Source organism: Candoia aspera, chromosome 4 (genome assembly GCF_035149785.1).
Source record: "Candoia aspera isolate rCanAsp1 chromosome 4, rCanAsp1.hap2, whole genome shotgun sequence".
NCBI lineage: Eukaryota > Metazoa > Chordata > Lepidosauria > Squamata > Boidae > Candoia > Candoia aspera.
In genome coordinates, this window is record NC_086156.1 from 63,405,330 (window position 1) to 63,549,508 (window position 144,179).

The 144,179-nt window shown below is 42.1% G+C and overlaps 1 protein-coding gene across 2 annotated transcripts; it reads left to right on the forward strand.

The window, feature by feature from the left end:
• Positions 1 to 644: 644 nt before the first annotated feature.
• Positions 645 to 45,745, forward strand: TPPP (tubulin polymerization promoting protein). 2 transcript variants are annotated; one of them, XM_063304281.1, is made up of 5 exons: positions 645 to 888; positions 2,029 to 2,097; positions 13,016 to 13,363; positions 23,371 to 23,521; positions 45,347 to 45,745. In XM_063304281.1, exons 3-5 carry the CDS (start codon positions 13,062 to 13,064, stop codon positions 45,539 to 45,541), a joined length of 648 nt encoding a protein of 215 aa, XP_063160351.1. In that variant the 5' UTR covers positions 645 to 888; positions 2,029 to 2,097; positions 13,016 to 13,061; the 3' UTR covers positions 45,542 to 45,745. The 2 variants fall into 2 exon arrangements, with proteins under 2 accessions (XP_063160351.1, XP_063160350.1); XM_063304280.1 differs by having other exon boundaries at positions 646 to 888; positions 13,019 to 13,363.
• The last annotated feature ends 98,434 nt before the right edge of the window (positions 45,746 to 144,179 follow it).

Sequence of the window (144,179 nt, forward strand, 5' to 3'; positions counted from 1 at the left end):
ATTATTGGAAAAAATCCAATAATGAATGGCAACAGTCAGGAGAGTCTTTTGTTTTAAAGTGCTTTATCATTTAATACTACCTAATTTACATGTTATGGTAATCTCCACTGCTAAACTTGCAGTCTTGGAAACGTATAATTATAATAATCAACATTATTTAAATCATCCTTTTAATAAAAGTTGCATTTTAGGAGCACAGCACTAAGCCCTAAATCTTGATTTAGAGGAAAAAACAATTATTTATTGCCACTAACAGCCCTATAGAAGCATATCAAAGAACTTAACATTAGATAAAGATTTCTGCATAGTTATGAATGACTTGAAAAGGTAGAAACATTGGAAGATATTGAGGACTGATTACAGAAGCTTTTGTTTTCTCGCTTTTGGGGTTTTGTATACTGCATTTCGTGGATTTTTATTCACGGTTGGGAGCACACTAGAGGTATTTAAAAATAAATAATAACTAATGTAAAAACATTGATATATCTCCATATTATTCTCCGGATAAGACTGATCTGTCCCCTTCCTTAGCTGGCCGGACACCGGCTCCCTCCTCCCCGCTGTAGAACTCCTAACGAAGCGCCATGTAAGGCAACAAGCGTCCCATAGTTCGCACGCTACTCTGCCGCGCGGGGAGAGCCTCTACTATAGTTGCTGGCTCGGGCGTCAAAAATGGCGGGCGGTGCTGCCGCCATTCCTTACAAATAGTGCAAGGGCAGGGCGGGCGTGGCTTGATGTCCCTCAGCTGAGTAGCTACTGTTACATTGAACTGTTTCCCTGTTGAGCTCATAATGCCCGAAGCTTAAGAATCAAGAGCGTCAGCTGGCAAGAGAGGACTGCGCCTGACAGAAAGAAAGCTTCCTTTTCTTTTAAGGTTAAAGTTTGGAGGTAAGCGAAGAGTACTTCTTTAGCACTGGAGATCAATAGCAGAACCGCATAAAATGCGATTCCGTCCACTATTGCCTAAGTTATTTCTGCTCTGGGAATTGGCTGATATTTTGCTTCTCTGCTTCTGCCAGTTGAAGTTCGACCACTGGTGCAACCTGTGGTTGGAGGGCGAGTATGGAAGAGCTGCCAAAAGCGTGCATGTATCTATTTGCTTCAGTTATCGAATCATTGTTCTACCCGTTACACGTAGAGAACGTGGTAACTGCACACCGGAGGTTCAGTAATATGTAAAGGAAGTGTAAGTTAGGAACTAGTTTCAGAGTGGGCTGCTTGCGTGAAGCATCGGATCGGAAGTACCGGTCTCGTCCCACCCTCTTTTCCCTTCTTTCCTGAAATATATACTCTCATACTTCATGTCTAGAATTTGTCCAGGAAGTTTGGCATAACACATTGGAACGTTAAAGAGCAATTAGATGTAACCTATAGTTGCGCACACAGGAGTTGGCTTGACACATCTGAGGAACTGCATATAGGAGGAGTTTTTAGAATTTGTATAGTTAAGGCATCAAGATTTCTTTGTGGTGAAGTTCCACCTGTGATTCTCTATCAGCTTTCCCCAATTTTCTGAATTTCAGATATGTAGTCACTACTTTCTAGAATTCCCAGCCATTAGCAATGCTGTAGGGGAATCTGGAAGCTGTAATTACAGTGTAACTGGAGGGCACCAGAAAGGTTGCTTTAGGACTTACAGCATTGTTTATTTTTATTATTAAAATGTGTATCTTGCCACAATCACAGGACTCTCAGCCATTCACAAAGATAATATAATCGAATATAAAAACATAAGCATTGATTGATTTATTATGGGCCATCACATCAGTGTCAACACTTAGAGATCACATAGATTTTCTCCATGATGATCTGTCCCTAACCTGGCAGTCCAACAGCGCACTTATCACTACTGTAACTGAATTCATCTGCCTGGTCATTGTCTTCTTTTTCCTTCCACCTTCCCCAGCATTAGAGCCTTCTCCAGAGTTAGGTCTTACAGTAATCCTTCCTTCACCCATGCCTCTCCAAAGAAACTTGGCAATCATTCTCTCAGTGCCAGTAGTGGTTATCTGTTTTCTTTCTTTTTAGTTGTGTCTAGAAAGAAGGATCCCGAATTGCCCAATACGACACATCTTCTGATTTTCAGTGCCCTAACAAGTGAGTAATGGATTGGGTAATTTTTGTTTTTTAATAACTATGTTTTTGTGCACTATTTTCTCTTAGATATACTTTGGTAAATGTTCACTGTATTGTTTTAAAATGATGACTACATTTTAAGGGTTTGATCTAGTCCAATCATTAAATAACACACTACACTATTCGATGTAATTAGCTTTTTTTATCTTTGTAAAAAAAGACTAATATTTATTTAATTCTGACAGGAGACATATTGGGGGCAAACAGCCTTTGTGTTTTCAGTACTACAGGGATCAGATATTATTCTTTCTCCCTGAAAGCTGGGTGTAATCTGTCACCCAAAATATTCTCTCATGACTGATTACAGTTTCCTTCTTGATGCTGTTTTTAAACCACAGACTTCATGGCAGAATAATTTGGCCTAATTTTTGGATGCTTTTGCTGTTTTCCAGCACCTCTTTTTTGTAACACCTTGTCTGAGTAAGAGTTTTGGGGAACACTAAAGCTTGCATGTTCTTTTGGATCATTTTGGTCAGTCCCAAGAAAAGTATTTTCCTGTAATAAGGACTGGAAATATATTCTGAAATTAAGATTTTGTGAGGGTGGCTTCTTCTGAGTTTAAATATTGCACTATGCAAACCTTTACTTAACTGTGGTATATTGAACATGCTACAGTTACTAGGTTTATGCAAAATGAACAGAATGTGACTTACAAAGAGCAATAGTGGGTTTACACAGCATGTTTGCCATGTTCATTCAGTAAATTTGTGGCATACCTTATTGTGTCATCTAAAGCCATAGGATTTGTCTCTGAGGCCAGGCATGAGGCCACTAACCATGATTTGTAACCAAAGATACAGGTTAAGGAGACTGCTAATCCGACGTGAAATAAATGCCTTGACTGACAGGCAGCTCACAGTTTGCTAGTGCCTGAAACAGAGTCCATCTGCTCGTGCCTGTCAACAGCACCCCCCACCCCCTTGATTTTGGACACAGCACAGCCAGAGCTCATGAGAGAGTGAAAAACAGCATGGGTGGCAAGAGAGATGCGTGAACAGTTGAGAGAGAGGGACCAAGACAGCAAGGGTTATTGCGAGTGGCAGCATGAGAGACCGATGAGGAGTAAGCAAGTTGAACAGATGAGCCAGCAAGCCAGATAGTTAAGTGAAAGATTGAGTGAACAACAGAGAATGTGTATGAAAGAAGGATGAATTAGAGAGATGGGAAAGACTTGTAAAAGAAAGGAAAGTAACAGAGGTATGTAAGCAAGAGAGGACGAGAGAGATGAAGAGAGTGAGACAGATGAGTGAGGGACCTGTATTGGGGTGAGAGAGTGAGGACCCAATGACTGAGAGGTAGGTAGGTGAGTCAGAAAGTGCAATCTTTCAGCCATTTTTGGCCCCTCCTCAGCAGGTGAACATAACAGAGCATTGTTGTTATCATTCAAACAATGGATTAGTATCTTCAATTGTCAAAGCAGTCCTAATTCCTGTGAACTGTTCTGAGCTTGCCAAAACAAGCAGTGTTACATGGAAAAATAGTGCCATCACTGAAATTTGACAGCAAACCATTAATACCAGTGCAGATTCCTAGATAAAAAAGAAATGACTACTGTACCAAGAAATGCATTTTGAGGAAGCCAATTTAGGAGGCATTCTGGCAGCTCTGCAAAAGGTAAAACAATAACAAAAACATTGATAAAAACATTTTCCCATTAACCATGATGGACATTATTTTGTTAGATGAGGTCTGGAACCAATAAGGTTCAAATAAGCTTAACAGCCTTTATATACAACAGCTGGATTTATAAAGAAAAAATTACATAACCAGCTCTGTCTGCTGACTGACTCTCTGACCCAGGAAATCCCTCTTTTGCTCACTCCTTTTTAATTCCTGAACTATAATTTCTAATATAGACATGAACTACAACAATAGGCTATATTAGTATTTTTATGATGCCCAGTAAAAGAGCCCAACAATCCAGCTGCTATTTTTATTTAATATTAATGATCTAGCTAGAAATATTCATGAGCTGTTTCGATATCTATATGCTATGCAGTGCTTACAACAGTAACTGCAGCATTTGGGACTCTATTATCTAAACTTAACACCCCATTTTTTACTGGAAGAGTCTGGTAGCACCTTTTCTGACTAACAAACATTATTAAAAGGCATTAGCTGGAGCTCACAAAAGGTTACGTCTTTTAATAATATTTGTTATTCAATAAAGGGGCTACTAGACTCCTGATTTTTTTGCCGCTTTGTAATGTAAAGTTTATTTACCAAATAAATAACTATATGAATAAATAAAAACATGGCTCTCTTTCTACAATGGCACTTTTTACTGTTTGTGGAGCAACCAACTATATCCTCATAGGGACATACTGGCCTCCCTGGTAGTAATTCAAGATTTTATCTAACCTGGTTCCTTCTTTGGAGCTTAGGACACATCAGTTAATGATAGCTCCTCATTTTAGTCAATAGGGGATTTGGGGCTAGTTCTTTTGGGTAGTAGTCTCATCATAGTCTAAGTTTTGGCTCTTGTTCCTCCATAGAGGAAGCCATCAGGATTTTATTATATTTGGTAGTTTTTAGAATTGTTTTAGTCTATATTATATTTGGAATTTTATTATATAGTTATTGTTTTATGTTGTAAACCCAGAGTCCCTCCGTTCGGAGGAGATGGGCAGTGACAAATTTGATAAATAAATAAATTTTGCCCACCAAAAAGTTTTTGCCCACCAGTGAGTTTTGCACACCAATTGATTATATCTCATGCTCCCCACCACCCAACCAAATAGGTTAGGGTTATGATCAGGGTTATTGATTTATGGTTGATAGTTACTTCTGCAAATTTATGTTAGGTAAAGGTAAAGGTTTCCCTTGACATTAAGTCCAGTCGTGTCCGACTCTAGGGGCGGTGCTCATCTCCGTTACAAAGCCGAAGAGCCGGCGTTTGTCCATAGACACTTCCGTGGTCATGTGGCCAGCATGACTAAACAGAACACCGTTACCTGCCTGCCGAAGTGGTACCTATTAATCTACTCACATTTGCATGTTTTTGAACTGCTAGGTTGGCAGGAGCTGGGACTAGCAACGGGAGCTCACCCCGTCACGTGGATTCGAACCGCCGACCTTCCAATCGGCAAGCTCAGCAGCTCAGCGGTTTAACCCGCAGCTCCACCACGTCCCTGCAAATTTATGTACCCATGCCATAATCACAACAAAGGTATTATACTAATCAATTACATCTGCAGTGGGCAAAAACTTTTTGGACATGAGATTTTAACACTAGTGATGAGCAAAAAGGAACAAGAGCTTGAATTTTCATGCACCTGCAATAATGGATATATCAGCACTGTCTTGTAGTTAAGAAATATTGGGGGAAGGGGGGCACAGGCTGGGCTGTCAAATCCAGATGCCTCTGTTGTAAAGTCTGAATCTTGTTCCTCGAAAAACCGTTTTCCTGAAGTAAAATTTAAAAGTGGTGGTAGAAATACTGCTGAATGTTGTAGAGGTAACAGGCCTATTAAGAATTAAGAAAAATAGATCAAAGCCAATGCTTTGCAATGCCCAGGGGGAAAGAAATGAAACTTGTATCTCACAGATAAAGGTAAAGATGTCTTCTAGTTAAGCTCCACTCCTGGTAACTACATGGACATAAACATGTGTTCTGCCAGTGCCTTTGTCTTGAATGCTTTTCAACTCCTCAGACCCAGATTTAATGTTCTCTTTCATCCTTAAAGCCAGTGGTTTTTTTTAATCATTTTTATTAAACTTTAAACAAGAAGATAAAAACTAGCACAAACTAATATAATGTAAGAAAGTAAGAAAGAAAAGGGGAAACAAAAAAAGGGGAAACAAAGGAAATCAAAGAGCAAAAAGTGCAAGAGAAGGAAAAAGGTTTAAAAAAATAGAAAAGAAAGAAAAGAAATATATAAGGCAGTAGCTTCCGACATTCTTCACAGCAGTTATAAGTGCAATATATTTTAAGCTGTCTTTCTAACAGTACATCATATTACTCTTCTTTCAATAATCTGTCCTGTTTAATCACCAAAATCATAAATCACAAGTTCATTTTTTTTTCTTTTTCCATAAGGGGCTTACAGTCACCAATAAATGTAGATAGTGACTTTTCTCTAATAAAAGAAGTCAATTTATCAATTTCAGCAAAATTTATCAACTTCACCAACCACTTGTGTTGAATCTTTCCATTTCTGTGCATATAGTAATCTTGCTGCAGTAATCATATATTGAAACAATTTTCCATGATTGTTTTTCTAATTGTTTATCCATTAATGCTAAAAGGAAAAGTTTTGATCTTTATTGATCTTTAATATCCTCTGTATCAAAGTATGTATTTGAATCCAAATTTTTTTAGCTTTTTTATAATCCACCAAGCATGATAAATGTCCCTTCATGTTGTTCACATTTCCAACATATATTTGAAGTGCCTTTATACATTCTAGATAGTTTCTCTGGTGTCATGTACCATAAATTATTTTGTAAAAAATTCCCTTTGAGATCATAACACAATGTAAATTTCAACCCTTTTAACCACATATTTTTCCATTGATCTGTCTGTATATTGTAACCAAAATTCTTAGCCCACTTTATCATACATTCTTTAACCTGTTCTTCCTGTGTTTCAAATTTCAACAAAGTTTGTACATTTTAGCAATTATATGCTCATTATTGGGACACAATTGTATTTCAAATTCTGATTTACTTTGCTCTATACCATGAGTCTTTTTATCTATTTTAAATCTTTCAAGTAACTGTAAATGGGAAAACCATTGACAGCTGTATCCTTCTGCTATTAGTTGTTCTCTTGATTTAATTTTCAATTTCCCTTGGTAAGTCCCAGTATGTCAACCATTTATCTTTATGTGCCATTTCTCTTCTATAATAAGCTTCTTGAGGTAAAACCCATAAAGGTGTTTTCGGTCACAACCTGGGTTTGTATCTATTCCATATCCTCAGTATGGCACATCTAATACAATTATTTTTAAAGTCCACATTAATTTTAACTTTATCATATCACAAACATCCATGCCATCCAAACCTCAGGTTGTGATCTTCTAACTGTAAAAGTCTGTTGTTTCTCAGCAACAGCCATTCTTTCATCTAGACCAAACAAGAATGAAATACAAATCTGGTAAACTATACTTCTGTTGGTGCAGACTAGGATTGCATTTGGGTTTTTCTGCGTCATACTATATGCTCACATTCAACTTCTGATCAACCAAGACACCTATATCCTTTTTGCATGTAGTGCTGACCCAAAATGGTTCTTTCTCCAAGCAATGTATTAATTTTTAAATGCTTACAAATTAAATGCTTATAAACTAAATGCTTAATAATCTGTTCCAGAGTTTTGCTTGATAAGGAGATTTTCTTTAATGCATATCAATGCTAGGCTATGAAGGCCTTTAAAAGTAAGCATTAGGAATTTGAATTGTTTTGTAAAGCTCAGTAACAGTGAATATCATTGCTTCAGAATGGCAAGTGTGTTCTCACAAATAAGCAAGCGGTAGTGTTCTGTGCCAAGTGCAGCTTCTAGGACAACCAGGGGCAACAACCAATCCTATAACAGTGAGCTAGAATATAATGAAAGCTTTCCTCTTGAAAAAGAGGCAGAGTTTATGGTACAAATAAGGCTGGTAAAAGGAAGTTTCATCATTATCTGCTTATCCAGGAGTAAGGCAGGATCTAGAAAACAACCCTCTTCTGAATAGAAGCTCTGAAGAAGCAATTGGCTATAGATTATCAGAATCATATCATACTCATATAAATGCACTGAGATTATCTGTTACCATTTTTAATCTGGATTTTCAATATAAATGCAGAATATTAAACTTGAATATTGTTTGCCTTAAACTGAGGATGGTTTACAAATGCCAGGTTTCAGGTTGTCAAATCCAGGCCTTGTCAAATCCAGTTAAAATCCATGATGTCAGAACTGAGAAAGTTAAACTGTCTTTTGTTGTTGTTCAGTCGCTTCCGACTCTTCGTGACTTCATGGACCAGCCCACGCCAGAGCTTCCTGTCGGTCGTCAACACCCCCAGCTCCCCCAGGGACGAGTCCATCACCTCTAGAATATCATCCATCCACCTTGCCCTTGGTCGGCCCCTCTTCCTTTTGCCCTCCACTCTCCCTAGCATCAGCATCTTCTCCAGGGAGTCCTGTCTTCTCATTATGTGGCCAAAGTATTTCAGTTTGGCCTTTAATATCATTCCCTCAAGTGAGCAGTCTGGCTTAATTTCCTGGAGGAGGGACTGGTTTGATCTTCTTGCAGTCCAAGGCACTCTCAGAATTTTCCTCCAACACCACAGTTCAAAAGCATCTATCTTCCTTCTCTCAGCCTTCCTTATGGTCCAGCTCTCGCAGCCATACGTTACTATGGGGAACACCATTGCTTTAACTATGCGGACCTTTGTTGTCAGTGTGATGTCTCTGCTCTTAACTATTTTATTGAGATTTGTCATTGCTCTTCTCCCGAGGATTAAGCGTCTTCTGATTTCCTGACTGCAGTCAGCATCTGCAGTAATCTTCGCACCTAGAAATACAAAGTCTTTCACTGCTTCTACATTTTCTCCCTCTATTTGCCAGTTATCAATCAAGCTGGTTGCCATAACCCTGGTTTTTTTGAGGTTTAGCTGCAAGCCAGCTTTTGCACTTTCTTCTTTCACCATCATAAGGCTCCCCAGTTCCTCTTTGCTTTCAGCCATCAAAGTGGTATCATCTGCATATCTGAGACTGTTAATGTTTCTTCCAGAGATTTTAACTCCAGCCTTGGATTCCTCAAGCCCAGCATGTCGCATGATGTGTTCTGCATACAAGTTGAATAGGTAGGGTGAGAGTATACAGCCCTGCTGTACTCCTTTCCCAATCTTAAACCAGTCCGTTGTTCCGTGGTCTGTTCTTACTGTTGCTGCTTGGTCATTATACAGATTCTTCAGGAGGCAGACAAGATGACTTGGTATCCCCATACCACCAAGAACTTGCCACAATTTGTTATGATCCACACAGTCAAAGGCTTTAGAATAGTCAATAAAACAAAAATAGATGTTTTTCTGAAACTCCCTGGCCTTTTCCATTATCCATTGGATATTGGCAATTTGGTCCCTAGTTCCTCTGCCTTTTCTAAACCCAGCTTGTACATCTGGCAATTCTCGCTCCATGAATTGCTGAGGTCTACCTTGCAGGATCTTGAGCATTACCTTACTGCCATGTGATATGAGTGCCACTGTTTGATAGTTTGAACATTCTTTAGTGTTTCCCTTTTTTGGTATGGGGATATAAGTTGATTTTTTCCAATCTGATGGCCATTCTTGTGTTTTCCAAATTTGCTGGCATATAGCATGCATTACCTTGACAGCATCATCTCGCAAGATTTTGAACAGTTCAGCTGGGATGCCGTCGTCTCCTGCTGCCTTGTTATTAGCAATGCTTAAGGCCCATTCAACCTCACTCTTCAGGATGTCTGGCTCGAGCTCACTGACCACACCGTCAAAGCTGTCCCCCATATTGTTATCCTTCCTATACAGGTCTTCTGTATATTCTTGCCACCTTTTCTTGATCTCTTCTTCTTCTTCTGTTAGGTCCTTGCCATCTTTGTTTTTGATCATACCCATTTTGGCCTGGAATTTACCTCTGATGTTTCTAATTTTCTGGAAGAGGTCTCTTGTTCTTCCTATTCTATTGTCTCCTTCCACTTCCGCGCATTGCTTGTTTAAAAATAATTCCTTATCTCTTCTGGCTAACCTCTGGAATTTTGCATTTAATTGGGCATATCTCCCCCTATCACTGTTGCCTTTTGCTTTCCTTCTTTCTTGGGCTACTTCTAGTGTCTCAACAGACAGCCATTTTGCCTTCTTGGTTTTCTCTTTCTTTGGGATGTATTTTGTTGCCGCCTCCTGAACAATGTTGCGAACTTCTGTCCATAGTTCTTCCAGGACCCTATCTACTAAGTCCAGTCCCTTAAATCGATTCTTCACCTCCACTGCATATTCCTTAGGAATATTAGTGAGCTCATATCTAGCTGATCTGATCTTCCCTAATCTCTTTAGTCTGATCCTAAATTGTGCAAGAAGTAGTTCATGATCGGAACTACAGTCAGCTCCAGGTCTTGTTTTTACCGACTGTATAGATGTCCATCACCTTTGGCTGCAAAGGATGTAGTCAATCTGATTTCGGTGTTGTCCATCTGGTGAAGTCCATGTATAAAGCCGTCTCTTAGGTTGCTGGAAGAGGGTGTTTGTTATGCAGAGTGAGTTGTCTTGGCAAAATTCTATCAGCCTGTGTCCTGCTTCGTTTTGTTCTCCCAGGCCATGCTTACCTGTAATTCCAGGTGTCATTTGACTGCCCACCTTAGCATTCCAGTCTCCCGTGATGAAAATAACATCTCTTTTAGGCGTGTCGTCCAGTAGGTGCTGCAGATCCTCATAGAACTGCTCTACTTCAGCTTCTTCAGCATCTGTGGTTGGGGCGTATATTTGGATCACTGTGATGTTAGATGGCTTGCCCTGAATTCGAATTGAGATCATTCTATCGTTTTTTGGATTGTATCCAAGCACTGCTTTAGCCACTTTACTATTAATTATGAAGGCTACTCCATTTCTTCTGTGGTCTTCTTGTCCACAGTAGTAGATCTGGTGGTCATTTGATGTGAAGTGGCCCATTCCAGTCCATTTCAGTTCACTGACTTCCAAAATACCTATCTTTAATCTTGACATCTCACCAATAACCACATCCAATTTGCCCTGGCTCATAGATCTGACATTCCAGGTTCCAATGGTGTGTTGATCCTTAGAACATCGGATTCGCCGTTCACCACCAGCACCGTCGGCCGCTAGCCGTCCTTTCGGCTTTGAGCTAGCTGCGTCATCACGTCTGGGGCTAGTTGAACTCATCCTCTGTTCCTCCTCAGTAGCATTTTGACCATCTTCCGACCTGGGGGTCTCATCTTCCAATGGTATACTGACATATCTCTGGTTGTACTGATCCATTTAGTTTTCACGGCAAGAATACTGGGGTGGGTTGCCATTACCTTCCCCAGGGATCGCGTTTAGTCTGACCTCTCTGTCATGACCTTCCCATCTTGGGTGTCCCTTCATGGTTTAGCTCATGGCATCATTGAGGTGCTCAAGCTCCAGCACCACGACAAGGTAACGATCCTTTGCTGAAGTAAACTGTCTACTGCCTGTCAAAAATCTGAATTCCTTTCTTCTGAATTTAAGATCTGTTTTGCTTTAGGTAGATTGTGTCACTTCTGATTATCATATGATGTAGTCGTTCTCACAAATAACTACTAGCCTTAAAATTCTGGCAATTGACAGTAGGACTTTTGAAAACCTAGACATGGGAATTTTGAAAACCTAGTGTTTTATTTATTTTAAGTATGTTGTCTGTAAGGGCAGGCTGGCTGGGAAATATTGTTATAGGCTAGTCATGTTTGTGGATGCCAGACCGTCTCTTAAATTCAATCACCTCAGGGTCACAAATGTTAATTTTAGCATTGTTCACATGTTCATAATTTGGCTAAAATAGGTTTTCACTTTGTGCATGTTCAAAACAGATTTTGTGAGGTTTTGAATGGGTGCTATGGTCTATTTCAGAAAGTCAGTCTGTAATAATTGTAATAATTGTAGCATTTGTAAGAGTACTATCATTCAGAATTTCCTCCCTTGCTTGTTGGAGAAATATGTGTGATAGACAGAGGGATTAAAAAAAGAAAAGAAAACAAGAGCAGGACTTCTGTTTCTACTTTTAGCATCTACTACTGTGACCCGTTGGGTCATGCTTTGAGAGAAAGGTAGTGCAGTCTGATGTGACTAGAATGAATATTAAATTTTAGGCTGAAGATATTTTTTTTACCCCAATGCTGGATGGTCGCATGATCATCTAAGAAAAGTATATATGATAAATAGAAAAATAATTCTAGTGGCAAACAAACTTTGATGCTAAGTCAATATTTACTTACCTAACAGATAAACAGAATAATCACAGGCAGGCAAAAAAGCAATGGGAGTGGGAGCGACTTCAGACTTCCTGCTGGCTTCCCCATAGACTTTGCTTGTGGGAAGCTGGCAGGGAGCATCAGCAATCATGATCATGTGACCACAGGGATGCTGCGACAGCCACAACTTTGTGAATAAAACTGGTCTGAACATTGTGGAAATTTCAATTCCACAGGAGTAACAGATCCCAGACTTTTTAGGCGTTCTTTAAGTTAGCGGATTTTGGGTTCCTTGATTCAAAAATTGTTGCAATATAATGCACTGTTTGGGCTAACCTGAGGGTTAGATAAACTGATAAACACAATGAAAGTTTTAGTAGTATACAAATTTCAGTCAACAATTCACAGTCCTCATTTTTTTCTATGTTGTTGCTCACATTGTTTTGCCTAGCATAGTTATCTGTAAACAATTTATTGTGTTAATAGAAAATGAATTGCAGCCTCCTTTTCAGGCATCTATAATTCAACTTTAAAAAGAGAAGTTGTTTTTGAAATTACTATGAGAAACATAAAGTTAACCATAAATAGCATTTTTCATAGATACCACTTATGAGCAAGCTACCCAATTGAAAAACTTATGTGATGTTTGATCTGGGCTAGGGAGGGCGATATTTATCTTCATAATATATGAGGTGCTAGAGTGAGATGTACTACTTCAGACTCTAGGTGGGAAGATTCTATACTGCCAGGAAAGTGCAAAACAATAGGGTCTTCACTTACATCCTGAACCAATACAGTCTACTCTGTTTCCTCATTTCACCACATTTGCAGATACTTCATTATGCCATCACATAACATCAATGCTTTCTTTCAACACTTTTTAACAACAGAGGAAAAATGAAGTTGGTTTATTTTTCTATATACCAAAACTGAGTATTTTAAAATATAATCTGAATATCTTTTTTTTTTAATGCAAGCAGGTTTCTACAGAGGATCAGCTACCTCTTCTCAAGTTTAAGCATAATGGATGACAGCCAGCTAAGCAAGCATGCAAGCAAAATGTCTCCCAAGTCTTCTGTAGACCCTACAAAAGAGAAAGCAGCTAAAGGGTTATCCTGTCAGTCAAACTGCTCCGAGGAAGCCAGGAGGCCAGAGCTAAGTACTCTTGAAGAGGCTTTCAGGAAATTTGCTATTCATGGGGATACAAGAGCCACTGGAAAGGAGATGCATGGGAAAAACTGGTCCAAGTTGTGTAAGGACTGCCATGTGATTGATAACAAGAATGTGACCCTCATAGATGTTGACATTATCTTCAGCAAAATCAAGTAATTTTTATTTTCTCCCTTAGCCTTTTTTTATATTTTCCCCTTAAATGTTTACCACATTTACCTGAGAGGTAAATGAATTCCCCAAAGTAAGAATAAACAAGAACAAATGCCCAAATAACAGCATAGACACAAAATCTTCCAGCTTCTCAACCTATGAACCACTTGAAAAAAAAAAAGGGAGATCCTCCAGTGCAGTAACTGTGTGCTTGTGGCACACTTGCCATCAACCACACTCCAAAAAGGGCAGGGCAAGGCAGGGCGGATGGTTGGATAGACAGATAGACAGATAATTTATACAGTGAAGTGACCTTTTTAGTCCATTCTCATGTACAAATATTCTCTTGCACAGATGTACACAGCACCAACATACACCCGTTCATTCTTCCCACACCTTTAACAGAAATAGCCAAGAAGAAGGAAAAAAAGAGAAATGAAAAAACTGGTTAAGGGAGAAAGAATAGCAGTACTGGGAAGGAAAAGGAAAGAGAAAGGTAAGGGAAAGAATTAACTGGACCACAGAAAGAAAGTGGGGGAAAGGCCTAGCTTGGATGTTACAAAAAGGATGAAATTTACCAGACTAACCATGCCTCCCAACAACAGACCACTGCAGGTTTGGAGTCATTTGAACCTCTGACCATCCCTTTATTTGCATCAGCTTCTGTTCTTATCAGTGAATATTCACGGGTAATTATTTGGGGAGGAAACCTGTCTTCCTGTCAATAAATATGGTAAATTATTGGGAGTCTTTGAGAATAATAACGGATAAACTATATTCATACCATATGCATCTTTTAAAGTTTTTTATCATAAAAATTGTCACATTTTTAAAATGCTTATCCTGTGTGAATGTATGTCCAGTTATTTGGTTCAAGAAGGATACATAGTAAAGGGAGCAAATAAAGGATGTTTAATTTGTTTCTGCAGTTTCCATATTTATAAATCAAATGCACTGTATCATTTGAACAGCTTCCATTTTTAAACTAGAGAGAAACAAGTTATTCAGTCTAAATGGCTTGGTGAGTCTGCATGAAAGAGGATGACTCAGTCATCAGTTAAGAGCTGCAAGGATAGGCCATTGGGAATGCAGCATAGGAAGCTGAGCCAAAGAATATATTCTGCTTTTCCACCTCATGCATTTGGAATTAGATGAGTGGAATGAGTAACCAGTGTGAGATTGGAAAGACTAACATGTAGGGTAAATAAATTAAAAGTAGGTTCATTATGCATATTAAAGTTAGTGGGCAAGGCTGTACATATACTGTTTCATTTTGTATCATTTTTATATCAGATGAACAATATATGCAAATAACATTCTCCAGACTATGTTATTCATTATTTGTTCCATTGTGGAAAAACACTCCAGAATTTTTCCTGTGAGCTAGATATTTGTGGGAGAAAAGTTGGTTTGTTCAGACAAATACATGTAAATAATGTGGTAATTGTTACCTATTTAAACTTTCTCAAAAAGAAAAACTTGTTCGAAAGTAATGTTGCTGATTCATTCAACAAAGAGAAATGATTAGGAGACGCCAGACAATTATCCTTGTTCTGTATCAGGGTGGGCTACTTTTATTAATTGGTGGGCTGCATTCAGATTTGTGCACTAAGGAAATGATAGTGGCCAGAAAAATTGGAGAAAAATTGGAGGAACCAAAGCAACTCTCCCCCACCCGCTATCTATAATACGTTTAACTGATGAATATACTATGAACTTTATAAAGTATATTCTGCCACTAGCCAACCACATGCTTGCAGATTCCTTAAAAAGGGCACAAAAAAGACTGTCACCCTGCACGTACTCTTGCTACTGTACTTCAGTGCTTTTTTTTTAAGCTCAAAAATATTTCTGAAGTTATTTTAAGATGAAGTTAATCTTACATATTATATAGTATAATATATATTATATAGCTTATATATTATCCTGGATTATTTTCATTTTTTATCTTTTTCCCCTAATCAAATCCTACCTCCCGATAATGCTTTAATTGAATGTGAATTTTTAAAATATACAATATGTTTTATGTTTAGAAAATACCGTAAACAGCAGTTTCCAAGGAGTTCTTTTGGGAGTGGCATAGGTTCCCCCTACCCTTGAGGAAAAGCAAGAGACAAAACATGTGCCATGACATCACAATACAAACTTTGCCCATTATGTGCGTGAGTGCGATGTTGTGACACAAGTACCAAAGGTCAAAACTTAATCATGACATCACAATGCATGTTTCATTATTTTGGTGGTATTGTGGTTAGAAACTAATGAGTATGATGGGCTGCAGTTTCCAACAAAATGTTTAGCATGAACCTGTGCTGATCATGCATCCCCCTCCTTATGTTACTATCATCCAAGTGCAGTAGAGAGTGCCTATTGGTTGATCCTGTCAGCATTTTTTAAAAAATCAACAAACTTAGAACACAAGGAGCAAGATACCTTGAAATTGTTTCATTTTGTCTCAAGCTTAGGAAAAATGCTTCTGGCTTAGGACAAAACTCAGAAAATAAACAGTTTAATTCCAAATTCAGAATACTTGAAAAGACTTATCTGAACTTGGAACTTTTTTGCACAGTCTTATTATTAAATTGAAACCATGGTTCCAATGGATAAGACTTTCCATTTCATTTTCCATTCCCATTAGTTCTGAAAAGTCCTATATTATCTAGTGAATCAGGTGGCATATAAATCTTTCTAATAAAAAAATGTAATAAATTAACCACCCACGCTATATTATTTAGATATGGAAAACCAACAGTTTTCCAAACCAAACAGATGCTATTGAGTAACAGAATCATAGAATGATATGATTCCCACCACAGAAGGGTGGAAAGGAACTTTGAAGGTATCTAGTCTAACCCATAACAGGAATCCTGTATTACAGTTTTCCTTGCAGATAGCGATTCAGCCTCTGCTTAAATACCTCTAACAAAGGAGAGTCCAGAATCTCCCAAGGCAGTCTGTTCCATTGTTGATCTGCTCTTACCATTAGGAAATTCTTCTTGATAGCCAGGTGAAATTTACCTGCTTGAAATTTAAACCCAGTGTTTCTTGTCCTGTCTTCTGGAGCAACTCTGCAAAACTTTGCCCCATGATAGTCCTTAAGATACTTGAAGACATCTATCATGTCTTCAAGTATTCCTCAAATATTTTTTCTTGTAGGTGTCTTTCCATCTTGGTTGCTGTCCTTTAAATATGCTCCAGTTTACCAATATCCTTCCTAAAATCTGATGCCCAAAGCTGGTACAATACTCTAGATATGGTCTGACCAATGGAAAACAAAAAGGAACAATGACTTCCATTAATCTTGACACTTTACTTCTGTTGACACAGTTTAGGATTGCATTTACTTTTTTTGCAACTTCATCATACAATCAGCTTGTAAACCACCAGATCCTTTTCACAGAAGTGTTGCAGATCTACTGGTCAGAGTTAGTTGCTATAGTCTATAAGGATTCCATTTTCCTTGTCAGGTTCCTCTCTCTCAGAAATCTGCTGCTTCAAAGTATCTTGTTTTGAACAATTCCTGACTAAGCTGATACAGATGGTCTCTAATATAGTTTTGGAGACATCAGTTCTCTTGGTCTTGGGAGCTTTCAGTACTCACACTGAACTTACTTTGACAGGCATGGTTCAAAATTTAATTCATGATTACTCTGGATTTATCCAGATTGATTCAGAATCAATGCATAAGGCCTGCCACATCCACATTTTTTTTTCCTGAAAGGAATTATTGGTATTCAGTGGTCCCAAACTTGGTATCCCTTCCCTGGATGGATCACAATGAAAATTGGCTGTTGCAGCAACTTCCCCTTTACAATGGCAGTACCAGATAAACTATTAATCTGCCCAAAGAGTTTAATAAGAGTCCAGGCAATTTTGGGGAATTCTTTCTCAAATCTGCCCAATAGCAATTACCAGTGACCTGATTGAGATGTGAAACTACTGAATTCTGTTAGTATGATGGCTCCTGAGTAGCAATGAGCACTTGCATGGTGTCAAAGCCCATGATGGAGCATGGTATATGGAACAGTGCAGGCAAAGAAGTGTGGAAGAAGATGGCTTGAATGATTGTGCCATTACACAGTTATCAGGGAGGAAAAATAATAGGTTTCTTCTCTCACTGCATCTATGGAGAGTAAGTCAGTGGATCCTCTAAGCCTGTTGGACAGATTACACGGCCCTGGTCCTCTAGGACTATCTGAGCTCCATTGTGGACTGGTTGCAAATTCTTTGTAAATTGCAAATTCCAGTATTATAGCAGCATAAGGGAATATTAAGGCACCAGTAGAATTGACACACCTATTTATGTATAGGTACATAGGTACTCATCATGCTATTCTCTTTGGATAAGTAAAGTTATGCAAAGTGTGGAAAAAGAATGAAAAGCAGCTAGCAGCTATCACATGCTATCACATGTGATAGCTGCTAGCTGCTTTTCATTCTTTTTCCACACTTTGCATAACTTTACTTATCCACATGTGATAGCAAAAAGAAAGCAGCTAGAACTATTTTACACCACTACCTTTCACACTATCTCTCCACTATCTCTCTGAGTCTTGTTTCCATATACTGGAAACATACTGGGTTTTTGTTCTTTAAACTGCTTATCTTTCTCTTCAGAATCTCATCAACTCCATCTATCCAAAACTTTCTCACTCTTGATTCACTTACTCTGAAATCCCATATATGTCCTGCAATACAGTCCTCATTCATTCTCTCTATGCAGTATAACTAAATCACTACAATATACTTTTATTCTTGACTTTATCTTCTAGTTGAATTGTATAATCTAGGTAACATTTGTTGCGTATCATTTGGGTTCTCAGCCAACTGTATGGCACTAAGTACATGCACATTTGCATCCCCAGTCAATATCTATAACATTCCCCACCATAACAGAGAAAAAAATACACATACAAAAAAAAAAGGAAAAAAGTAGCAAATTAGGTTGAAATTTTCAATAAGTTGGAATATATTACCTCATTTCAAAAACTCAAATCATTATTAAAATCCAAGTAAAATATGAATATAAGTGGCAGTAGTACAATATAAATCATAAAATATGATTAAGAATTACAGTAATTTCTATCTGAGCAATTAAAAACTTTATCCTAAGGGAAACCCAAATGTTTCCCTTAGTACCCACAAACCCAAATAGAAAATTATAATCCAAACATAGTTTCTGATTTTAATGAAATTCTGTGTCAGATCTACTTTTGAAATACGAAGTTATTTTGACATGGAAATTAACTGAGGAAGAAAAGCAATATTTGCACCAAATAACCATTTAATACCACTGCCAAAAAGGTTAAATACCTGGGAATTTATTTGACAATTAATGCAGACCTATTTAAAAACAATTATTCACAGATCTGGAAAAATATAGTGGCAGATTTTTTAAGATGGAGAAAGTTAGAACTGTCTTATTACGGAAGAACTGCAGCTGTTAAAATGAATATTCTGCCAAAATTTAATTTTCTCTTCCAGATTATTACAATAAAAATTGTAGACAAGGTACTAAATGACTGCCAGAGATAAGTAATTTTTATGGTCTAATAAAAGACAAATATAGTAGAGGATTCAAATGTGATTTGTATTAAATAATACAATTTAAAGTCTGGCAGTCCCAAACTTTAAATTGTATTATTAAGCTAGTTGTTTAATTTGGTTTACATACTGGATTATATCGTTCTGTGGTTCGGTTACCTCCATTGAGGGAGTGGAACTGCACAAATGTCTTTGGACCAATACAAACAGAAATAAACAGCTTATAAGAGATTGTGCAATAAAAAGCAGCATATTAGAAGTCTTGGATAAATACAGGAAAAGAATTAGTCCAGACTTATTACTCCTTACCTTGTTATTGAATATTTATTTTCATGAAGGGAAGAGCCCAAAGACATTTGCTCAGTAGAAAAACAAGAAATTGTGTAGATTGCAAAATCTGATTATTAATAAGACAAAGATAAAATATTTTGAGACTGTCTCCTTGGAATGGTTAATACTGTCCAATTGCTTTTGTTTTTGTTAAATAAGTAGTGTAGCATTCAAGGAAGTGCAAAAACAAGAGGGAACACTTAAAACACTTGACTGAATTTGAAAACCTCACAACACAAAATTTGAAGCATTTGCTAAGTCTTATTTATAAACTGTTGGTGAAATATGACTTAACAACTGAACAGGTTAAAGACTGCATAAATAAATAGATGCAGAATTTAGATAAAATAATTGACATGCACCAAGGGAAGAAAAATATTAAGTTTAAATACATACTGAATATTATACTTAAGAGAAAACTGGCATGCTTTATATTCCATTATTGATTAATAAAATGAACTTCATTCTCTAAAAAATATTGGAAATGTAATTATTAGGTTCGTTCATTTTTCCATATTTGGTGGCACGGTTATGAAGTTCAACAACTTTGGAAAATGATTTATAATGAAATTAAACAAATGTTAAAAGCTAAATTTCCTTTCAAATCTGTTTTTTTAAATTAAATATTACTAACCCTTACATTCCTGCAAAGTATGTTGAATTGGCTCTGTACATGGTAACTGCTCCAAGGATACGCTATGTTACTTACTGGAAAGCAGTTACCTTTTGCAGAAGAATAGTTAATTAAGCTCTGAGAGTATGCCTCAATATATTTGTCTTAGTCTCTGTTCAATGTTGAACCATATTTTTAATATCCCATTTATTATGGAGATCCACTACTACAGGTAGTCCTCACTTAACAACCACAATTGGGACCAGAATTTCGGTTGCTAAGCAAAGTAATCATTAAGCAAATCTGACCAGATTTTCTGACCTTTTTTGCAGCAGATGTTAATCGAATCACTGCAGGCATTAAGCAAACCACGTGGTCATTAAGCAAATCACGTAGTCCCCCATTGATTTTGCTTGCCAGAAGCTGGTGGGAAGGTCCAAAATGGCAATCATGTGACCATGGGATGCCGTGATTGATGGTCATAAATGCGAACCGGTTGCCAAGTACCCAAATTGTGATCATATGACTGTGGGGACACTGCAATGGTCGTAAGTGTGAGGACTGGTCATAAATCATTTTTTTCAGCACCATAATAAGTCCAAACCATCATTAAGCGAATGGTTGTTAAGTGAGGACCAACTGTACAGCATCGCTGACAACTTGTTACAGCATCGCTGACAACTTGTCATCTAGTGCCTGTTTAAATACTTCTAGTGAGAGAGATGCAGCTACATCTTAAGGCAGTTCCACTGTTCAACTGCTCTCACTGTTAGGAAACTTCCTGATATCCAATAAAAAATCCTTTAATTCAAACACATTGTTTCTGGTCTTGCCTTCTGGGAGACACCAAATAAGTCTGCCCCATCTACCCCATGACAACCCTTCAGTTACTGAAAGGCATAGTCCAGCCAATTTTGTCTTGCTGAATATCAAAACTCTCAACTGCAGACATAAACCACAATGAGGAAAAAATGGCAACGGCAGTCTACTGTGCAATAAGAAATTCCAGTGCTTCATCAGGAGAAGAAAAGCATTCAATCTGGTCAGAAAATAAAAAAAAATTGCTGGAAACAGAAAAATATATATTTTTTCTTTTGCTAGAGCTTGAGCAAAACTACATTCTCGGTGAGATCACTGCAAGAGGAATGCCTGAAATAATTTGATGATTTTTATATTTCAAAGTAGAAATTTCACATGCTTTTCTTAAAATCATGTCCCAAACTTACATTCCAGCAAATTTTACAATAATAGGTGTGGGAGATTTAAAACAAAGTGTACTCTAAAGCATCATCAAGTGTACTCTAAAGCATTATCAAGAAAATAAAAGAGGGAGAAAGAGAAGCTCATTCAGACTTGCAAGATTCTGTTACTATAGCCATTCTAATAAAAGTATTTTTAGGCCTACATGGCATCTGTTTCTTAATCTGGTCTATTTTGATAAAGGCTGATATCAGCCCGGTCTATTTTGATAAAAGGCTGATATCAGCCTTGATAAAAGATGCTTCTCTCCTAATTCCATTTATTTATTTATTTGATTGATTGATTGATTGATTGATATGGGTGCCCATCTCAAATAGGTGACTCTGGGCAGCTAACAATATTAAAAAATAAATAAAGAACAAATACATATACAAAAATAACATATATAGAACAGGACAATCACTAATGACCTGGCTCAGATGAAACTTTTGAAAGGTATAGCCTTTATAGATTTCAGTAGCAATAGGGAACTTCTCAATAAAGAACAGATAGAGCAACATATAGATGACAAGTTATCATGGTTCTTCTGGAATCAACTTAAATCTTTATTGTGTGATAAGGATGTTAGAGGTTCAGCAATTCACCCTTACACCAATTTTGATAATTAAATACTTAACAATATAGAACAACCAAAAGGAAGAACTTCAAAAATTTATAGGTTACTATTGCAAATAGAAATAGAAGATCCATCTCTTGGTTTGAAGGAAGCTTAGCATACTGACTTTGGTAAATCTATAAATGAGACAAGTGGCAGGAAATCAGGTGATTTCATCTCAAATTCAATGCAAGAACTTCAGTGAAAGATTCCAGTCAGATTGCCACAAATAAATAAATAAATAAATAATAAAATCTTCCAAATGTTGGAGAGATTTTTATCAAAAAGGGTCTTTCTTTTATTTGTGGTAGTAATATGACAAATCTTTTGGTGTAAAAGTTTGGTGACATAAGCATCATTAAACAAAGAAATGAATGCTCTGCAGAGTTAGGGTCACTGCATTTATTCACAGGATCAAACCTCAAGTTTAAAAACAAGTAATACATTTACTTAATTTTAGCAGATAAAATAATTGCCCAACACTGGAAAATTTTAGATAATTTAACAATTGAGAGGTAGATCAACAAGGCCTCTTCATCACCACTTTAGAAAAGACCACAGATAAAGTAAGGAGACAGGACACCAGAGCCAAGAACCACAATTCTCTCAAATTTAGACAGACCTTATATTTTATCTTAATTGCAACAGACATACTATTGGCAATACTTTAGACATACAGTAAACATGAATGTGTGTATTATTTGTCTGTCTGCCTTTTAGCTGATTCGTTTTATTTCTCTAAGCATCATGGATTTAAGTTACTGTTACTTGATAGTGTTTGTTGATCACAGTTCAGTACAAAGAACTAAAAAAATATCTTTATAGATAGTTGCTCTATCATTAAGCTGCAATCGATATGTAACCTTATGGAGTCTAATTATAGCAAATTATGTTCTGAAATGGAATTAAATTATGGCAGAATATGCACAGAGATCTGCTCTGTTGGGACTAGACAGCAACTATATATAAAGATATCTGTATATTGGATTGGAATATAACTACTTTGGATAGTAACATGAAATCTCTATATGATAAAATGAAAACTGCAGGTACAATTTGTTAAGATTTTTAGTTTTACTCATTATTAGCTCTTATACCGCCATATAACTTACAAAAACACACTTAATCAAGTGATACCCTTGTAGTTTTGCCATTAACTCTTGCTATCTATCTATATATATGTATATGTGGATTAAAGGTGCTAGTCAAAGTATATTCCAGAATCTGTGGACTTAGAGAAATTGAAGATCCCAACAAACGCAATGGGTTTTGAATCCATTACAGTTGTTAATTGATAAGGCGATTGTTTCACATGTAACCTGCATCTGCATAACCAATCTGTCTTCTCTCCCCTTCTCCCTCCCTCATCCCAATTTAAATCCTGTATCAGTCCAGCCATTCTATACACTGATGAAGTGAATTGTAGCTCACAAACTTTTATGCTTTAAATAAAGTTGTTAGTTATAAAAGGAGATTTTTGCTACCATAGACTAACACAGTTCTCCTCCTAAAATGCTAATTGTGAGAGACACTGAAAAGGAAATTAAAGGCTGTAACACATAACATAGTGAATATCCTTTGTGTAATATGTTTAAATAAGCAATTCTCTCTCTGTCTCTCTCTCTCTATATATATATATCTTTGCATTTTTATCTTTTAATCTTCAGGGGGAAATCCAGAACAATTACTTTTGGCCAGTTTAAGGAAGCACTTCAGGAACTCTCTAAGAAAAGATTCAAGGATAAGAACAATGAAGAAGCAGTGCAAGAAATGCACAAATTAATTGAAGGGAAAGTGCCAGTCATATCTGGAGTCACGGTATAGTATCCTGACATATTATATTTTTTATCCATTCTTAGGTCTTTCTAAGCTTCTGTCTTTTAGCAAGAAGCATTGGGTCATAAAGTTCATGGCCTTAATTCTCTATGTACTAATGCTCAAAATATTAAAAAGTAAATACATGAGCTTTAAAACCTAGTAAAAAAGGATTTATCACTTGACTGGTATAACACAGACCTGTTAGGATAATTCCCAGCATTGTAATACAAAATCTGACCAATTGCAGTTTGTTCAAAAGGAACAGAAGGAGAGGAGGAATCACAGCATGTTTGAAAATATTTCCGCCAAAATTCAAAGAAATTACCTGGGTATCATCACTGAAGGCGTCTGATTAAAATAAGTGAAATATAGATTAGAATAATGCTGATGTTGATAAATATTACTAACCTCCCTCCAAGAGGGTGATGGTAAAACACAGGGGCATGACACAATATAACATCTGTCTATCGCTCTCTGAGAGCTTAAGGACGGTGGACTGTACATACCATTCTGACAGACATCAGTCAAGGGAAAAATGTAGATGATGCTTTTTAAAAGAAAAATGCAGATCTTTCCAAAGGCATGAAATAGTAATGATGGAGTACTTTAATTAAACTTAATCATTACAAGAATTCTGTTGTTGATAGCATTTTCCTTTCCTTTCTCAACTATTTGACCATGGAAGAACCCTTGAAATATTTTTCAGGCCTTGGGGAACCCGTGCACATTCAGGCTCAAATATAGGCCACAAGTTACAAAATTGTTATATTTGTTTCATGTGTAGGCCTGTATATATGCATTAATATTGTTCTTAAACTAAAAATAAAAAAATGAAACTTACCTCTTTAATGTGAAGTTGCCCAAATTTGAAATAATTTTTAAAATGAATAGTGATCTCCCAGGGAACCCCTAGTGACCTCTTGTGGAACCCTAGGATTCCACAGAACCCTGGTTGAGAAATCCTGCTTTAGAGGGTAGAGCAAGACACAAGAGGATCAGATATTCCTGACCTGATGTCTTTGATGAAGTAACACAGATTTTGGGGAAAGTAATCAGATATTGCTGAACTAAATTGAGTATAGTCAAATATCTCCTTGGATTTTTTAAAAAAAGATTTTGATGAAGTCTGAGCAATGATACATAAGATTCGACGGCAGGAGAAACAAATGGGAAAAAGTGCTCAAGCAGAATGAGAATTCTAAAGCAAAGAAGGAATGCTAACATAAAGGATGTCTAACTAAAGTAATAACTGCAAACAATTCCATTGAATAAAGAAAAAGGAAGACAGAAGAAAAAACTAATATGACAGCACAAAAAGGTTAGGAAGATCTGAAAACAAAACAACACCCCCCCACCTTACATAGGAGGTAGAAAGAGAGCTAGATCATAAGAGTGATGGTCATATCACTCTTATGATCCTGAAATGTGGAGGTGGTGTTAACATGCTAAAGCAGAAAATAGGCTGAGTTGGGAAAGGATGCTAAGAACACAAAAAGGCTTTTTCAGATACAATATGTTAGAAATACCTATTGTTTAATGAGAATGGCAAAGTACCACCCAAGTAAAAAATAATTCTATTTATCTCTGACAATATATATATATTCTAGATGGAAATAGCAAAGAGCAGATTGAAGAAAATAGGATTGCAGCTTGACAATAGAGATGATTATAGAATATTATTTACCTCTAACCATTTAAAATTTCCAGATCCCTACAATGAAAATGACAGAATGCTACCAAGTAACAAACACTTCTCAGTACCAAGGAACAATCAATCAATCTGAAAGCACTTTAAAAGGAATGCAGTGATTGCTATATATATTTTTTAATCAGGTAACTTCATTAGTAGACTGTGGAATCTGCATAATATATCTTGATATCAACAAATGTTTAATAAAGTACTGCAGAGATTCTGATCACCAAAGTTATGGTATTTCTTGGATAGTATTACAGTTGGCTTGGCACATTAGTCTTGAAGCATTATTCAAAGAACTAATCAAACATGAGTAAATTATTGAATGGGGCACAAAACTGTTTATTCCTGGACCCTATAATTCAAAATAGTTAATCACTTGGGTGAAGGGATGGATAGAATACTTATCATATTTGAAGATGATGCAAAATAGTACTTGAGTTAAAAATCCAATAAGCTAGAGAAATGGACAGAATGGACTGAAAATAATGAAATTCAATGGAGATAAATTCAAAGTTATTTCCTTTAAAAAAAAATAGAATTAACATGTACAAAAAGAGAGGGAGGTATGGTGGAATCCTGGGGATGGGCTGCTCTCAGGAACACTGGGCTCAGTATTTGAAAGTAATCCCAACATCCAGCCTTCAGGATCTTCCCTTGGAGCCAGGTTGCTGGATTCTTGGTGGCTCTGGGCTCTGGCTATTGATTTGAAAGCCAAGTTGATCTGTAATAAAGCTGTCCTCATCCACAGTTTGATAGTGGATTATGCAGCTGACCTTGCTTGTATCACCAAAACACTGGGGGCCAGGAGTGGGAGGGTTCCCCTCTTGGAGATGTGCCCACCTGGGTTTCCAGTCTGGAACCAGCTGCAACTCTTGTTAGAGGGGGGCAGTTCTTATCCATGTGTCATTATTGGCTTTCAGAGGCTGGTTGAAGGGAGAGATGGGATTGTTGCTGTTGTACCACCCTCCCTGCTGCACAGAGTTTTCTCTGTCTGAGCTGGATTCCATTGCTGGGCTGGTGGTTGAGACCCCGTGGCTTGTGGTTCTCAGGGATTTCAATTTGCCACCTGGCAATATTGAGTCTGGGGCAACTCAGGACTTCATGGCTCCCATGGCAACCATATCCCAAGTCATCAGGGACCTGGTGCATACCGGAAGTCACACATTAGCAGTTCAGCTATGATCTGGTTTTGGGGCATATAATTGCCATGGTTATATCATTTTCTTTCTTTTTTTCTCCAAATAATGTTATTAAAGATTACAAATAGAAAGGGAAAAAAAACTAATACAGACTACAAAAATATAAAAAGAAGAAAAAGGAAAAATAGTGTGAAAAAGAAAAAAGGGGGAAAAAGAAGTAGCTTTCCCCTTCATCCCAGCAAGTATAAACAATTTTAGTAGCTTATCACCATCTTTTAATACAACATATACTCTCTTCACCCAAACTCATCTCTTAACTAAAAACAAAATCCAAAAGCCTTGTCATTTGTTCCTTAGCAACAAAAGTCCAGTAAGAGATACCAGATATAATTATCTAGTTTAAACTTGATTGAATAGGCCAACCCTGTATCCCTTCCCTATACTTTTAACAATCTTAATTTTTAACCCCTTCAAATAAAGTCCCAGAGCTTGATTTCTGTTCATCTTTTTTTTGTCCTAAGAATCTTTCAAGACTTTAACAAACTTCTTTTGTACATCTAGTAAGTAAGTAAGGTTTGTCCTTTTTTTTGGTCACTTCTCAAAAAAATCTTCAAGATTTTAATAGACCTCTTTTGTACATCTAGTAAGAGAAAGTTATCCAAATTGCTTTTCTGATTTGGTAATAGTACATCTCCTTTAAGCAACAAACAACAACACGTTTATTACAGCCCTAAAGCCAGATACAATCAAAATATATAAGAGTAACAATCTTACATTTATATATACTGTATATAAAACAGAAAAACAGTATGATACAATCTAAAATTAATTAAAATGAATTAAGAATAAAAATACTAAAATAAATTGAAATAAAATACTATGTCAAGAAATTCTAAACCTAAGTAATGGTGTGGCATATTGTGCAGATGGTAGCACAAAACTGGGCAACCTGGGAGGATATTTTTGGGTCCTTGTCTGAAAGAAGTGGCATTAAATAGAAATCACACTCCCTGCCTCAAAATTTCTTCAATATTGGATATACGGTATAAGGATCTGTCTAGAGTCCTTATATAGGGAACAGTATAACAACATATGGCTTAGGGTTTCCACTGAGCCGTCACCACATGGACATAGTCAAAGGTGTATAGGAATACCCTTAAAATGCTCCAAAAGGACTGCTGATGGCAGTGCATCCAGGCTGGCTAAGGTGAAAGCTTTACAAAATTTCAAAATTGTAATGGATAATAAATAAGAAGCTGGAATGAACCCTTCTGGAAGAAATTGACAGATATTGGGGTGTGGCACCTTACTGAAATTTGTTTGGAGATCTATATCCCAGATTCATTGTTTAAAGGCGGTTCTAGCATTATCAAATCCAAATGAGCACAGACTTTCCATAGAAAAGCCCAGCAATTTAATTTTATCTAAGGATTTTTTTAGCCATGATAACTTAAAATGATCTCTAAATACTAATGGGGCTAAACCTATAGGCAACAGTATTAACTTAGCCAGAAGGTAAGAAGAAGGAACCATGCTCTGGCATCCAATGAAACTATACCTATTTCTACCCGTAGGATGGCATTTTTGATACTTTTTGGTACCATCAATATGGCTCTAATAAACTTATTCTGGATGATTTCAATAGAATTGAGCTTAGCAAGGAGCAGATTTGAGAGCCATAGAGAAGCTGAGAGACTATCTTAGCTTGAAAGACCTTGCAAGCTACAGGAATATAATGGGCTCCATTTAAATGGTAGAATCTTGCAAGAGCTGATGAGGTACACTGTGAAACACTTGCCTGGTAAAGAAAATGAGCACTGCAAGGTATTTATAGGTGCGCACCTGTTCAATTGGAGTCCCATTTATTTGCCATTTGTGAATGGCAAAATGGCAAAATGATGGTGTCAGGCAAAAACTAAGACTTTAGTTTTCTCATAATTTATTGAAAGTTTTTGATCTGTGCAGAATAAAGCTAGTGCCCTAAGTGCTTTTCTCATTCCCACTTGTGAAGTAGACATAATGATTACATCATTGGCATACAGTAGTGCTGGAATTGCACAATCAGCCAAAAAAAGTGGATGATGGGCTAGAACAGCAAGCGCTTGAATTATTGGATTATTGGATTTAGATACAAATTGAAAAGTAATGGAGCTAATATGCAACCTTGTCTTATACCTCTATAAGTTGGGACTGCTTTAGATAAATGTCTCCAGGAGGTGCATCTAACTTTCAGGGAGGTGTTTGAATAAAGCGACTGAATAAGAGCTAGCAGCCTTTTGTCAATCATGGAATGTCTCAGACTATCCCACAGTCTCTCCCTTGGTATTTGATCAAAAGCTGACTTAAAATCAACGAAGGTTGCAAAACAGGAACCACGAGGGTGGGGTGGGGGGTAGAATATTTTTCTGCCAAATGGTGAAGAACCAAACAATGATCTAGTACTGACTGTTCCTCTCTAAATCTGGCCTGTTCTTCAGCAATAATATTTTCATTTTGTACCCAATCCACTAACTTTGAATATAAAAATCTGGCATAAAGTTTATTTATTGTGTTCAATAAACTGATAGGCATATAATTTGTAGGGTTGAGTCTATTTCCTTTATTTTTGTATATTGGTACAACAATGGCCTGATTCCAGTCAGATGGAAATTGTCCTGTGTTACTAATGTGTGTAAATAAAGTGGCCAAAACTGGGGCCCACCAGTCTTTATTTTCCCTTATTGATTCTGGGGGGATACAATCACCTTCAGATGCTTTACCTGGTTTTAATTGGACAATAAGATCCTTAATCTTAGCTATGGGTACTGGTGGCCAATGCGGGAGGTCGTTGCAGGAGGGAATCACATCTGCAATTACAGCAGATTCCCTTTTAAAGATGTTCTTAAAATGATCCTTCCATTTATCTGCAGATATTTGTGTAATAGGGCCAAACCATCTATCTATAAGGGCCTGATTTATCAAACTCCAGAACCTGTCCTGATTACCAGGAAACACACTGAGGCGAGGACTTGGTCTCTAATATTTATTAGTAGTACTTAACAAGAATCCTAACAAACTGAGAAAGCGTGGGAAAACCCAGCCATATAAACCCCAAAGGTTAAGGCGGTCCCGATCTGTGTCTCTTTGAATGGCTGAACAGTTCCTCAGTGCTACGCATGCGCTTGACAGTCTGGGTGAGAGCCCCCTGCTCGCCATCCTTACTCATGACAGAACCAAGTGGAATTCTTGAGCTTTGCTGCTAAAATTAAATTACTCCAATTCTCTCTTATAGCCTGTTGTTTTTTATCTTTAGGAGATCTTTATAATTTTTTTTGAATCTTAAGTAATTTTGAGGCATTTGCAGAATTTTCCTGGCAAAAGGAAGTTATTGCATTTAAGAGAGCCTTTTTAGCTTTAATGCAGTCATTATCATACCAAGATTTAGATCTTTTATAAAATACATAAACACAATTAGCTGTTAAAAATTCAGGGGGGCTTGAAGATTAACAATAATTGATTGATACAGCAATATTACTTGTTCATATGAATCAGATGAGCAAATTTGGGTATGCATTTGAAGCAGGGCCTCTGAGGCCAAAATTCCAGACATAATTTTAGCCAAAGACAAATTAGTGGAAAGTGGTCACTATCAGGGCAAGTTTCAATATAAAAGTAAGCTATATGACATACAAAGTTCTGGAAAATCATAATATAATCACACTATCTCCGTTTGGGCGCCAAAATGTATACTCCCCTTTTATGTCACCCATGACAGTGCCATTAAGTATAACTAGATCTAAACTGTCCACAAATTGAGCCAAACAAAATCTTGCAATATTACATTTTTGGTCTTTAGATTGTCTGGCTGATAAATAGCCCACATCAGTTTTAGGGGGCATTGGCCACTTAAAATGAGTTTGCAGGGAAGCATCAGATTGGCCAATACATGTGTTAAAATCACCAGCTATTATTATGATACAGTCTGGATATTGACATGATAGCAAATTTATGTAGGTATCAAACTGATCCCACAAATTATTTCCCTGTGCCCACGAGCTGGAGGGAAATATGCATGAACAAGAAATACAGTGTAAAATTTAAATCTGAATAGGAGGGCTAGAGCCACATTTGAGCAAGACTCCAGCATAAATACTGGGACATTGAGTTTAACAGAAACCATAGAACTCAGGCCACCATTCTACCCTTTTTTGTACTGGGAATTGCATTCAAAGTAAAGGGAATATCCATGGAGTAATAGGTCCTCCCTAGCCCATGTTTCTTGAAACAAAATAATATCTAAAGAAGAAATATATTCCATAAATGAAACATCTGACATCTTTGCTTTCAATCCTGCAACATTCCAGGAGAGGATAGAGATGCCCCCTTCTGTAGGATAGAGTCATTCAGAGTCTGAGTCAGAATCTGAGAGTGTTATCAGTGAATTAGCTGAGTCTTTCTTCTGGAATGGGGCCAGAGTTGGAGTTTCATCTAGTGTTGCCTGTTGTTGTGACACCACCTGAGTTTGGGGGGTAGCTTCCAGTTGGATGATTTTAGAACTTCCAGTAGCAGTATCCAGATCTAAATTTTGGGAAGAAGGCTAGTAGGTTCCAAGGGGTATAATAAAAGGCCATCATGTGGAGAAGGTCTAAGATCCGAAGAGCATTGTTCAGCATCTGTCTGTGGTATGGGAAATACTTCCTCCTCAATAGTTAGCAAGGTCTGGCACTCTCCAGCAGGCTCCCCATTCATCCCATAGAGGCTGGAACAATTGTTATTTGGGTGGCGATTTCCATCCATTTCATTGTCCACATTTGTGTCAGTATTTTTGGGTGGCGATTTCCATCCATTTCATTGTCCACATTTGTGTCAGTATTTGGAGACACAAGTTCAATAAGTGGTTCTGCTGTAGCACTAGAGACCAGTAAGGTTAAATCTTAAATCTTAAGATTTTACAGCTTACATATTATATTAGCTTGTTCCTTCCTGGGCAAAGAACCAAAAGTATTGATAAGACCGGCTTCAGCTGGATCTGACACACCATCATTTTGTAAGAATGGCTGACTCCCACTGCCTTGCTTTTTCAAGGTGATAATGTGGGAAGGAGGGCTTGCTAACCTCTGTTACAGTTTTGGAGTGGGTATGAAGTCTAGATGAAGCAAAGCCAGATAAAGAATTAACTATTACATCCTGAAAAACTCTGATGGGGAAAATTTGAAATGATGCTAAGTATGGCCTCATCTTAAATAGCATTAGTGGAATAGTAGACTGATTAAAAGATAGCAAAATGTTTTTGGTTTTCTACAGTAGGAAGCCATTCAATAGCACATAGATCTATCTGTCTGTAGTGACAATGCAGAAGTTGCCCTAAAGAGGTTTTGATTGCTCTCCTAGAATCCCATCGTCCGATATTGAGGCTATTCAGGGAATATAGAGAGCAACCTGCTGAGTCTGAAGTAAATGGTTTTGCTTGCAAGGTATTTCCTCTTTTGAATCCAGAGAGGCGTTGGTCTGTATAGAACCACCACTCTTTCCCTTATCAGAGAGGTGGGATTTATTAGTACAGTCATTTGGTCATTGCACGCTTTTGTCAGTTTGTTTTACTTTAAGGACTTCCCCTTTATCAGAGCACATGCCAGGAATGTATTGCTTTGCCAGAGCTTCTGCCTTAGTTTTAATGGAGGCAGCAGGTCCGGCTGCCTATTTTTGAACAAAAACCTCAGTCTTTTTTTCAGTACATCTATGTCATATTTTATAGCTGACAGCTGCTCAAATAGTGAGATAAAAGTTTGAGCTGTAAGAAGACATTGCTTTGCCATAAACTCTGTTGTATTTTCCCATGGGAGCCTCTCCGAATTCTGATTTTGTATCTTATTTTTAAACTTACTTATATTTCCCTTGAAGTTATTAGGTGAGCTAGCAAGTTGTACTGGAGACGTACAGTGAGAGTCCAAGAGTGAGTCCAAATTTTCATTTAGTTCTTCCCTGACCAATAGTGAGAGGTCTAACAACTGTTGTTTTTCCATTTCTATTTGAAAGTCCCATTCAAGTGATTCAAGGGCTGCATATTGGAAGTGTTGGAAGTGGGAGGAAGATTTGCTTTACTTACAGCTTCCTTTTGTGTAAAAAGTTCTATCTTTGGTTGTTTAGCAGATTTTGAAGAGGAGAGAGAGCCCGGACTGACTCCATGTTGTTCCTTTCTTTTTCCCATGTTATTCAAATCCACTCAGACACTTTTGTTTGCACCTTTTACTCCACAATCGTCTTGCTGTAAAAAATTGTGAATATATTTAAAATAGTAAAAATCTAATTTAAAATTTAAGGTAACCTAATATACTTATTTTAACTAAAACTATCTAAAGAAAACAAAAATAGCTAGAATATACTATTTAAAAATAATATAAAATTAAGAGGACAGGAGCATGGAAAAATGTGTGTTGCTGGGCTGCTATGTTGACTCTACCCTTTAAGCAATGAAACATCAACCTGTTTCGTTTGAATATCCAGTACATCTTTCTGCATATCCTTCTCATTGCTTGTCACATTTAAATCCACATTCAAATTAGTTTCAAACTTATCCGGTGTAGCTTGTTCTTCTGTAACAGTCATACACCATTTGTCTGTTATATCAAATAATTTCAAAGACAATGTCCAAAAATATCTATCCAAGTTTTTTGTTCTATTCTTTATTGATGAGACGAATTTATTATCCTCTAGCTCCCTCTAGTGTCAAATCTTCAAAGTCCCATGTTTCTTTTAAAAGAAACCCCAATAATCATTTCCCACGGGAAGGATTCTTCTAAGTAATTTAAAATTAATGGGAAGAATTCTTCTAATTAATTCAGAACTAGAATTCATTTGGACCCTTAATCCGTTGTTAACTTTCCAAAATCAATACTCTAGGCTCCCTTTTGCTGTTTAATCCAAATAATATTTTTCCAAAACTTTAAAATCATATTTAAAATTATTTCTCCAAGGAGAAGGTGACTCACCCTGTGAATTCTGTATAATTTGCTATTTCAAAGCATCTTAATATTTCCAAGACAATTTTAAAAAAAACAAATCCAAAGTGAGTAAGAAATGAGACTCAGTTGAGCTTCATGTCCTTAAAAAAGGCTGCGTTCACTACTCTGAGCAAAGATGGTTCCTCCCTCTACTTCCAGCCGCTCAACTCATAAGCTGACCACAAAACATTGATTCCTGCGGTCTGCTCATGAGGAACGATTGCAATGCAATGCAATGCAATGCAATGCAATGCAATGCAATGCAATGCAATGCAATGCAATGCAATGCAATGCAATGCAATGCAATGCAATGCAATGCAATGCAATGCAATGCAATGCAATGCAATGCAATGCAATGCAATGCAATGCAATGCAATGCAATGCAATGCAATGCAATGCAATGCAATGCAATGATAATGAAATTATAAAATTATAAAATTATAAAATTATAAAATAAAAAATAAAAGAAGCATTAAATATAAGAAGGTTACAACAAAATAAAGCCAAAGCTACAACTAAGAACTTAAATATTTCTTCCTAAGTTTAAATGAGAGCAGAGCAAAAGTAGCAACTTGGCTGCTAACAGTTGGAAACATGTCAGCAAGAAGATAAATCAGTTTTTCAAGGTCAGAGCCCTTGAGTTCGTCTGCCATTAATAATTTGGCCCTGATCTCACTGTAAATGGGGCAGTGCAGGACATAATGGATAACGTCCTCCACTTGACCAACACCACAAGGACAGAGGCGTTGTTCTACAGGGAGCTTACAAAATCTCCCTTCGAGATATACAGAGGGCATGGTCTGCAGGCGAAGGGATGTTGAAGCCCTTCTCAGTGAAGTACTGGTTATGTTCGCCAGGTACTGGGAGAGGCTTCTATGTTTTTTATAATGGTGGTACCAGGATGAAAATTTGGATGACTGTACGGCAGTTGCGTCTTTATTAGCATCCCTTTCAAAAAGCCAATCTCTAATATTTTCTCTATTCCAAGATCTAAGTTCTCCCAAAGGTGGTAGGGAATACATTTGTAAAATGGGTGACAAGTTTAGTCCATTGATTCCCAGCTGCGTAATGAAAAAAACAGAGTTTGGCAAGATGGGATTCTTGAAGGCTTTCTAATTTCTCATAGTGGCCCAACAATGCAGGGTGTATTCTAACAGCAATGGAAGGTAGCCCTACCTCCATCCTTAAATAGGCAGCAGGGGTGCCCTGGCGGAGGCCCAAGATCTTCCTTATAAAGTTGTTTTGGACTACTTCCAATTGGGCAATGGCCTTCTCATCCCACCCCCAAATCTCAGCCCCATACAGCATTTGGGCTATCACCTTGCCTTGGAATATTTTAAGTGCAGGGGCTACCAACTGCCCTCCTTTAGAATAAAAAAATGTCAGAATGGCACCTATTGTATGCTGGGCAGTTGCCAAAACTTTAGATAAGTGTACTTTCCATAAAAGGGACTTATGAAACATGATGCCCAGGTATTTAAAGGAGGGACATTGCTCTATTACTTGGGCATTAACTGTCCATCTATGTTTAATATTACTTTTGCCCAAAACTACTACCTTAGTTTTATTGTAATTTATCTTCAGTTTTTCCATTTCATAATAAGCAGCAGGTCTGGCTAATAATCTTCTAAGGCCAATCTCAGTATAGGAAATAAGAGCTTTGTCATCAGCATAAATTAACATTGAGATTTTCTGTCCATTCAGCAAGGGAAGAAAAAGCTTTGTGACTTCATGGCTTTTACAATATCATTAATATAGAAGTTAAATAAAAAGGGAGCAAGTAGACAGCCCTGTTTAACTCCTTTCTCCAGTAAAATGGGGTCTGACAAGGACCCTTGTGGGCCGGTTCTTACCCTAGCTGTAATGTTGGTATATAGTTCAATAATTAGTTTAAGAAGGCGTTTATCAATATCTGTCCTAATTTCTCCCATAGTCGAGACCTGTCAATGGAATCAAAGGCAGAGGTAAGAACAATAAAAGTGACATGTAGGCCCATTGGTATATTTCTTAATAAGGGCCTTCGGAGTAGCACAGTTCTATGTCCTTTTCGGAACCTGGCCTGCTCTGGATGAAAGTTTTGTTTCTTCCTCTCAATCTTCTAATTTATTCAAGAGATGTCTGGCATAGAGCTTAGAAGGAATGTCTAGCAAACTAATTGGGCAATAATTGGCAGGTTCCTGCCAATTACCCTTTTTAAAGATTGGGTATATTATTCTTTGTTTCCAGTGGGGAGGTACAACACGTTTTATCTATTTCTGAGAAGAGTCTAGTCAGGATGGGGACCCACCAAGAATCATTCATCTTATATACCTCTGGAGGAATCATGCACTTTCCAGGAGCTTTTCCAAGGGCCAAGGCTGAAATCAGCTGCTTACACTCAAATTTTGAGACAGCTGGCCACTCTGGTAATACGCTTAATTCGGTAGAGACTGTTATTGGTTCAGTATATGAGCAGCTATAAATGGAGGAAAAATATTGGGTCCAACTTTGTGCTGAGATACATACATGGTGCTGTGTATGGAAATACTATTAGCCACCAATTCCCAAAATTTCCTCTCATTTTTTTGAATTAAGCTGAGGCCAAGTTCCTTCCATTATAATAAGATAACTTCTTAGTCTTTAATAATTCCTTATATTGAAATGAGGCTCACTCGTGCTTTATGTCCTTAAAAAAGGCTGCGTTCATGACTGTAAGCAAAGATAGTTCCTCCCTCGATTCCCAGGCACTCAACTCATAAGCTGACTTTGGAGCGACTCTGCAGAGTCACATGGGCTATCTCAAGATCTCCTCTTACTCTGGGGAGATAGCGACAGCCAGGATTCTACATCCAGCTGCCGATCTCTGTCAAAGACACCATCCTGCAGAGAGAGGGATGTCTAGCTCACCTTGGTGCTCACTGGAAATCAGGTAGATCACTTTCTGATTACTTTGCAGATTGCTGGTGCCACTCCACTTGGCAGGGGGACAGGACCTGCCCCAAACTGATGGACACAGTTTGGTTCCAGAGGAAGCTTGGGGTTTCCCCAAAGGGTTTGGTGGGCAGTGCAGCTGAGACCCTTGTCACAAACTGGAATGGGCATGTGGCTGGGCCTTAGATCAGATGGCCCTGAGTACTTTTGGAGGAAGACAAAGAGTGATTCTGAGCAAGCATGAGTATGAACCCATATTAGGGATTATGTTGTAGCAATAAGGTGGCGAAACCCTCCTAGCACAAAAGCCTAGTAAAGAGCAACAAATATAATAATTCAGTTCACCTCAACTATCAGTAACAACAGCAAAGACTCTGGCTACTGGCTTGATGTTTCACTCTCTTCATAAGGCACGATCTTTACACTTTAGCGAATATTCTGGCTCAATGCTTCTCCAGGGGACTTCATTCTCCTGACAATAGAGTGAGTTTTGATGTAACTGCTGGGTTCTTTGTTTAAACGTCAGAGAAGGCGCCTGGTAGTCCTGATGTATTTGGGCTATTTTAACATGAAGATTCTTCATTTCAGCATTAAGACAATAGAGTTAAGATTCAATTTCTTTCTTATTCACAAAGATACTCTTCACAGTTTGAGCAATTAAGTGAAAATGAGATGCTCCAGAGACAGCACATTTAACTCTTCATTTTCTTTTTTCTCTGTCTCTGTCTCTGTCTCTATCTCATTCTCTTTTACCTCCAACTCCAAAGCACTATAAGGTAAAGATGTATGCTGTCCCTTTAATTGTCCTGCCCCAGAGCTGGCTTCAGCATCTGTTTGCTTCCCCAGTACAAACCTGGGTATAACTCCATCTTCCAGCTCTGCAAGCCCATGACTATCTCCTAAGAAAGAAAGATAACCTGCTGAATTGATAACAGGCTCCCACTGATGAGCTTTACTTTTTTCATTTGAGGTAAAAAAATCCCCTATTTTGGATTGCTTACAAGCTGGCGATAATATCGGCTCCTCAGAGCTCCTTGAACACTTGCCAGGAGCCATCAAAAATTACTGTTTTTTTCTTCTGAGCAATCCACTTTTCCGTTGGGCTTTTAAAAAAGTTTTAAAGTCCGGCTGGCTTGAACCTAGGAAGTGAGAGGCAGAGTGATGCAAGAATTCCCACCAGGAGAAAGACCAGGAAATTAACTCCCCATGACAGGCAACCTGTCAGCAATACTCACAAAAAAAGGCCATACATAGACTTTGTATTTAACATGCAACCTCCTGAAAGCTGAATATCAGGAAGAACATGTACAGGAAGAACATGTACACATATGAATGTTCAACAGCCAAAAGCAACAGAGATACACAATTTCATATTTTACAATGTACAAGCTTGGAGCACATTACTTGTATAATGCACATAGTGCATAGCACCAACCTTTGCTTTTATTTATTCATTTATTTTTCAAATTTTGCCACTGCCCATCTCCCCTGAAGAGAGGGACTCTGGGTGGTTTACAATAAAACTAGCACATCAGTTCAATTTTATTATGGTCACTGACCAGTACAAGATACAATTCTATAAAAATATACGCATTAGCCTTAAAATATGAACCATCTGATTTAAAATAATTTTAAATTTGAATTTACACGTTCCAATTAAATGTTAAAATACGTTTAGATCACAGTGTAAATGAGCCCCTTAATCAAATTTAAAAACAGTCTTTTTAATTTACATTATCATGACTAATATTCTATCAAATATAAGTATCTAAAATGTGATATGTAAAATATTAAAAAGAGTAATAAAAAGAGTAAAATATCATATATAAAATATGATATATAGACCACTTAAAGTTATTACAAGGGGTACATTATTACATTTTTCCAATCATAATCTGATGTATCTTCATAGCAGCTGCACAGAATCGGGCTACTTGCGCCATGACAGTTGGATGTTCGTCTATAAGTAACATTTGCATATAATCTATATCTTTCCGCCTAGGATATTTATTGATCAGAGGTAATATTAATTTACACATTAAAACAATAACCATACATAACATCTAAAATATAAATACAATTCCCAGATATATAGTAAATATAAAAATAACTATAAATATAAAATCCAAGTGGCCACAAGTGATCTAATTCAATGAGGAGAGCTCTAGGGCGCCAGCAACCCCCAGGAATAACTACTCCCCTTCCCGCTCCAAGCAAGGCGATTGGGCCAGGTCTTCAGGTTCTTCTGGAAGGTCAGGAGTGATAGGGCTAGCCTCACCTCCAGGGACAGAATGTTCCAGAGGGCAGGAGCCACTGCAGAGAACGCCCGTTTTCTGGACCCTGCCAAACAAAATTCTCTTACAGACGGGGTCTGTAACATGCCCTTTCTGCATGATTGGGTGGGGCAGGTCAATGTTATGGGGATGAGATGGTCTCTCAGGTAACCTGGACCCATGTCATGTAGGGCTTTAACGGTGATTACCATCACCTTGAATTGGACCTGGAAGCAAACGTACCCAATGCAGCTCACGTAGCAATGGTGTCACATGTGCCGATCTTGGGGCACCAAGAATTGCCCATGCAGCTGCATTCTGGACCAGCTGAAGCTTCCGGATACTCTTCAAGGGTAACCCTATGTAGAGCGCATTGCAATAGTCTGTATGGGAGATGACCAGGGCATGAGTGACTGTTCAGAGGGCTTCTCGATCCAGGAAAGGGTGTAACTGGCACACAATATGATTAGATTTTATGTTATATTATATTTATTATTATATTATATTATATTATATTTTATATATATATATATATATATATATATATATTATTTATTTATATGTGTATATATATATATACACAGTATAATAATAAATATACTGTATATTTATTTATTTTTATATTATATTTATTATATTAGCTATATTACTAGATTTTATTTTATATGATTAGATTAGATTAGATTTTATCTAATGGTTATCTGCTTGCCAAAGAAAGCACAACACAGAACACAACTCACAACACACAGAGCACAATCTATGAAGTCAAATTTCCCTTTAGCGAAGTTAAGCAGGGACTGAGAGCAATTTTACCAGCTCTAATGTTTGGGATTGGCCACTCAGAATAACTTTTGAATGCAGGTACAATGCCCTAGCTGATCCAGAGCAGTCAGTGACTGTTAACATGCCAGTAGCCACAATATCTGCTTCTCAGCATGTGCTTAAAACGCTGCTGTTTCTTCATCGTCCCTAATCCCTCACCTACTCGTGGCTAGTAGTAGCAGAGATGGAGTCTGTATTTTGCATCTGCAATTTACAAGACAACAAGCTGATAAGAAGACTGGAGACTCTCTGAACCCTTCATACAACATTTGTCAAAGTGACCACTTTTGCCTCAAGCTCTATTCTGAAGACAAGAGAAAACATGTATGTTTTGTTCTGAGCTAGAAACAATCAGGGCTCAGACGTTTTGTTTTGCTTATCCCCAGTACAGTTAGTTCAGTGCCACTGAGGCCAGGTTCAACTGCTGGTGACTATATGGACAAATGCCCATCATCTTAACCTATTCCCTATAATACTTTTGTACATTTTCCAGAAACTTTACTCCTTGATCTCATCTATTCATTTTATTTGTTGTTTTTCCTTTTTTCCACTTCCTTCAATCTTGCCAAACACAGTAGGTTTTTTTAAATCCATCCAATCACTTCATATTTTATTTATTTAAATGATTTGTATGGCTGCCCATCTTAGAGCACAACTCTGAGCAGTTCACAACAACAATAAAACCAAAAGACGTTAAATAAAACAATAACAATAAAACCAAAGCCAAAAGCACGGCATCTCGACCATCCTCCTGGGATGCTCCCAACAAACCATCTGCAGCCTCCCATCTCACTCTACCCCAGTGTCTGGGGGAAAGAATGAGCTCTTTATCTCAGAAGGCTAAAATGGTGGGAGTCTGCTGGATCGCTGGGGGAGGGGTGTTTCACGGGGTAGGGGTCACTGTGGAAAAGGTACACTTCCTAGGTCCAACATTTAAAGGAAGGGACCTGGAATGTGCCTACTGTATCCAACTTTGTGGGCAGGCAGATACCCTCAGAAAGAGGCAGTCCCACAAATAATCTAGCCCCATACCATGCACAGCACCTTGAACTGCACCTGGAAAGAAACTGGGAGTCAGTACAGCTTGCGCAACAGCAAGTGTTATATGGGCAAATGGAGGGGTGCCCAACACTGCATGCACCACTGCATTCTGGACCAGTTGTGCCTTCTGGGTGGTTTTCCAGGGCAGCCCCACGTAGAGCATGTTGCAGTCGTCCAACTGGAAGTGACCAAGGAATGAGTAAGTTTCTGTTTGCTGATTATTTTCTCAAGGAACATTTGGTCTTTATTTGAATAGATATATTGTTTAATCTTGTAATCCATGGAATTCTCAGTAGCTGTCCCAAATCAATAATTCAGAGGTATCTTCTTTCTCTTGGTCATTCTCAATGTCCAGCTTTCATAGCCATACATTACAGAGCAAAAGATGGTTTTTACTATTCTGATCTTTCTTGTCATAGAAATATATGATCATGATCTTGTATACATGATCTTCTCTACAGTTGTTGTTGTCTTCTTCCCTGGGATTAATCTCAAATGAGATTCAGCATACTGTCTTTATCTATTCCTGAACTCAAGAAAACATTTTTTTCCCCACTCTTAAATTCACTAAGCACTCTGGTTTAAATTTGTCTTCTTAATGTTAAAAGTTAACCTATTTTTTTTCACTTTCTATATTTATTTTCATAATGAACTTTTCTAAGTCAACTTTCAGCTGACCAAATGTTGACATTTGCATATATCAAATTGATAGTGTTTTGATCTCCAATTTCAGTTGCAGCTGTTATTTCTTCAAATCTATATAAGATATAAAGACACTGTGTCCCTGTCATACCTCCTTGGCTATTCTGAATTACACAATAATTCAGTGTAATTTATAGTAGCTTCTTGTTCACTGTATAGGTTCCTCTGAAAAATAATCAGGTGTTCTGACACTAATAGCTTAATATGTTCCATATTATGGTTTAATACCATTAATTCCGGTTTTATGTATTGTATAAAGTAAGGGAAAACCTTCTTAAAGTTTGTTTATTTGTTTGTTTATTTTTTATCCCGCCTTATATTATTTTTATAAATAACTCAAGGTGGTGAACATAGCTAATACTCCTTCCTCCTCCTATTTTCCCCACAACAACAGCCCTGTGAGGTGAGTTGGGCTGAGAGAGAGTGACTGGCCCAAGGTCACCCAGCCAGCTTTCATGCCTAAGGCAGGACTAGAACTCACAGACTCCTGGTTTCTAGCCCAGCACCTTAACTACTAGACCAAACTGGCTCTTATATATTATATATCTATGTTCTCCTCAATTTGTTTACTAATTTGACTGTTCTCCCTCCATTTATGGATTTATCCTTCTTTGTAAAGTTTTAAGCACTTTACTTGCATGAAGAAGCAGTATGGTGGTTCTGTAATTTGCACATTATCTTGTATATCCCCACCCTTGGGATATATACATTGATCTTTTCCAATCTCTCAACATGGTTCCTATATGAACTACAAATGAAGGACTTTCCAAAATGAAGGCTGGAAGAGGTAGAGTTGTGAGGGCATGTGGTAATTTATATAGATTAAAATTACATATACTAATTATTAATTTTTCCACCTATACTGGTTCATGTGTCCACAGTGTCTGCAGGCACCTTTCCAGGGAAATGTGGAAAGTTCTAGAGTAATCTCTGTGCTACTTTCCTGATGTGCTCCTTGTTTTAGGCAAGAGCATAAATGCATATCTGTGAAAAAAAAATGTAGATTTTTATGGGACTAGCTTTCCCTTCTTTTCCTTTTGAGTTGTTAGCAGAGCTTGACATAGCACCCAGCAATAAGAAGTTGCTGCATTCAAGTATATTTTAGAGTGAGAAATAAAATATTTATCTAGTTTTTCTTCATTTCAGAAGTTATACAAAGAAATTTTTCTAACATTTTGGATGGAACAGAAAAGTAGAGAAGATATTGGTGTTGAGAGAGAAAAGCATTATTTCAAAGAGTTGCTTAAATTCTTGGAAGGTTGCTTGCTCCCTCTCCCCCCAAAGGAATTTGGATCCTTTCTTCAAAAGCTGTGTGAGAGGCTTGGCCCTGTCACTAAATTTATGTATAAATTTTCTATAGAAATTGGCAAATCCTAGGAATTTTTGTACATCTTTCACATTGCGGGGGGGTTGCCAAGAGAGAATTGCCTGGACTTTGAAGGATCAAAGTCTTTGTAAGACATTACGTGCATGGGTTACATGAGTTGTAGCATCCTCAGAGAATATTAATAAGTCATCTAGATAAATGACCAGATACTTATCTAGTAAATCAGAGAAAATTTGATTCATAAATCGGGAAAATATGGCTGCCGCATTCGCCAACCCAAAAGGGACCACATGGTACTCAAATTTTCCATACCTGGTATCAAAGGCAGTCAGATATTCATGCCCCTCTTTCATCCGGATCAGATTGTACGCATTCCTGAGGTCCAACCTAATAAAAATGCGTGCTTTCTGTAAGCGATCCAGCAGGTCAGCTATTAAGGGGAGTGGGTAATTTTCTTGTTCCTTATTGAGGGAGCTGAAATCATGAACAACTCTCAAGGGTGCCTCCTGAGCTGCCGGTGCCAATGGGTCAGGCTTCTTTGGTACGAATAATGTAGGAGCAGATGCTGGGGAAGTAGGTCAGATGAAACCCTTTTGGAGATTAGAATCCAAGTAATCTTTCAAGGTGGCTAGTTCCTTGGGGGACATGGGATATTGTTTCCTTGCTGGAATCTTGGCTCCTGGTATCAACTCAATAGTGCAATCATAGTCCCTATGGGGGGGTAGTGCTGTGGCCTCTTGTTCGCTGAAAACATCTGCGAAATCTGCATACTTGGCTGGCAACTGGACCCCACCCCCTGCTTTGGTGACTGCGTTGGTTGCTGGAGAGAGAAGAGCAGCTTGAATCTTGTGGTGCTGGCATTCCTTAGCTGGGAATGAGACTGCTCCCGTAGTCCAGTCCAACATTGGGTTGTGGATCTTCAGCCAAGGTGTGCCCAGGATTATAGGCACATTAAGTGATGCAGTAACATAAAGTTGGATCCACTCAGTGTGGTCTCCCGTTGTTAGTTGCAAACGTTCTGTGAAACTTCGAATCGGCCCTGCCTTGGGGGGCTGGCCATCAATGGTCTCAACTTCTATGGGACATGGCAATTCCATGGTCGGGATGTTCAGGTCTTGTACAGTCTGTACATCAATAAAATTGGTGGAAGCTCCAGAATCCACAAGAGCCTCTAACTTAACATGGTGCTCTGGGTTTACGTGCATTATGACTGGTAAGTAGAAAAAGGATTGCCTGGAATCCTCAGAATGAGCCCTTCTTGATTGATTGATGGTGTCCCTGCTGAGCTCTGTGGAGGGAGACCAACGGAGTTTCCCTGGTTGGAAGTAGAGGTGGAGGTGGCTCTTGGTTCTGCTGCTTGCCCTGGGGCTCTTACAGAATTTGCTTGGTTTCTTGCTGGGCAAGCTCTCACCATATGTCCCAGGGCTCCACAGTAGAAACAGAGGGCTCTCTCTCTCCTTCTGTCTCTCAGCCTCAGAAGTAAGCCTCCTGCTCGCCCCGATCTTCATCGGCTCCTCTGGTCCTGAGTAGAGAGATGCTGTAGAGAGAGCTGGAAATCCTGGAAGCGATCTGACGCCCCTGCCTCTCCCCAGCTGCAACTGTCTGAGCTCTTCTAACCTGGCGTCTATGACCACAGACAGCTGATATAAACCTTCTAAAGTAGCTGGTGTTCCCTGACGCACCAATTCATTCTCAATTTCTTCATCCAGCCCCTGTTTGGCCTTTCAAAGCACTCTCATTCCAGTCCAGATCTCCTGCTAACAGCTTGAAATCAGCAATGTAAATTCCCACCCTCTTGTTGCCTTGCTTGAGCTTCTGAATTTCCTGGCTGGCAGTGACCTCTCTGATCGGGTCATCAAAGTGTGCTCGGAACCCTGCCAGAAAATTCTGGTAGTCATTGAGAATTGGGTCGTTGTTCTCCACCATGGGAATAGCCCATTTGGCTGCTGGTCCCTTTAGCAGACTTAAAATAAAAGTGACTCTGGTTCGGTCTGTTGGGAACTCTGCTGGTCTGCTGTCAAAAAACATTGTGCACTGTGTAAGAAAGGTTCTCAACTGTCCTGCTTCTCCTCCAAACTTCTCTGGTAAACTGCCCTGGGATCTCAAGACTACTGGCGGAGCTGCTGCTGCTGCTACTGCTGGCACCGGTTGTGGGATAATCGGAGCTGGTTGTTGTAACTGCTGTAGCATAGCTTCTTGTAATGTGTTGATCTGGAGATCTACCTGTTGCTGGGGTTGTTGCAAGGCTGCTGCCAGTTGTTGAATGGCTTGCCGAATTTCCTGGTTTTCCGAAGACATTCCCCCCCCCATTTTTTTTCCTGCCTCTTTCAATGGGAGTAGGAGTTTGTTAGGATTGATGTCCTAACAAGCAGGAACCATGCTGAGATGAGGAATAAGTCTCTAGTGTTTTATTACTGCTACATTAGACAGAAAATCCTAACAAACTGAAGAAGCGTGAGAAAACCCATACAGATAAACCCCAAAAGTCAAGGCGGGTCTGTCCTGTGTCTCTTTGAATGACTGCTCAATTCCTCGCTACTACAGATGTGTTTTCCCCCCTGGATAGGGGCCCCCTCCTGCTCACCATCAGCGCTCATGACACCTTCCCCAGCAAGCTAGGTACTCATTTTACTGACCTCAGAAGGACAGAAGGCTGAGTTGACCTGAGCCGGATACCCAAGAATCCAGCTTCCACTGGGATCAAACTCAGATTGTGGGGAGAGTTTCGGTTGCAATGCTGCCGCCTACCATCCTGTGCCACACCTTTGCTTAGCAATGGAAATTCTGGTCCCACAACAATGCTGTCCACTAAAAACTAATCCTCATTGGTATCTTAAAAGGAACAAGCAATTATAATTGTTAGAATTACTGAGTTAATGTATCTGGATGTTCTTTTCAGAGTTAATATTCTTTTTCTTTGCCCCTTTTGTTTTAGAAAACAGTGTCATCTCCAACTGTGTCACGGCTCACAGACACAGCACGTTTTACTGGTTCCCACAAAGAGAGATTTGATCCAACAGGGAAAGGCAAAGGCAAAGCAGGGCGTGAAGATCTGCTTGACCTGTCTGGCTATGTGTCTGGATACAAACATGCTGGAACATATGATCAAAAAATACAAGGAAGCAAGTAAGCTTCAAGACTAAAGGAGGGAAAGTGCATCTTATGAGAATGAGTGAAATGAGCTTCACTTATTTCAGATGGCTGTAAATGCCTAAAATATGTTGGTATTCCCTATTTTCTTTTTTAAAAAAAAGATACTATTTGCAGTGATACACTTCTTGGTTACATTCCTCATGCTTGAGGATGGTGGGAAAAAAAAACTGCAACAGCTCTCTCATAACACTTCAGCAATCTGATATTAAATTGCAAACATTCCTATACATCTGCTTCATGCTGTTTCAGTTGTAATAACAATTCCTCCTCCTCTAAAATTGAGTGATTTTAGTAAGAGGTATATGTACTTACATTTTTAATTTAAAAACTTATATTGATTATTTATTAATGCATAACATTTTCAGAATGAAAGACTCCAAAATGATTAAAAAGAAAACTCCGTTTTTAATGCTTTAACTAAAATTTGACTGAAATGAATTAGTTTTTATATGGTTGTAAAGCTGCTCTTCTGAAAAAACAAATGTTATATTGCAACTCATGTGAAAAACAACATTTTTAAAACTGTACTGTCCATTAGTAGAAACAAGCCCCTAAATTAACCTTGCTTTGAGAAAAGGAAGGAAATAACAGCCCTCATTCTTCTTTCTTGATTTTTTTGTTTGCTATGAAATATTCAGTCTAGTGTGGTTACAATAGTAATAGAAATAATTCTAAACATTACTATGTAAAGCTTGTAAAAATGGCACTGTTAGTTGCTATATTTTTCAATACCTCAAGCTGAAACACAAAAGACCATTTAACACAAGAGTTGGTAACTCATGGGCTGCATAGGGTCCCCTAGTCTTTTTTTGAAGCCTAAGAATCCTCAGGATTGCAAAAATCATCAGTCCCTGGTCACAAAAACTCTGATCTAAGGTTACGCTGATATATTATTAAATCTTGTTATAAATTGAACATCCTTTTAGTTAGGATGAGATGAATAGTTTCAAACACACAAAGCATGCTTCTGACAACTTCTATGAAATTTGATCGTTTAGCCGCCACTACTGATCAATTTGAAGTATTATCTATGTGATTTTGATAATTTTCTTAAACAGTAAGTATTATGAGGTTTTGTGTGGACTTCTTTAAAAAACCTTTTAAACAAATGGATGCTGAAATGAGATAGAAAAAAAAATGTAAAAATGAGGAAACATCTGAGATTGGTTCATTGCTGCAAATGAGCAAAAACTCCAGACAGTTCACCTGAGTAAACAGTTAAAAGAAAATAGTCCTTAAACAGTTAGAGAGTCTTACTAATTTTCCTGATAAAAATAAACTGTATTATATTTCCATTTATTGTATAATTAAATCAAGCATATTTTCATAGCTTAAAAGAAAAAAGAAAAAAATATGGATGCACTGTTTTCAAATGAGGTACTGTATTTTTCTAGACCAGGATTGAACCCATAATACTTTTATATGTACAGGTAGTCCTTATTTAGTGATCACAATTGGGACTGGCAACTCCATTGCTAAGTAACACAGTCACTAAACAAAACATCACTTGACCATGATGGACTTAAAATTTCACTTCCCATTTAGTTGTTAAGCAAGTCTCTGGTCATTAACTGAGACATTACATGACTGTGACTTGTGGTTTTACTGCTGTCTTCTCCATTGACTGCTTGATGGAAGACGATTGTGAAGTGCACAAATGGTGATCACATGCTTGTGAAGACGCTGCAATGGTTGTAAATGCGAGGACTGGTCATAAAGTTACTTTTTCAGTACCTTAACTTCAAATGGTCACTAAACAGGGCAGTCATTAAGTAAGGTCTACCTGTATATATAATATGTATGTTTAGAGAGCCACTTTGGTGTAGTCTTTAGGATACCAGGCTGGAAACCAGGAGACTATGAGTTCTAGTCCCGTCCTAGGGACAAAGCCAGCTGGGTGACCTTGGGCCAGTCATTCTCAGCCCTGAGAAGGCTATGGTAAGCCATTTCTGACTAGTCCAGGCACAAAAAAAAAAAAAGTATGTTTAACATACCACTTGTGTCCTGTTTTTTTATAAGCAGTTTTATATAATGCATTTCTTTGCACTTTTTTTCCTAAAATAATCTTTTGGTAATCTTCTGGATTACCAATGACATACTAAATTTGGTAAAACGTAAGTATCAGCATACAAGTGCAGTCTAGTTTGAGCATGCATTGTGAATGTGAAAAGCTGGAAACTTTTCAGTATTATGTTAATACAATGATTGTCTTTATCATCTGCATATTGGGACTGGGGAACTTAATATAACATTATTATAATACAGTTTTATTGCTGCAACCAGCTTGGCTAAGGCTTACTTTTTCTATAATAGCCAGTTGAAAACTCCTTTCATGGATTTATGAGCAAACAGTTCAAAGGAATTGTATGCTTGGTAAAATTATATATTTTCTTTTTAAATAATATATGTTAATTCTATTCCTTTAAAAATAAACTATAAAAATCAGAGACATTACATCAGAGCAATGGCATAGTAACTGGGTGTTCATGTTGTATTTTGAATATACCACTACTCCCTTCATTGAATATATATCAATAGTTTATGCCCTTTTAAAGTTTTTCAAGCACAAAATATATTACAAATATGTAGTGATGCCTTCTATTGTCATTACTTTTTTTCCACAATATTTTTATCACTCAGCTCCTTGAAGAATGAAACAGTGGGAAGAATGAAACAGTGCTTCAAATACGAATATGATTAAAGCTAGTATTTGTGGATATTTTTAAATAGCTATTTAATAACAGTAATCTGTTTACAAATGTCTTGTGGTTTGAATAAAGCAGTGTGTTAAATGTAGTTTGTTATACTCTGTGTATTAGAGCTTTCTTTCCTCCATTTTAAAGGGAAGATGCCATCTGTTGGGGATGCTGTAGATTCGTGTGTGTGTGTGTGTGTGTGTGTGTATTATCCCACCTTTTTATTATCTTTACAAATAATTCAAGGCAGGGAGCATACCAAATACTCCTTCCTCCTCCAACTCTGTGGGGTGAGCTGGGCTGAGAGGGAGTGACTGGCCCAGGTCACCCAGCTGGCTTTCATGCCTAAGGCGGGACTACAACTCAGTCTCCTGGTTTCTAGCCTGGAGCCTTAACCACTAGACCAAAGTGGGGGGCTCTCGGGCTCTCTCTCTCCCCTTCCCCCCCATAGCCATAGATTTATTAACCAGGGCTTCTTCCTTTCTGTGTGGATTCTACTACTACTGTAGTATATATTTATATTATATGCTTATATACTTATATTTTATTTTATTTATTTATCAAATTTTTATCACCACCCATCTCCCCCCACAAGGAGGGACTCTGGGTGGTTATATATATTTATATTACCTTGGTAAGCTTTAATTTGTAGCTTAATGCTGTGCCAAAATCTGCCTTACATTCTCAGAGGTTCTTTTTCTTGAGGAAAAGCTATTTTTCTGTATTTATTTCTAAGTACTTAATAATTTATTCCAAATTTCTCTTGGTGTTTTTGAGGCTACCTATTGCTGGAAGTGGTGTTGTGTAGCAATTTCTTCTGATGGAATTATTAACTGTCACACACCTTTCCAACATTAGTTGAAGGCTACCCCTTGCCGAGACTCATAAAATTATAGAGTTGGAGTTCAAAGCTGATTGAAAGGAAAGGGCCATTTAAACTACTTAAACCTTTGCTTAGTGCAGGAATCCAAAGCAAGACCATAACTTTTTAAAATAATGTGTTCCCATTTAAAACTCTTACCATTAGGAAGTGTGTGTGTGTGGTTTTTTTTTTACTAATTTTCAATCAAAATCTACACGAGTTGTCTTACAGAGATGATCCAAACGCTGCAGCTCGGACAAAATTGGTGGCTAGATTGCTGGTGGAACAAGTCATTACACTAGCTACCAGTAGGCTTCTGGCCCCAATTCAGCGTGCTGGTTGTTACCTTTAAAGTCCTGTATGGCACGGCACTGGATTATATCAGGCAACATCTTTCCATAATTAAATCTCTTGTCCAGACCTCTAGAGAACGCCTGCTGGGAACCCTCCTTCCTTGATTTATGGACATTTTTTTTTTCTGTAGTAGCCACTATTTTGTGGAGTTCTTCCACCCAAAAGGTACATGTGAACCCAACCTGCCCTGCATTTTGAAAACAGGTAAAAGGAGTTACTTCATTGTCCCTTTGGCCTGGACTGATTGCAGGCATAATGATAGAATATTAGAACACTGTGCATTCATTTTATTGAGATATTGTTGCTTTTGTAATTTTATCATTGCTATTTGCTGCCCAGAGACCTTCAGACCAGGGGATGGTTAGAAAAGCCAGTCATTATCATCGTCATCACAATCATCAACAGCCAATAGGAGGGTATAATGATGACTGAACCATGAAGGAGTGGCTAGACTTCTTAGTGGCCTTTTCCAAAATCTCCTCCAGTTGTCCGTCCCCCCTCCCCCCCTGGTTCTGCTCACTGGTGGGGTTGTTGGTTCTGTAATTTGGCTGCCACCAACTATCCTTTCAGAAATCAACTGGCATAGTCCTCCTTGGGTTTTCCTGTCTGGGGCAAGTGTGTGTGTGTGTGTGTGTGTGTGCACCTTCAAGTCAGTATTGCCTCCTGGTGACTGCCTGGACAAGTCCCTGCAGTTTTCTTGGGAAGATTTCAGAAGTGGTTTGCCATCGCCTGCTTCCTAGGGCTCAAAGAGAGTGACTGGTCCAAGGTCACCCATCTGGCTTTGTGCCTAATGCAGGACAAGAGCTCATGGTCTCCCTGTTTCTAGCCTGAAGCCCTAACCACTACACCAAACTGCTTTTCCTGGGGCAAAAATGACTCCTCAAACACACACTGTTGAGTTCTGTGAATTAAGGCTGAAACAACCATTAGGGAATAATCACTAGGCTATCTTATGCAGACTGCTAGAAAGTGTTCCTTTCTTTCCCTTTGGGAATACAGAAAGATTCCTAATATTTTCAAATTACTTACAGTAATTCTATAAACAAGAATAAGGTAGAACTTAAAGAAGATACAATCACAAAACAATCAAATGACAAGAATAGACATATAAGTTAATGCAAACATCTATTTAGGCAGTAAGCTATCCTGAAATCCAGAATATATATTCCTGAACCCTGATCCTCTTAGGCTTCAGGGCCTGCACTCCCAAAGACTTGAGAATACTTAAGTCATACCTTATGCTCTCCCTGCTCCAAACTCAGGTTTTTTTCCCCCAAAAACTTCCTCTCTCTTCTCCCCTCCTTCCTTCTTCCTCTTTACAGAGATGTTCAACTGAAGGAAATAAACCAGACTTTTAGGAGACTGAACTACCCACCCAAGAAGACAAATCAGTAGAACCAGATGAATTAAAATCTGTTAAAAGATAGATCAGAAAAGGAAAGCAACAGAACTACAGCTCACGGCTCAAGCCACTCAAATGCATAATTAGTAAGCCACAACCTATACTGCACAAGGACACATAATTTCTCAGGCAGAGCCATGCTTGCATACTTGCAGACAGCCACCCAACCTGAAACAGATTCTCACAAGCACCAAGAAACAACAGAATGATACTAACATGGAAACCAGACCTTGCAACAAACCCAGATGTCTACTTTGATTCCACATTTATACCAACAGCACCATCACAGGCTCCAACAACTTCATACACAAAATAAGAGGTGCCTTCACATGTTGCTCTTCCAAAGTCATATTTGCCATTGTCTGCTAGCAATGCCTCTCTGGATTCCTTGTAGGACAAACAGACTTTGTGCAAGAGAATGAAAGGACAGGAGTTTGACATCAAGACTCAAAATAAGGAAAAATAATATCACAGCATTTTAATCTCTTGGGACTCTCTAGTACAGATTTCAAAGTTGCCATTTTATAATAATGTAACTACACCAGCATCATAAAGCAAGAGGCTGCTGAACTCACATTCATCAAAAGATGGTCTTAGCAATTTTAATTGATGAGATACAGTACTTGCAATCTATCTCACAGCCTTTATCTGCATAACCAACCTGTATTCCCCTCTCTTTGACCCCACCTCACCCCTTTAAAGCCTACATCAGCCTAGCCACTCTGTGCCAGGCACCTTCACTTGTTCAAACAATTCTTCCCTGATGGTGAGGATTGGGTCCAAGTCAGCAACAAATGAAGTTGTCAGGGAGAGAAGGTGAGTAAGAATCCATTGGTCATGGGACTTTGGTAAAGTTAGATTTCCAGCAGATGTCAGGATAATTTAAATCCCCCATTATCATTATCACTTGCCTTTTTGAAAAACTGGTCATCAGATGCAGAAAGACCTCATCTGTATCTTTTGCCTTCCCAGATGGTCTATAATAAACCCCCATTACATGCTCTGCTTACAGAATTTCTGTGCAAGTATTTTTTTTCCTTTACATACAGTACAATGTCCCTACCCTTTCTCTTAGGTCTATTCCTTTTGAATAAATTGTAGCTTTCCAGTGCTATATGCCAATCATGAATATCATCCCACCAAGTTTCAGAGATGCCTATCACATCATATTTGTTTAGGACTGTTGAAGACAAACAAAAAAATTAGAGATCCTAATTCAAGCAAACACAATCCTAAACAAGTTTATTTCCTATACTCATAAATTTATTTAATTAGCTTATTTCCCATACTCTGCATTGGTATAGATAAGTACCATCTTCTGCCTCTCTCTTGTAGCTCCCATCCTGGCCCCTTGCTGCTGCTGCTGCTGCTGCTCCTGCTCCTTGCTTCTTGGTCCCAGGCCTTGGCTGCATAATCCATTCTGGGTTTTCCACCCTCCCCACTTAGTTTAACACCCTCCTGATGAGACTGGTGAGATGCCAGCCAAATCCCTCCTTCCCATTTTTTAGGGATTGTATTACAACTCCTGCTTGAGGAATCCAAGGCTGGAGTTAAAATCTCTGGAAGAAACATTAACAATCTCAGATATGCAGATGATACCACTTTGATGGCTGAAAGTGAAGAGGAACTGAGGAGCCTTATGATGAAGGTGAAAGAAGAAAGTGCAAAAGCTGCCTTGCAGCTCAACCTCAAAAAAAGCAAGATTATGGCAACCAGCTTGATTGATAACTGGCAAATAGAGGGAGAAAATGTAGAAGCAGTGAAAAACTTTGTATTCCTAGGTGCAAAGATTACTGCAGATGCTGACTGCAGTCAGGAAATCAGAAGACGCTTAATCCTTGGGAGAAGAGCAATGACAAATCTTGATAAAATAGTTAAGAGCAGAGACATCACACTGACAACAAAGGCCCGCATAGTTAAAGCAATGGTGTTCCCCGTAGTAACATATGGCTGCGAGAGCTGGACCATAAGGAAGGCTGAGAGAAGGAAGATAGATACTTTTGAACTGTGGTGTTGGAGGAAAATTCTGAGAGTGCCTTGGACTGCAAGAAGATCAAAGGAGTCCATCCTCCAGGAAATTAAGCCAGACTGCTCACTTGAGGGAACGATATTAAAGGCCAAACTGAAATACTTTGGCCACATAATGAGAAGACAGGACAGCCTGGAGAAGATGTTGATGCTAGGGAGAATGGAAGGCAAAAGGAAGAGGGGCCGACCAAGGGCAAGGTGGATGGATGATATTCTAGAGGTGACAGACTTGTCCCTGGGGGAGCTGGGGGTGTTGACGACCGACAGGAAGCTCTGGCGTGGGCTGGTCCATGAAGTCACGAAGAGTCGGAAGCAACTAAACAAATAAACAACAAAATTACAACTCCTAGGAGTCCTTCGTGAAGGCCAATCAAACCCTTCTATGCAGCACCAATTGTGTAACCTGTTCTTGATTTTCAAGGATCTTGTTTTCTCTTCTGGCACTATGACCCTCAACTGAAAGGATTGATAAAAAGATTTTCAGTTTCTTCACCTTCCTGCCAAGGTCCTGAAGTCTCCAGAGATTCTTTCAAGGTCTCTTCTGCACCCGAATCTGAGCTAGTCAAAACTTTGAGCCTGCAAAGTGAAAATCTAATGACAGGGATGTCTGAGGAAGTTGCTGGCACTCTTTTGGCCTATCATAGTATAGAGTCATAGAATTCAAAGAGGTCACTTGAGCCATCAAATACAACTCTAGCTTATTGCAGATATTCAAATTTAAGTAACCCTGGCAGATGGCTTTGTAGCATTTTCTTGAATACAGGTAGTTCTCAGTTAACAACCTCTCGTTCAGCAACCATTCAAAGTTACAAAGGTGCTGAATGAGTGGTACTTACGACTGGTCCTCACAGTTCTGGCCGTTGCAGCGGTCACATGACTGAAGTTTGGATGCTTGGCAACCAGCTTGCACTTAGGTGGTTGCAGTGTCTCATAGTCACATGATCGCCATTTGCAGCCTTCCCTGATGGCTTCCCACAAGCAAAGTCAATAGGGAAGATTGCAAGTCACTCCTGTAAATTGCTCCTGCTCCCGCTGCTTTTTCTCCCAAGGGGCCCCATAGCATGCACCTGCCCACAGCAACCCCACACCTGGCCACACTTGTGATGGGCCTCAGCACCCTCCTGCATGCCTAGTTGCACTCTGCAGCATCCCCCCCCCACATGGCCACACTTATAGCAACCCCCTCATTCACCTGCACTCTGTAGCACTCATCCACACACCAGCCTGCTTGCTTGCAAGCCTTCTAAGGAAAGGCTTGTTGTGACTGGGACTTGCAACTTCCTCCTGACTTCCCCATTGAGTTTGCTTGTTGGAAGCCAGCAGGAAGTCACAAGTTGTGGTCACATGAGGTCCTTGCTCAACAACACATGATCCTCACTTAACAATGGCAACAGGAACAGGCGGGATTGCCATCACTGAGTGATGTGGTTACATGATGTCGTGTTTTACAACTGCATCACTTAGTGACAGAAATTCTGGTCCCAATTACCATCATTAAGCGAGAACATCCTGTACCTTCCGGGATGAGAAGCCCAGCATTTATCTGGCTAATTAATTCTACTGCCTACTGTCCTCCTTGCAGTTCTGGACTATCTGAATCCTTTCCATCACCTATATGTGTCCTTTCTTGTGTTCACATCTTCACGAGCATTTTGTGTAGCTACACTGGGTTAGGCTTAGGGTTATGGTTCCGGCTATTCTCCACATCTTCCTCATTGTTTGCAATTGTACTTTTAATATCTCCATTTTTAGGCGCTCCCACCTACCTTGAGCAACTTTTCCCATTACCTTTCCTAGCATCGACTCCCATTTACTATTGCTCATTTTATTTTTATTCTTTCATTAATTTGTGTCTGAGTACATCCAGCCTGTTTTCTCTTTATGCCTTCAAATCAGTCCTGAGCCCTGGCAACTAGAGGGATAAATCTATGCAGTTTTCTTGGCAACATTTTTCACAAATGGTTTGCCATTGCCTTTTTCCTAAGGCTGAGAAACAGTGACTGTCCAAAGTCACCCAGTTCATGCTGAAGGCAAGACTAGAACTGACTCCAGCTTCTAGTCCAGTGGCTTTAATGACTGCACCAAACCAGCCATCTACATAACTTAACCTTAGTTTTCCTTAAAAATAGGAACTCCCAGCCTTACAATGTAATTTTCCCCAATCTTCCTGAGACCATAACCCTCACCTTTCCTCAACGAAGTTTTCTTAATATCAAGCCAAGGATAGCTAAATCTCTTGCACGTCCACTGAGCAAAATAATTTGACAGCAAAACAAATCAGGAATTTCCTGAAAGGACCATGGTTGTGTCAAGCAGCTCACAATTTAGGAAGCAAGTGTCTCACAGATTCAGGGTACTCAGGCTTATTGCAATGAATAAAGGGGCTAGGTTACAGAATCTTGAAACCTGTGTGGAACCTTATCCTTGCTTTTGATCTTCTTTTTTCCCTTATGGAATCTCAATGGGGAGGAGGCTAATCATTTATTTGATACCACAAGAATGTCCTTGTTCTACAATATTTGCACAATACTCACTTTGTTTCCCAGGATCAGAGAATTCCATCACATCACCTACCCTCTCATAGCCTTCAATCCTCAGGAGAAAGAGAGGGAGAGGAGTGTCTCCCTTCTCAGAACAAGGACCAGGCATTTTGTCTGTATGAAGTCCTTGCTCCCCAGAGACTGAAAATAGAAGAGCTGGAAAAGGTGCATCTCTCACCACCATCGCTCTGGGGAAGGCAATGGAACAATGTCCACAGAAGGGCCCAAGGTCTTCTCTTTCCTTTGAACAGTTTCTGCTTCTGATAGTGCAGGCGAGGGTGGGAGGGGAAGATAGCACAGAAAATCTGAGGTCCAAATCATTGCCCTCCCTCTCAGAGGAAGAAATCCCAGCACTTTGAGGGGGGGCATTGGTTTATGGGGCCATTGGAGATTAAATTGACAGAGAAGCCAGGCTGCATGGACATCAGCAGCATCTTCCCAGGATCTCTCTATGATTCACTCTTTCCAGTGAATCAAGAGTTCCAATCTGCCTCTTCTGGATCTGGCCTATAAAATACGTTCCACCTCAAGTTCTTCGTGCCTTCACAGCAAGGGGGTGGTGTGGGGAGACAGTTGTCCATGGAATGAAGAAAGCACAAAGAGCATTTGAGAAAATTAAATACTTAATTTAAATACTTAATTTAATACTTAATTTAAATTAAATACATAGCATTTGAGAGCAATTAAATACTGGGTGGATTTTATCAAGCTGGCAGTCTCTATTCAAAAAGCATCATTGCTTGCACAATACAAGCAGCAACTGGGAAGGGACCATTACATTTTAAATCCAGTTTCTTGAAAAGACATGTGAGGGTAAAAATTTACTAGAAAGCCAGGTTTAATCCCCCACAATAGGCGGCAATAGATGTTGATGGCAATCCATGGCACATTTGTAAGCAGCTTTGGCAAGCTTCAGCTGTTCCTTAAGGAGGAGGTATGCTGCTTCTAACTTGTAGGAAGTTAGAGGCCTGAGGAACAGAAGTGGAGGGGAGCTTGGAGGATAGACTGCTGGGTTAGGGCCATTAACAGCTTGGAAAGGGAATGTGACAGTAAAAGAATACACAGAGTTGTTATATGCAAATTCAGTTAGAGGTAACAAGTCAGGCCAATTATTTGGCTGGTAGTTATAATAGTGCAGATATTGCTCTGGAGTCACATTAGTTCACTCTATTTCAGCATCTCATGGAGGACAATGGGCAGAGGATAAATGTATCTGAAGTGCAGGCTTTCCAGAAATATGATATACTATAAATTGAAAATCATGATCTGAAATAATATGATTAAGCATACCCCTGTATAAAAAAATGCTCAATAAATAATTTGGCAGTCTGAGGAAAGATCATTACATGGAACAAAAGTAACCTATCATATTAAAAAGATCCACACAACCAACATAATGGTCCTGTCATGTTCATCGTTCCAATGTTCTGAATACATCGTAACATTTCGCATGTCACTTTCCGGATCCCTGTTTGCTGGGTGGAGATTTCCAGCCATGCCAGGCTGTAATCTCCTTGCTGTAACTGTGGAATGTATGTTTGGGTTATGGAATGTGTTCAAGGTTACTTTCTCAGGCCGATGTGGGCAACGGTTGCTAGCACCTGGGAGGGGGTGGTTGCTAAATGCGAGCGAGGGCAGAACCGGGTTTGAAGCGAGGGTTTTTAGTTTGTATTTGGCGCGCTTTTGCTCATTCTCAGCTTTCTTTGTATTTGCATACTATTCTTTCAATAAATCAGTTATCCTTAAGCACCTGCTTGTGAGACTGAGTTTGTCAGAATAGGCAACCATTACATAAAGCTGAGAATCTCAAAACCCTTATTCCGCTAGCCCCTATCCAGATTCATCTGTGAAGGGGAGTGCTAGCGAGGAACGAACCATGATTGCAAGAGATGGAGAGCGAGGCATCGAGTGAAGGGGAACTGAACTCCACGGTGGTTAGAGCGGAGAAGGTACCCTGCAGTGACGCTCCGGGGGTCCGGGCAGAACCCAACCCCAACTCGAAGGAGAAGGAGGGACGTCAAAAAGTACCCAAAATGACCAGTACTTCGGCTGGTGACTACCTTACTTGGGAGGAGGAATCGGACCCTGGGGCGGCTCAAGCCTCCTGGAAGCGGCGGTACCCGCTGTCACCCAAGGTGGTCAGGAAAGAAGCGCCCGAGGGGTCCCCCGCCCCTGATCGTATAAAGGTGTTGGAGGCAAAATTAGACTCGGTCGAATTCATGCTGAAGAAGATGTCAATGGGATGGGGGTCACCTGAAAAAGGAAGGGAAGGGTCCCGCCGTAGGCATTCCCCCTCACCGTCACCCCTACCATCCCCCAGAGGGAGAAGCAGGGTCCAGCGTCGAGGAGAGGAGAGGGGCCCAAGGGTGACAATTTCGAGGTCCCCTCCGGTGGAGAGGCACTCGCTAGGGGCCGTACAAAGGGCTGAGCGACCAGAAACTGCAAGACCCCCACCCTTCACAGTAAAGTTCGATGGGGACCCTACCAAATTGTCCTTCTTCATAACTAATGCTAACAGTTATATGAAGGATTGGGAACAGGGGTTCCAGTCAGAGCGGGGGAAAATAAACGCCATTGCTACCAAGCTGAAGGGGAGGGCGGCCGATTGGTATGTACAGCTGTGCCAATCGAACGCTCCGGAGTTAGAAGACTTCGAGGAATTTCTGTGGGTGTTACGGCAACATTTTGAAGACCTGCTAGCTCAGGAAAGAGCGAAGCGGGCATTAAAGGGACTGTACCAAGGGTCACGATCCGTGGTGGATTATGCGCTGGAATTTAAAGCACTGGCGGGGAAAGTGGACGATTGGTCCCAATCCACACTGGTGGAGATGTTCAAGGATGGACTGGAAACTGAGGTTCTGAAGTGGTCTCTGGGGCGTGAGGACCCAAGAACCCTATACGATTGGATTCAGCTGGCGAGCAGTGCTGAGCATGCCCTAGAGACGTTTGCCCACCGAAAATCAATGAGATATGGGAGATTCAGTAAAGGGTCCCGCACCTCGGCTCCTCCAGGGAAATCCAGCCAGCGGACCTGGGAGGAAGAGAAGGAGCGATGCTATGCGAGAGGGCAATGTCTGCGGTGTGGAAAAGAGGGGCACCGAGGAGCGGCGTGCCCGAAGGGAAAGACCGAAGACCGGCCGGGAAAGTCATCTGGAAAATCTCCTTCCCTACCAAGGAAGATGAAGGTGGCGCTGGCGGAGGTCGAACCTGAGGAAGTCCCTTTCTTTGGGGATGAGGAGGAGGCTGTTTTCAATCAGCCGGCGGGAAATGCCAGCCACCTGCTTTAAAGGGCGCCGCTGGGCAGGTGGAAGAGGAAGGGCGCGATCACGCTTCGGTGAGTGGAAATTTCCCTACCATGACAGTGAAGGTGAAATTGGGGTCACGGACAAGAACTGTGGAAGTGTGGGCTATGGTTGATTCGGGGTGGTTACGGTGTTTAATGCATCCTGATGTGGTAGCTGCATTGGAGTTACCCACGTTCCCTTTGAAACGGCACATGATCTTCACCCAATTGGATTGTCATGTTCATCGTTCCAATGGTTTGCATACATCGTAACGTTTTGCATGTCATGTTTCTGATCCGTGTCTATCACCTGCGGGGTGGGGAATTCCAGCCCTGCCAGGCTGTTATCTTTGCATTACCCTGAAGGAATGTGTGTTTGGGTTATGACATGTTTTCAAGGTTACTTTCCCAGGCAGATGTGTGACGCTTGCCGATGCTGGGAGGGGGTGGTTGCGATGTTGGGGTGGGGGTGGGATCGGTTTGGAGGTGAGGGTTTTTAGTTTGTATTTGGCGTGCTTTTGCTTATTCTCAGCTTTCTTCGTATTTGCATACTATCCTTTCAATAAATTAGTTTTATTCACTAAACTCTGGTGAACACTAAACATCCCAACTGACTTCGTTGGGATAAGGCAATCATTACATGGATGGATCTACAGCAGGGGGGAAACCGGTGACTCACTCCACAGGGATGGTGGCATTGCAAATGGGAAGCCACTGGGAGAAACTGCCTTTTGTGGTAGCACCTGTGGGGGTCCGTTTGTCATTTTGGGGATGCCTTGGTTTGTTCAGCAAAACCCACACATAAATTGGGTGCACAGAACTGTGACTTTTGCAGATGGATTCTACAAAGCCCCTGAGGGGGATGAATTGGACAGCGGCGAGGTGGGGAGGGCGGCAGCAACAACTCCGCATCTCCTTACTGGTCCGCTAGACGGACTGCCGGAACAATACCAAGACTTTGCAGATGTGTTTGGTGAAAAGGAAGCAGATCAGCTACCGCCGCACCGTAAAACTGACTGTGCCATAGACTTTATCCCTAATGCAAAGTTGCCTAAGCCAAAAATTTATGCTATGACCCAGAAGGAACTGGCAACGCTAAGAGAGTTTGTCGATAAAAATCTAGCCAGGGGTTTTATCGAACCAGCCAGTTCCCCAGTGGGTGCTCCTGTTCTATTCAGACCAAAGAAAGATGGGACTTTGAGATTATGTACAGATTTCCGTGGATTGAATGCAGTCTCAATATTAAATAAATATCCCGTCCTGTTAATCAAAGACATGTTATCACATCTGGCAAAGGGTAAAATATTCTCTAAGTTGGACCTGAGGGAGGCATATTTCCGCATTCGTATAAGGGAGGGGGATGAATGGAAAACTGCTTTCAATTGTCCTTTGGGCTCTTTCCAGTATAAAGTGTTACCTTTTGGGCTGGCGGGGGCGCCTGGAGTTTTTATGCAACTGATCAATGAGGTCTTGCATGACCATTTATTCAAAGGGGTCTTGGTGTATTTGGATGATGTGTTAATCTATACTGAAACCATGGAGGAACATATAGAACTGCTTAGACAAGTGCTCAGCAAGCTGAGAAAGGCTGAACTGTATGCTAAATTGTCCAAATGTGCTTTTCATAAATCTCAAATTGACTATTTGGGCTATAGAATTTCAAACAAGGGTATTGAAATGGATCCAGCTAAGATTGAAGCCATTCTAGCATGGGAGCCACCACGCACGCGTTGGCAGCTCCAAAGTTTCCTCAGATTCGCGAACTATTATCGCCAGTTTATCCAGGGGTCCGCGGGGATAGCGTTGCCCCTCACTGAGCTACTAAAAACTAAAGGGCAGGGGGATACACGGAGGGCAAAGAATCCTGGGGCGTTGTTGAAATGGATGCCTGCATGTCAGGTGGCTTTTGACAAGCTTAAAAAGCTATTCACAGCAGAACCCATTCTACAGCATCCCGATCCTAGCAAGCCATTTGTGGTGCAAGTGGATGCTTCTGATTTCTCCATTGGAGCGCTCCTGCTGCAAGCAGATGAGTCGGGATGTTTGAAGCCTTGTGCTTATCTCTCCCGTAAATTCTCTGAGACTGAAAGGCGGTGGCACGTTTGGGAGAAAGAGGCTTTTGCTGTCAAGGCAGCTTTAGACACTTGGCGCCACTTGTTGGAGGGGGCTACCCACCCTTTCGAGGTTTGGACTGATCACAAGAACCTCGAAGCACTCAGTGCACCTCGTAAGCTCAACCCAAAGCAAATCAGATGGGCTCAATTCTTCAGCCGTTTTGATTTTAAGTTGAAATTTATTCCGGGAAGGAAAAACTTTCTGGCTGATGCACTTTCCCACAGACCCCAAGATTCCAGCACTGTACCTGATGTAGTAGGTACACTGTGGACGGACCCACAATTGAGTCTGGCAGCGGTGACCCGCAGCCAGACTCGCGCGCAACAGACGCTTCAATTTCACCCCGTCCTGGACATTTGCCAGTTCCCTCAGACTTGTAACAACAGTTTCTTTCCCAATTGAAAACTGACACTTGGTTGCAAGCAAATTTACACACTGTTACTTTTGACCGTGATTTTGCCTGGAAAAACGATCGTCTCTATGTGCCTGAGACTTTACGCAAAGACATTTTACTCCGTTGCCATGATGACAAACTGGCTGGACATTTTGGGTTTGTGAAAACACTCCACTTGGTTAGACGCCAATTCTGGTGGCCAACACTAAAGTGAGATGTTAAGGAATATATTGCTTCCTGCCCTGTCTGCGCTGGCTCAAAACGGAAGGTTGGTAAGCCCCAGGGGTTGCTCCAGCCAGTGGCCAGTCCCTCTCACCCTTGGGAGGACATCTCCATGGATTTTATTGTTGATTTACCTCCAAGCCAGAGGAAAACTGTGATTTGGGTTGTGAAGGACTTTTTCTCAAAACAAGCCCATTTCATTCCATGCGCTTCCATTCCCTCAGCCCAGCAGCTTGCCCGCCTCTTTTTTGTACATGTGTACAGGCTCCACGGGAGCCCCTCCCGTTTGGTGACTGACAGAGGCACACAATTTACCTCCCAGTTTTGGCGGGCTTTTATGAAATTGGTGGGTACCAAACAAGTGCTCTCCACTGCGTCGCATCCTGAGACTGACGGATCTACAGAGGTGCTTAATTCCACACTGGAGCAATATCTGCGTGCTTTTGTTAACTATCAACAAGACAATTGGGTCGATCTCTTGCCCTTTGCTGAAGTCGCCTACAACAATGCAGTGCATCAGAGCGCTGGTCAGGTGCCATTTCGCATTCCTTAACACTCAGAAAGTCAACAATAAAATTCAGAGAGTAACCCACATTCCTGCAGGAGAGGGGAGAGATGTAACACTTTGCCTGGCTTAGCCATTATAAGTTTAGCATAATGGCAAATGTAACAAGAAGCAACATATGTTTTTGCATCTTCTCTGATGTGGGGCCACCAATTCTGAAGTAAAAGTTGCAAGTTCTTGAAGATGCCAAGGGTCCAGCAATTTATTATTATGATAAAACTTCAGAACAGCTTCACTGAGAGGATGTAGAATATAAAGATAACCATTTTGAAAAATGAGAGAAAGTAACAGACAGGGCCCCAAATGTTGTGCAACCAAGAACAGAGATATGGGGGGGGGGGAAATCCCTTCTCACCCCTATGAATATGTGTCTTCCTCAATCTTGGGTCCTCTACCAGAAGCCTGGGAGTTTGAGGGTTCTATGCAGTATTTTAGCTGTTCCTAGCACTGCACTCTTCTGGACGGAGTGCTCGATGTTGTTCCTGAGATCTGTTGGAGCCACTCTCCCAATTTAGGAGTCACAGCCCCAAGTGCCCCTACCACCACTGGGACCACTTTGGCCTTTACTTTCCACATCCTCTCTAATTCCTCCTTCGGGCCCTGGTACTTCTCCAGCTTCTCCTGATGTTGCTGTCACTTGGCACTGCTACATTTATCACCACCACTGTCTTCTGGTCCTTGTCTACTACCACAATATCTGGTTGATTGGCCAGTACCTGCCTTTCCTTCTGGAGCTGGAAGTCCCACAGGATCATAGCCCTATTATTCTGCATGACCTTCTGTGGAATCTCCCACCTCCCATCTGGACTTGGTAGGCTCTAGCCCATATACTGTGCAGACGTTCCTGTATACAATGCCAGCTACTTGATTGTGCCGTTCAGCGTATGCTGTTCCTGCCTGCATCTTACACCCTGCCACATGTATTGGACTGTCTCTGAGGCCTCTCCTCAGTCTGCACCTTGGGTCCTGTCTAGTGTGGTAGACCCCTGCTTCTATGGATCTGGGGCTTAGTGTCTGTTCTTGTGCTGCTATGATCAGTGCCTCAGTGCTGTCTTTTAGTGCAGCCCTTTACAGCCACTGGTAGGATTCCCCAATGTCAGCAACCTCAGCTATGTTGATGGTACATCCCATGCAGGGTACTGTCTTGCCACGATACTTCCTCTGCTTGATCTTCCTTCCATGTCTGCTGCTGCCTCAGGCACTCTCAGCCACTCATCTTTGGGTGCCATCTTACTGATGTACTCCTGGATGCTCTGGGTTTCATGCAGGTCAGTGGCTTTGACACTCACCAGACCCCATCTGCCCTCTTTTTGGCTGATGTACAGTCTCTGGGTGTTGGACTTAGTGTGGAAACCTCTGTACATTGTGAGGAGCTTCCAGGTCTTCACATTGGCAGGCTCCATGTCCTCCTTTGACCAGCTCACTATACTGGCAGGATATCTGATGACTGGCAAGGTGTAGGTGTTGATGGTGTGGATCTTGTTCTTCCCATTGAGCTGGCTCTTCAGGACCTGTCTTATCCTTTGGTGGTACTTGATTGTTGCTGTCTTCCTTGCTTCCTCCTCATGGTTCCCATGTGACTATGGGATACCAAGGTACTTGTAGCTGGTCTGTATGTCTGCTATGTATCTGTATGTCTGCTATGTAGTTCCACCCCATCAGACTTAACTACCTTCCCTCACTTTACTATCATCCAGCCACACTTCTCTAGTCTGAATGACATCCCAATGTCCTCACTGTAGATCCATGTCAGGTGGATCAGCAAGTCAATGTCTCGTTCACTCTTAATATACAGCTTGATGCCATCCATGTAGGGGAGGTGGCTGATGGTAGTTCCGCTCTTGAACTTGTATTGGTATCCAGTCCTTGTGATTATCTGGCTGAGGGGGTTCAAGCCTACGCAGAACAGCAGTGGGGACAGTGCATCACCTTAGAATTTGCTGTACTTGGTGACCACTCGCGTGAGCTGTCTTGAGTTGACTTCCAGTGTTGTCTTCCACAGTCCCACTGAGTACTTGAAGAAGGTCCTTAGTGTCCTGTTGACTTTGTATAGTGCTAGGCATTCACTGATCCATGTGTGTGGCATTGAGTCATAGGCTTTCCTATAGTCAATCCAGGCTGTGCTCAGATTGGTCTGTCTCGACCTTGAGTCTTGGGTGACTATCTATGAGCAACTGGTGTTTTGAGCCTCTCATATTGTTCCCAACACTCTCCTGAGCTGTGCTCATGTACTGGCCTATATGGACCTGTAGCTTGGCAGCTATGATGCCTGATAGGACTTTCCATGTTGTGGGGAGGCAGGTTATTGGCTGGTAGTTTGATTGTTCTATTCCCTTGTAGGCGTCTTTCATGATCAGCACTGTCCTTCCTTGTGTTAGCCAGTCTGGGTGGGAGCCTGATGCTAACAGCTGGTTCATCTGTGCTGCTAGGCATTCATGCATTGCTATTAGTTTCTTTAGTCAGTACGTGTGGATCATGTCAGGGCCAGGTGCTGTCCAGCTCTTCATGTTCTTGACCCGCTGTTGGATGTCTGCTACTGTGATGGTGACTGGTTCCTGTTCTGGGAGATTGTTGCGGTCTGCTCTCAGGTCCTGCAGCCACTTTGCACTGGTGTTATGTGTCTTCTCTTTCTCCCATATGTTCTTCTAGTACTGTTTAGTTTCTGCTGTTGGTGGCTCTGCTGTTACTGTGTTGTTGCACTGCAGTTGGAAGTACATTTCGGATGGTTCTTTGGAGAACAGGGCATTTATCTTCTTAGTCTTTGCTTCTCTAGTGGACAAAGAACAGCTTCCTCTTCACTATGTTGAAGCGTTGGGTAACTAGCTGTTTCGCAGTTAGCATGCATGTAGATCTTCTGTCCATCCATAGTTCCCTCATATGTTTCATATATCTCCTCTCATTAGGTCTACTGTTGTAGTAGCATTCCATCAATTTCAGGTTCTCTTGTCTCATCCATGTATGGTTTGTTCTTATAGCCCTCTTCTCAGATTGTCCTGGTTCCCCAACATCTGGCACGGACTTTGTTAATCTGGGCAACGTCCGAGCTTGCGTGACTTTCTTAGTTTGTGTCACTCTCATATTCAAGGTAGGCAGGTGAAGCATTAGGGGGTCTTTGCCCATTGACACCTACTCGTAAGGTAGGTACCAGCTGGGATTCGAACCCGTCTCCTGTGTCAAAGGGCGGTGCTCTAACTACTATGCTATCCAGCTGCTCCATCCATCCATCCATCCAATATTATATTACCTATCTATATATCTCTATCTCTATCTCCTGTTCCTGTTGCAAGCACATGTTTTCAGTAAAGTCAGGAATGTACCTCCCTACCCTCAAAGTCTCAGGAGGTTATATTGATGCAGCATGAAGATGGGCAAAATTCCCAGGTTTCTAAATAATGGCTGGAAGTGAATCATAGGAAATACAGTATTCAGGCTTGCAAAGAAGAGGAGCTGCCTGCCTGTTTTGTGTGCTAGAAATATATATGATGTAAACATTAAAACACGAGAAAAACTGTGTCTACCTGATTTGGCATTAAGTGAGTTTCTGCACAGGCTACAGATGTTCTAAGTAATTAGAATTTAAAATTCATAATACAGTACTTAATTACCAATCAGAAACCCACCAAGCAACTAAATTGTTATGATCAATCTGGATTTGGGTGGGATGTAGTGAACCCTCCAAAAGGTGTTTTTGATGTTAGAAAGCATCTTTTATAGCTAACAGGGCTTTAAAAAATATTAAAACCATCCTAGATCTGTTCAGCCAATACAAAGAGCCTGGAATAAAAGGCACAAGAGTTTTCCTTTCCTTTTTTTTTTCCACGTTCAGTAGCAGCTTGAAGAATATGCCTAAGGCAGAGACTCATGCATTGGTTTGAACAATAGAAGGATAGTTAGGTTGGTGCAACATTGATTGGGAGGTAAAGCTTGCCAATCGAAGTGAATATTTGTAGCTCAGGGTTGAACTGTGGAGTCCTTGGTGGTCTCTGAGCCTTGTTGTTTTCTTGCAGATGTTTCATTGCCAGGCTAGGCAACATCTTCAGTGCAAACAGGGAGAGGGCCTTGCTCTCTGTTTATATATAGTGGCTTGCCCTGCTTGTGTTGGGCAACACCCCCACCAACACAAGCAGGGCGAGCCACTATATATAAATAGAGAGCAAGGTCCTCTCCTTGTTCGTACTGAAGATGTTGCCTAGTCTGGCAATGAAACATCTGCAAGAAAACAACAAGGTTCAGAGACCACCAAGGACTCCACAGGTAAAGCTTGATTCAAATCCTGGAAAGCATCTTGAGCCTGAGCAGTCCACTTAAATGGAATCCATTTTTTTGGTAAGGTGAGTTAAAACTGTGGTCTTTTCAGAAAATTTGGGTATAAGAAGTTGTAAAAGTTACAAAAAAAACCCCAAGAAACACTGCACATCTGTGACAGGCCTTGGAGAATGCCAGGATAGAGTCCACCTTTCCATCACCAAGATGGACCTGTGTAGATGCTTTGAAACATTATATTCCTATTGCTATAGGGAATTGCTTGAGATCATTTATTCTTAAGAAAAAAAGGTCTTAATATTCTCCAGAAAGCCTTTCAAGTCCTCAGTTAGCTGGAAGGTTAATGGTAGACCTATTGAGCAAGTCACAACATTTAAGTATTACTTTCAATCATCTACTTGCTGGATCAGTCAAAGGACCTTCTTTATAAGACCCTCAAAAGCGTCCTTTGCAATTATTAAATGTACATGTCAACATGGTAACAACTACGTCTTGATCTGGCTTACTGTGGCTTTTCTTTCCCAGCAAGAGCTGGCCTCACCCTTGATAAAGCCATAATTACTTTGGGACATACTGTAGATCTCCAAACAGATAGAACCAGTTTCCCACCTCCATTACAGTCCAATAATCTCCCTCCCCTGCTCCATTTCCAGGTATTTTTATAACATTTCACATATTTTACATCAACATCCCCTACAAAAATCACATTTGTGTATGTTGATACAGAAGCTGAAACTGTTTCATGTGCCCTCTATACAATAAATGGAGGACACAACTCTATAACACCAATTTTTAGAAATCTTAATTTCTCCTAGGCAATCAAGTTTCAGCTATTTCCAATAAGACTGCTAAATTTTTAACAATGGCTTGCAGAAATCATCTGGTGCCTCCAGTACATGATTACAGTAATTGCTTTAGGCTTTTCTGTGTAAGTTCTATTTTATTTTATATTGCTGTTTTATCATTTATGTATTGTAATACATGTAAGCAGTTGGTGCTTAGCAGCCACAATTGGGACTAATAACTCCATCACTAAGCACCACAGTTGCTACATGAAGCACCACATGACCACATCTTATGATTTTACTTCTGCCTTCTCTATTAACTCTGCTTGTTGCAAGCCAATTGCAAAGCACACAACTGGCAATCGCATGACTGTGGGACACTACAAAGGTTGTAAATGCAAAGATTGGCCACAAAGCTATTTTTTTTACACTGTTATAACTTTGAAGAGTCGTTAAACAAGGACTAGCTTCTTTTAAATATTTGTCTTGGGCCATGAATAAATACATACATATAAGCATGCTATGCTAGAATCCTTTTCCTTGTTTGTTAATTATCTTTTAAAATGTAATTATAATCCTTTGGCCAATTTGTTTATAGGCTGAAGGGCAGGTGCTTACTTTTATGACTTTGGAATGAAAAACAAGGGAGAAATTCAGTTTGTGGCCCTGGAAGAAAGAACATTTGAACCATTTTGAGTTTAGTTCCTTCAGAACGTAGAATATTTTGATCAGAACTGTTTTATTGTCAGTTCAAAACTATACATGTTTTCTGTCTCAAACATATCCCTAAATATATTTAAACAGATTTGAAAAATATTACTTTAAGCAGATGAAAAAGTAAAATAATTTCCCATTCATTCCAAGAATGCACAATAAGATTTCAAATTAAACATAGGTAGATATTTTTATGAGTAATAATGTTCAGTATATTAGTGTATCCATTGTGTCTCTAATGTATGAGAACTTTAGCTCTTTATCAGTAATGTGGGTGAAGATCATGACCCACCTTTGAAAAAGTGTTAAGGTGAATACCAATCCACACTAGAAGAGGTCATTTTGCCCTTATTAAAGGTATGACCCTTCTTATAAAACACCTTCATTCAAATCTGCATTAAAATAGTGTGATATTTTCAATCATCTATTAATAAAAGCAACATCTAATAATAGCCTAATAAATATATCCTTTACAATTAAAGTCTTTTTTATGTTGGTAAATAGCCACAATATTTATTCATCATTTTAGACATCCTTTACATTAAATATCTTTTACTATTACTAACACTCATTGTTTATGTCTCTAACAGACAGAGTATCCATTGTCTTCTTTAACTGATTGTAGTTCCAGTGTAGCTGCTCCACCTCAGCTTTATGTTTCAAACGTATTTCATTTAGTTGTTGTAAGAGATGCTCATTGGTAGAAATCAATGTTCTGCAAGAAACCATTAAATTTCCTTTAACTGACTTATATTCCATTAGAAAATAAACTCATGGCATGAAGCCTACTGTGAAGAACAACCCTGTACATTAAAGCTTTGTAATATAATTATTGTAGATCATAGAATTATAGGAATATAAAGGTCCTTGGAGATGTTCTACTGTAGTCTAACCACCTGTCCAGGGTAGAAATCCTCAGATTCTTTGAAAACCTCCAGTGATGGAACACCCACTACCCCAGGAACCAGACTGTTTCACAGTTTAATAGTTCTCAGTCAGGAAATTCCTCCTTAGTTCAAGTTTGGATTTCTCCTTTAAAATTTCCACCCACTGGTTCTTGTCCTGTTTTTTGGCACTACGGAGAACAACCCTGTTCCCTGTGACAGTACTTTAAGTATTGGAAGACTGCTATCATATCTTTCCTTGGGCTTCTCTTCTTAGACAAAACGTATCTAGTCCTTTTAATCATTCTCCATAGGATTTAGCCTCTAAGCTCCTCACCACCTTTGTTATTTTTTCCACACTCTTTCTAGTACCTCAGCATCATTCATATATTGTGGTAATCAAAACTAGACACAGTATTCCAGATGCAGTCTGACTAGTACAGTGTACTGTCCTTCCTGTGATCTTGACATTATACCTCTGCTGATGGAGCCCAAGATTTCACTGGCTCTTTTGGCAACTGCATCAAACCACGTGGCTCATGCTTAACCTGTGGTTTATCAGGATGCTCAGATCCTGCTAAGCCAGGTACTACTTATACTGTACCTGTGCATCTGGGTTTTCCAACTAAGCAGGAACCTTAAGACCTACCTAAGAACCTTACATTTTACTTCACTGAACAGCATTTTGTTCAATAGAAACCAATGTTCACGTTTATCAATATACTTTGGAATGTTGAGTCTATCTTCTGAGATATTAGGGTCCCTCCAGCTTTGTGTTATCTGCAGATTTGCTGAGCACCCCTTCTATCACCTAATTTATTAAAGTGCTGAAGACCACTTGGCCCAAAACAGAATCCTGAGATACCCCACTTCATACTTCTCTCTGTGTAGACATATATCCATTAAGGACCATGCAATGGGTATGGCTGTTCAACCAACTGCAGTACCTCTGGTAGTGGGACCATCCATCCCACCTAGTTTCATTTTATCAGATGGAACATGAGCTAACACTGTGATGAAACTGCTAAAAGGCAAATGCTATTTTGAGATGAATTAACAGGAACATAAGAGTCCAAATCATTCGAAATACAGTAATTGTTCCACTCTACTCTGCCTTGGTCAGGCCCCACTTGGAATACTAGGTCCAGTTCAGAATGCTGCAATCTTAAAAGGACAGACTGAGGTAAATTCGGAGGAGGGTTATGAAGATGATGAGGGGACTAAATTAAATCCTATGTGAAATGGTTAATGGAACAGTGTAAGCTTGCAGAAAAGTACTGAGGTGATATCAGTATGAGTTGTCATATAAATGAGAGAGTGGACTTGTTCTCTGTCACTCTGGAGGATATGACCAGCACTAATTTGTTGAATGTAGAGGGAAGTAGATTCAGATTTGGTATTTGGAAGAATTTCCTGATAGTAAGATCCATCATCCACTGGAATAGGTTGCCTTATGTAGTATGTCCCTCTTCTTGGAAATTTTCAAACAAAGGCTGGATGGCCATAAATCCAAAATGCTTTAGAAAATGCTGCAATGGGCAGGGGTTTGAACTGAATGACTCTGAGGTCCCTTCTAACTCTATTATTCTATGAAGATATTGATTTAAAAAACTGGTTTCCAAACATTACCTCCAAATTATGCAGATTACCTCCAATAAATTACAACTATGGACGTTCTAAATCCACATCCATATCATCCAGAACTTCATTTACATCCACCTACCGATCTACCTACAGGGACGCGGTGGTGTTGCAGGTTAAACCGCTGAGCTGCTGAGCTTGCTGCTCGGAAGGTCAGCGGTTTGAATCCGCATGACGGGGTGAGCTCCTGTTGCTAGTCCCAGCTCCTGCCAACCTAGCAGTTCAAAAACATGCAAATGTGAGTAGATTAATAGGTACTGCTTCAGCGGGCAGGTAATGGCGTTCCCTTTAGTCATGCCGGCCACATGACCACAGAAGTGTCTACAGACAAACGCTGGCTCTTCGGCTTTGAAATGGAGATGAGCACCGCCCCCTAGAGTCGGACACGACTGGACTTAATGTCAAGGGAAACCTTTACCTTTACTGATCTACCTATCTATATAATTTGAGGAGATGGAAAAAAAAACCTTAATGGAAACAACTCATCAGTGAAAACAATGACCAACCAGGAGAGGCATGGCTCTAGAATATACTTGGACACCTTAACAGTCTAAAGGATCCTGTTTTCTTCCTCCAGACTGGCTCGAACTCATCCCAGATAACCAGGCAAGATTATCTCTTAGTCACTTCCATAGGACCTGCATAGCTAGAGTCCAACTCAAACTGAATCAGAGTGACTTTATCTGCTAGATGTTGAGAACAGACCTCACAATGACTCTACAGGTGCTCCCCAGGGCCCTCATATTTAGGAGAACCTGGGTTGTCCCTAACAGGGTTGCTGGCCAACATTTAGCAGATGCAGTAAGAGTGGAGAAATACTTATTTTAAACACTGTATGCTACCCAGAGTCTTTTTGGAGTCAGGCGACCCCAAAATCCATTAAATTAAGTAATAAAATAAAATAAAATAACTACTCTTATTGCCAGAAGGTAATCCTTAAGAAAGGCTCTTACTTGTGCTCAGAGATACTTTTCACCTTTTGCCAGCAGTGCTCTAGGCATCTCTTAGGTCACTTTATCCTTTGGAGACCCTCTGAAAATCAGGGGGCCTGCCAGAATCCATGAACAGAGAGAGTCCACACAGGTGCAATCCATCCAAGGCCTCAGTCACCCTCTCATCCCAAGCACTGACCAAAACCTCAGCTGATCTGTGCATCAAAGCCTCAGGAAGAACCCCAGGTCCCCTCTGAAACTCAGTAGAGACAATCAGGTACTTGGAACAGGCCAACTGAATAAACCCCACCTCTCAAGCTTAACAGGGAGTAATCTGTCCATGACAAGGGACTGACAGTAACACCTCCAAATTGCAATGCCACTGCCCCCAAATAAAAATGAGATCTAATGTGTGGCCCCCATTGTGCGTTGGGCCATCAGTAATTTGGGTCAGTCAATGTTCATAATAATGACCATGATCTTCCATTATACCTCCAACCCTATGCCTAGGGAAGGCAAGTTAAACTCCCCCAGGACCATAATCCTGGGGAACTCCACTGCCAACCCAGGAACAGCATTGAGTAGTAGAGGTAGGAGAGCTCCTACCTCTGACAGGTAGGGAGGCTGGTACTATAACAGCGATCCTACCTGATCCTGAGTGCTCAACTTTACTAAAAAATTGTGCATCCTCTGAATATGGAGGTACTCCTGACTGAGCAGAATAGGAGCAGGTAAGAACAGGATGAGCGGGTTTGTTATCTTCTTTATTGTTATATGTTTTATTCTTCTGACTGCTTTTTGTTGTTTTGCTTTTATGCTGTGAATTGCTCAGAGTCAACTGGAATTGGGCAACATCTAACTCGAATAAAGTAAATAAATAAATAGCTTTGGGTGGATGGAGCTGAATAATGTGGTGGAATTGACTTGTAATATTTTCAGTTTCTGGGATGCGAAGCTGCTGTTAAATATTAGAATATAAGATCAAAAAAACCTCTGGCTTTCAATTGACTTTCAGCATCAGCTATCACTACCTGTGGCTTTCCTGTAACATCTCTGTCAGTTCTTGCATCTTGTTAAAATCTTGGAGATGTTGCTTCAAACTAGCATTCTCATCAATTAAGAGTTGATTATGGTCTTCAAACTCTAATGCAAGAGTTAAAAAAAATGACAGTTAAAAAACACAAAAATATCATATATGGAATATTTGGCAAGCTATAAAGGAAGACAAACATGAGAAAGATTATGAGTTTGCTTATGAATTTTCATTTTTTATTTTTTTCCAAGTCATTTCACACTGGTTGGCATCTGGGTGTGTACCAGGACTAGCCTGTGGCATATTTGACTCTTAGGAGTAGCAGCTGTATCATATGAGATAGTACCTTTTTTCACTGACCAAGTATTTTGATCTTGGCAGGATCCCAATAGGTCGTAAAAGGAGAGGATGAAATTAATTTGATTAAATCTGATGTTTAATTCTGCTGGCCAAATTGCTCTTTTAAAATCCTGTTTCCAAAAACTCAGATATTGGATTTCTTTAAGGATTTTGTTTGTGTAGAAGCCCCATGGGCACCAAAAACAGAACCCCTCTCATTCCCCCCCACCCCCAGTAATACAGGTGGAGGGATTAATATGTTTTTTAACGCATTTTGGAGTGGAAATGAACAAAGAGTTTGTCAAGACTAGTCACTCAGTCTCGGTTTCGACATATCAGTAATATCTCTTGACTCTGGGTACAGCAGTTGCCAGGTAGAGTCACAGGTTAGAGATTCGCAACTTTATGTCAAGACTGGTTGAGCTTTCATTCAATCATGACACATAAGCGGCTGCTTATAAATCTATTTAATGAAGCGAAGCGTCCCATACAGAATGAAAGTTGCAAATGGCATTTCCCGTGTGTTCTACAATTTAAAATCACAAAAGCCTCTAAATCTGTCCCCCGCTACCCCCAAAGGTATGTGTCCTTCCTCCTCGTGCCAGCAGATGGCTGTAACGGTTTTCTGCTGTTGGGGTAAGGAGCATCTAGCCCAAACAAAATGGTTCACACTCCAGTCCAGCTCCCCCTCCCTGCTGGCAACTCACGGTCTGACATGGGTTGGTTGAAGATGGATGCGAGATTGATAAGATGTTCTGGGAACATTTGATCAGGGAGCCTGACACAGTTAAACCAAGAAATATTTTAGTGACAAGGCTAAGGTCCCAGGCTGAAAGGCTGGAATTACCAAATCTTCTCTCCCAGAAGCCCTCTGGGCCTCCTGTTGTTACCTTCTACCCACCAGGGAGTGCCTCACCTGGCAGCCATCCCTATCTGCAGCACCAAAGGGACAGGGCTGTGCTGACCTACTGGAAAAGGTAAAAAAAAATTTATAGTGCCACCCCCTGACTATTTTATCATATATGTGTGGTTACCAGAGGATTCAGCCCTTCTTCAGTCCCCATCTCAGGAAAGAGAAGTCAATCTCATAGGAGATAAACTCAAAAATTCTTTTACTTTTAAATACTAAAATGCAGCCATTCAATATGAAAGGGTATACTGTAATTACAGAGCTGTCCTGACCACATATGGCAGCTTACAAATTAGTTTTTAAAAAATCCCAAAGAAAATACAGTACTCTGAACAGAGTACAAGATGATGCTCGTCTGCTAGGAGTGAGTCCCTGCCCAAAATATTAGATCACGAAAGAGAAGTTTTAAAGAAAAAAAAATATTCATGTACATAGACTGAAATATGAAAGCTGAAATTAAATGCCCGGTTTCATAAATTGCATAGAGAAATAAAGAACAGAAGAATGAGCACAATACAGAAAATAGAAATAACCTACTGTAAAATTCCTGGCTACTCATATTTTCATGAAACAAACAGTTCTTCAATCTATTGGGTTTCCCCAGCTTTTTAGAGATTTTCAGTATTACCAGAGGCTTCTTGAAATTACGAATGCCCTTTCTTTGCCTGGACTTTCCCCAAAGACTTCTATCCCATTTCTCAAAAGTAAAAAACTTTCCTAAATCCAGCAGACAGATGGGCAGTGATAATCAGCCCATGTATAATTTCCTGACTGTGAATGCTGACAGTGGAGCGGCCTACCTCCTTAGGTTGTGGGTACTCCATCAGGTTTCAAGCAAGCAAACGTTGGACAGCCATTTGTTTGGGATGGTCTGAGGATTCCTGCCCTGGGCAGTGGGTTGGACTAGTAGACATCCAAGTTCCCTTCCAGCCCTATGATTCTATGAAAAGTAGTGTTTTATGCTTTGCTTTGCGCCAGGAAAGATGGTGCTATTTGGCTTGCCTGCTGCACTTAATTTCATTGCAGGCAAACATCATCATTCCAATTGGCTACTATACACTGCAACAATAATCCCCCCTCCCCCATCACCACCCTCCACAGCCATTGTGTGAGCTACCTGCCCCCTGCCGAAGGAACCTTGACTGGTGAACTTGTTTCTTTTTCTTTTTTAGTGCTTTGGTGGAATGGAGAAAGGCAGATTTTTTTTACAAGTTCACTGGTGAAAGGCTGCCCCCCTCCCTTTTAAAAAGAATTACCAGTTCACCAATGAAATGGCGAACGGGGGACTTTTCTTTTTCTAGTTATGTGAAGTTGACAAGAGTTCTGTATTTTTCCCCTTCTAGTCCAAGTGATCGGAAGAATTATAAAAGATTTTTTTTTCTGTTTTTACTGGTCCTCCAGTGGAACATAACAAGTACGAGGAGAAGTCAACAGAGGAGGGTTATACAAATGGTCTATCAGTGAAAACATATGTCCTCAAAGATCTGCTTATGGAAAAGTGACTGTGGTGCTTGCTTTCCTAACACAGGTAGAAGGGGTGAAGTAGCAAGAACCCACTGATTGAGGACTGTGGTAAGCACAGTCTGGACAGAATACAAGGCTATCATCATGGCCAAAGTAGAGGAAGGGACTGAAATCCAAACATTGATATTTACTACCAGCCAGGAGGCAAGCTGCTCAGGGTGGGGAGAACATTCCTTTTCTGCCTGTCTTCAGTCACGAAACATTCCTTCCATTTGTTTTCCATTCCCAAATGAAATGGTCTCTGGGCAAAAGGTGTTCTCCCTTATCACATATGTGTTATGCTGCCCCAGCCAGTACATCTTCTAAATTTCTTACCTACTTTGTTATGGCAGGAGCCTCTAAAATTTTAGCTTTCTTGGTTGTGGCAAAAGCCTCTTACGTTTTTCTTTCTTCCTTTTTCTCCTGTAGCTGAGTAGTGTGTAAAGTTGAGGTGGAATTGGAATTAGGGTCAAGGAAACAACAAAGAACTAAAGCCCTTTCATCAGGCAATTGTCTATTGCAAGTAAGCTATCTGTTGCAAGTGTGGTATGTGGGGAAGAGCCGAACAGGCAGATAAGAAACAAGAATGTATGTGTATTCTGTAGCAACTAGGTGAGAAAAGATAAGGAACGGGGAGGAAGCTCACCAGCTCCTCCAGGCTTGTTTCACATGGCTTGCTTTTGAAGTTATATCATATATCTCTAAGTTGACACTTAGTCTATGCTGTATAATCACCCAATGGGGGGGGTATAAAAGAAGTAGGACCCCGTACCTTCGGGGTTCAGAATTTGAAGCATGAGCTTGTCTGAACCTATGCGCATATTAAACTCTTTTCCTGAATGAAGACCCGAGCGTCCTAGTCTTCATTTCTACAACAATTTTGGCGACCCAGATGGGACTGCTTGAGGGCAATTTTTTGCTGGAACGGGAGGAACCCCAAGGCATGGAGCCGCCGCCTGGAGTCGATGCCTAGGCGCCGCAGGAGAGTTCTCCTGAAGGTCTCGACCGAGTTGACGGTTCGGTCCCGGGGATACCTCCTCTCGATTCCAAGAACCCTTCATGACAAGGAAAAGAGAGGTCTGAATGGAGAGCCGGCTGGCGTGGTGCAAATGACGGGCTGAGTGAACGTGGAACCAAGATAACTGAGGCAAGTATATACTTAAACTAAGGGGTACCTATCCTGCTTGGGGATAGAAGAGGTGCCTATCCCGCTTGAGGATAGAAGAGGGGGCCCGTACACCCCCCTGGACTCGGGCCGGTGTGCCTAATGAAGTCCATGTAGGTTGTGTGGTTGGTTAAACAGTCGCAGTTCCTGGTGGTAGCTGTTGAGAGTCCGGTTGAGAGTCGGCTGTAGTGTGTGCAGAACCCAGGGAGGGCACACTAAGAGAAACAGATAGGGCCGGTGTCATGTTCCCGTTCCGACGTTTATGGTTCCTCGTAACGTTTGACATGTCATGTCTGCAGTTGCGTGCTTGCCTGGCCACGCTGGTAAATTTCCTTTGTGCTGACGTGTGATCTTCTGGAATGTATGTTTGGATTATCTCTGCTGTTCAAGGTTACTTTCTCAGGCCGATTCCAACGGTTGCTAGCATCTGGGGTGGGTGGTTGCTATGCTAGCCTGAGGGGAGGGTTCGCAACGGGAGCAAGGCTTTTTAAGTTTGTATTTGGCGCGCTTTTGCTCATTCTCAGCTTTCTTCGTACTTTGCATACTATTCATTCAATAAAGCAGTTTTCTCTAGTAATTACTGGTGAGACTCCTTTCATTGGAATAGGCAACCGTTACATAAAGCTGAGAATCTTTAATATCAGTCCGCTAGCATCCATCCAGTTTCCTGTGAGGAGTTTAGTTAGCGATGACTGAAACTGTCCCAGTCTCAACCACCGGCTTGGGGGAAAGAGAGCCCATGGGACCGCGGAGAGAGGGGACTCTCACGCCAGGGTCGGATGACCTCTCCGAGGCAACAGATTCCAGTTGTGATACGGAGAAGGCAGTGAAGTCAGTGGTAGTCAAGAAAACGGAGGGACCCTTGTATGGGTCGCCACCAGCCCCAGCCAAGCCGGTGTATTCCTCGCTGTTTCCGACCGTGCAAATCACCAAAAGGACGAGAGCAGTGACACCAATGGAGACGGAGACGGAGAAATCCCAGCAGCTGGAGGCGAGGATGAAATCCATAGAGGATTTGTTGGCAAAGTTAACCTTTACCAGAGACACTCAGAAAAAGGAAAAGATGGGAGGTGAAGAAGGCAGTGACTCTCCTGACACCTCTGCGTCCCCAACACCCCCCCCAATAGACAAACAGGGAAAGCAACGGAAATATTGGGGGGGAGGGCCCCCGCCGAGCAGGCCTCCAAAGAAAGCCTCCTTACCTTCCCCAAGTAGGGAGCAGAAGGAGAGAGGACGGAGCCTGGAGGGGGGGAGACGTGTGAAAGTTCGACTGGCAGAGGCTCAAGAAATTGCGCCAGAGGTGCAGGAGGAAGAGCCGCCACAGCCACGAAAGGCTAAACACAAAAAGAGACACGATAGCCCAACCAGGGTCCGATATCGAGACTTTAATGTGAAGTTTAATGGGGATCCTACAAAGCTGTCATTTTTTTTGACTAATGCCCAAAGCTATATGGAAGAGTTTGGAAGCGTGTTTCGTTCTGAGCGGGCTAAGATTAATGCTGTCGCGACCCAACTAGAGGAGAGAGCAGCAGACTGGTTCGTGCGACTGGTTGACATGGACGCTTTGGAGTTGGATTGCTTTGAGGATTTCATGTGGGCAATGAAAATGCATTTTGGTGATCCTCTAGCTGAGGAAAAAGCAAAGGTAGCCCTAAGGGAGTTGGTTCAAGGCTCCAGATCAGTGTCGGATTATGCGCTGGAGTTTCAAGCACTATCCGGCAAAGTAGAGGATTGGTCTGCCACCACCCTTGTAGAGATGTTCAAAGATGGACTAAGACCAGATATACTACGATGGGCAGTTGTACGTGGCAACCCAGCCACGCTGTATGAGTGGATACAATTGGCTGCGAAGGTTGAGCAAGCCCAAGCTAAGTATACTCAAACTAAAAGAGGTCCCAAACAACACGCAATGGCAAAACCTACAAGGCCAGCAGCTAATGCTAGCAAACCAGTGAGACGGTCGTGGCAAGAAGAAAAGGAAAGCCGTTTTGCCAAAGGATTGTGCCTGCGGTGTGGAAAGGAGGGGCACCTGGCAGCTGCATGTCCCCGCAGGAAACCAGAGGAACGGAGAGACAGATCGGCAGGGAAATCACCAGTGGCACCGAGGAAGATGAAAGCGACAGTGGCGGAGCTGGTGGAGGATGTTGACTTGTTTTATGGCAGACAAGACGAAAAAGAAACCTCCCAACCGGCAGAAAACTCCAGCCACCTGCTCTAAAAAGCGCCGAGGAGCAGGTGGAGGAAGATGGGCGCGATCATGTCTCGGTGAGTGGAAATTTCCCAACGTTGACCGTGAGACTTAAGCTGGGTTCCCATACAAAAACTGTGGAACTATGGGCTATGATTGATTCGGGATGCTCACATTCCTTAATGCATCCTGATGTAGTAGCTGCTTTGGAGTTACCCACCTTCCCTTTGAAACGTCCCATGATTTTCACCCATTTGGATGGATCTATATCGGGGGGGAAACCGGTCACCCAGTCTACAGCGTTAGTGGCTTTGCAACTGGGTAGCCACTGGGAAAAGTTGCCCTTTGTGGTGGCACCGGTGGGTGGTCCCTTGGTCATTCTGGGCATGCCTTGGTTTGTTCAACAGAACCCTAGTATAAACTGGGTACACCGAACTGTTACTTTTGCAGATGGGTTCTATAAAGCCCCTCCTGGGGATGATGAGGAGGAGGATAGCAATGTGGGGAGGGCAGCAGTGTCAACGCTGCATACCCTCGCTGTACCGTTGGAAGGACTACCGGACCAATACCAGGACTTTGCCGACATGTTTGGGGAGAAGGAGGTGGATCGGCTGCCGCCTCATCGGAAAACTGACTGTGCCATTGAAATTCTTCCCAATGCAAAGTTGCCCAAACCAAAGGTATATGCAATGACCCCAAAGGAATTGGCTACTCTTTGTGAGTTCATAGACAAAAACTTACAGCGGGGCTTCATAGAACCAGCCAATTCACCAGTGGGTGCTCCAGTACTCTTTAGATCAAAGAAAGACGGGACTTTAAGACTATGCACGGATTTCCGCGGGTTAAACGCAGTGTCCCTATTAAACAAATCTCCTCTCCCGGTCATCAAGGAAATGTTAGCCCACTTGGCGGGGGGGGGGGGGGGAAATCTTCTCTAAATTGGACTTAAGGGAGGCGTATTATCGCATTTGCATTCGGGAGGGGGATGAATGGAAAACAGCTTTTAATTGTGCATTTGGGGCTTTTCAGTATAAAGTGTTACCGTTTGGATTGTCTGGGGCACCTGGGGTTTTTATGCAATTGATAAATGAGGTCTTGCACGACCACTTGTTCAATGGTGTTTTGGTCTATTTAGATGATGTGTTAATATATTCAAAAACAATGAAAGAACATGTGCAATTGGTTAGGCAAGTGTTAACCAAATTGAGAAATGCTGAATTATATGCCAAGCTATCCAAATGTACATTTCATAAAACACAAATTGATTATTTGGGGTATAGAATTTCAGATAAAGGCATTGAAATGGATCCTGCCAAAATTGAGGCTATTTTGGTATGGGAACCCCCACGCACACGCAAACAACTACAATCTTTTCTCGGATTTGCGAATTTCTATCGTCCATTTTTAAATTTTTTTGCTGAGATTGCCTTACCCCTGACTGAATTACTCAAAACCAAGGGTGTAGGAGACACCCACAAATCAAAGAACCCAGGGACACGCCTAAAATGGACGCCTGCTTGTCAACAGGCGTTTGACCAACTCAAGCGACTGTTTACCTCTGAACCAATCTTGCAACACCCTGATCCTGACAGACCATTTGTGGTGCAAGTCGATGCCTCAGACTTTTCTATTGGTGCCCTCTTATTGCAAGCCGATGAGCAAGGACGATTAAAGCCTTGTGCTTATCTGTCACGTAAATTCTCTGAGACAGAGAGGCGCTGGCATGTTTGGGAGAAGGAGGCTTTTGCGGTTAAAGCCGCTTTGGAGAATTGGAGGCATCTATTGGAGGGGGCGGCACACCCTTTTGAAGTGTGGACTGATCATAAAAACTTGGAGTCCCTTACTGCCTCTCGCAAGCTCAGCCCTAAGCAAGTGCGATGGGCTCAGTACTTCAGTCGCTTTGATTTCAAACTCAGATTCATTCCGGGAAAGAAAAACTTTTTAGCTGATGCACTGTCTCGGCAACCCCAAGATTCCGGAACAGCCCCAGATGTGGTGGGCACCCTCTGGACAGATTCCCAAATGGCACTAGCAGCAGTGACTCGCAGTCAGACGCGAGCGCAGCAACCTGACACTTCTGCCAGTCCTAGCGCGATACTTGTATCCGTTCCTGCAGATTTGCAACAAAAGTTTCTGACAGAGTTGAAATCGGATACTTGGTTGCAAAACAATCAGAGTGAGGTTACTTTGAAGCAAGGTTTGGCATGGAAAGATGATCGCCTCTATGTGCCTGTAGCCTTGCGCAAAACCGTGCTATTCAGGTCTCATGACGATAAAACAGCTGGGCATTTTGGCTTTACAAAAACTATTCATCTAGCGCGCCGACAGTTCTGGTGGCCAACCCTGCGGCGAGATGTAAAAGCCTATGTCAAGTCTTGCCCTGTCTGTGCTACTGCAAAACGAAAAGGGGGGAAACCTCAGGGCTTTGTGCAGCCAGTGGCCAATCCCTCCCACCCCTGGGAGGAAATCTCTATGGACTTTATTGTGGATCTACCTCCTAGCCAGAGAAAGACTGTCATTTGGGTTGTTAAGGATTTTTTCTCGAAGCAAGCTCATTTCGTCCCTTGTGCATCTCTACCATCTGCACAACAGCTGGCACGCCTCTTTCTGGTTCATGTGTACAGATTACACGGTAGCCCCACCCGCTTGGTGACCGACAGAGGAACACAATTTACGTCACGCTTTTGGTGGGAATTTATGAAGCTATTGGGCACTAAACAGGCATTATCCACGGCGTCCCATCCTGAGACAGATGGAAATACTGAGGCTGTCAATGCCACATTGGAACAATATTTACGTGCTTTTGTTAATTATCAACAAGACAACTGGGTAGACCTCCTGCTGTTTGCTGAAGTTGCTTACAATAATGCTGTGCATCAAAGTACTGGGGCAGTGCCCTTCCGTACTGTATTCGGGCGTGACTTTGTCCCTATTCCTGAATTGCCTCCACCGTCTACCTCACCCAACTCCCCGACCAATTGGGCCTCACAACTGGCAGATTCCTGGCCAAAAATACAGCAAGCTTTAGCCGATGCTCAAGCCACTTATCAATGACATGCCAACGTAAAAAGGGCACCACAACCTGTTTTTCAAATAGGGGATAGAGTATACCTTTCCACCAAATACATCAAATCCCCTCAACCATCAAAAAAACTGGCGCCCAAGTTCATAGGTCCATTTCCTATTGTTGCTCAGATTAATCCTGTTACCTTTAAGTTGGATTTACCTCACAATCTCAAGCGCTTACACCCTGTTTTTCATTGCAGTTTGCTTAAACCATTCGTGGAGTCTACACATTGGCATCCTGAGCCGGCTGCACCTCCCCCCATAATGATTGATGGTCAACAACATTTCGAAGTCAAGGAAATATTAGACTCTAGACGTTTCCATTCCACTCTGCAGTATCTGATTCGCTGGAAGCATTTCCCTCATCCGGAGTGGGTCGCTGCACGGGATGTGCGCTCTCCCCACTTGGTTGCTCAGTTTCACGCTGCTTACCCTGATAAACCTGCGCCTTAACCATTAGGTTTTTTTTTTTCTCTTTGTCATGTTCCCGTTCCGATGTTTATGGTTCCTCATAACGTTTCACATGTCATGTCTGCAGTTGCGTGCCTGCCTGGCCATGCTGGTAAATTTCCTTTGTGCTGACGTGTGATCTTCTGGAATGTATGTTTGGGTTATCTCTGCTGTTCAAGGTTACTTTCTCAGGCCGATTCCAACGGTTGCTAGCATCTGGGGTGGGTGGTTGCTATGCTAGCCTGAGGGGAGGGTTCGCAACGGGAGCAAGGCTTTTTAAGTTTGTATTTGGCGCGCTTTTGCTCATTCTCAGCTTTCTTCGTACTTTGCATACTATTCATTCAATAAAGCAGTTTTCTCTAGTAATTACTGGTGAGACTCCTTTCATTGGAATAGGCAACCGTTACAGCCGGCGTGCCCAATGAAGTCTGTGTAGGTTGTGTGGGTGGTTAAACAGTCGCAGTTCCTGGTGGTAGCCGTTGAGAGTCCGGTGCCACAGGTCGGCTGTAGTGTGTAAGGAACCCAGGGAGGGAACCCTAGGAGAAAAACATAGGTTCGAGAAACCCTTTTTCACGCAAATACTGTCATCCCTAGTCTTTAAAGACAGCCAGCGATTGCTGGGAGACTGGACAGGAAGTTAGTGGTCTTTAAAGAGAGCCAGCGTCTGCTGGGAGACCAGTTCCAAAGGGCGGTGAAGTTTGCGGAGAAAAGGGGGGTGACTAGATTGCCCCAAACCTAAGGTTGTAGAAGAAAATAGAAGAAAATGGGGGGAGGAAGTGGCACCTCTGACACCCCACTAAAGTGTATGGTGAGAAACTTTTCTGATGCTTTTGGTGGAGATTATGGAGATCCCCTGGCTGACCCAGACACTGAAGATTTTTTTGTAGAAATGAGTGGCCCACCTTCGGGGTCGGCTGGCCAGAAGAGGGGACATTCAATTCTAATGTTATTAGTAAAGTCCATCAGAAGGTGACCGAAGATGGACATTGGGATCAGTTTCAGTGCATAGATCAGTGGCGATTCGCTGTAAAGCGGAGACCCGCATGGCTGGTTCAATGTGTTAGGTTGAGGTCAGACTTTAAAATTAGCCAGCGCCTGCTGGGAGGCCGGCCCGGTTTTACCCCCTTGACAGTCAGAGGCTTAAGATTGCTGAAAAGCAAATCCAGCGAGGCTGGAGTGCTCTACCTTGGGGGGGGGGGTAAAAACAATAAGAAGGTCAAGAGAGGGCTGTACTGATCAGGGATCAGGGTAAGGGAAGGCAGTAATCAATATGGGCAACAATAAAAGTTCCAAAAGGAAGGTTTCCCTTCCAGAATTACCTAGAAACATACCTAAGGAGAGTCCGCTTGGACTCTTGTTGAGAAATTGGGAAAAGGAACCTTATAAGAAAATGGTAAACAATGGCAATTGAGAAAAAAAAATGTTTTCTGTTTGTAGGTATTTGTCTGAGTATTGGTATGTATATTTGTTGAGGGAAATGGTGCAGAGTGTGTGTGTGAGCTTGTCCCTTAAGGAGTTAAACGTGAGTCTGTCCCTTTCAGGAACTGAACTCCTCCGCAGTAAAAGGGGAATGCTTCAGGTTTTTGGAGATCCATAGCCCTGGCCAGGCTACGGGTCTCCCAAATTTTTGGCCATGCAATCCCGTCTGTTATTTGCTGTGAATGGAGGGACATGGGATTTGATTGTGCCATGTGTTCAGTGCTGTGAGTAGGTGACCACTTTAATTTGTGTGGAAGGGAATTGGGTAAAAGTGAATTAAATAAAGTGAAGGAGAAATAAGAATGAACTTGTGATGTTGAGATGACTTGAGAGAAAGAATGCCTATGGGGTGGTACACAATTTTGGAAAAATATGGTTAGAGAGGGGACTAAAGGGAAGGAAGTTTTTCCCTGTAATAACACCACAATTACAGGAGCTTAAGTAAAGTTATCCTAACCCCAGAGGAAGAAGCAAGCTGGATTACCCATGGGGCAGTAACAATAAACTAATGTTGCCAGAAGGGATAGAAATAGTAACTAAACCAATTATGCAAAGGGTATACCAAAGGTCACACTGAGGAACACAAGCCTTGTGTTTTGTGTTGTTTGCTTAATTCGAATTTGTGAACGAGAGCTGAGGATTGGCAACTGTATGTGGATAGAAGGTTGGATAGATGAAGTGTCAAAGATTGTGATTTAGTTGAGAGTCTGTGGATTGGATTGATGCAAACCCACAATCCAAGGTGGCAGGATATTCAGACTTTGTTATCAGTCTTCCGGACACTGGAGGAACAGAGGATGGTTATTGAAATAGGAAAGGAAAGAGAAAGGTTGGGGGGGGGGGTGCTGGCAGAGCCCATAAATGAACAGGGTGCTTGCAGGGCAACCCCAGGAGGAAGAGAGAAAAAGATGAAATGCCTTGTTTTTAACTCAAGGTTTGCGGCCCCAAAGAGGGGGAGGCAGGGGAATTCTCGGAAGATTGGTCGAGGAGGTATTCCATGGGATGGAGAGCTCGGGAAACAGACAGGCACGAAAAGGACCTGGAGAGACGCAGGCTCTCTGGGAAGGGAGTTGAGTTGAATCACAATAGGGCAGTTGAGTGTGGATTGTCTCCAATAGGCATGGGAGCGGCTAGATTCATCTTGATGGGAGCTATTACCCTTTTAATAAAGCATTCCTTTCTCCTGGCTGAGAGGTAGGGAGGAAGAGCTTCTGTGTTCCTGCAGGGCTGTGATGGACTGCACGTGGCAACAGCCTGTTGAGGCGTTGGTGTGCAGTCTTCTTTTTGAGAGCATTTGTTTGTCTGAATGTGCGCGTACATGTAAGGTTGAGAAACTGTTTTGAGTTGTGAAAAGAGAGTTGGGAGACTGTGTGAGTCTATTCCTTAGGAGGCTGCAGGTTCTGGCCATGCCTGCATCCACCATTTATTCTGGTTTTGTGTGTGTGTATTGTGATTTGTGTAATTTGAATGCATATTATGGGAAAGTTGAAAGGTTTTTGTCGATCCTTTCCCACTTTTTTTAATTGTTTGAGGTGGTGTATGTGTGTTTCATTATTTGCCCAGTCTCACCCAAACTCCCCCCTTCAGTCTGCCTCTTGCCTGCTTGTTACAGGCTTGAGGACCCAGATGAGGGGACAGAGGGGTGACAGAGGGGAGGGGCAATGCTTTTACAGAAGATCCTTTACTCCCCCATCTTTTTGGATTCTTCCTTTTACAATACCTTTACACACATCAGAGATAATCTTTTAAGTTTCTCTTTCTGCAGCTGCCGCTGCAGAAGGAAATCATTACTCCTCTTGTGAAAAGGGGGGGAATGTGGGCAGTTTCAGAGAAGCAATGACTCAGAGAAGGGGGGGCACCCCTTTGCTCTCACAGCTCCACTCTGCTCTGCCCCTGGCATTCCAGTTTTAGAAAAGTGTGTGTTTTTATAAATTTTATATGGATTAAATTTTAATCCCTCCTCAACATGGCGCATGATGATAAAAACAGGAGAGGGAGAGAAAAAAAAATTTTTTTTTTGGACAACATATGGTTTTAGTAGAGCTTCCATGGACTGGTATGATCTATCTGAGTTTTGTTTTTGTTTTTTGTTTTAACAATTTTGACTATGGAAACAGTCCAAACACTAGATAAACTCTTATGTCAATGCTCTTTTTTTCTAGTTTTGATTATAGGGAAGTTATTGGGGAATTAAATATTGGCAATTGAAGTATAATATTGTTATTATTGAAAAAAAATGACTTTAAGTCATTATATATATATATTAAAATTAGAGGTTTGGCTGTAAAAGTCTTAACCCAATTTTGGGGGTTTAAAAAAAAAAAAAAGAGAGACTTGTTGTTTAAGCAATTGGTCAGGTGGCGAAGAGATGGCCAGCCTACTTACTTAGGGTGGCATTTTGCTAGGGCAGGAAAGTTAGTTTTATCCAAAGCAGTGCTTAGATATATCCAAAACTACACCTACCAATCTAGTCACATGGGATAAACGCTTTAGGGGATTGTGTGTCTAGAATATTTATTTGTCCTGGAATCTTTTTGAAAGCCAAACAGGTGTGTGTGAGAGATGTGTGGTATGCCAAAAGGACAACCCAAAGACCAACCAAGTTCAACTCCAGGGGAACCTCCAAAAGGGGAGTTTGGGGTGAACTGTTTCTTAGAATGGGTGAAAGGCTTTCTTTATAGGCTAAAAAGACACTTGGAGAGGCTAGGACCAAAGGCAGGATTAACATGGACACAAGCCTTTTTAGTGACAATACTAAGTCTCTGGATTGCTCCTAAGAAAAGACCAGGAGTCAGTCCATTTGAGATGGGTGACTCTATCTTGGAATTCTTAGTGGAGAAGTAGGAGACATGCATGCCATGGGGAAGAAATTTGTCTGCAAGTATTTGAAACAGTTATCTGCGCAAGTCTTGTCCTTGTCTCCCTATCTACAGGAACACAGAGTCCAACTGTTGGAACAGCAGACGCATCCTTTTAAGTCTGGAAATCGAGTTAAACCAGATGGAGGGGAGTCAGCAACTGAGTTGGGAGAAACCCTAAAGAAGACACTGGTGTTGCCAAATACTGCTGGACACTGGACTGTGCAGAAAAAGAAAAAAAATGTGCCTGAACTTTTTTGTCTAATACCTTGTAGTTTTGATGACCATACGGGTCCCTGAACCTGGAAAAGAGAGTCACAGGGTTCAAGGGAAGCTTTGAAGATGTACTCAATTTAGAACAATAGGGAATTTCTATTTTCATATGAAAAGGTATTAAGATACAATTCTGAAATCCAGCCTACCTGTAGTATGGAACTATGGTTAATCCACTGGTTTGAATTTGTTAGCCTTATAGGCTGGCGCCTGAGTCACGAGTGGACTGATGAACAACTATTGAAGGGGTGTGTGGAATTTAACACCTTAATAGCTTTAACTCAGAAAATAGCTTGTCAGGCTAAATATCTTAATTGCTGGTTGTGTGGGTTTACAACTCTTCATGGTGGACATGGATTTAGAAAAGGCTAATGGGCTCTTAAAGAGGGCAGTGGCAAAATTGGCTCAGGAGGCGAAATTGAGGTGGCCCCAGGCCTTGCCAATTGCTCTCCTGAGAATAAGTATTCAGACATCCGAATGACTGGGGCTCTCCCCTTTTGAGATAATATAAAGTCTTATGGGGGAAGAGAAAGCTCCAGCTTTAGGTTTGCCAACCTCAGGAAGCCTTTTGTTTTGTTTTGTTTGCTTCCGAAAACAAAGGGGTTGCAAATGGGGCACTAACTCAGAAATTGGGAAATTGAAAACGGCCTGTGGCAAACTTCTCTAAGCAGCTAAAGCACAAGGCTGGCCAGCTTGCTTGTGAGCAGCAGCTAAGTGGCCATTCCATTTACTCTTGCATTTAGAAGGGGTACTTTAATACCCAGAAGGAATAAGAGAGATGCACCGGGAGGATCATTTGACAGTGAAGTATGTGTAGACGGGGTGGAAGTGCCTAGGGGAGTGCCGGATGAGTTCAGGGCTAGAGGCCAAATTTTGGTGGGATTTGAATCCTTTCTGTTTTGGTGGGTGACGGTCAACGGGGATGTGGATTGGATCAACTACATCTATTGTGGCCAACGGGTTCATGAACTGTACCGGAGATGTTGTGAAGGGTATTGCAGAACAGTTGGATGCCACTAGTGGGGTGGCCTGGGAGAGTGGAATGGCATTGGATGTGCTGTTGGCGGAGAAAGGGGGAGTCTGTATGGTGCTGGGGGGGAGCTGTTGTGCCTTTATTCCGGGTAGCACAGCCCCCGATGGAACTGTTGCTCGGGCCTTGCAGGGTCTGGCTGCACTGTCTGGGGAGTTGATACTCCAGGATATCTAGAGGCAAGAAACATTTTACAACAATTCGAGTTACAAATTGAACAAACTGATAAAAATTAAAAGGGGGGAATTGTAAGGTATAGAAAAATACAATTTGTAAATAAGGAAGATCTATATATATATCCATATAAAGCAATATCATATAGATCTTGGTTGGGGGAGATTTTAAGGTGTAAATACTAATATTAGCTAATAGCAAAGGACCAGGGGAAGTGGCACGTATGCCCAACAGCTGATCCTCTTCGGATTGAACTCTTTAAGAACTCACCACCAGGAACCGGGGAAGTTTTACTGCATCCCACTGCTGGGTCACCCCCGGAAGCTGACCCTCTATGCACTGGAGAAGCTGTGGATAATCGTCACCCTGGTGACTCTGGTGGGGGGAATGAGGGGAATTAAGGGGAACACTTTTTGCATTTCAAATTTTGGTAGATGGGAGATGTGGAAAATAGGGATTGATTATTCTTATAATGTGGGCCATCCTGGTCCGAAATGTCCCGAAGGGAGACACATCTCAATTCAACCCCAACAGTGGGTGCAGGGGTGGCACCCCTGTTGGAACCCCCTGCTGTTTGACAATGTGGTAACAGCGCAGTGTAGAGGAAACCTAAGAGTGGGAGAATCAAGTATAATATGTAATCATGTAGGAGGGATACTTCGAAAAGGGATGTGTTCAGAAAATCTTTGGGCTGAAGCACAGAGAAACACACCGTTAAATCCTAACCTTCAGCTAGATTGCGGAAAACCCGTCATGTCCCAGGGGGCAGCAACGGCGATGCGTGATTTAAAAGAAGGGGGAGTGTGTGGAAAATTTAATCTGTCAAATTGTTGCATTGAAATAGATGAAAGTGGAAAAGTGGTACAAGAAATCACAGATAGGATGGTGAAACTAGCCCACGTGCCTGTACAGACCTGGAAGGGACTGCATTTGGGAGACGTTTTTTGGGGAATGGTTCCCAAAGCTACCAGGACTCCAGGCTATCGTAGCCCTAATTGGATTGATCGCTGTGGGGTGTGTGATACTGCCCTGTGCGATCACCAACAGTATCTCACTATTGGCAAAAAGGAGGCTACCTCACAAGTCCTGGCCATGTGGGAATATCAGTCTATCCCTGATGATAACCTTAGTGAAAGTAATCTGCCCTGAAAAGGCTGAATACTTTCAAAGGGGGGAATGAGATGGAATTGGAATTAGGGTCAAGGAAACAACAAAGAACTAAAGCCCTTTCATCAGGCAATTGTCTATTGCAAGTAAGCTATCTGTTGCAAGTGTGGTATGTGGGGAAGAGCCGAACAGGCAGATAAGAAACAAGAATGTATGTGTATTCTGTAGCAACTAGGTGAGAAAAGATAAGGAACGGGGAGGAAGCTCACCAGCTCCTCCAGGCTTGTTTCACACGGCTTGCTTTTGAAGTTATATCATATATCTCTAAGTTGACACTTAGTCTATGCTGTATAATCACCCAATGGGGGGGGGTATAAAAGAAGTAGGACCCCATACCTTCGGGGTTCAGAATTTGAAGCATGAGCTTGTCTGAACCTATGCGCATATTAAACTCTTTTCCTGAATGAAGACCCGAGCGTCCTAGTCTTCATTTCTACAACAAAGTGAATCACTTCTTAAAACTGCCCTATTTGTCCTGCCAGTCTGAACTCCTGCTTTATCTTTTTCTTATTGAACTTAATGGGGACTATCTGAATAGTGGAGTCCTTGGTGCTCTCTGAGCCTTGTTGTTTTCTTGCAGACGTTTCATTGCCAGACTAGGCAACATCTTCAGTGCAAAGAGGGAGTGGGCCTTGCTCTCGGTTTATATACTGTGGGCTCAGAGAGCACCAAGGACTCCACAGTTCAACCCTGAGCTACAAATATTTGCTTCGATTGGTACTATCTGAATACCTTGTCTTTCACTGATATGAACATGCTAAATTCCCCTAGCTTTTATTTGACTCCTTTGTATGCTAGTTTCAAATATGCTTTGTGCTTCATTCCCTGTAAATTGTCAACTGATTATTTGATGGTTTCATACCATTAGTTTCAGATTTTAGTTAATAAATTGTACTGATCAGTTAGTAATTGTAGTTTCATTTTTGGACTTCCAGAGTAAGCATAAGCCTGTTTAAATACTGTTCAAATCCTGATAGCACTAGCAAATGTGGGATGTCCCAATTTGTAATACTCAATTATTAAACCCATTAATATTGAATGATACAATTGTTAAGTTAGTCAGAATTCATGCTTAGCTTACTTTTAGGATACATTATATTGTACTCCCTTGATATTATTATTAATATTGATACTTTAAACATAAATAATACAATTTGACAAGAAAGGTAGTTCACAATGAAAAATGAAATTCAATAAGAATCTCCTTAGCTGAAGGGATTCTATGAGATCACAAATACTAGATCTCATCTCTTCAGGATGCTTAGAGTAGGAGCAAAGGTTCAGAAAACTGAACTTGTTTATTAGACTCTGACTTTTTGTTTCAATAAGAAATATTTTATAATAAACAAAGGAAAATACCTCATTCTTTCTTTTCAAATGATACATTCAATATTAGTAAGACTTGTAATGATTCATATAGATGAATCACATAGATGAATGTATATATATAGTTAATGTATGTATGAATGTATATATAGTTAAAGATTATAGTTATAGGTGAAAAGAATAGCACATACAATTTTCATCCACGTGGTTTGGTTCAGGTCTTATTCAGTTTGTTGAACAAAGAGCTTAGAAGATTTTTGAGACCCTTGTATCTGAATGAGGTTACTGTTTGAGTGGCTACTTTGCTTCTTTATAGCAAATTCTTCAGCAACTATTTCAGTCTTACAAGTAGCTTTGTGTAAACCACTAGAAACAATCAGATTAAATACTTTCATTTGCATATTTATAACTTCTCTGTAAGAACAAAGGTGTCAATTTTCACTTCCAAAGGCTTCCAAGAAACAGTTTAATCACATACCAGTGCAGTTCATAGTGACTGATCATAGCATCTAACCCAGATGACTGAGAAGGGTTTTTCTTTCTCTGTCTTTTGCCAGACTGGTGATTTTGTGCTGCAGCCAAATTTGGTTGTTTCCCATGCTCCGTCTGTTTCTTAAGTCAACCTTAAGTTAACCGCCCAGAGTCCCTCCTCTGGGGGGGATGGGCGGTAATAAAATTCGACAAATAAATAAATAAGTCTCAGAAATCCCAATTAGGATTGCAGGAATTGGCAAATGGGATCAGGCTCAGTCCAGAGTATGGTCATTCTCCTGCAAGTCTTGCTGGCTGGCTCCTGTATGGATTGGTTTACCAACATTTGCCTTTTCCTTTTAGTGATTGTTCCCTCCTCATAGTTCCTGTGCCTTTCCTTCGCTTTCCCAAAAGTTTGCACACATAGATGCCTTCACCACCACCCTCTTCCAACATTATCTCCTTTGACACTGATCCAGACCCTTCCCATTTTTTTTCGTTTACTGTTGCTTTTTATGCTGTAATAATCAAAGCAACAGGGAACAGGATATTCTTTTGGTCTTACATTCCTCTATAGGTCCATAGAACCTTTGTAGCAGCTGACAGTTCAGCTTCATAGAAACAAACAACATTCCTACCTTGCAACTGAAATATGGTTTTGAAAAATAAAGAGAAAGGAAGAGAAGCTTTGCCGAACTATGGTAGGGTGTGGGAAAGCATGGGGAGCATGCTTCACCTAGTCTGAGCAGAAATCAAAAGGGTTGTATATATATAATTTTTATTGGGCGGTGGAGGTAAGATGGCAATGGAGCGGCAGCTTCTCTGCTGAGTTCCTTACGATATTTTATATGTTCTATTCATTTTTATAAACAGCCTAGCTACACATCTTAATTTTTATATTTTTATCTATAATTGTTATTAAAGAAATTTTAAAAGAATAAAAAAACATACACATTTTGAAAAAAAAAAAGGAAGGAAAGTAAAGAAAAATAATAAATAAAAAAGTACAAAGAAAGAAATAAAGAGAAAAAAAGGAAAGGAAAGGAAAGGAAAGGAAAGGAAAGGAAAGGAAAGGAAAGGAAAAGGAAGTTATAAAAGTTTTAATATTCCTATCTTCTTAGCAGCAGTTACAACTACATTTATATCTTACTCCCTCTTTCTGAGGTTACAACACAATTTCCTTCTTTCCACAGTCTACCCTTTCTAATCATCAAACTCATAAATCACAAGTAGAAACCAAAAGGGTTGTAAGGGTTAAATGAAGTAGGAGTTTTTAGCATCTCCTCTAATTTTTCTTAGATATTTTAGAATTTTATGTGTTTCTTTTTATCCTAATTAATTGTGATTTTGTTTTATTTGCTGGTCTATGACTGAATAAAGATTGATTGATTGATCGATCGATTGATTTTCTAGGGATAAGGATAATTCATTGACTCTAAGTTGACACAATTCTATCCTGGACTGATTTCTGCAATTCAGATAGTAAAAAGGTAATCAGAAGAAACATTTTTCCAGAACTCACTGGTAATCTGTAGTGGTGCTGTATCAGCAGTATCTGCAAGCTGGATGCTTTGTTCCATCTTGAAATTATGAACTTTTAAGCCTTCTTTTTCTTTCAATAACTTATCTAAATGTTGCCTCAATGCATCCTAAGTTTAGGAGAGAAATCAGACACATGGATACAATTAAATTAAAATAGAATTTTAAATTCTGTTTGTGGCTGGTTAGAGAAATAAGCTGAAAATAATAGAATCAAATTTAATAGAAATAAATGAAAATGTCTTCACTTAGAAAACAGAATTCAAATAAACAGGTTGATATAGGCCAGGAGAAACCTGACCAAACTACTTATGAAAAAGACATCTGAATAAACAGTTTTGATTGAAAACTGACTATGAATCAACAGTGTCATACGGCTGCCAAAAAATTTAAGCTGCATCAACAGATGTGTAATTTCTAAATCATGAAAAACAATTTATTGTTCAGACCCTCCTCTGAGTACCATGCCATTTTGGCAATTCACTTTAAAAAGGATTCAGAGAAAGTGGAACAGGTTAAGAAAAAGGCAATGGGAATAATAAGAAACTATACAATATGAAGACAGGTCAGAAGAAATAAAATTATTCTGAAATAAATTCTGGAACCTATTGCAGAAGTTACAGTCAAGGCCAACATAAAAATTTCTGTTGCAGCCTGAAGGCAAATAATAGTTTGCTGTGCTGACTTGTTCAGCTCTCATGAGCAGCACTGTTCTAGCTTAGGTTGTTTTAATGAACAAAATTAGCAATCAGAATTGAGTTAGGGCAAGCCAGGAATAAATTAATACCCTTGCTTTGTAAGAGACTTGTCCCTTTGGACTGGCACCTGCAGAATAGTCACATAGCCAATTAGAAATATAAACTTAGTCCTAGCTTGCCAGGGAGCCAGCAGTAAAGAGTCAAATCAGTAAAGTTCCTGGGCTAGTTTAGCAACTGAGTAAGGAGGCTAGGCTACTCAGCTTCTGAAAGGTACTTTAAAGGAAAGACAGTAAGAATATGCAACACAAATGAAGTGTTTTTAACAGATCCCCAGGAATGTCATGTCCAGTCTGACTTCTGCAATTAAACCCTAATTAAATCTCTTTACCTAACTAGAAACGAATATAGAAAGGGATGGGGAACTTTCTGATTGTTTGCATGGAGTGCCACATATAAATGCTCAATGCAACAAATTCCTGGTTTTCAGGAAGTGGGTCCATTCCCTAGACTAGAGACTAAGATGATGGACCAAGCGAGGCAGTTAGAGAAGTGTGTGGAAGAGGTCTTTGGGGAAGTTAGAGTTGCATCCCACTCCCAGGTGTGCAGCCCTGCGCTGTCCTAGGGAATGAAGGTCTGAGGGCTGGAGGGCAGCAGTCTAAAGAGTAGAGACAGAATCTCCTAGTCTAGGCCTATTCAGAAGGGAGGGGATGCACTTGAAAAGCTATGGAACCAAACTGCTGGTATTTAATACTAAAAAAGTTGCAGAACAGCTTTTAAACTGACCTCATGAAGAAAACCAACAGGAGCGGGCCATAAAGGGGAAAGGTTTTCAAGGGGTCTTATAGGAGTAAACCCATCCATAAGGACCAGCACACAGCTGGAAAGTTTAACTATATCAAGAGAACACTAAATGAAGCTAGCAAAAGGACTGGAGGAAATGTACCATGTCAAATGTCAGAAGTCTCCAAGCCAAAAATAGGGTAATTGGAACATTTGGTAGGAATGGAGAATATAAATACAATAGAATTCTGAGCCCCTTTACACGATTTCTTTCCAACATTGTTGGGTTGGAGGTGTAAGAGCTGGCTCTCACATTGATAAAGAGGCTAATAGCTAATTTGTAATCAATTTCTAGATGCAGAGTAGCCTACCTTCTCAAAAAAGACAAACTTCCTCCCCTTACATCAAAAGAATGCAAGAAAAACAGTCGGAACTGTCTTGCTCCGATTTCCATATATATAGGCTTCTCATCTGAAAATAGAATACTTGCAGGAATTCTTATATTGCTACTTTAATCTACTTGGCAATATTCAGATATTGAAAAGACTGTCATATAGTGGGCTTGTTTTGTAACCCCAGAAAGTAGAATTAAAACCAAGGAGCTGAAACTGTAGGTTACTCTGGTTAGACATTAGTAGGAATTTTGTGACAGGACAGCTGTCAACCAGTGGAACAGACTGCCTCGTGAAGAATCACATTCCTCTTTATTGAAGGCATTCATACAGAGACTGGATAGCTATTTGTCTGAAATAGTCTAGCTGATCCCGCACCAACAGAGGTTGGATTAGATAACCTCTGATATCTCTTCCAATTCTATGCTTTTATGATAAGAATTGGAACAGTGATTGCAATAAAAATAGAACTTACATTTCATACACAGCAATCACTGGACATCTTCTGTATATGTCTCCTTATCTTTTCTACAATAAATCAGATGTTACTATATTCCTGTGTGCCCATTTATCTATTCCATCTAGCTTGCTAGGACCCTGGGGCATTTGCATTGGGAAGGATGTGCTGGAAATATTACATACCTGTAAGGTAAAGGTAAAGGTTTCCCTTGACGTAAAGTCCAGTCGTGCCCGACTCTAAGGGGCGGTGCTCATCTCCGTTTCTAAGCCTTAGAGCCGGCGTTGTCATAGACACTTCTGGGTCATGTGGCCAGCATGACTCGGAACGCCGTTACCTTCCCGCTGAAGCGGTACCCATTGATCTACTCACATTTGCATGTTTTCGAACTGCTAGGTGAGCAGGAGCTGGGACGAGCAACGGGAGCTCACCCCGCCGTGCGGTTTCAAACCGCCAACCTTCTGATCGGCAGCTCAGCGGTTTAACCCGCAGCGCCACCGCGTCCCTGTATATTCCAATAAATATACCTGTATATTCCAATAAATAACAACAGGAAATGATAGTACCTACTGTGCCTATGATGAATTTCAGGCTTAGGCTCAACTCCAAACCCTGGTTTGATCAGGAGTGTATTACAGCCAAAGCTCAGTTAGACAAAGTTTATACAACATATAGGTCTTTACCTGTAGAAATTGGTTTGTGAATTGAAAAAACAAAAGTATAAATTCATACTAAAGAAAACACAAGGAGCAAAATTAGATAGCTGACATAAGCCGGCCCAAATGGTCAAGGAAAAGAAATTCTCAGTCTTTTGGCATTCTATAGCTCATTTTTCCCCCTAAAAGACTCTTCTCATCTGCAAGATCAATCCTCCTGAGATTTGGATTGAGCATTTAGTAATAAACTAAGTGGTTTAGTTTTTCTTGAGCTATCTTCATTTATATTCCAGACTGGCCTCCAGTGTCTCTGCTGAAAAATATAAACTAATCCTTCAGCTGTAAAATGATAAAGCAGTTGGGTAGAACTTAATCCCTGCTAAACTTTTGGCCACTATATTGCTCTCCAGATTCCTGAGGATTGGTCTCAGGCCATAGCACTTCAAATCTTTAAGAAAGGAAATAAATCTTATCTAGTAAATTACCCCCCAGTTAGCCATCTAAGAATAGTTAGTAAAGTGTACTGTAGACCCTTGCATTGGAAACTGATTGACTGGATAATTCAGAACAAGGTTTTGGTTGAGGAACAAGCTGGATTTGGACTGCAGTTCACATTAAATCATTATTTAGTGTTATAACATCTGGTGAAAAATATACGTATTACTCAAGTGGTGCCCAGTATGTTGTCTTTATCAATTTAGAGCTGCTGTTTAATTCAATTTCTAGAGATAAGCTTTGTGCAGAGCTGGTACCTCTTCTGTTGACCAAAGACTCCTAACAAGCTTCCAGGAATTTCCTAGCATTATTGGATTTGGCTTGGTCTAAGATGCTAATAGTATCCCAGCTGAAACTGTGGTTGAGTCTGTCCATGTGTTGTGAGATTAAGGAGTTTTCATCATGTCTTCTGCTAGTGGATGTACTCTGCTAGTCTTCTGCCTGTCTGTCCTATATAGTGGCTGTAAGTCTTATGCTGTATGTTGTAGATGACTCCTGTTTTTTCTTCTTGGGCTATTGGGTATTCTTGATGGTCAAACCTCAAGATGAAGCTGTTTCTACTAATAAGACTCTTGGTATTCAAACTGAAACACCTCCTGTGCCTTTGGATATAATTCAGTCTGGGGCTGAGAGTCCTTCTTAGGACAAATCAACTCCTCATTTATCCTCTTGGATAAATGTTTAAGTTTATGGAGGCTAATCATGGCAAATTATTTTCTGAGATAACTAATGTTCATAAAGACATTGGCACACTGGGTAAGAATATTACCATTCTGTATTGCAACATGAATTTATTACGAGAAGACATTAAATCTATGCAGGCTCAACTTAGCAAGTTCCAGCAGGAGCTGGAAAATTGTTAAAACAGTAATCACTTATTCTCCTGAACTCAGGTTGAAGGCAGCAGAATCTACAGGTGAAAAGCAAGAAAAGGATATAGACCTGCATGACAAAGCTTTAATTAAATCATAAGGAAACCTGACCTGCAGACCTAAATATAAGGGGGTTTCCACAGATATACAAAGCACAGAAACTTTGCCTGATTTCTTGGAAAAATACTTGCAAGAAATATTCTCATTGTCCTCAGAGGTGGACCTGGAAATAGAGGAAACTTACCAAGTCAAATCAAGGGTTGGGATCCCCAAGAATGCTCCTCTGATTATTGTCAAATTTCACAGGTTTGCTGTTCATGATATGGCTCTAAGGAGGGCATATGAGATCACTTCATTGAAATTTAAAGAATACAAATTGCACATTTTTCTTATTTCCCCTTTTCTGTAATTTCCTTGAGTAAGGAATTTTCTTGGCCCAGTCCCTGGTTAAATAAAAATCTATTAAAATTTTCTCATTTCTTGCTATTTTTTGTCTGTCCATCTCTGATCAGATCATGCATCTGATCAGATCCTGATACAGCACAGGCATTTCTGACTGTCCAGTGACTGATTATTACATCTTGGAAAGCCTATGTTGTCTTGGGCAGAGTTCTTTACTTTTGGCTGGACAACGTCACCCTCTGTTTTTTGTTATAAATGCTCCAGTGTTAACTTTAATATTTCCCTATCTTAAAAAAAACTGAAATACTTTGGCCACATAATGAGAAGACAGGACACCCTGGAGATGATGATGATGCTAGGGAAAGTGGAAGGCAAAAGGAAGAGGGGCCGACCAAGGGCAAGATGGATAGATGATATTCTAGAGGTGACGGACTCATCCCTGGGGGAGCTGGGGGTGTTGACGACCGACAGGAAGCTCTGGAGTGGGCTGGTCCATGAAGTCACGAAGAGTCAGAAGCGACTGAACAAATAAACAACAAAATCTTTTAAAAGGGTGGGTAAGAGGAAGGGGGTTGTGGTGGTGAACTTGTTCTCTATGGAAATCATGGTTTTTTAATTTTGTTGGTTTAATTTTGTTGGTTGTTTTGTAGTTTTAGCCATAGCTCTTTAACTGGTTGCCTTTTTCAAAATAATTTTCTGCGTTCATATATTATTTATACACATATCTGTATCACCAGTATTCATTATTTTTAATGGTGGTTTATTTCCTGTGGATTCTATGTGTAGTTATACTATATTTAATTTCTTCATATGCTTAGATTAAGGATATTGAATTGGAATGTGAAAAGGGTGTGAAATACTATTAAATACAGAAAGATATTTAAAATAATAAAGCTGATGTTATATTTATATAAGAATCTTGTATTAGAGATAATGAAACACATTTTTGGTCTGAAATTGGATTGCCAAGTATTTCATATATTAGTGGGAACAGTACTATAGCAACTGGAGTCATGTTGTTAAGAAAGAAGTTAACATGGTAGTAAAGCAAGTATATATTTATGCTTATGGGGATATTAATATCAACATTCTGAGGATATTAGAGATTGATGTTAGTTTTTGTCCATTTCTATGGGCTTTTTTTAATGAACCTGAATTATTTCATAGATGCATGGCAAGAATGAGTGCACCGGTATTTGATTATCTGATTTTAGGGGGTGATAGAATCTTTTGATGGATGTAGAAATGGACAGGAATATCTGTCCTAAAAGGTATAATTATAAAAAAATTGGAAGTATTCTAGGCTTATGTGCAAGAATTTAATTTGATAGTTGTATGACATTCACTTCACCCCCAGGTTAGGAACTATACATTTACTTCTGCTCATAGAATCTGCTATTTTTGTTTCCACTTCATTAATGGAATATATTTTAGACTCTTTTATTTATCCTATTGTTATATCTGGCCCTGTTCCTATTACATTAACTCTTCAATTTAAAAAGTTTAAGCCAAACTATGGAAGGTGGTATCTTAATACTTCTTTGTTACAAGAGGAGGACTTTTTCAGTTATATTAGACAATTAACTTTACAATTTTTAAAAATTGTAATTCATTTACTCTACAGAATGTATGGAATACCTATAACACTTATATCTGAGGTTATTTTTTAGCTTATGCTTCTAAGAGGAAGCAAGAAAAAAAATATTTTGCATGAACAGCTAGAAATTTGGTTAAATAAATATTCTTAGATTACGCAAAAGAGTCCATGGACCAGGCCTACAAAGCACCGTGTTAACTAAGTTACAGTTAGGGGAGTTTTATGCTGATAAGGTAGAATTTTCATTGAGTAGATTAAAGTATTGGGAGTCTGGTGAAAAAGCCAGTAACTTGCTGGCACATCATTGGAAGCAACAAAATCAATAGAGCTTATTTTCTGAAATAGTCACTGAGGATAGCCAGACTGTGTTTGATTCTGAAGTCATTAATAATGTTAATTTTCTATACGTCAATATATAATTCAGATGATAAAGGGGACTAATATAAAACTGATCAACTGTTAAGAATAATGAATCTTTTAAGGAGGGTAAACTCCCATTATCATTTTATAAAGCATATATAAGGTTGATTTTAAAACTAAGTAAAGATCCTAATTTTTGTGCTAGTTATAGACCTATTTCATTAAATAATGTTGATACTAAGATCTTAGCTACTACACTATCCTATCACATATAATTCACCCCTCCCAGAGTTTATCAAAATTCATCAGGCATTAGACAATTTAGGATTATTAATTTATATATTAGATGGACTCTGTTGTACTAGTATCTTTAGACACAGAAAAAGCATTTGATTTGGTTTGGATTACATTTTTAAAACAATTATTAGATATGGCTTTTCATGGAACTTCCTTTTTAAAAATAACTTTATTATTTAAGTAAAGTATTCTGGAGTTGTAATTGAATGAGACTGGGCAGTGGATAAATTCAATAAATAAATAAATAAATAAATAAATCTTGAGATAAATCTTGCTTACTTCTCTTGGGTTCTAATATATAAAAACTGTTACGTACAGAGTTGGGTTTTGTGATCTCCACTGATTATATTAAATATTTGTGACTTTACATACCTAAAAATATTTGGAATATGTGGAAATAAAAATGTTGAAAATATTAGAAAAAGATAGAATCAGATGTAAGTAGATGGGTTAAAATTCCCTTAAGCTTATAGGGTAACATTAACATTATTAAATGAATATTGCCCATCGCTTGATTTATGTCCTTAGAGGTATCCCTACATTAATACCAAATAAATATTTCCTTCACAGTGATCGGTTACTTAGGAAATTTATTTAGGATAATGGACCACCAAGGTTTTTAGCAAAATTAAGATTATATATTCATATATACTACACACACACACACAAACACACATATATAGCTCTGGGGGTCTGGATGGGGAACAACAGACAACTGAACCCTGGTAAGATGGAGTGGCTGTGGGTGGGGGGCTTCTCGGTATCCAGGAATTTAACATCTTTGGTTCTGGATGGGGTTGCACTGCCCTAGACAGACCTGGTGTGGAATATGGGGATCCTACTGGACTCACGACTCCTGCTCAAAGAGCAGGTGGCAGTCGTGGCCAAGGGGGCCTTTGCACAATTTCATGTTGTGCACCAGTTATACCCTTTCATGGACTGGGAGGCCCTTCACATGGTCACTCATGCCCTGGTCATCTCCCATATAGACTACTGCAATGCACTCTACATGGGGCTATCCTTGAAGGATATCCAGAAGCTACAGCTGGTCCAAAATGCAGCTACGTGGGCAATTTTTGGTGCACCTAGATCGGCACATACTACACCATTGCTTCGCGAGCTGCATTGGGTACCAGTCTGCTTCTGGGTGCAATTCAAGGTGTTGGTATTACCTTTAAAGCCCTTCATGGCATGGGGCCAGGGTACCTGAGGGACCGTCTCATCCCCATTGCATCAACCCGTCCCACCCAATCATGCAGAGGGCACGATATGGACCCCGTCTGTAAGAGAATTCCATCCGGCAGGGTCCAGAAAGCGGGCCTTCTCTGCAGTGGCTCCCGCCCTCTGGAATATCCTTCCCCCAGAGATAAGACAGATTCCATTTCTTGTGGTCTTCCAAAAACAACTAAAAAACTGGTTTTGCCACCTCACTTGGGGTGGGAAGTAATCACCCCTGGAGATGGTTAGCGCCCTAAAACGGCCCCTTTAGATACACATAAGTGATATTCCAACTATTATCGTCATCTCAATTTTATACTGTATTTATGTTCATTATTATATTTGTATTTATATTTATTCATGGTATTTTAATGTTTTTGTCTGTGTTATAAACCACCCAGAGTCCCCCTTTGGGGGGAGATGGGTGGTCGCAAAATTTTAATAAATAAAATAAATAAATTTGAAGAAGGTGGGTTTTTTAAATTAAAACTTTATTAATTTTTTAACATATAAGTAAAATCTAACAAGCATGAAACAAAAGCTACAAAGAAAGGAAAGAAAACTAAGAAGGTGTGAAATTACAAAGAAAACTACTACAGAGTGACTTCTGACCTTCTACAACAGATATACATAAATCAATACCCATCTCTTACTCCAATTTAGACTATGATAAGCATTATTTCTATAAAGCATTTCAACATACAACATTCCCCTCTAAAACAATTCTCCCTCCCATTTAAGAAACATAAAAAATCCCTTCAGTCAGTTTTTCACCTAGTAAGTAAACAATTAAATATTACCCTTCTTCATTATAATTTTATTCCTCTCTGCCAATTAAACTAACAAAAATAACCTGCCTACATCTTATTACTATAATATATATAAAAAGGTAGTTTACAAATATTATCCCAAAAAACAAAAGCATCCATCTGAACCCTTAAAAAGCCATCCTGATAACCATATTCAAACAATTATCCCACTTCAAAGTAAACCAAAGCATTTACACATCTCAACATTGTATACAGAGCTTTCCCCTTATAAGTCTCCAGTTTTAGACCCTGCCTTAAAAAGTCCAACTCTTTTTCTTGATGACAGTCTTTTGCAGCTCTCTTTTTTTAAAGTCCAAATCTCTTTCTTGTTCAAACCTCCATTTTTTCCCCTTTCTCTTTTTGTCTCCAAGTCAGTAATTCTCATCTTCTTCTTTGGAGAAGCAGCTTTATACTTAGGGTAATTGTCAGCCTTGTTGCTTCTTCCAATTGTTGGCAGACTTTTCCACAAGTTCTGAGAGATGGTCAGTGACCTGAGTGACTTCAAGATAAAATTCTTTAAAAATCGCTTTAATTTCCTCCATGTCTCTCCACAGTAGATTATGGCGCTCTCTAGTGACTCAAGAAGGTAAAGTCCAGGGAGTTGTAACAATATCCTCCAGCACTTTATTGTTGGAAATATTCAATCAACATAGTAGAAAGTGAAAACAAAGACCCTGCCCACAGGAAAGTAACAGAAAGGATGAAATTCAACTCTGCAGATTCAATGAAGTAGGAAAAAAAACTTTTATAATTTAGAAAAACAAATTTTTAATCTTAATGTTATAATTTATATATATAAAAAAGCCAAATTTTCAAATTAAAAATCCTAAAAATAATGAAAGTCACCAAGAGATTCTGCATCTTTGCTGTAGAAAGCCTCTCTTCAGTAACAAACACGAAGAAAAAAAACTTGGTGTTTTAGAAATGGAGGGGTCAGCTTTAAAGTCTGCTTTCGGCTTCAGCAAGGCTTGGGAAAGGATGACAACCCCACCTCCCAGTGATCACTCACCTGTCGAACATGAAACTCTGTTTTGCGGCTTCTGGCTGTGACCAGCCATCCGGAGGACATGAGGGGTGATTCCTGGGGTTCTCCTTAATCCAGAGGACTCTTCTGGGCTCCAGGAAAATCTGCCTGAGCCCGGAAAAAAAAAAGCCGGCTGTCAGGTCAACCTGTGGAACTGTGGAAAAAACTGCTCAAGTTGCCATTATCCCCACTGGAAGTCAAGGAAGGTGGTTTTAATGTATCTGATTTAGGCTTATATTTTATCAGCCATTAGTATGTGGAATGAAAATACAGTGGAATATAATCCTTTATGGGCTATGTTGGAAAGTTATTTATTTCCCGTGCGGTCATGGCTTCTTGGAACAATATATAGTAAAAAAGGTATTTTCAGGAATGTGGGCTATGAGAAATGGGCCATATCTGGGTGTAGCTTGGGTTTTGATAATGAGATTCTATGAATATTTAACTTTTTGGAAAAATTCTATTCTGATAATAGGTGCTAAAACATTCCTTGGGCAGAAGCCAGGATTATGACTTTAAACTTTATTTAAATTATTATGTAATGACTGTTTGAAGGATTTATCCTGACTTCAAATCTAATTGGTCTTCCAGTTTACAACAGTGGCAGTATTTGTTGGCAGATGCTGGGAAAGCCTTTAGCCCAGGAGAGGTCAAAAAAGTCACACACCAAGCATTTCTATAAAAATAATTTATTTACAGAAAGCAAAACAAAAGCAAAACATATTTAAAGGACTTAGCTCCCCTTTGGAGCAAGCCTTGCTTGGCTACATATCGGCAGAGAAAAAAAAGGAAGTAAGAAACAAGTCCGGGCAGGTCCTCCTCCCCCCAGGCGATTTGCATGAAGCACGTGAAAGGAGTCAATCAAATACAACCTCTTCATCCAGCCAAAATGATTAGGTACAATAGCAGTCTTAATCGTTAGTAGGAAAACCTCAACAGTCCCCTTTTTACACTATAGATTAAGATGCAAACCAATCTTCTCTGACAACTTTATATGTCTTTCCATTCATATTACTTTACCATTATCTCCCCTTTGGTTTAACAGAAACCTACCATCCTTGTCTCTGTGTACTTCCAAACCTAGGTAATTGGTCACAGCTCCAAGGCTTTTTAATATGAAATGGCTTTTCATGCAGGCTTCAAAATCAAGCCTTTGTTTTTCTGTTGATATGAACAGCAGTAAATCATCAACATAAATGCACAGATACATACAGCCTTGTTTGTCCTTCTTCATATATACACAGGGATCTGCTTTTCCTTTTTCAAAACCAAAATTCTGCAGTTTTTCATCTACTTTTTGGTTCCAGGATCTAGCAGCTTGTTTTAACCCATAGATTGACTTCTGCAGTTCACAGACTAGATTCTCCCCTTTTTCATAGCCAGGGAGTTGCTGCATGTATAATTTGTGGTCTAAATCACCATAGAGAAATGCAGTCTGAATGTCATAGTGGTTAACTGACATTCCTTTTAGTGCAGCAACTTTTAACAGTAATCTAATTGATTCACCTTTAGTAACTGGTGCAAAAGTCTTGTCAAAGTCTAAATCTTTCCTTTGAGTGAACCCTTTTGCAACCAACCTTGCTTTATATTTTTGGATTTTGCCATCAGCATCCCTTTTCAGTTTGAAAACCCACCTACAACCCAGACAGCGTTCATTGGGAGGTAGATTTACCAGTTTCCATGTTTTATTTTCTTTCAAGGATGCTAATTCCTGTTGCATGGCAGAATGCCAATTTTGTGCAATCTCAGGTGGTAAAGCATTCACTTGTTCTAAAGACTCAGGTTCTGTGAATATGTGAAAAGCCTTTACTGTTTCAGCCTGAAAACGTGATGGAGGAACGCCTTTATTACTCCTCTGAGATCTGCGAGGTAATACAGGGCTTACATTTTGACTCCTATCACTTTCCTGAGAAGCATCTATCTCATCAGACAGATCTTCAGTTTGCTTTTCTGGTTTAATGTCCTCATCAGGCAAAAGATCACCATCAGCAAGTCCTTGCTGTTCTCTTGTGGTGGTCAGATCAACTGGAGAGCTAGAATTTAATCTCCCCCAGTTTTGTTCAGCAAAAGAAGCGCTTTTGCTAATTATTAATTTCTCTCCCATTATGAACCTGTAGCTCCTTTGGCTTTGTTCATAGCCAACAAAGATGGCTTTCTTTGTTGTGGGGCCTCCTTTCCTTCTCTGCTGTTTTGGAATGTGAACCCATGCAGTGCTACCAAACACTCTAAGATGGCTTACCTTTGGTTTCACACCATAAAACAAATGGAATGGAGTGTCCTGAATCACAGAGTTATACAACCTGTTCTGAACATAAGTGGCAGTAGATATGGCCTCTCCCCAGTACTTAAAAGATAATTGTGAATCTTTAATCATGCATTCCATCGCATTTTGCAAGGTTCTGCCCTTTCTTTCAGCAACACCATTTTGCTGAGGGGTGTACGGGTTAGAAAGAATTTGTTCTATCCCCTTTTCTGCTAGGAACCTTTTGAATTTATGAGAAAGGTACTCTCCTCCCCTATCACATTGGAGTGCAGATATAGGCCTAGGGAATTTTCCATTTGCCCATGTCACAAAACTTTTAAATTTCTCAAATGCCTCATCTTTATGTTTTAAGATGGCGCTGCGGGTTAAACCGCTGAGCTGTCGATCGGAAGGTCGGCGGTTCGAAACCGCGCGGCGGGGTGAGCTCCCGTTGCTCGTCCCAGCTCCTGCACACCAAGCAGTTCGAAAACAAAATGTGAGTAGATTAATTGGTACCGCTTCGGCGGGAAGGTAACGGCGTTCCGTGAGTCATGCTGGCCACATGACCCGGAAGTGTCCTATGGACAACGCTTTGAAACGGAGATGAGCACCGCCCCCTAGAGTCGGACACGACTGGACTTTACGTCAAGGGAAACCTTTACCTTTACCTAAATGTGTATCTTGAGAAATCATCAATGATGGTCATTGCATACCTTGCTTGTCCAAGACTTGGAGCAAAAGGACCAATAATGTCAGAGTGTACAATTTCCAAAGGTCTAGTTGTAACTCTGTCACTGTGCTTACTCACAGGAGCTTTTAGTGTTTTGCATTCTTTGCAAACTACACAGTCTAAGTATTTATCACAGGGTTTTATCTTTAGGTCAGCACACAGCTGTGGCATTTGTGCTATATACTTGAAATTAGCATGACCAAATCTCCTGTGCATCAGGTGTACACATTGGTCATGATATGGTGTGTTGCCAACTGCAGCCTTGCAGCTTGGCTTCCTTGCATTTTGCACAATGTACAAGGAGTCTTTTAACATACCAGTAGCACACAATTTCCCATTTTTATGTATCTCACAACCATTTTTCTTAAATGTTATGATATACCCTGTTGCAGCCAATTGTGCCACAGATAAAAGGTTTGATTGTAAATTTGGCACATACAACACACCTTTTACAGTTTCTCCTAAGCAGGATAAATACAAGTCACCTTGTCCCATAATTTTGGTCACAGACCCATCAGCCAAAGATACACTTTGTCTTTCAGTTTTAGACAGTGACACAAAAGAGCTTTTACAATTACATAAATGACAACTGGCCCCAGAATCTAACACCCATACATCAGAATTACCCTTCTCAGCAACCTGTGCAATCTGGGTTGTCTGAAGAGCCTTCTTCTTGTTGCCCTTGTGTTCTTCTGCTCTGTCTTTCTACTCTTGGGTCTCAAGGCACAGTCTCTTTGCAAATGTCCAGCTGAACCACAAGTGAAGCATCGCTGGCTTGCTAGCGCTGTGGCCTCAGGTTCCTTTCCCTTCTTTTCCCTCATTTTCTGGTCTTGCAGCTTTCCAGAAGAGATGGGGGGGATCTTTCCTCTCTCTTCTCTCATTCAGTGAGTAAGCGCTGTGTAACATACGATGGGGGGAGGTCTGCTTCAGGCATAGCCTCCAGGGTACAAATCAGCGTGTCCCACGTTGCATTTAGTGAGGACAGGAGGATATAGGATTTTGTGAGAGGTGTAAATTCCATTCCTCTCTCCTGCAACTCAACAAACAGCTGCTGAATATAATGCAGATGCTCAGGAAGGCTATCTCCTTCTGCAAGGTAGGCTCTGTACAGCTTTTTCGTCAGGGTAACTTTACTCCCTGCTGTTGCCTTTACATATAAGTCTCTCAAAGCGTCCCAAAGTTGCTTTGCACACTGCATGTCTCGCACGTGGACTAGCTGATTGTCCTCAACTTCCAGGATAATGGTGGCTCTAGCCCGCTCATCCTGTCTCAGCCATTCAGCACTGGGATTTGGGGGGTTTTGCTCACCAACTGGCAGCCAAAGATTCTCTCTGCGAAGATACATCTCCATCTTCAGGGCCCAATTCAAATAGTTGGTCTCTGATAGGCGCTCCAGAGGCATCGCTGAGGGCTGGGAGGTAGCCATGGCTTCTTCCTTCTTTTGCAAGTCACCTCAGCTAGCTTCTTTGTCCTGTAGACCGGCAGTTGCTGGAAAATCTCCAGGTGTCTCCAAAGAAAATCTTCACAGGTCTTTGCTACCTGCCTTTAAATTGTGCATGAGGTGTGGAGCTGATCTCTCTTTTCTCTCTGGGTTTTACTGGGCTGCTCACTGGGCACATAACCTGTTGGCAGATGCTGGGAAAGCCTTTAGCCCAGGAGAGGTCAAAAAAGTCACACACCAAGCATTTCTATAAAAATAATTTATTTACAGAAAGCAAAACAAAAGCAAAACATATCTAAAGGACTTAGCTCCCCTTTGGAGCAAGCCTTGCTTGGCTCCATATCGGCAGAGAAAAAAGAGGAAGTAAGAAACAAGTCCGGGCAGGTCCTTCTCCCCCCAGGCGATTTGCATGAAGCACGTGAAAGGAGTCAATCAAATACAACCTCTTCACCTGGCCAAAATGATTAGGTACAATAGCAGTCTTAATCGTTAGTAGGAAAACCTCAACAGTATTTTCAACTTCAGCATGTTTTAACAGCTCAATATGGCCAAACATTTTGGCCACTTCAAAGGCACCTAAGATGCTTTCCTATTTTGTGGAATCCATGATGGAGGTAAAATCATAACATATCTCTACTAAAAGTTCAAGAATATTTCTAAAGTGGGCATTTCTGATATTCCAAATATGGGCTAAAGAACTAAAATCTCCAAGAATGCACCAGCAATGGCTTCATGTCCTTAAAACAGATTTGAGATTTAACATTGATTCATCAAAACATTGTATTTAGAGTGTACTGGACTCCATGAAGAATATACATGAAAGGATGGACATCAGATTTTCTTTGCTGGAGGTATAAAAAACTGAAGGGTTCATTGACCCATATGAGAAGCAATGCAGTCCCAAACGAAATTGGATCCCAAGAGAAAGAAACTGAGGGGGCAGGACGAAAAGGGGGAAAGGGAAGGATCTGGGGGAAGTTATTTGTGGCTTTGGTAGAGCATGATGCAAGTCTGAATCAAAGAACCGCACGCATCCCTCGTGGCTTGGGTTGGAAGTTTCTGAGTTCGGGCTTTAAAGATCGTGAGCCTCACAGAAAGCCACAAATACCCTATGGAGACTTTACCAGAGGCCGCAGGGCAACCCAAAAGCAGCCCACACGCAGCGGCTGCATGGTGGCACGAGAGCAACCCGGAAAGCCAAGCAACTGATTCACCGAGAAGGGGAAACGCCAGACCACGTATCCGAAGTGAGTCCCAGAAGAACAAGAGGGGCAGCGAGGAACCACAAGAGAGCCGGGCAGCCCCGATGAACATGCACACCCCCTAGACCCTTCCGAGCAAAACATGGATCCAGAGCAACCTCAGAACCCCCAAGACCGCCTGGTACACGAGTGCAAGCGGGGGGGGGGGGGCGGCAGCAACCCTGGCCCCAGCATGGGGTGCTCACCGGAGGAATTGGACAGCAGGGTGGCGAAGCTAGAGCGGGACGCATCAGCCCTACGGGACGCGATGGAACACCTGCTGTCCCGGAAGCTCGACCCCGGAGTCCAAGCCCACGCGGCAACAGGTGAAACAACAGCGCAAGCGGCAGCCAAAAGCATGGAAAAGGGACCCGCAACCTGGGGAGGAATCACACTAGACCCCTGCGACGCGGGAGCCTGGAGTACCTGGTGGACAAGCGAGAGGGGAGCAGAGCGCAAAGGAAGGAGGGCCGCCCAGGGGCAGGAAATTCGAAAACCAGGCCGGAGCGGTAGTGAGCAATCCGGCAGCACCGAACCCCAGCCAAGCCATAACAAGCCCCAAGCAGATGAGAGAGCAGACAAGCGGAGCGTGAGGAAAAGAGAGGCCGCCCGGGGGCGGGAAATTTGAATCCCAGGCCGGAGCGGCAGCAAGTGGCCCAGCAGCAATAGGGAGGGGGTACGCCCCAGCCCCGAGAGCACAGCGGCAGCACCAGGAGCAGGAGGGCTACCTACCTGATGGGGGGGATCATGCTGGTCCCCTGGGAAACAAAGACCCCAAACCCCCCCAGAAGCACGCTGGGGGAGCCACTCAAAGCTGGGAGGCTCGAAGACCAGGCCCAGACAGCAGCGGGCGGAGCAGCAGCAATAGGAAGGTGGGCACCCTCTACAGGCGAGAATACAACAAATCTAGCTGAAGCAGAAACACCCACAGCCTGGGGAGGGATCACACCAGATCCCTGGAACATGAGAGCCCAAACCCCGACCCCTCCACCCCCGGGACCAAACAACCATGGAAGAGGAAAGAATCCTTTGAGGTCAGAGGGCTGATGGGAAGGTGGGCATCCTCCATAAGCGAGAACGCAATAGACCCAGCCACAGCAAGAGGACCCATGGCCTGGGGGGAAATTGCACAGGAATCCTGGAACACAAGGGCCCAGACCTCCAAGGGGCTGGATGACCCATGGAAGAGGGAGGAGTCCTCTGGGGACAGAGGCCTGAGAGTCAAATTTAATGGGGACCCCAAACAGCTAGCGTGTTTTTTAAAACATGTAAGGGGGTTCATGGAAGAATTCAAAGGGGCCCCCGGTCAGAGAGGGCCAAAGTGAGATACGTATCAGGACACCTCAGAGCAGAGGCCTCAGAATGGCTAGAAGAACTACATGAGACGGCAGCCCCAGAACTACAGGACCTCCAGAGCTTCATGTGAGTGCTGAAGGAAAGGTTTGAGGACCCACTAGTGGTGACGAGAGCCAGAATGAGGATGCAAAACGTAAGACAACGAAGCAAGTTGGTGTCAGAGTATGCCATGGATTTTAAAGCCCTGGCGGGGAGGCTGACCGACTGGCCAAAGTCCCTAAAAATAGAACACTTCAAAGGGGGCCTACGCCCTGAGATGTTAGAATGGTCCCTGGCACGAGGGAACCCTAAATCATTAAAGGACTGGATATGCCTGGCAGGGGAAGTGGAAAAAGTATGAACCCAAGTGAGATGCCAGCAAAGGTTGCATACTACAGGGAAGCACCCAACAGCCATAAGGAGCCCCATCGAGCGGAAGGCGGTGGACCGACCATGAGATGAGGAGAGAGAGCAAAGAAGGGCTTATGCTTTAAGTGTGGGAAAGAAGGGCATTGGGCAGCCAACTGCACACCCCCCACCAGGCAAGGAAAACCCAAGGACGCCGTAGGCAGCACAAAAGCCCCAACCTGAAAACCCAAAGCAGCAGCGGCAGCAGCCACGGAAGGGAGGAGCCATGAGACCTACGGAAACCCGAAGGACTCAACAGAAGAAGAATCACCGGTGTTGGGAAACAAAGAGAGCCTGCCTTAAACAGCACCGAAGGCAGGCATGGGAGAACGGGCACGAGGACCCCATGGTGAGTGAGAAATGCCCAGCAATGCTGGTGAGTGTACAGCTGACACCATTGAGGGGTGGGGGCCACACAAAATTAACAAGACTACTAGATTCGGGGAGCGCACACTACCTACTACATCCCACAATAGTAGCTAAATTAAAACGAAAGGTGGAAAAACTTAAAAGACCCCATCATATTCACCCAATTAGATGGATGCAACATGCAAGGGCCCCCTGTAGAATATTACACTGAACCCTTAACCATGCCAGTGGGAACTCATAAAGAGGTCCTGAGGTTCCTGGTAGTCCCAATTGCCAACCCGAGAGTAGACTGCAAGTTGGGGTGCATAACCTTTGCCAATGGGAGCTACAAAGGGCCAGACGCAAAAGTGAGAAACACAGAGGCCTCACATTGCACATGTGTTTCCAGCTGTTAGTAGACAGGTTGCTACTTTTGCTCTGATGTCATTTAAGCTTAGAAAGAAATATTTAAGTTCTTAGTTGGAACTCTGGCTTTATTTTGTTTCAACCTTCTTACATCTAATATTTTTTATTATTTCACTTTATAATAATTATTTTATTATTATTTGATCAATTTTTATGCTTTCCTATATTGATACGATATACAAAAATGCTGTATTTTTGAGATATTGATATTTTGATATACAAAAATGCTTGTATAAACATTAGTTAAAATAAAAACTACTTGGGAAGACACCAGAATTACTCATTCATACACCATGAAGTATGAAAAAAGAGGAGGATTTAACTTAACTTTTCCTCCATCTGCATCAGGTTGCATCCTAAGTGTAATCCTCAGAAGACATATACAATTGTTCTTTTTTTGCAGGATGGAGTCTTCTTGGCATAATTTCAGAAGTGCTTGAGAACCCCAAGGCAATTTGGCAAAGGGTTAACCCAGAATTCAATATGTTAATCTTGCAAAATAATAGATCATGACTACAAGTCATATCTAAGAACAAAGTAGTCCTCAAACAGGTGGTAGGAGTGGATGCTGTGATTAAAGACACTTGATTCAGGAGGTCTGAATCTATGACTCTTGTGCAGGACAAGGCAGAGGTACCAACACCTGGTAAGACCATTTCAATGCAGTGTAGTATGAAAACTACATTTGAAAAATTGGAGGTTGAAAGTATAATGGCCACTTTGGCCCAGAGGTTTCTCAGTGTCTTTTGCAAGACTGAGATCATGGTAATTAGTACCAGAGAATCAGTAACATCTTCTGCTGATAATCTAGGTCCTCAACAGTTGTTCTTTTAGATAAATTTGTTCACTATAGAAGTTGAGCCCTTCAGAAGGAGAGCTAGGTGCTTGATTTCTAAGCTGAGCATCAGGCAGTGAGGTTGATGGTGAAGCTGAATGGAATGAGCTATGTAAGAATTGTTTCCCAGAGGTCCAGTGTGGTTTATCAGAAGACAGGGTAGATCCCTCATATTGAAAGATGTAATATTCTGGGGTTGAGAAGCATTTGCAAAACCAATCTCTGTGTGGAGACAAAGCAATATTTGAGATGAGATTATGCAGGACTAAGCCTGGAGTGTGAGATCTGCCTTGAAGGAGCATCCTAAGGACAGAGATGTTCTGTAATGCAAATGCCAGGCAGTGGAAAGCTGCTGATTGCAGAACTGGTTTGGAAAACAACTATCATGATCAAGCAGAAACCATGGTGTCTAGACTGAGGAAAATGAGAATATTAACTGGAAGGACAGTACCCTCATGTCTAAAGAACTGTAGGCTGATCTGGACTATGGTAAGGCCAGTTGTCAACTTTGGAGTAGAATGAATTCAATAAGCTCTAGAAGACTGCAACCCATTCCCAAGAAAACAACCTCCCTAATAACCAGAGAAAGAAACTATCTTGTCACAAAGTCTTAGTCTTATGTGCATTCTTCCTTAGCTTACAGACCCTTATCTTAGCCCAACACTGCATCCAGATATCAGTCCAAAAAACAGATTTGGGCGTTATCCACATACTGGTAAAATTTTATGTCAAATATCCTAATAACTACCATCAGTGGTTTAATATAAATATTAAATATTACTGGGGACAGAACAAAAGTTGAATTGCCATGGGATCAAGTTACCCAAGCATAATCTCTGAAGATGGCTCTTCAATACAATGCTCTAACATTCAAACCAAAGTGCCAGGCCAGGTCAGTTTTTCTTCTTGCAAAAGTCATCTATCAAAGCAACTAAGGCAGATTAAGCCCCATAACTATGAACACAGATTGGAATGAGTTTGCAAGTGCACAACCACCACTCTCTCAAGTTCCTGCCCTAGCAAAGGGTTATTAGCAACCAGACTATAGTTAAGATTGGATACATATCTATTCTCTCTCTCAAACACACAGAGTTAAATCATTAAAGGAAATACTATGTTCTGCTCACCATATCTTTCTTATTTTTGCTCAACTCTGACTTTAGACTTTTAATCCTGATGCTGTATTGTTCCTCTTGCTGAGACAGACACTTCTGTAAAGTCTTTTTCTCTAGAAGAAGTTTATTCACCTCTTGATTCTCTGTGGGAGAGCGTTTCTGTTGACTAGCTGGCAGAGATTTCTGAACTGAAGACAAAACTATTTCTGCCTGAGCTGGGATGAAAAGAGATTTATCTAAGTCTATAATTAGTGGCAACAGAAAACAAAACAACAAAAACAAGTGCCTTCATGAAATGCTTGATACCAGCAAGTTCATTTTCTATTCTGTTGTAATGTTATACATAATATGTCTTGCAGACATGGTTACATAGCATTCAATGTTATTGCAGCAAGTGTAGGTCTTAGTTTCGATCAAAGCTTCACTTTAAAATCAATATAATGGGGTTCGGACTTGCAAGATCAATCCTACCCACTGGATAATAAAATATAGTATTTACATTATTATTTTCTGGGGAATGACTGGGTACTCATATTACCATTCTGCACAAAAACCATAGATAATTAAGGCTCCCTAGGTCCAGACTGAAACTGCTTTCCTTCTCTTCTAGTTAACATTCTTTCCATCAGCTTCTTTAATAATAATCTATTTTCAAATAGAAAAGATAATTGCTAGCCTTGTATATATGGAAAGGTAGACTTACTGCATAAGGACAGAGCTAACGAGTTTGGCAGTAGAGTGCAATTCAAGAAAGGGTAGAGTTAGAAGAGGGAGAGGAAGAGTCAAGGAGGTGAAAAGACCGTGAATTGATTGATGCTGTTTCCTGAGTATTCCTGTGTATTCCTAACAGGACATAGACCTAACTGAGGCAGCCTCAGGGCTGTAAAAATAAGCAACCTCCGTAGGGAGTGACTTCGCTGAGCAAACAAATACACTTTGGTAGAGGAGTCAAGAAAAAGCACTTTGTTGTGCTTTTTAGAAGATTTTACAGATGACAAAACTGCTCTTGCAACCTGTACAGGTCATGTCATATTTCAAGTGCAAATTGTCTGCCACTGTGGAAGAGAAGATGAAGGGCCTATAAGCAAAACTCCCCTCCAAGCTTATCTGAGAAGATGGGGAATTCTTGAATCAACTCAGAAGCGCTTTTGAATAGTCAACAGCACTCCCATACAGAAGAAAGCCAAAAGTAGGAATCAACCATTTTTTATTGGAAAATAAAACCCTGCTACAAGTGCAATACCTGCTCCCTAAAATCAGAGACAGGTGAGCCAAACCCCTACAATATCCTTCTTAAATATCTTAACCCTCCCCTTATCCCCACCTCCCATTTCCCCCATACCTACGCATCCAGAGGACAAAGCCATCATAACCAAAACAAACCGGATCTTCCACTCGCCACAGGAAGGCTGAAACACATGCCCAGGACACAGTTGCTGATTGGGCCTGAGCCAGAGGCTGCACCCCTTCAGGCACACTGTGCTCTGCCTCCCCATCCTTGCATACACGCAAGCACTAATCCACTGTCCACACCTCCAGGTCTTCCACATCAATATCGTGGCCAGCTGAGAACAGGTGTACCATGCAGCTTTTGTGCAGGTTAACAGATGTGCCTGAAACAGCTGTACTGGGCAAAAAAGGTCCCAGACCACCCATGACTCCAGAGCATGCGGACCAACAGGGAGATGTTGTCAGTGTGGGCAACCAATTTAACTGTCAGCCCGTAGGAGGAAAAGGAATTTGCCACCACCACCAGGACTATGAAGCCCAACACCCGTGGATCCCACTTGATGGCATGCAGGACCAAATCCAGTGCCAGGATGTACAGAAGCAGGCTCAGTTGGTACCCCTGCTGCGCCCCTGAGAACAAGGGGATGGGATCACCCCAGTGGTTGTTCATCTGGAGGACGACTATAGCTCCCATGTACAGGAACTGGAGATACCATGAAGTGCTGGGGCATACCGTGCCACTGAAGAAAGACCCATAGATAGTTGTGATGCACGTGATCAAGGGTTTTGCTTTGGTCCAGTTGGAAAAGGAACCCAGCCATGGCTTGCTGACTGAAAAAGACACAGGGAGTGCTTGATCAAACAGACCAGTCATTCCTTGACAATCTGGCTTTTGCTACCAACAGCTCCAAGAGATGAGGACTTCATCATTCATGCATACACGTGCTTGTGGCCTTCTCTTTCTACTTCAGCCCCAGTGTGGGGGAGGAGGAATCAATGGCAAAGGGAGGCCAGAGCCAACAAAGCCCCCACACTGTGGGGCTTTAGGTGTCGGCAAGCCTGATGGAGGGGAGGGCGAGGCAGCGTTGAGGAAGAGGAGGAAGGTCCACTGGGGGTGGTGCTGTGGCACCACAAGAACAGGATGGTTGCCCTGAGGAGGACAAGGAGAAAGGTCAATTGGGGACGGGGGGTGGCAGCGGAATACAGTGGTCTTTTCATGTCAGCATGCTGTGCAAGGCAGCCAAAAGGGCAGAGATGGGGGGTAGATTGGTGGGTGGGGGGAGTTGAAGCAGAGAAAGTTCACGCATGGCTGGGAGGGACCAAGCCAGTAATGGCTTGGATTGAGGTGGGGCCTTGCCTAATGATTGCATGAGATTTGCTTAACAATAGCAACTGGGACTGCCATAGCTGATGTCGCTAAGCGGCATGCTCACATGATGTTGCATTCAATGACTGCTTCACTTAGCGATGGAGTTGCCAGTCCCAATTAGGGTCGTTAAGTGAGGATTACCTGTACAGTAATCCAGGGGGAACTGACTAAGGCATGAATCATTGTGAGTAGGGCCTATCAATGCAGAAATGGGTCCAACAAGATGAACCTATGCTAAAGTTCTTCTACCCACAGCTAGGAGAGTTCAGGAGTACCCCCAAATTCTACACCAACTCTGCCTGGGTGGGGTGCAACCCCAGTCAGAGCTAAGGATGGAAAGTCTCCAGATCTGGGAGGCCTCAAAACCCACAGCCACTTGATCTTGCCACAGTTGAGCTAAAGCCTGATCTTAAATAGGTGCAGAAAAGACTGGAACCCCACAAAGCAGGGGTTTCATGCTCAATCTCTTGCCCTATGAAAAGGGACTGGAATTGACCCTGGAGAACAGAGGAGAACTTCCATAACACCGTGCCACCCACAAACAATTCTGAGATGGTCCAGAAGGATAAGAGATCAAGGAGGCAGGATGGATACACTACTCCCATCCTGAGTCTACCGAAATCATCAACAAGCATGATCAATGCTGTCTTAAAAAGGGAAGGCTGGGACTGGATGACAACTGTCCAGTTCCATTGGGTCCAGTGATTAAGGAGAGGGCAAAGAACTGCTTCCTACAATTTAAGTAGCACCATCCCCTCTCACAAAGAAGCATTATTTAACGCATGGAGCTAATCACATGTCACCTCCCAGGAGGCCTTAACAACCAGAAGGGACAGAGATCTAATATACAGGTGGCTTGCATCACCAAGGATTCTGTCCACTTCATGAAGACTAACAGGTTCAAACTCTTCACAGGTAATAGATTAACACCATGCCTCAAGCAACTCCATAGAACCTGTATAGCTAGAATTCACCTTCAAGCTAATCTGAGTTTATCTGACAAAGATGCCTAGAAAAATACTCACAGCAACCCTGCAAATGTTTCCCTGAACCCCAGGAGAGGTTGGGTTACCTTAAACACTGGCTAGCTCTCTGCAGGTGCAATAAAAAAAAAAATTACATTTTGCTGCTCTTATTGCCAAGTGGTAATCCCTAAGAAAGGTTCTTACCCATGCTCTGTTGGGTTTATTCTTTGTTTTCTTCTAGTGGCACTCTAGGCATCCCTTTATCTTGCTCCATCTCCTAGAGTTCCTCTGAATACTGGCAGGGTCTCTGGGATCCATACACATAGTCAGTCTGAAAAGATGTGAGCCAACCCCAAGCTCCCTCTGAAACCCAATAGGCCTCTGAAACCACTCAGGCAGATGGGGTGGACTGATTAGATCCTACCTCCCCATGGTGGGATACAGCAGTCTCAGAGAACTCTAGAGCCAACAAGGAATCATCTGTCCATGACAAGAAATAATGATAATGAAATTGAACTTGTATGCTGCCCGGCTGAACGGTAATATGCTCCACTCCAGATCATCTGCCATTGCCCCCATAAAAATCAAGTCCAAACTGTGTCCCCATTGTGAGCTGGGCCAGAGATAACTTTAGTCAGCTTCGTGGTTACCATGTTGGTTATGAACTCCTGAGCAGACTGGAATGGAAGAATAAAGTTCCATGTACTTCCATAAACCTAGGGAACTCCACTGCCAGCCTGGCCATAGACTCAAGCAGTTCAGTCAGAGAGGATGCTGTGCAGCAGGGAGGCTGGTATACTAGCTTCCCCTCTGATCCCTACAGCCCAACTTCACAAATGGCCTCATAATCGCTGTCTGCAGAATAGAATTTGTTCTGAATTACAAATAGAAATTGCCTCCTCTTATTAAGGATGTCTGTAAATTGAAAAGCGATACTTTATATGTCCAACCTACTGTTAAATTTGGACATGAGAAGCTGGGCCACCCTTGCCTTGAAAGGTGATAATCTCAATTGATTTAGCTGAGCTAGGATGCGGTGAGAAGTAGCCAAATCATCAGAGAGGAAAACTGAATCCCAACATGTATCCTTACTTACATAAAAAATTCTCATTGTGATGGAGTGATTTGTTGCCATTCCAGTATTTGTCAACCAAGTCAAGAAAACATTGCATGGGTGTTGTTTCAGATAACTTTTTATTCACCAGATGGGTTGTTCCTTGAGGTAGTGCCTTAAATCAAACAAAGACATTACATTTCTATTCAATATGGACTTTCTTATGTGCTGAAAGCAGATTAAAATAAAAACTATGTTGGCAACTAAATTACAGACCTCATGTAGAAAATTAAGCTGCAACCTGTTCCTTCATTATTACTGCAAAAGACCAAATCTGAATGCAACAAAAAGATGGATATAATTTATGGTGAGGAGGCTCATTCCCATCTAAACTGCATATGGATTACATATTCGTTCTCCTGCATTTTAGGTGTAACATATTTTGAGTGAGGACTACCGTAGACACTTTGCACATAAATGTGTACTGTGTTCTGATTTACAACACCCAGTTCTCAATTGAATGGAAGAACACGTTTTTGCATAAACAGTATTGTAGTCTCTTCATTGTCATTTTATGTACTATTTAAAAACGTCAGCTTCAAATGACTAAGAATTAAAGCATTGCATAGTCTGACTTAACCCCATGTAATACCCTAACTCCCATGCCATATTTAATAAACTACTTTTCAAATTATCAGTTTCAAAGGGAATCTGAGAAAACAAATTTATAGAGCTAATCATTTCACAGTTCTCTGGCCAATGGGTTATATAGATAAATAAGAAAAAAAAAGATTAAGAAATTATTTGGAAAAAACGGGAGTAATTAGTATAGAACTATTATGATTTTAGGAATGCCTACTCCATAGAACTCAAGGATGCAAAATAATAATGAAATACATATCTGAACAACAATATGCTAAAATATCCATCCGGTAAAGAACTTGAACCTGATCAATCAAAGCCAGATTAAAATTAAAATTTTGCAACTTTTCCAAAGAGTATTTGTAAATAGTGTGGGCCATGCAGTAACAATAATGTAATAAAATGAAGTAACTTTTTTGGATGTATGTTTGGATGGAGGGACCCCTAACCAGGGAATCCAGAGGGCTGGGATTGGGGGGAAATATAAATGGGAGCTCTGGGGGATTTAGGGCAGGCTTCACTAATCAGGGGGTGACGGGGAAGAGGTGTCATGGCGGGAGTCAGGGGGCAGGTCATCTTCGGGGAAGACACCCCCAGTGTTTGGTACCAGTAGTATCTTCTAGCCCTCTGTACTCAGACCCAGGTCCTCGACAGCAGACCCATGGAGGCCCTGGCTTTTGGCTGTTGCTCTTGAATGCTAGATCAGTTAACTACAAGGCCCCCCTTATATGTGATTTGATCATTGAAGAAGGGGCAGATCTGGCATGTATCACTGAGACCTGGCTGGGCCCTGAAGAGGGGGTGTCCCTCTCAGAAATGCCCAGCTGGGTTTACGGTATGGCACCAGATGAGACTCCAGGGCAGGGGAGGGGGGTGGCTGTTGTCATCTGGGAATCTTTGCTGGCCTTCAGGGGCACTGCTCCGCAAGTGGCTGGTTGTGAGACCCTGTTCCTGAAGTTGGGCTCCCGAGAACAGTTGGGATTGTTACTTTTGTACCAGCCTCCCTGCTGTGTACCAACCTCCCTGCCTGAGCTGCTGGAGGCTGTCTTGGGGCTGGTAATATTCCTCATACTTATGGTTCTGGGGGATTTCAATCTCCTGTCCCTGGGGCATGCCTCGGAGGTGGCTCTGGAATTCATGGCCATGGTGGTAGCCATGGGCCTGTCCCAGATTATTCAGGACCCAACTCAGGACAGTGGCCTCACACCGGACTTGGTTTTCTTGTCAGAGCAGTGGCAATGTGATCTGAAGGGAGAGTTAAATCTGTCCCCTCTGTCATGGTCAGATCATGCCCTGGTGGCCTTGAGATTCTCCTATGCTGCCCCCCTCTGCAGGGAGGCAGGACCCATTCAATTGGTCCATCCCCGGTGACTGATGAACCCGACGGGTTTCCAAAAGAAGCTGGGGGCTATATCTAAGGATATGCTGCACGGTCCAGCGGAGGCCCTGGCTGCCACCTGGAACAGGGAGGTGGCTAGGGCCGTGCGACCTCTCTTGACCCATTGAACCCAACACTCACGGTAGTTTATGGAGAAGCTGAGGGTTCTGAAGAGGATTAAGAGATGTTGTCAGAATGGTCATAGACATCCTGCCATGATAAGGGGTAGATGTGTAGATATGGGATTTGTAGCTATGGAGGGTTTTATGGAAATCGGGTTTGTATTAACTGCAGTAGTATGTAATGGGGCTTGAGGAAGAAAGAAAGGGGGAGAGCTGAGCTGCGCAGCTGCACGGGCATCAAGGTGTAATGATTGCCTACTCTAATAGACTCAGACTCACAAGCAGGAACTTAATGATATCTGATTTATTAAAGAATAGTATGCAAATACAGAGAAAGCTGAGAATGAGTAAAAGCGCGCCAAATACAAACTAAAAACCCTCGGCTCAAACGTAATCCCTCCCCTCGCCCTGCTGTTGCAAACTCCCCCCCCACCCCCAGGTGCTGGTAACCGTTTCTGCTGATGTCCTGGGAAAGGAACCTTGAACACACGAGATAACCCAAACACATCCCAATCCAGCTACTAACATATAACAATCCCACGAGATGGAATCCTCCTCCCCTCCTAGACGAAACACGCATCAGCCAAATGACATGCGAAACGTTACGATGTACCGGCAACATTGGAACGGTGAACATGACACAAGGCCTCTCAGTGCTCGTTAGTTTGGAATGTAAGGCAAAGGGGAAGAGATAACAGAAGGTGGGAATGGAATGCAACCGTTATTCAAGAAAGGGATATAGTTGGAGGGGGAGGAGTTTTAGGCTAGTTTGTGCACGCACTTTTTCAGACTGAGCTTTGCAGTTGGTTTGGTTACTAGTGCTAATAAATAATTTTTTTATATTCTGCAATGGCTTGTATGGAGAATTTCTGAGTTAGCAACTAAGAATCAGATTCATCACAGACGTCTAGAGCGCCGCTGGAGGAAGACAAGGACTGAACCCAACCGAACCCAAGGAATGAACCCAACTGAACACAAGCTAGAGCCGCTATTAAGAGTGGCGAAATGTTGATATTTCTCTGCTCTTATTGTATCTGCAGAATGCCACCCAACGGCCCTGTTCAAGATCACCCGATCCCTATTGGGGAAGGTGGGCCCAGTGACCCAACTACAGGGCCATGCAGAGGAGTTTTCCAGGCATCTGGAGGATAAAAATCACTCAGATCCGTGCCAAGTTGGATGCCAAGTGTGTGGCATGGCCTGTAGAGATGCCTGGGGAACATACTTACCTGGTTACCTGGGAACAATTTGATCCTGTTGGGCTGGAGGAAGTAGACAGTTTTAAACTATGCATAAAACTGTCCCCAAATTAAAGGGTATAATCAATGTTCTGCATATCATTATCTCACGTTTTAGGCAGTATCTGACACTGATCAGTGATGAATCATATCTCTATTAAAGAACATTTCTGAGATAAAACAATACCCTCTTCTTCGCCTCACATTTAGCAATACAATAGAAGAATATGGGTCTTTAAGTGTGATGGTCAGTACCTGTACAGGGCAGAGGGAATGGCACTGAAGGACAGGGGGAAGAGCTGCTACCAAGGAAATGGTCAAATAAGAGGGGCCTGAACCTGGGCGAAGAAAGGAACTTGAGAAAGCATCTGAGATACTGTATACCCATCCCTAGCTCATACAAAGTTAAAGGGAGGGAGGGAAGGAGGGAGGGGGAAGCACATTCATACTAGCAAGATACTGTTACTACAGCTATTATATTAAAAGCCTGCCTGGCATTGGTTTCTTAGTCTGGTCTACTTTGTAGGGCTGACAGTACCATTTAAGAGATTAATCAAATGCATTTTATAAAGCTGGCACTAATAGAATAATTAGTCTTATTGTTTTCAGTATTATTAGCTTTCACCCACTCAAATACCTTAATTTTTACAACAAAAGGTATTTGTACATGATATTTAAATGTGAGCATGTGACAAAATTTGAAAAATATAATCTATTTAATATAAATAAAAATAAAAACTAAAGCACACTTTTTAATATGTCAGTAGCTACATACAGTACTTGTATTCACAAAGTTACAAAAAGAAAAGGTGAAATACAGAGTTCTAATGTTTCACTTAATGATAGCATTAATTATATCAACTTCAGCTTGATTGGAACAATTTGTTCTACTTCAGTCCTGCCCATCTCAGGGTGGTTTTTAATATAAAAAACAAAAACAAATGCAATAAGATAAATAAAAAATACAATAAGGGAAATAAACAAAATGGCAAATCTAGACCACTAACATCAAAATATATGAACATATGACTAACATATCTAACAATTACAATTATACTTGGCTTCTTGCTGAACATCTCAAACCACTTTTTATATGCATAGTTCTGAGTAGCAAGGATTAAGTTGTTCGTCCACTGGTCAGCCTATCTTACCTAATATAATTATTAGACTATTTAATACAAAGAAAAAAATAGAACCTTACTCCAAGACTCAGAGGGATTGGCAGAGAAATTCAAATATAAATGGAACAAAGCGATTCCCAAGAAATGACTGAAAATAAATAGCAGGGGCTAGGAGCACCAAATTCTGTACTACAGTGTATTGGAACAACCATAGCCTTGAGCCATTGTATAGTCTCACAGGACCAAGAGGGGCATATTCCCCTCATGAAGAGTTCATCTACCAGGGCAGGCAATGCTGTTTCCATCCTATTATCAGATCTGAATGGCAGGAATTCAGATAATCCATTTCTTCTAGGATCCTCTGTAGCTAAGTCAGCACCACCTTCTCAACTTTCTCTAAAAGAGGAATGTTGGGGACCTTTTCTCAGAGAAGCACTGACAATTTCCTTGATCTGGCTGTCTAGACCCTGCCTAGCTGACTACAGACTACAGAAACCAGGAACAATATGGTTCAAGTCCACAAGGGTACAGCTAAAACCACAGAGGATCCTTGGGCTCAATAATCTCAAATTAATTCCAGAAAACAACACAAGATCCTGCTTTACTCACCACAGTGGATTCTGCCAAGAAATCTGCAAAATCATCTGGCAGGTCTGCCAGCATCTTATCCCATCCATCCCTCCCTGTCAGATAAAATGAAATAGACCAGCACACATCATTCCCTAAAAAAGTCCACATAACTCCAAATAGGGCAGAGAAGTATTGATACTTTGCTACCCTGTATACTTGAAGATGAGCTCTTTGCAAAGCGTGGATGCATCCACTTTTGGTTTTCCACCACCATTGCTCCAGATGTTTTTTCAGTTGCTTCATTTCACTTAGCTCCTCAGTAACCAAGGAGTCAAATGGGATTGGCAATTGGGTAGAGGCTTCACAAGACCAATTTTACTCAGTGCTTTCAGTTTCCATTTTCAGAAGTTGACCAGACTCAGGATGGAATTGCCCACCAAATGGTTTGGGAAATCCTCAAACACTCTCTGGAACCCACCAAGATCCATTATGTACATGGGACAGACTAACCAAAAGGGGCCACCACTCATGTGGAGGTCCAGGGTGACTATGAGGCAGTTTGAAAGGGAAATGATGTAACTATGGAGAAGGACAGATGTCAATCCTCCATCTCCAGGTCACATCATCTGCTGCAAAGTAAAGATGGGATCTAGTAGGTACCACTCACATGTTCTGGGGCTGATTATCTGGGACAGGCCCATAGTTACCATGGAAACTATTAACTCACAGGTCAGCCTGGTGATTGCTTTCTTGTAGGTTCCCACTGGGGTCACTCCTCTCTTGTTCTTTGACATCTATATAAAGCCTCTAGGAAAGGTCACCCAATATCCTCAGTATGCTGATGATACTCAGCTTTATTTGGCCACCAGCTGGACATTTAGTTGTTGTTCTAGTGTCTGGAGGCTGTCAGGGTCTGGCTGAAACCTGGCAAGATGGAGTTGTGTTTGTTCTTTGTGGTTCTCTGTCAACCCATGTTTTTTCCTGGGAATTGTAGCACTGCCACAAAGGGAAAAGCTGTGACTTGGTAGTCCTCTTGGACTGTGATGGAATGTGTTCCTGAAGGAGTGGGTGATGTGGTGGATTGTGGCGCTGCTACTGGTTCCCGGGGGTGGGGGTGGGGACGCATTCCAGACTGATAAGAGGCTTCACAGCCCAGGCTCATGTCCTGCATTCTGGAACAGATCTTAACATCCTTAGGTATTTGAAGAGGGATATATTCCTGCTCTATTGTTCTGTCTCTACCAACTCTAACAGCCAGTGTGACTACAAGTGGAGTGGGGTAATGCCTATTAACTTTTGCACATCCTTCATATCCTTTCTTGATCCTCCTCTTTCTCTGCATTGTTTTCTGTCATTTTTACATATACTATAGCCAAGAGCAGATGTTAACAGCCTCCTATTCTAATTAAACTCTTACAAAACAGCCAAAGCCTGCAAAGCAAGTGTTCAGCTTCTCTGTCGAATTTAATTGTTGCTACTGTCTAATTTATTCACACCCTAGCACTAACTTGCTACTTCAAGTTACCTATTTGCTCATCAGCCTCCCAAGCCTTCTGTACATTAGTGCCAATTCCTACCCATATCTATGCCCCTTTACATATTCCTTATCTTGCTATAGGTCAAGTTTAATAGCAAGCCATGTTAGCATCTCTTTCATCCTTTCTGAAACTGTGATTCCTTTTTCTTCAAAGCTTAAGTATGGGCAAAACTACTGATTTATTAGTCTCATCAAGACACTCAGATGACAGGCCAAACTGCTCAGTTATGGCTATACTATAGCCTAGACAAAAATAAATGAAAAATCAGTGATTAAGAGATAGTTGTGTATATAAGTTCAGCAATAATTAGGTCAAACCACAAGACTGTTCCATTCCCTAAGAGCAGGAGCTACCTGAATTGACTTGTTTATCCAAGATGCTGATAGCTATTTTCAAGAACTCATTTTGAATTTCCTAATGATCTGCAAGACAGTTCCTTCAATTGTGGGGTCAGCCACTGGGAATAGGAGGCAACCAGGCATTTATTTATTTAACTGATTGTTTTATTTGCCTGCCCACTTGCTCACAACTTTAGATAGCTTATTCAATGACATTTAACATTAAATGTAACATTTAAATTTAAGCAAGACTAGAAACGGTCATGCCAGAAGGAAAAAAACCTACAACAATTAACCACCAACAATTCAAACTCAATAGTGGGCTCAATGCCTGTGGAAAGAGCCAGATCTTCAAGATACCAGTAAGGGAGGTGCAGTGCTCTTACTTCTCTTGACTAATTGTGGAGGCAGTTTGTTGGCCAGCTGCCTAGTTTAGGGTAGCAAAAAGAGGAAAGGGAGTTGCCTGATCTCTTGCCTGGCAGCTGTGACTTTTGCATAGCACTTTGGCAAATATTAAGGTTATTTTGTTGGCAAAGTCTTGACTCCCCATACATAGAATCTAAGGTAGTAACTGGAGCAACATATTACCATATTATCTCCCAGATCCAGGTAACCAAAATGGCTGGGTGGACATAATTTCCTAACAGTGTTAAGACAGTTCCCACCCTGTTTACAACCTTCTTTTTTTAAGAAATTAATAACTGGTTGATGACTATCAGTCCCACTAAATAGACCAGACCAGGAAATCAACTCCACAGGACTAGAACTATAGTACCTTTATTGAGAATGGGTATAACAACAGAATCTTGCAAGTCTGATTGTCCTTCCTGCCTTCTTATACCCTGTGAATCAGGGAGAAATCTGCCTGAGACGCTTATCTTCTTCCCCAGGGCTTAAAAAATACCTCAGCTCCCTTTGCCTAAGCTAACAGTTTTTGCATATTTCCATCAAGGTCCTCTTCCTTACTCTCTATGCCACCTCCTCCATTAGCCCCAGTCCCCCTCCCTGCATGAACAGAAAACACCAGGTCATAGTCATGGGAACAAACTGTGGATTCACCGTTCTCTTCCTCTGCTGGCAACTCCCTGAGATCAATAGGCAAGTTCTGTAATGCAGCTGTACAAGAAGTAGCTACTCTCCCCACATTTCCTTCTACTGTTTAGACCAGGGTTTCTCAACCAGGGTTCCATGGAACCCTAGGGTTCCATGAGAGGTCATGAGGGGTTCCCTGGGAGATCACGATTTATTTAAAAATTATTTCAGATTCTGGCAACTTCACATTAAAGAGGTAAGTTTCATTCTTTATTTTTATATAAGAACACTATTAATGCATATATACAGGCCTACACATAAAACAAATGTTGTAACTTCTGGCCTATATTTGAGTCTGAATGTGCAGGGGTTCCCCTAGGCCTGAAAAATATTTCAAGGGTTCCTCCAGGGTTAAAAAGTGGAGGAAGGCTGGTTTAGATGGAGTTTCTTCATTCTTTCTGATTGTTCCTGCATCCTATCCCACCAGTCTTGCAGCGCCAAAGCACTGCAAACTGTACCCCAGTTTGTTTTGTGGAGTACCCTACACTGGGAAACTCTTGTCCATCCTGGGATGTATGAATGCCCTACAATGGTGGCAGCTCACATGGACAAGATTTCCTTGGGAATTACAGGTAAAATTGGTGTACAAGTTGTGGGGTATAGTTGTCTATTGCCTTCTCTCAGTTTCTCTGGCTCTGGATAGCCCTTCCAACAAATCAGGTATTCAACATTTCCCCTTGCATCTTGAGTCCAGAATAGTCTCCACTTCATACTCTTCCTTACCATTCATCAAAATAGTGGGAAGTGGAGTACTAATCTGTAAAATGCAGGGAAGTGCCTCCTGCACAAGCAATGATAGGCTGACCATATGTCCCGTTTTGAATGGGACAGTCCCGTTTTTTAAACATTTCCAGACCATCCCGTCATTTTAATATAAATGTCCATTTTGTCCTGTTTTCTTAAAAACCTTACTCAAAAATTTGAAAGTTCCCGTGAACCTATCAGAATGCAGTCTGACTTTGACTGGAAGGAGGGGGAGCTCAGCAGAATGGCAGGAAAAAAGCCACAGAGCTCAACCCAGTAGGAAACCTAAAAAGAAAAAAATAGGATCAGCTGATAGGCGATGATCAAAGGGCGAGCCGATTGGCTCCTACCTTGAAACAGCGGGAAGAAAAGAACATAAAAGCACGGCCAGAGGAGGAACGGCTTGTCGGGGACAACCGCTCACTAGTCTCTCCAGCCCAACCTTGCCTCTCGCAAATGAAGGAATCTGAAGATTCCCAGCCTGAGAAAACCGGAGAAGTTCCTGCCTGCCGATCCAGCCCGTCGCCCAGCCCAGCCACGTTTTGCCATCCCAGTGTCCTGTTTTTAACCCCGTCCTATTTTGTCATCCCAGTGTCCTGTTTTTGTCTCAAGGAAATATGGTCAGCCTAAGCAATGATCAATGAGAAACAGGAAAGCCATGATGCATCTGAGGCTGATCAGCCACAGGAATCTCCTGATCAGCTGGAGCAATCAGATGGTGAGGCACTCACTTGCTTCTTAGACTGCAACTGGTACTTTTCAGGCAAGTGCTGTCTGCTAAGTCTTTGATTTACAAACCTGTCTGCTGTTGTCTGCCTAAACGGTAGAAAATACCTCAACTTCTTAGCAAGTGTGTGTGTGTGTGTGCCTGTAACCTTGTAAACAGAACACAAATTCTGCAAGTGGCAACAGCTCAGTCCAATTGTCTTGTTGATAAGAGACATATCAGCTTAAATATTGCTGTAATATTTGGTTCAATTTGATTCTTCATTTGATTCTGCATGATGACAAATGAATTCTCATGTTTAATAACTGAAATAGGGATTTCTCAAACTGGAAATAAATTGTGATTTCCGATCCAAGACAATGTGATTGACTAGCCCTTGTTATCTAAAAATATGGTCTGAAAAATCCTGTGCCATTTCCTAAGCTGTCAGGAGGTCCTTGTAAGGAATGAAATGGGACAACTTTGTGAACAAATCCACCACTACAGTGCTGGTAAAACCCTGTACTGGAGGGAGATCAATAATAAAATCCAGTGATACTGTGTCCTAAGGCGATAAAGAGGAGTTTAGAGGTTGCAGCAAGCCCACTGGCTTTCCAGGAACAGATTTTGCCCAGTGACCCATGTGATAAGACAAAATATAATGTCTGCCCTTACTCTCTAAGGACCCAATGCATACTTTTATTCACTTCCCCATGTCTAGCCATTCTATTGTCATGTCAGAGTTATAATACTTCTTCTATTAAAGGAAGGGGAACATATAAACGACCACTATGAAAAAGCTGCCCATCCTCACCTGTGAAAGGTGAAAAATCATCTTGCATGGCTTTTGGAAGGTCATCCATCTGAGCCCTAGCATAAGCATCTTGTTACTGCTAAGCTTTAAACTGATCTAATAGGTCAACAGCCTGCCTCCTCACTCCCAGTCTTTGTGGAGGATCTAATCACTAGTGAGACTCAAAGTTGCTCTGTTACTACATTGAGGCTGGGGGAGTTGAACAGAGAAGGTTATATTCAGACTTATGTGATGGCATCTGGAAGTATGTTCTGTGAGTCACTGTCAGGCTCTGCCTGCTACCCAGTAAAAACACAGAGGCTAGTGTAGGCTTAGGTTCTGGTTTTATTTGAGTAACACTATGCATGCCCTTTAAGAAAGCTGAGAGTGAGTGGAGCGTGCCGGAACGGGATTTAAATAGCCCGCACCGGTCAGCACTCCATCCCTTCTTACTCTGGGTGCGCCCCCGAGCCCCGTCGGTTCTGTCTTAGGTAGGTGAGGGGTCGTGGAGCCCCTCCTGTGCTCCAGGTGTTTCCTTGATTGCTTCCCTGGCCGGTGATGGTTCATTGCCAGGCGATCAGGTTTGTAATCTCTTTGACAGCTCGGACGCGCCTCGTGGTCTGGTCTTGTCAATTGCTTTCTTTGCAACATTGTATCTTTCTCTTCTGTGCCTCGGCTAGAGTTGATACTTTGTTGCCAGCACCTGTTGCTCTCTTTTGTTACCTAGTTGCCTTTTCCCTTAATCCGCCCGGGGACCCATTTCCCTGCATTGTCATGCGAGCCGTTGTGATGTCACAAGCATCACAACGGTGATCATGACAGTCACCTGATCTGCCAAGAAGTGAGGGAGTGCACCTTCTGTAGAACTTCTAAATTCGTGTCCATACCTATATTGGAAGGGCACCAATTGCTGCTTTTACTGCTAGCAATTCCTTATTGAAGATCCCATAGTTCTGTTCTGCTAGTAGAAGCAATCTGGAATAAAATGCTCCATCCCCTGCCCCCCAGCCTGGAGGAGAACTTTTCCTGCTACAACATCTGAAGCAGCAATCTGCACTACAAATCAGCAGCTGGGGTCTGGGTTCCTGAGCAGTGGCTCTCCATTGCGAGGTACCATGGAGATCAATTATTTAACACCTGCAGGAAACCACTGGGGGAGGCTTCCTGCAGATGTTATTCCATCAGCATAGAATCTGATGGGGTATTATCAATATGGTGGCAATACTCAGTTGTACATCTCAACAACTGCTGGGCCAACCAGGAGATGTAATTGAGATGCTGCCCATATACCTGGAGGCTGTTAGGGTCTGCATGGGAAGGAAAAGTTTTAGGCCATAACCTATAATGTCTTACATGTCTTGGGTCTGGTATCTGTTAGACCACTTACTCCAGATAGAATCTGCTGGCCCAGGACCTGCCTACAGAGAATGCCCACTGAGAGTTCCCAACCTTGTGAGGGAAGGGGACTCAAAAGCAGACATTTTATTTTCCTGTAAGAGTTCCCCACTTGTGGAATTCCTTACTATTTGGAAATAAGATCTGCACCCTCAGTCCTGATATTTAGAAAGTTGTTCAATGATCGACTTTTTCAAAAGGTGTTTGGGCCCCAATTTTTTTGTCTGTGGCCCCGGATTTACTTCAAAATAATTGTTCCAAGACTTCAACTTGCCAGTCTGAGGCTGAACCTTGTCTTTTCTAGTCTCTATATGCATCAAATTGAGTAATTTAGCCACCCAGAGTCACTAGTTTGAGATGGGCGGCAACATAAATTGAATGAACAAATAAAGAAATAATTTAAGACAAAAAGACAGAAAACAGTGATCTCATTACTGGAACTGTATCTGATACTCAAAGAATGATAAAAGATAATGAAAAAACTCCATTGAGGAGGGAAGGAGAAAGAGTTAAAGGGAACTGATTATAAAGCTGGTGAGAAAAAGCATAGTTGGGAAAATTACCCTTTCTTTCAATTACAGCATAACATACAAAAAAAAAAACCTAGTGACAGTGCAAAAAATGAGCTAGTTTATCCATAGAGTTAGATGAAATAGTTGAGCAAATAAATAAACTGCAACATTAACAGATCACATCAACAGGACTGAAACAAAAGAGAATTAAGGTAACTTTTATAAATGCAAGCAACAGAGATGCATAGAACCCAGTACAGAACAAACTTCCAAAACTAATTAACATACTAGGCATCTATGTGATCAGCTTTCCGCCCTGATTGCTAGCATATACTTTGCATTTAACAGCTTAACCCTCAGCTTGCTGATTGAGAAGATCCCCCTACAGTTAAGAATCTATAATATATCAAAATTACTGTGGATATTTTATAAACACACACAAACATAAAACACTGTCAAGTGCTAGGGGTCCTATTGGATTCAGCAAGGAAAGAAGGGCTTACATTATATCTCAAAGTTGCACATTTATTTTCAAAAATAGGAGAGATACTTACACCTCTGCCATTAAGCCTCTGTTCTTTGAATTCAGATGCTTTCTGATCAGGTGCAGTCATTTTCTGTGAAATGACAAATGATTTATTCACTCCTGTTGGGGCAACAAAAAGGAGAAACACATAATTATTTCAACATTATTTTAAGTGGAACATCTGAAACAGTGAAATTATTCAAGTTTGTTAATGTTTTGTGTTAAAGGGTATCTAGAATTAGGAGATGAAACATTCAAAGTAATCAGATTATTTTCATATAAAAAAGTAGAATATCCTGCATCTTAGTTCCTGATAACTTCTTATTGTTGTAGCCAAAACCTGGCTCACCTAAAGCAACCAAATCACTTTGAAGGTACATAATAAATGTATTAAGCATGCAGACAACTAAGGTGTACACTGGTCTCCCAGCAAAGCATTGGCAGCCCTGAGCAGCCATTGAATAGCCCTGAGCAAAACCAGAACCACAGCTTATATACCTTTGGCCTACTACATTACAAAGACAAGACAAAGGAAAAGGCAGACACAGTGTAAATTACAGCATGATGCTGGAATGTTTTTGATAAACCCATCTGGATGGCCCTCTCCTTAGTTATCCCTTCCTACTAGGTCAGCATGTCAGCTATACTATCTTTGAGATATGGTCAGTTAAGATAAACAATCTGGTTTACTGGGCCACTGTTTCCTGACTGATTCCTCCCCCGTTGCCTAGTTCAGGGTCAATTCAGCTTGCTGCAAATGTTTTCTTACAAGGACACTTTAAGCAGTTCACATGTATTAGGGGGCATCCTACAGGGTTGGTAGTGAACGCAGCTCACATGTGTATGGAGGGTACCTTTTACCACTATATTATACATATCCATATAGTTTTCTTGGCAGTGATATGGAAGTAGTCTGCCATTGCTGTGTGTGTGTATGTGTGTGTCCTGTATCGATATCCCTGTCTAACCTACATCCCTAATGATCCCTCCTCTAAACCAGATCTTAATCTGCTTAGCTTTGGAGATGCAATGTGACTGCTTTACTTAAACAAATTTGTAGGGTCTCCATTAATTGTTCCATTACTTTCAATTAATTCAATTTTCAGACAAGTTTAATATTCTGCAATGTTCATATTCCTTTGAATTATATTCCAACTGCATGGAAACTGACACCTGGACAACAAAGTAGATTCTCTATGCCCTACATTTCCAGTGCCAGAAGACTTAATCTTCTGCATTGGAAAGATAAATATATGACCCCAACTACCTAATGATCTGCAGAATTGAAGTTATTATCAACTCAAGAGCAAATCATTTATTGATAATGGATTAGCTACATATGATATGGCTACCATTCATTGAAAAGCTTATGTAGAAATTTTACATATGTATATATCCTGTATGCTTTTTTCAGTTTTGTTTCGTTATCTTTATAAATTATTGGATTTCCTCCCCCCACCCTGTTTTTAGTCAATTAATAAAAGCAAGGTAGCCAAATGCTGCCAGTTGCTAAGATGCCTCATCTTAAAATAAGCACATCTATTTTTAGTTCATCAGCCTAAAACTGTATAAAAATATTTAGTTGAAATGAAAACACAAATGTGTGCTTTCTGTCTACACCTTGTCTACACTCAGAATCTTTCTGAGATCACAGCCTGCTATGGTCTGTCTCATCGCAGCATGTATGTAAGAAACACATTTCTACTCTATTGTTGTGGCTCACTCCAACTGCATAGCAAGTACCTAGTTTAGGAGAGTTACTTTATTGGCCTCTAACAGTTTCGAAACTATGTTTATAAAACAACTAAAAGCAGAAAAAAAGCTAAATATTAATTCCTGAACTGCTAATCTAGTATCATGTGGTGAACACTCACTCCAATGGCATTTAATTCACTCAGACCACACAGCAAACATTCCTAAAGACTGGAGTTATGCAGTAATTATTTCAGTTTATAAAAAGGTTAGGGAAACTGATCCTCAATTTACAGACCAATCAGGTTTCGAACTATAATTAGTAAACTTTATTCCCAACATCTCAACTGGAAGTTACTCAACTAGTCAATAAACCCATTTTAGTGGAGGAGTAAGCAGGTTTTCAGGCAGATCAAGCAAATTCTACATCAAAGACTAATTTTGCACCATCTTGCTGAAAAGTATTCTTCTCTTCCAAAGCAGGATCCTTTTTGCAGCATTTCTACATTTTAAAACATCATTTGAAATAAACTCCAGAAATATTCCTGGAAAAAACCTGAATCATTTATTAACAGACATCTACTGTTGCTTATCCACTGGCTCTAAAAAAAATCTGAGGACGGTAAAGCAAGATCAGTTAAGTACAATTTATATCTGCTCTCTGTCTTTGGCCATTAATTGCTGTTTGTAAGATAGTACAGAAGGTTACAGGTAATCCTGGCTTAACAATGGTAATTGGGACCGGAATTTTTGTCACTAAGTGATGCGGTCATAGAATGTGATGTCATGTGACAAGCAAGGATCATGGGTTGTTAAGCAAGTCCCAGGTGGTTTGCAGGCAGGCAGGCAAGTAAATGCTGTGGGGGGACAGGGAGCGTGTGGGTGGCTGGCATGAGTATGGCAGGGCTGTTGTTGGGTGGAGGAAGGTGTGCTCATCTGCCCTCTTCCTAACTCATTTTGTGTATCTATACAGGACCAGGCAACTTGTAGGCAGGACTAGAAGATGTTTTTGCAGGGTGGCTCAACTAAATTTATGGCTAAGAAGTGCCTTCTCACAGCCTAGTTATTTCACTTTTTGAGCAGTTAGCCTCAATCAGTAAAAATCTAGACTCGCTGAAGAATGATTCTGAAGCTTCTGCTTGTAAGCATACTGAAAGACTCTGCTTTTATTGAAGCTCATGAGTTAGATTTGGATAAACATTCTCTGGAAAAGAGACGTAAATGAACTCACACTAATAAAACCGTTAATAGTACTGTCCAAGCTAAAACTTTCAGCAGAATAGAGACCAATGCCCTTGTCTCTGTCTGCTCTAAAACCCTAACACATATTCACTTCCTGCAACCAAATCAGTTTGTGTTACATATATTAATGAGCAATCTAATTTCAGCTGCTGGGGCACAAGAAGAACGATCTTAATTTTCTCTGAGCCAGCTTCTACACTGTGAGCTCCAGCAGGTGAATATCTGTGCAGCTGAGTGGTTGCCAATTCAGTTTGGACATAAACAAATTTTGCAGACATTTAAACAAACTACCATACCTCACATGCTCTTCAAAATGAAACCATATCTTGCTGATTTTCAAATTTTCCCTATCTGACTTTTCCATGATGAAGTAGCAGTTCTACTGCTTGATTCTGCTACCGTTGGTTTTTATAACACCATAACTAAGGTGCCTGCTGTTGCTGATCCTCCTCCACTTCTGCTCTTGACAAATATGATTCTGGGAGTCAACCCCATAAGTTTTGCTGACTGGTATGTTCAATTAAGTGAGGCTGACTCTCCTGAACTTGAATATTTCGAGGACTTTATGGGGGTGTTAAAGCTGCATTTTGAGGATCCTCTGGCCAGGGCAAGAGCTAAGAAGGCGCTGAAGGATCTTACCCAGGGCCAGCTGTCTGTAGCTGATTACGCCCTGGAGTTTAAGGCATTAGTGGGGAAAATCCCCGACTGGTCTGAGTCAACTTTAATAGAACGGTTTAAAGAGGGACTCAACCGGGACATCCTACGATGGGCGTTGTGTAGAGACGACCTAGAGTCATTGTATGAATGGATCTGTCTGGCCGGCAAGGCTGAGCACGCCCAGCATACCATAAACGACCTGAAAAACAACCAGCCACCATGAGGGGACCCCGAAGTGCCGCAACTGCTGCCCGGCCAGGCTATAGAGCCTGGGAAGAGGAGAGAGATCAGCGCTATGTGAGGGGTGTCTCCGATGCGGAAAGGAAGGGCATCGAGCAGCGAATTGCCCAAAAGCCAAGGCTGAAGATCGAGCAGGCAAACTGCCGGCCAAATCGCCGCCCCCCTCGTGGCGGATGACAGCAGCCAAGGGGGCAGCCGTGCTGAGGAAGTATTCTACTTCTCAGGAGAGGCTGAAGATGACTCTAAGGAGCCGGCGGGAAATGCCAGACACCTGCCATGAAGAGCGCCTGCGGGCAGGTGGGGGAGGATGGGCGCGAGGATGCTATGGTGAGTGCTGACTGTCCCACTTTAGCAGTAAAAGTGAAATTGAGCTCCTGCACAAAGACTACGGAGGTCTGGGCTTTAGTTGACTCTGGGTGTTCCAGGTGTCTGATTCACCCTGATCTGGTTGCTGCTTTGGACCTGCCTAGCTTCCCCCTCCAGCAGCCTTTGATCTTCACACAGTTGGATGGTTCAACGGCGGGGGGGAGGGGCAGCAACCCATTTCACTGGAACTGTCGCAATGCAAATGGGCAGCCACCGTGAGACTTTAAAATTTGTAGTGGCACCTGTTGGCAACCCCTTGGTAATTCTGGGGATTCCCTGGTTGACCTATTGAAGCCCACATATAAATTGGGAACACAGAACTCTGACTTTTAAGGATGGGTTTTACCAAGCCCCTACCGCGGAGAGAGCTTCAAGTGCAGGGGTTGGAAGGGCTGCAATTGCCACACCGCGCCCTAGTTTGGCACGTTTAGAAGGCTTGCCTGATCAATACCAAGACTTTGCAGACAAGTACCCTCTGCCACTCATGAAGGACATGTTAGCTCACTTGTCTAAGGGCAAGATTTTCTCCAAGCTCGATCTTCGTGAAGTCTATTTCTGCATCTGCATACGAGCTGGAGATGAGTGGAAAACCGCTTTTAATTGTCCACTGGGTTCATTTCAGTACAAAGTCCTCCCTTTTGGGTTGGCAGGGGCACCCAGAGTCTTCATGCAATTGATTAATGAAGTATTACATGATCATTTGTTTAAAGGGGTCCTGGTTTATTTAGACGATGTTCTCATTTACACTGAAACCGAGGAGGAACACAAACGCCTCCTCAAACAGGTGTTAAGCAAGCTTAGAGATGCCAAGCTTTCCAAATGTGAGTTTCACAAGACCCAACTTGATTATCTAGGCTATAGGGTGTCTGACAAGGGCATTGAAATGGACCCTGCAAAAATTCAGGCGATTTTAAGTTGGGCACGTCCCCGCACCCGGAAGCAATTGCAAAGTTTCCTCAGGTTCAGTAATTACTATCGCCAATTTATCCAGGGGTTCGCTGAGATTGCTTTGCCCCTCACTGATTTACTCTGTACCAAGGGCTTGGGGGAGACACGCAAAGTAAAAAACCCTGGGGCAGTGCTGAATTGGACGCCTGAATGCCAGGCAGCATTTGAGAAGTTAAAAACCCTCTTTACTGCTGAGCCTATTCTACAGCACCCCGATCCTGAACGCCCCTTTGTGGTCCAAGTTGATGCTTCTGACTCCTCAGTTGGGGCTATATTGTTAAGAGAGATTCTGAAAATCACTTAAAACCCTGCGCTTATTTGTCCAGAAAATTTTCTAAAACTGAACGCCGGTGGTATGTTTGGGAAAAGGAGGCATTTGCTGTAAAAGCCATTTTGGAAGCCTGGCGTCACCTCCTGGAAGGCGCTAAATGCCCTTTCGAGGTTTGGACCGAATTTGGAAGCCCTCCGCACCCCCCGGTGTTTCAGTCCTAAACAAATTCGCTGGGCTCAATTTTTCAGTCGCTTTAACTTCCAGTTAAAATTTATTCCGGGAAAGAAAAACTTTCTGGCCAATGCTTTGTCACGTTTACCTCAGGACCTTGACCAAGTAGCAGATGTGGTTGGGACTGTTCTCACTGAACCACAACTGGGCTTAGTTGCTGTCACCTGGAGCCAGACCCGTGCGCAGGCATCCCCACCCCCAGCCCAGTCTGGGAAGCGGAAAGTGCAAGTTCCTTGTCAGGTACAGAAGGACTTTCTCCAGGCACTGAAATCTGACACTTGGTTGCTAGCTAATAGAGACAATGTTTCTTTTGAAAACGGTCTGGCATGGGTGGAACACCGCCTTTATGTGCCTGAAACTTTAAGAGCTGATGTTTTGCAGCGTTCCCATGATGATAAACTTGCTAGACACTTTGGTTTCGTCAAAACCTTGCATTTGGTTCGCCAATTTTTGTGGCCAACCTTAAGGCGTGATGTAAAAGACTATGTGGCTTCCTGTCCTGTTTGTGCCATGTCAAAGCGAAAAGGAGGGAAACCACAGGGGCTTCTACAGCCAGTGGACAGCCCATCCCATCCCTGGGATGAGATTTCTATGGATTTTATTGTGGACCTACCTCCCAGTCAGAAGAAAACTCTCATTTGGGTTGTAAAAGATTTTTTCTCCAAACAAGCCCATTTCATTCCATGTGCATCCATCCCGTTGACCCTGCAATTGGCCCGCCTATTTCTCATCCACACCTACCGTCTCCACAGTAGTCCCTCCTGTTTGGTCAGTGACCGCAGGACAGAGTTTACTTCCCAGTTTTGGAAATCATTTTTAAAATTGATTGGCACCAAACAGGCGCTGTCTACGTCATCCCATCCTGAGACTGACAGATCTACTGAGATTTTGAACTCCGCCCTTGAACAATTCCTTAGAGCATACATTAGCTACCATCAGGACAATTGGGTGGGCTTGCTGCCTTTTGCTGAAGTGGCTTACAGCAATGCTGTCCATCAAAGTACTGGGCAAACCCCTTTTCATGTGGTTTCTGGTCACAACTTTGTTCCCATCCCTGAGCTGCCACAACCCCCTCCCCAATCCTGTTCTGCCTATGACTGGGCTGTTAAGCTTTCTGATTCCTGGCCGGTGATTCAACAGGCTTTGGCTGATGCTCAGGCAGCTTACAAGTTTCAAGCCGATAAACGTCGTTCTTTGCAACATGATTTCAAAATTGGGGATCAAGTATATCTATCTACCAAATTCATCAAGTCCCCACAACCCTCTAAAAAACTTGCTCCCAAGTTCATTGGTCTTTTCCCTATTGTTGGTCTTATCAATCCAGTTACTGTTAAGTTGGATCTGCCTCACAATTTGAAACGCTTGCACCCTGTTTTCCATTGCTCAAGCCTGTCCACCACTCTTCCCGCTGGCATCCCCAACCTCCTCCTCCTGCTCTGATCATGATTGATGGCCAACAGCATTTGAAGTCAAGGAGGTCGTTGATTCTTGCAAGCTTCGAGGCACCCTCCAGTACCTAATCCACTGGAAACACTTTCCTCATCCTGAATGGGTGCCTGCTCGCCACGTTAATGCTCCTGATTTAGTTAACCATTTCCACTTGGCTTACCCTTTGAAGCCATCGTAACGTTTCACATGCCATGGTGCTGACGTGTCATGAGTGCCGTTGAGCTAAAGTCATCAGCGCAATGGCACTCATGACAATGACAAGGAAATAGGTGAAGGGGTACAAGTTAAGTAGCCATCAACCCACAACGACTAACGGCTAACAAACAATAGCTAAACGGATCACGGAGCCACCCAAGCCATCAGCGGCAATACAACGGGGATCGCCCAGCTGAAAGCAATCAGCAGAAGAATGAAAACCTGAGGATGGGCGATCCTGGAAACCCTCAACCAATGGCAGGGCAACGCATGGGACAAAGGGGGGTGACGTGACCGAGAGCGAGGGGGCGCTGACCGGCGCGGGGTATTTAAACCCCGCACCGGCGCGCTCCTGTCACTCTCAGCTTTTTTCTACCAACGTTGTACCTACCCTGAAATAAACCAGAGCCTGCTTTGCAAACCAGTGTCTGAACGTTATTCAGAGGTAGGCAGCGCATGACATAAAGCTGAGAGTCATAAACTCAGCCTCGCCGAGCCCCACCGGACGACAACGAGCCGCGGGAGGAGTAGACGGCGAGAAGACCAGCAAGATGAGGCCGGAACGACGCGGGCAAGGAGGGCGAGCCGCGCGGCAAGAGACAGAGGAGGACCGACCGAGGCCAGAGGCACCGCGGACTCCCGGAGCCATGGACGCCCACCCCACCCGACCCGAGCCTCAGCTCCAACCCCAAGGGGAGATGGCGACGGAGGCAACCCGACCGCGGGAGGGAGCAGCACGACTTCCGAAACCAGCGGAGGACCCCGCGCCCCACATCGCACCCCAGCAACGGGCGTGGAGCGACAGCCCCACGATGCTCGACACGGAGGACGACGACGGAGACACCCATCAGACGGAGGAGGAAGCGGACCCGCGGCGGAGGGACGATGAACCCCACCGGCAACCCACCCCCGAGGACGCGCCAACGGAACCGGCCCCAGCGGCGGCGCGGGCTGTGGACGAGGAGGCACGAGCTGAACTCGCGGCCATGCGGGCTCAGCTGACGGAACTCCGGACCATGCTCCAGGCGCTCATGCCCCCCGCGCCACCCAACGACGTCCCCGCACAAGCCCACACCCCGAGCGAAGCACCGAACACACACGGGCCAGCGGAGAGCCAGCAGACGGCACAGGCGGCCGACACCACACCCCGGGAAGCGAGAGGCGGGGCCGCACAAAACGCCCGGGCCCCAAAGGACTTCCCCATCTTCTTCGATGGGACCCCCTCAAAACTCTCGTTTTTCGTGACCAACGCTAGGGAGTTCATGGGGAGGCACGGACACTCCTATGACTCCGAGGCCGACAAGATCGCCGCCGTGGCGATCAAACTCCAAGACAGGGCGGCGGACTGGTACGTCCAACTGTACGAGTCCAGCTCCCCCGCCCTCGCCACCTTCCCTGCTTTCATCAAAGAGATGAAAACCTACTTCGAAGACCCCCTAGCTAAAGTACGGGCGAAAAGCGCACTCCAGAGACTTAAACAGGGCACACGCACGGTCCCTGACTACGCCCTGGAGTTCAAAGCCCTCGCGGGAAAGGTCTGCGACTGGTCTGAGACCACCCTGCTGGAAATCTTCAAAAGGGGGCTCAACCGCGACGTTCTCCAATGGGCCCTCTACCGCGACGACCCAGAAACGTTACACGGGTGGATCCACCTCGCGGGAAAAGCCGAACACGCGCACCGCACCTTCCTGATGACAACCACGGAAGACACAAACTATGTCGGGAAAAAGGTACCCGCACCACACGGGGGGATGGCCGGCCCCATATACCCAAAAAAGAAGTTCAACCGGGAGCCCTGCGGGAGGTGTGGCAAATTAGGGCACAAGACGGATTGCTTCGCCAACCGACCGCCGACCAGCGCGCCCAAGCCCGCCCCGAAAATTAGCCCCAAACCACCCAACCCGGGGCCGCCCCCTCACCGCCGAATGACCGTGGCCACAGCGACACCGGAAGAGGGCTGGGACACTTACTGGGGGGAAGAGGACAATACCGACCCCGACCAGCCGGCGGGAAATGCTCCCCGCTTGCTCTGAGACGCGTGGCGAGGCAGGCGGTGGGACAGCAACGCGGACCACCTCAACGAAACGACAAAAGCTCCGTAATATTGGCAGCAATTCAACTCTCTGCCGGCAACGGAGCCACCACGGCCGCGGCACTAGTGGACTCGGGGTGCTCAAAAAACCTCATCCACCCCGACCTAGTCGCCAAACTCGACCTCCGCTGCTTCCCCCTCCCCACGCCGCTGGCATTCCACCAGCTGGACGGCTCTACAGCGGGAGGGAAACCAGCCACGCTACAAACCGAGCCGGTCACCCTGCAAATGGGCACTCACACCGAGCGCACGTCGTTCGTAGTCACGCCCATCGGACGGCCCATTGCAGTCCTGGGGATGCCATGGCTCGCGAAAAACAACCCGCGGATCAACTGGGCGACCCGCACCTTCACATTCGGCGACGGCGAGTATCGAGCACCAGTACCAGCTGGCGAAAGCAACCCCACGGTAGGACGAGCGGAGGCGACCACACAAGACAACGCCGCTACCACAGCAGACCTACCGGAACAATACGCCGACTTCTCCGAGGTCTTCGGAGAGGCAGAGGCAGACCAACTACCCCCCCACCGCAAGACGGATTGCCGGATCGACCTACTGCCCGACGTCCCCCTACCTAGACCAAAGATCTATTCGATGACCCCGAAGGAGATGGCAACCCTCCGGGAGTTCATCGATAAAAACCTAGACAGGGGATTCATAGAGCCAGCATGCTCACCGGTCGGAGCCCCCGTCTTATTCCGGGAGAAGAAAGACGGGACCCTACGGCTCTGTACCGACTACCGGGGCCTAAACGCGGCTTCCCTGTCCAACAAATACCCCTTACCCCTGGTGAAGGACATGCTCGCCCACCTGTCCACGGGCAAAGTCTTTTCCAAATTGGACCTGCGCGAGGCGTACTATCGCATCCGAATCAGGGAGGGGGACGAATGGAAGACGGCGTTTAACTGCCCCCTAGGCGCGTTCCAGTACAAGGTACTGCCCTTCGGACTCGCGGGGGCCCCTGGGGTGTTCATGCAACTCATCAATGAGGTACTGCATGAACATCTGTTTAAAGGGGTCCTGGTCTACATCGACGACGTCCTCATTTACACAAAAACATACGAGGAACACGTAACCTTAGTCAGGCAAGTCCTCGACAAGCTCAGAAGGGCGCAGCTCTATGCAAAGCCCACAAAGTGCGAGTTTCACAAAGAGCGCCTAGACTATTTGGGGTATCGAATCTCCGGGGACGGCATCGAAATGGACCCCGCAAAAGTCGAAGCGGTGCTAAACTGGGAGCGGCCCCGCAACAGACGGCAACTACAGAGCTTCCTGGGATTCGCGAATTTCTACAGGTCCTTCGCCCGGGGGTTCGCTGAGATAGCCCTCCCCTTAACGGACCTCCTCAAAACCAAAGGGGTGGGGGACACCCGACGCGCCAAGAACCCAGGCACAGTGCTGAATTGGACTCCCGCGTGCCAGACCGCATTCGACAAGCTGAAAGCGCTGTTCACGACGGAGCCAATCCTCGCGCACCCGGACCCAGAACGGCCGTTCGTGGTCCAAGCCGACGCCTCAGACTTCTCCCTGGGAGCCATCCTGCTACAAAAAGACTCCACGGGGCTCCTGAAACCATGCGCCTACCTGTCAAGGAAGTTCTCCGAGACAGAGAGGCGATGGCACGTCTGGGAGAAAGAAGCCTTCGCGGTGAAATCGGCACTAGAGACATGGCGTCACCTACTCGAGGGAGCCACCCAACCATTCGAGGTCTGGACGGACCACCGGAACCTCGAGGCCCTACGAACGCCTAGACGCCTTAGCCCAAAACAGGTCCGATGGGCCCAATTCTTCAGCCGCTTTGATTTCCAGCTGAAGTTCATGCCGGGAAAGAAGAACTTTCTGGCCGACGCCCTCTCCCGGCTGCCCCAAGACGAAGAGCCCGCCCCAGACACCATTGGGACGGTCCTATCCGCCTCGCAACTGGGGATGGCCGTGACCACCCGAAGCGGCGCACGGAGGCAGCTCGACGCTACGGCGCAGCCGACGGCGGGACAACCGGCGACGGAAAGAAGGCAACCGCAACTACCAGGGGGAATGCGCACGGACCTCGCCGCCGCCCTCAAAACCGACCCCTGGTTCCTGGCAAACCCCGACAAGGTAACAATGGCGCAAGACCTGGCATGGGGGGAAGGCAGAATCTACGTCCCGGACTCGCAACGCCAGGCGATCTTGCATAGGTCACACGACGCCAAGCAAGCGGGACACTTTGGGTTCCTCAAGACCCTACACCTAACGCGGCGCCAATTCTGGTGGCCCGCGCTCAGGCGAGACGTAAAAACCTACGTGGCGTCCTGCCCAACGTGCGCTAGGGCCAAACGGGCACCAGGCAAACCCGCGGGGCTACTGCAACGGGTGGCAGAACCCTCCCGCCCATGGGAGGAAATCTCTATGGATTTTATAGTGGACCTCCCACCCAGCCAGAAGAAAACGGCCATTTGGGTGGTGAAGGACTACTTCTCAAAGCAGGCCCACTTCATCCCCTGCACGTCGGTCCCATCCTCGCAACAACTAGCCAAACTCTTCCTCATCCACGTGTACAGGCTACACGGATGTCCCGCACGTGTGGTGACCGACAGGGGCACACAGTTCACCTCCAAATTCTGGCGGGCCTTCCTGAAGCTGACGGGGACCCAACAGGCCCTGTCTACGGCTTGGCATCCGCAGACGGACGGAGCCACTGAGGTTCTTAATGCCACCTTAGAGCAATTTATACGATCATATACGAACTACCACCAAGACGACTGGGCTGAACTGCTCCCGTTCGCCGAAGTCGCATACAATAACGCCGTCCACACGAGCACGGGGAAAACCCCGTTCGAAGTAGTCTCGGGGCGCGACTTCGTCCCCATCCCGGAGCTACCTCAACCCCCGGAACCCCAGGTGGACGCCAGCGACTGGGGACGGAAGATCGCGGAAGCATGGCCAGTAATCACGGCGGCGCTAAAGGAGGCACAGGCTGCTTACAAAGAGCAGGCCGACAAGCACCGGCGCCTACAACCGACGTTCCAGGCGGGGGATATGGCCTATCTCTCCACCAAGTTCCTAAAGTCAACCCAACCCTCGAAAAAACTGGGGCCTAAGTACATCGGGCCGTTCCGAGTCACGCAAATAGTGAACCCGGTAGCAATACGCCTGGACCTGCCACACAACCTCCGGAGGCTCCACCCGGTGTTCCACACCAGCCTCCTAAAACCGGCAACCACCTCCCGATGGCACCCAAGCACGCCACAGCCCGCACCGCTTATGATCGACGGGCAACACCACTTCGAGATAAGGGACATCCTCGACTCCCGCAAACAACGAGGAACCCTACACTACCTGGTCAGGTGGAAACACTTCCCCCACCCTGAATGGGTGGCGGCGCATAACGTTAACGCGCCTGACCTGACCAGAGCATTTCACCGGGCATACCCCGACAAACCGCAACCAAGGTCAGCAAAACCAAACCCCCCCCCGCAGGCCTCCCCCCGCCTCCCGTGCCCCAAGGGAAAGGGCCCCCCCCAAGCCCGCGACTTGGGTGGACCTTCCCCCCCCCGGGACTCACTCCCCCCGCCCCGGGCCCACGGGGTGGTGACAAACGATCGCCAGCACCCTCCCCCCGCCCCCCGGCCGCGGGGGAGTGGCAAGCAAGTCAACAGGGCAACCTGGGGGCAACGCCCAAGAGACACAACAAAGGCGACGCACTCTAAATAAGAAAAGAAGGGCCCTACCTGGAGCTGAGAAGCACCCGACCAGCCACGCCTCTCGCCTCGCCGAACTGAGCCAAACAAACAGGGTGTGGCTGGAGCATGCGCACGCCAGGTCAGAACCCGAGCATGCGCACCATGGACACACCCTGGGAAGGCACGTGGTAGAGGGAGGAGCAAAGGGAGGGGCGACAACTACTCCGGCGGGAACTTTAAAAAAAAAAAAAAAAAAAATGTGGCATTTTGACAGCTCCATGGGGAAAACCCAGAAACCCGGGGGAGAACACTATTCGGAAAGGGGGCAGTATGTCATGAGTGCCGTTGAGCTAAAGTCATCAGCGCAATGGCACTCATGACAATGACAAGGAAATAGGTGAAGGGGTACAAGTTAAGTAGCCATCAACCCACAACGACTAACGGCTAACAAACAATAGCTAAACGGATCACGGAGCCACCCAAGCCATCAGCGGCAATACAACGGGGATCGCCCAGCTGAAAGCAATCAGCAGAAGAATGAAAACCTGAGGATGGGCGATCCTGGAAACCCTCAACCAATGGCAGGGCAACGCATGGGACAAAGGGGGGTGACGTGACCGAGAGCGAGGGGGCGCTGACCGGCGCGGGGTATTTAAACCCCGCACCGGCGCGCTCCTGTCACTCTCAGCTTTTTTCTACCAACGTTGTACCTACCCTGAAATAAACCAGAGCCTGCTTTGCAAACCAGTGTCTGAACGTTATTCAGAGGTAGGCAGCGCATGACATGACGCGCGTTTCTGTTTGGGAGGGAGCTGCTGTGAAACCTTGTGCCAAGCTCTGTATCTATGTTCATTTCAATGGAATGTGTTTGGGTTATGTGCTCTGCTCAAGGACTTTTCCCGCGGACCATCAGAAGCCATTAGGAGCACCTGGGATTGTGAGCTTGGGAAGATTCTATGGGGGGAGGGATCTCATTTGTACCAAGGGTTTTTAGTTTGCATTTGGTGTGCTTTTTTCATTCTCAGCTTTCTTTGTGATCCTGCATGCTATTCTTTAATAAATCAGATATCTTTGTGATCCTGCTCATGAGTCTGATGGTGTTCTAGCATAGGCAATCATTACAGTCTGACCATCTTAATTTCTACAGATTTAAGGATGAACATTACTCCTTTCCTTTTTTTGCTCACTGGGAGACAGCAATTTTATTACAATTCAACCAGATTAAAAGGCTTTTAATCAATATTTATTTAGCCCCACTTCATTCTCATAAGATCACATCTTTGGGACCAAACTGCAAATTATATTGAGAAACGTATGGACCTTCATGCCCAAGCTGACATTTTAGTTGTGGGAGACTTTAATGCATGAATGGGCCCAACCCTAACCCTAACCTTCTCCTGACACACCT

What these genes read in the sequence shown, in the direction of transcription:
- TPPP (XM_063304281.1), top strand. Translation starts at nt 13,062, where the DNA reads ATGGATGACAGCCAGCTAAGCAAGCATGCAAGCAAAATGTCTCCCAAG. An exon ending in ATTATCTTCAGCAAAATCAA is followed by an intron (nt 13,364 to 23,370) that starts GTAATTTTTATT and finishes TTTAATCTTCAG; the next exon opens with GGGGAAATCCAGAACAATTA. An exon ending in CAGTCATATCTGGAGTCACG is followed by an intron (nt 23,522 to 45,346) that starts GTATAGTATCCT and finishes CTTTTGTTTTAG; the next exon opens with AAAACAGTGTCATCTCCAAC.